Genomic DNA, 125,086 nt, shown 5'->3' on the forward strand with positions numbered 1-125,086 from the left:
TGAACACTGATCCACTCCTTCTGGGGGAGACACTATATTAGGTTCCTGCAAGACTCTGGTAAATTTGGGACAACTGATCAACAAGTAACTTTATTTTCTGCGTGTTTCTGTTTAAAGACACCCTATTTTACATTGGCAATTCATTAATATTGAACTCACAGCTAACAGCGACATAATTCATGCCTATATGAAGTTTATCCACAGATGTATTTTCTCCGTAAGACACATCACAGTCTTCCTGGACTTAGGAACACTAAGAGAGCTTTACTACTGTGCTTGGAGGGCTATTTTAAACAGTGAAGTCACCAATAAAACCACAAAAATACAAAAATCCTAACGCTACAGATTGAAAAAAAGACTCTTGTTTACAGCATGATAACTGAAACAAGAAAGCAGAGTGCTTCCTTGTTCAACTGCAGCTAAGAATGTGCATCAGTTGACTCAAAATTTTCACCACCTCGCACACGTCCAAGATCACAAAGTGCTGCAAATGATGATTTGAGGGCTACAAATTTTAGAATGTAGATGAATTTGGAAATACAGAGCCTGAGAATAGTAAGGATCAACTGTATACAGAAATAAAATTTTACCAAATACAAAAATTAGATTTTGTGATAGCATGTGATTCTTTATTTACACATTATATAACAAGATTTAGCAGCAAATCTAACAACTACCATAATTTCAAAGTTATGATGAACTTATACAATATCCTAAGATACGAAAATACATGTGATTTCTATTGGTGACAAAGTCACCCTGTTAATACTTGCTTTGCTGACTACATTTATAATTGAAGGAAATGTTAAAATTCAGTTAGAAGTCTGAGAGCATACGGATGCTATTTTTCTTCTCATGTAAGTTCATGGCCCCCTCAATTCTATCCATGGACAGAGGAGACTATACATCTAAGGCATCCATGTTCAGGTTACTTGCTTTAAATTTGCAAACTCAAAAAGACTACTGTGAAGGTTTTCCAAGGATAACAGAAAAAACAATTTCTAAATAACCTTGCCTGTGAATATCTCAGTCAAGGCGGTAGTGCTTAATTCATTTGTGACCCAAGAACAGTGTCTTTGCAAGGGTAGGAAAGACAGGCAGGAGGTCAAGCCAGTTTCGCTGGAGTAAACAGTATACAAACTCTCTTGGGCACCAACCCTCTGGCCTTCCAAATCCTGCCTCACATCCCTGCAATAGAAACAATTCCCCGCAACAAGGAGAAACAAGAGTAGGAAGGTTTGCAAGAAGTCAACTTCCAAGAAGCCAGGCTCCTCAAGATGGAGGTGTGCTTCTATCAATGAATGTATGTTTGATGATGTACCATGAGTCAGGGTACCATGATGTACCCTGTTTTACATATTACATGTAGGTTAGCTCACTGAACCCTCTCATCTAATTTAATAGATATTCTTATTATAATCTTTACGTTCCTCATAAGGAAAGTGAGACTTCAAGAGAGGTTAAGGAGCCTCCCCCAAGGTTAGTCTCACAGAAGAAGGTAGATACAAGCTTATAGTATAGGTTACACTACCTTGTGGCTCAGTTGGTAAAGAATCCGCCTGTAATTTGGGAGACCTGGGTTCGATCCCTGGGTTGGGAAGATCCCCTGGGGAAGGAAAAGGCTACCCACTCCAGTATTCTGGCCTGGAGAATTCCATGGACTGTATAGGCCATGGGGTCGCAGAGTCGGACACGACTGAGCGACTTTCACTTTCACACTGCCTTTTACATCAGTTTCTTATCTTACAATAATTTCAGCGTTAAGAGGACCCCAAAAGCCCCTTTTGTCACCTTCCTTCTTTAGAGAACTCTCCTCTCATTTCCCAAGCAGAATTCATTGCTTCCTCAATGTTTCCAAAGAACACTACACATGCCTCTATTAAAGTACTCAGGGAGGTCAGTTCAGTTCAGTTCAGTCGCTCAGTCGTGTCCGACTCTTTGCGACCCCATGAATTGCAGGACGCCAGGCCTCCCTGTCCATCACCATCTCCCGGAGTTCACTCAAAACTCACGTTCATTGAGTCGGTGATGCCATCCAGCCAGTAACCCGCAATACTACGTGGTACTTGAAGTAAAGATAACTCAGCCTGTGCCTGTACCTGTCCAGCTCGCTACCGAAAAAGACAGCGTGGCCTACCACTGGAAAACTTCCGTTAAGACAGTTCTGACTATCGACACTGAGACCAGCCCTAACCTCGAGGCTACACAGACCATCCTCAGGATCAAGATGAGGCCACCTACCCTCTCTCCTCAGGCCCAACACCGAGGCAGCCAGAGTAAATGGAGTCACAGAAGCCACCATCCTCAGGCCCTGCGGCGTGGGGCATTCCTGAGCAAACCCTCCTAGAGGTAGTCTCGGGCCCACTGTCGCTCACTCGCCCTCCACCTGGACCGTTATCGGCACCTACGAGTGCCACCCCCAACGGATTTGCGGACCAACTCACCGCCTCACTGTCCAGCTGCACTGCCCCGCGGCTCCTCTGACTCCAGGTTCCGCGCGACCGCGACGCGGGGTGATGAGCTCACGAAGAGGCGGGACATCTCGCCGGTCCCCAAGGCGCAGGCGCACACCGCAGCGCCCGCTGCCTCAAAGCGCGGCGCGGGGAGGAGGATGGGCGGGGGGAAGGGGAAGAGGCCACGCCCCGGTCACCTTGGTTTCCCCCGGGGCGGGGCCCCTGAGAACCGGCTTGCGGATGGATTCCAATTTCTTTATTTGTACTTTGAGATAGACTACACTTGATGACCACAAGAGTTCTATTGCTTCAAAACTTTTTCAGTGACATAGAGCTGTATATTTCAACTGTAAAGTCACAACCGATTGTTGTTTAGTCGCTCAGTCGTGTCTGATTCTTTGCGACCCCATGGACAGCAGCACGCCAGGTTTCACTGTCCTCCCACTATCTCCCAGAGTTTGCTCAGAGTCATGTCCATTGAGTTGGTGATGCCATCCAATCATCTCATCCTGTCGTCCCCTTCAATCTGCCTTCAATCTTTCCCAGCATCAGGGTCTTTTCCAATGAGTCAGCTCTTCCCATCAGGTAGCCAAAGTGTTGGAGCTTCAGCTTCAGCATCAGTCCTTCCAATGAATATTCAGGGTTGATTTCCTTTAGGATTGACTGGTTTGATCCCCTTGCTGTCCAAGGGACTCTCAAGAATCAACTGTCAACTGTCAGCACCACAGTTCAAAATTATCAGTTCTTTGGTGTTCAGCCTTCTTTATGGTCCAACTCTCACATCCATACATGACTACTGGAAAAACCATAGCTTTGACTAGACGGGCTTCCCTTGTGGCTCAGCTGGTAAAGAATCTGCCTGCAGTGCAGGAGACCTGATCCCTGGGTTGGGAAGATCCCCTGGAGAAGGGAAAGGCTACCGACTCCAGTATTCTGGCCTGGAGAATTCCATGGACTCTATAAAACATTGGGTCGCAAAGAGTTGGACAGGACCGAGCGACTTTCACTTTCACTCCACTTGACTAGACAGACCTTTGTCAGCAAAGTAATGTCTTTGCTTTTTAATAGGCTAAGTTTATCACAGCTTTTCTTCCAAGGAGCAAGAATCTTTTAATTTCATGGCTGCAGTCAGCGCCCATGGTGATTACGGACACAACAGGTTAGGTTACTGTGATGCATATCAGTTTAGAAGCTCATGACCAGCATTTTAAAAGGAGATGGAAGGGTGAAGGCACTGCACCCCATCCTTGAAAAGCTGCCCAGCCCCTCCTGGCTGCTGTTCACTGTCTCAATCTCTCTGGGCAGTAAGTAGTGGAAGTTCTGGGTGGCGGGGGGCGCGCCCTGAAGGGTTAAGCTTTCTTTCAGCTTATCATGAGAGAGAGATCACAGTCTTTCCTGATTAAAACTGGTTTAGAAGTCCAAAAAGAGTCTAGAAGAAGAGATGATGGTAAAGTATGGTCACAGTGAATGTAAACCCTTGAAATATCCATGTACCCTTACCTTACCCCGCCCACCCTCGAAAGTTAATTTCCCAGCATCTAGTTTATTAAAACATCTTGAGTTCTATGATGATTTCAGAAAACTGTTAGACCATACAACTCTTGTCCATACAACTGGATAAAATCTTTGAGGGCCTTATGAGGAGATTTTATGGCCCAGAAATTTGCTAAATACACTCACAAGGCTCCCAGTGCCTGTTCTCTGGTCCTCAGGAATTCCTTCAGTGATAGCTCTGTCAATGGGAACTTCATCCAGCCCCAGTGGATCCCCTACATGTCACACAAGTTTAGAAAATTTGGGTCAAAATGAGCAGGCTTCAGCTGTTAATCTTGAATTGTCAAAACTCTTACATGGCTCCTGTTAAAAGTCACATTATCCCTGTAACCATTCTGGATATACTTGACCAGAGTGCATTTGTCCCTGAAGCTAAAGAAGAGTGTACAAATTATACCCTCAGGCCAGGAAGCATGTCTTCAAACTGGAGGCAATTCCCATCATATTGACCTAAGCGCTGACTGGACCACAGCATTTAAAGAAATTCCACAGGACCCAACAAACAGAAATTGACACTGCAATGGCAGGATCCAGGTTACTTGAGTGTGGAAAGGGCCTAACATCAGTCCCCAATGCAGCAGCTTTTAACAGCAAAATGAGGAGTGATCTGCTGTCTTCCTGTACAACTGGTTGCCAGTTTTGGCCAATCTTGGTTTTTGTCCCTTTAATTTTATTGGCAGAGTTTCTGGGTTTCTCTGGGTTTTGAAAATAGACTGATTATTATATGACTTCTCCTTAACCAGGGCAACTGGGTCATCTTTATTTCCTTTTAGCTTATATAAAGAAATATTTTTGAACACTCTTACTTTAAGAATGGTGAAATTTTGTCCAGAAAAGTGCTTACAACTATGTAATTAAGTGAATTTTAATTTGTCTGATTTGGGGTTATGCGTTTTTTTTTTCTTTTTTCTGTGCATTAACTGTAAATAGTCCATCTCTAGATTATTCTGAGAGCACACTGATCACTTTCATGCCTTTTATCTGTTGTCAGAATGCTAAGGCTTTCACTTTTTTGTGCCTTCTTCCAAATCCACTACTATTAATTTCCAATGAAGCAAATAGTTTGGGGATTAGTTTAATTTTCGTCAGCCATTATAGTTGTTCTGAATAAAAATTTAATTACCATCTCTCAAAAAGAAATACAATAGGTTAAGAAAAATAGGAGATATAAGAGTGTATCATGCATGCTTTATAAAAAAACTTGTTTCACATAGACAGGTAATGGATCACAAAGGAAAATGCTTTTCCTGCTGTGAGCTATGACCGTGAAGTTTGAAATTCATTGCTCTCTAAAGACTTTCCAACTGCACCTCCTTTTACCCGTAGAACACTGCTACAGCCTGAGGCACATGACGTCATTGGCCTTAGTATCAGGACTGTGGGGCTTCCTGGGTGGCTCAGCAGTAAAGAATCCGCCCGCAAGGCAGGAGATGAGGGTTCAGTCCCTGGGTTGGGAAGATGCCGTGGAGAAGGAAATGGCAACCCACTCCAGTATTCTTGCCTGGGAAATCCCATGGAGAAAGGAGCTTGGCAGGCTACAGTTCACTGGGTTGCAAAGAAAGTCAGCCACAACTTAGTGACTAAACAACAACAAAAACATCTGGACTGTGAAGCAAGGATAGCTGGCCTTTTTAAACTATTTATTTTTAATTGGACCATAATTGTTTTATGATGTTGTGCTGGTTTCTGCCATACAACAACATGGATCAGCTATTTGTTGTTGTTCAGTTGCTAAGTCGTGTCTGACTTTTTACGACTCCATGGACTGCCATGCCAGGCTCTTCTGTTCTCCACTATCTCCAGAGTTTGCTCAAATTCATGTCCATTGAGTTGGTGATGCTATCTAACCATCTCATCTTCTGCTGCCCCTTTCTCCTTTTACCTTCAATTTTTCCCAGCATCAGGGTCTTTCCCAATGAGTCAATTCTCTACATTGGGTGGCCAAAGTATTCAAGGTTCAGCTTCAGCGTCAGAACTTCCAGTGAATATTCAGGGTTGATTTCCTCTAAGATCAACTTGTTTGATCTCTTTGCAGTCTAATGGACTCTCAAGAGTCTTCTCCAGCACAATTTGAAAGCATCAGTTCTTTGGTACTCAGCCTTCTTTATGGTCCAACTCTCACATCTGTACATGACTACTTGAAAAACCATAGCTTGGACTATACGGACCTTTGTGGCAAAGTGGCTCTGCTTTTTAATACTGTGTCTAGGTTTGTCATAGCTCTCCTTCCAAGGAGCAAGCATCTTTTAATTTCGGGGCTGCAGTCACCATCCACATTGATTTTGAAGCCCAAGAAAACCTGTCACTGCTTCCACTTTTTCCCCTTCTATTTGCCATGAACTGATGAGGCCAGATGCCATGATCTTAGTTTTTTGAATGTTGAGTTTCAAGCCAGCTTTTTCACTGTCCTCTTTCACCCTCATCAAGAGGTTCTTTAGTTCCTTTTTACTTTCTACCATTAGAGTGGTATCATCTGCATATCTGTTGAATATCATCTGCATATCATAAGCTGTTGATATTTCTCCCAGCAATCTTGATTCCAGCCTGTGATTCACTCAGCCCCGCATTTCACCGGGAAAGCCTGGCATGCTGCAGTCCATGGGGTCAGAAAGAGTCAGACACGACTGAGCGACGGAGCTGACTGATTCTGCATATAAGTTAAATAAGCAGAGTGACAATATACAACCTTATTGTATTCCTTTCCCAATTTGGAACCAATCAGTTATTCCATGTCTGGTTCTAACTATTGCTTTTGACTCCCATACAGGTTTCTCAGGAAACAGATAAGATAGTCTGTTACTCCTATCTTTTAAGAATTTTCCACAGTTTGTTGTGATCCACACAGTCAAAGGCTTTAGTGTAGTCAATGAAGCAGATGTCTTTCTGGAATTCTCTTGTTTTCTCTGTGATCCAACAAATGTTGGTAATTTGATCTCTGGTTTCTCTACTCTTTCTAAACCCAGCTTGTACATCTGGAAATTCTTGTTTGTAAAGCTTAGCTTGAAAGATTTTGAAGATAACCTTGCTAGTATGTGACATGAGCACAATTGTACAGTAGTTTGAACATTCTTTGGCATTGCTCTTCTTTGAGATTAGAATGAAAACATTTCCCAGTCCTGTGGCCACTGCTAAGTTTTCTAATTTTGCTGACACAATGAGTGCAGCACTTGAACAGCATAACATTTTAGGATTTTAAATAGTTCAGCTGGAATTTCATCACCTCCACTAGCTTTGTTTGTAGTGATACTTCCTAAGGCCTGCTTAACTTCACATTCCAGGATGTCTGGCTCCAGGTGAGTGACCACACCATCGTGGTTATTTAGGTTATTAAGACCTTTCTTGTGTAGTTGTTCTATGCTCATATCTTTTTGGCTTATATGCAGAGTCAGTCAGCTCAGTTGCTCAGTCGTGTCCAACTCTTTGTGACCCCATGGACTGCAGCATGCCAGGCTTTCCTGGTGAAATGCTGGGCTGAGTGAATCACAAGCTGGAATCAAGATTGCTGGGAGAAATATCAACAGCTTATGATATGTAGATGATATTCAACAGATATGCAGATGATACCACTCTAATGGTAGAAAGTGAAAAGGAACTAAAGAACCTCTTGATGAGGGTGAAAGAGGACAGTGAAAAAGCTGGCTTGAAGCTCAACATTCAAAAAACTAAGATCATGGCATCTGGCCTCGTCTTGCCATGGTCCGCTTGAACATGAAGACTTGCCAGGTCTGCTTAATCTCTTCAGTTTCTATTGTGGCAAAGGGTCTTGTATAACGCAGTGAAGCTATGAACCATGCCATGCAGGACCACCCAGGAAGGATGGGTCATAGCGAAGAGTTCTGACAAAATATGGTCCACTGGAGAAGGAAATGGCAACCCACTCCAATATTCTTTCCTGAAGAACCCCATGGACAGTATGAAAAGCCAAAAAGATATGAGCGCCCTGCCCTCATACCCAGTTGGGAGGTGCCCTATATGCTACTGGGAAAGAGCAGAGGACAATTACAAATAGCTCCAGAAAGAATGAAGTGGCTGGGCCAAAGCGGAAAAAATGCTCAGTTGTGGATGTTTCTGGTGGTGAAAGTAAAGTCCCATGCTGTAAAGAACAATGTTGCATAGAACCTGGAATGTTGGGTCCATGAATCTAGGCAAATTGGATGTGGTCATGCAGGAGCTGGCAAGAGTGAACATCAACATCTTAGCAATCAGTTAACTAAAATGGACGGGAACAGGCGAATTTAAACCAGGTGACCATTCTATCTACTATTGTGGACAAGAATCCCTTAGGAAAAATGGAGTAAACTTCATAGTCAACAAAAGAGTCCAAAATGCTGTACTTGGGTGCAGTCCCCAAAATGACAGAATGATCTCGGTGCGTTTCCAAGGCTAACCATTCAACATCACAGTAATCCAAGTCTATGCCCAACCACTGAAGCCAAAGAAGCTGAAGTTGACCAGTTCTATGAAGACCTACAACATCTTCTAGAACATCAGAAAAAGATGTCCTTTTCATCAAAGGGGATTAGAATGCAAAAGTAGGAAATCAAGAGATACCCAGAAAAGCAGGCAAGTTTGGCCTTGGAGTACAAAATGAAGCAGGACAAAGGCTAACAGAGTTCTGTCAAGAGAACATGCTGGTCGTAGCAAAAACCTTTTTCCAACAACCCAAGAGACAACTCTATACATGGACATCGCCAGATGGTCAATACTGAAATTAGATTGATTATTTCCTTTGCAGCCAAAGATGGAGAAACTCTGTACAGTGAATCAGCCATCAGTTCAGTTCAGTCCCTCAGTTGTGTCCAACTCTTTGTGACTCCATGGACTGCAGCACCCCAGGCCTCCCTGTCCATCACCAACTCCCAGAGTTTACTCAAACTCAGGTCCATTGAGTTGGTGATGCGATAAGTATACATATATCCATTCCTCCTGAACCTTCCTTCCATCCTCCCACCCCACCCCTCTAGGTCATCACAGAGCATTGGGTTGAGCTCCCTGTTATACAGCAACTTCCCACTATCTATTTTACATGGAACAACAGACTGGTTCTAAATAGGAAAAGGAGTACATCAAGGCTGTATCTTGTCACCCTGCTTATTTAACTTCTATGCAGAGTACATCATGAGAAACGCTGGACTGGAAGAAACACAAGCTGGAATCAAGATTGCCGGGAGAAATATCAATAACCTCAGATATGCAGATGACACCACCCTTATGGCAGAAAGTGAAGAGGAACTCAAAAGCCTCCTGATGAAAGTGAAAGAGGAGAGTGAAAAAGTTGGCTTAAAGCTCCACATTCAGAAAACGAAGATCATGGCATCTGGTCCCATCACTTCATGGCAAATAGATGGGCAAACAGTGGAAACAGTGTCAGACTTTATTTTGGGGGGCTCCAAAATCACTGCAGATGGTGACTGCAGCCATGGAATTAAAAGACGCTTACTCCTTGGAAGAAAAGTTATGACCAACCTAGATAGCATATTGAAAAGCAGAGACATTACTTTGCCAACAAAAGTCTGTCTAGTCAAGGCTATGGTTTTTCCAATGGTCATGTATGCATGTGAGAGTTGGACTGTGAAGAAAGCTGAGCACCGAAGAATTGATGCTTTTGAACTGTGGTGTTGGAGAAGACTCTTGAGAGTCCCTTGGACTGCAAGGAGATCCAACCAGTCCATTCTGAAGGAGATCAGCCCTGGGATTTCTTTGGAAGGATGATGCTAAAGCTGAAACTCCAGTACTTTGGCCACTTCATGTGAAGGGTTGACTCATTGGAAAAGACTCTGATGCTGGGAGGGATTGGGGGCAGGAGGAGAAGGGGATGACAGAGGATGAGATGGCTGGATGGCATCACGGACTCGACGAATGCGAGTCTGAGTGAACTCTGGGAGTTGGTGATGGACCGGGAGGCCTGGCGTGCTGCGATTCATGGGGTCGCAAAGAGTCGGACACGACTGAGCGACTGAACTGAACTGAACTGAACTGAATGTATATGTTTCAACTCTGCTCTTTCAATTCATTCCACCCTCTCCTTCCCCAACTGGGTCCACAAGTCTGTACTCTATGTCTGTATCTCTATTCCTGGCCTGCAAATAGGTTAGCTGGCCTTTTTTGTATCATAAACATCTTTGGCATCTTATGAAATCTTAGCATGATGTTTTTAAATGCATCAAAACAAAACACAGATTACAGAGGAAACCAACTATGTCAAAATAATTATCAAAACATTTGTGAAATAGTAGTATATGTGCTTCTTTATGAATGCAGCAAGTCTAATAACTTCTATAATTTTAAAGTGGTGATACACATAAACAATATTTCAAATGATCTGCAACAGCTGTAATGTGATAGGAGAATATCTGTGATTTGTGTTGGTAACAAAGCCACAGGTACTACTAATACTTCTGGCGCTAATTGCCTACATTTATAATGAATGGAAATATTAAGTCTAGTTAAAGGTTAAAAAATATATATAATTATTTTCTACCAAAAATCACAGATCCTTCAAAGGCCAGTAGCAGAGCAAATTGGGAGAGAACTGCTAATGCGATTGCCTGCCATTTAAACATCTATAAGTTGTGATCTTGTGGATCAGGAGGGATGGAAAGGATTTTAGAAAAAAATCAAGTGAAAATCCAAGCTAACTGTGAAATAACTCAGGTGTACAGCCTGCCCTGAAAAACTCTGCAGAGCGTAAGGGGGCCACCCTGAAAGGCAGCAACCCTGCAGAGAAAGAGCTGTTCCCAGAGAGTGGCTTGCTGCCTTTCCAGCCAGCCCCAGACCCAGCCAGAGGCTGAGGCTGAGGTAAGTAAAGTGATACAAGGTCACAGTTCTCACTGTGACTTCCCGCTGGACTCCTCTCCTCTTCCCTTCACTCAGAGTCACAGGTCTGAGCATTTTAAATGGGAAAGGAGCCTTGCAGGTCTACCCCACACCTATCTCCCCCTACACAACCCCATCATGGAATCAACAGGCCTCTGGTTGCACACCTCCAAACACAGGGAGCTCACCACTTCCTTGAGAGGAAGAGGTGCCCCTGCTCCAGTCCCAGGAAGACTTTGTCAGCTTCCTAGGAAACACCCGAGTCAGTGGGTGCGGAGTAGGGTGCGGGTGTAAGTCTTGCTTGCTGCTCAGCACAGGTAGAGGGAGGGGGGCATCTCTGGGCTGTGTCTGTCCTGTGAGGGCTCTCAAGGAACTCGAAGCAGGCTTCCTGTGGTCCTTCCCTGAACCCCATCTGGCAAAGCCTGATGTCAGGAGCCCCACATCAGGCTGTGTGGGGTTCATCCTAGCCTCCCCCCACTGGCCCCCACGGCTGACCCCTCACTCTCCTTCTCGCTGTCCTCCCTTCTCCTGCCTAACCTGCAGTCTGATCACATGGTGCCTTTCTCTTACGGCCAGACCCCTCACTCCACCCCCAAAGACTCTCCCACTCTCAGATCAGCTTGCCTTCCTTCTGTCCTCCTTGCCCCCACCAACAGGCCCCCAGGCCCCTCTCATTTTCAGATTGGGTATATAAGGGTTAAACAGCTCGGTCTCTAGGGCCAGAATGCCTGGGTTCAATCTTGGCTGCTCCACTCTGCAACTCTGGGTAAATTACATATGGTAAATAATATACATAAGAAGTTATGGTAAATAACATCTCTGGGTTAATAAGATAATTTCTCTATCTCTAAATTGGGGATAATCATGGTACCTTCCTTTTAGGTTGATGTGAGGATTAAAAGAGTTAATACATATAATGTGCTTAGAACAGTGCCTCTCACATAGTAAATAATAAATGTTCGCTATTATTACTCTTACAATTATTTTCTGGGAAGTTGTAAACATACAGCACAGCCACAAATCACCTTTAGGAAGGTCTCAAAAGTCTCAAGGTCTCCTTCCCTCACTGGCTCCCTGGACACCTAAACATATTTGCATCTTTGAAGCTAACAGACAGGGGAACCCTTAGACATCACTCAGAAATGATCTACTTTGTGCATTTCCTCACAAGGAAACTTCTAGAAAATTATGAAGACCCTTCATCTTCTAAAGCAGTGATCTCACATACCAATCATTAAAAAAATGTTTGTCGTGCACCCCCATATGGAGAAGGAAATGGCAACCCACTCCACTATTCTTCCCTGGAGAATCCCATGGACAGAAGGCCCTGGCAGTTCTTCTGAGCAACTCCATATGTGACTATCATTTATAAATGATGTGTACATACTACTCTGATAATACATTTGTGTATCTTATAGAACAAATACAGAAATAGAATTTTAAAAAGATGAAATATGGCCTTGCCTGGTGGTCCAGCAGTTAAGAATCTGTCTTGCAATCCAGGGGACGCCGGTTTGAGCCCTGGTCCGGGAAGATCCCATATGCCGTGGAGCAACTAAGCCTGTGAGCCACAACTGCTGAAGCCCGTGTGCCCTGGAGCCCATGCTCTGCAACAAAAGAAGCCACCTCAGTGAGAAGCCCATGCATCACAACTAGAGAATGGCCTCTGCTCGCCACAGCTAGAGAAAGCCCACACATGAGTGAAGACTCAGCACAGCCACAAATAAACACATGAATGAATATTTTTTTAAAAGATGAAATAAAAATAATCAGGAGGTCTAATATTTTCTTTCCATATCCCAGCGGATGGTCTTGCTCACTTTCTGGTATACACAAATCCCAGATCCTAGCATCTCCAAATTTTTGGTTGTAAACATTTGGAGAGACGCAATGGTGAACGTACGACTGGAGCCATGCACTGAGAAACACAACTGCGCAGAATGCTTGTGATCATGCTGCACAGGATTAATGCTGTTTTACGCAGAGAAGGAAACTGACCCTCCAGGGTCACTCAGTCAGCAAGCTGCAGACTGAAACCCAGGCTGAACTGGGAGATGGCTATATCTTTTTTGATTCCCAATTCCATAGTTTTAGGAGAGGGAAAGGTAGGGAAGAGAAAGTCACAGGAAGGACAGGGGTGGCTGAGAGGGGTGGGGACAGAACTCTTAGTGGGCCAGAGGCAGGAGTTTGGGCTCATATCCAAACCCACAGGGATCCCACCACTCCTTCTCCAGCTGGTCCGGGAAGGCTGAGTCAGGAAACTTCCTGGAAAATGGCTTCCTACCAAGCAACCTGGGTCCCTGGGTAGTCCCCACCCAGTCTGGGCACTCTCCACCCAAAACACAGTCCAGAACTGTGGAGCCACCAGCTTGGGCCTTTACTGCTGTTGGCCAGAGGGTGGCAGTCACTGCCTGCCCTTGGTCACTCGGCCCATGCAGGCAGAAAGGGATGGAGTAGCTGAAATCGGCTGTCCTGGGCTCCTCCAGACCCCAGAGGCAGAAACTGCCTACTGCTCAGTCCCTGCTATGGGACCCCAAGCAAGGGCGTCTCAGGCCTCAAATTCCTTACCTCAAAAGTGGAGGTCATAATACCATGTCCTAAACCGCTAATGGTTTTCAAAGCGTGGTTCCCAAATCAGTAGCATCAGCATCACCTGGAAAATTTTCAAAATGCAAAATTCTCAGGCCCCATCACAGACCTGAGGCTGGGCCCAGCAGTCTGTGTTAAGAAGCCCTCCAGGGTGACTACGATGCAGGTGAACATGTGCAAACCACTCTTCTCAACCAAACGAGAAGATGGAGGAGGAAGCAGGCTATCAAGGGTTATTGTTATGCTCCTTGGAACAGGGTAATTGTTCTCACAAAGCGTGGAGGGAGGAGGATAGAAACCCCATTTTCTTCAGGGACCTTGGAGACAGAGCTATGGGATTCCCCTTGGTAATCCCTATAGGCATAGTCTAGGAAGATCCCCCAAGGGAGTGCGAGCTGATGGTAGAAGCAGGGGAAAGAGAGCCTGGCAGGTGCAGCTGAGGCCCTCACCCTCCGCACACACCTGACCTAAGGGCTGCAGCCTGCGGAACGGCCTGGGGAACTGACTGGCCTTGCACCCAAGCACCGAGGAGCGTGATTCTATTCGATTCACCAGCTGCTGGCCAGGGGTTGACTGTCACCTCCTGCCCAGGGCTATTGTGCCAATGTCTACCAGCTTGGCTTGTATGGGGTTAGGCTGGGAACACACAAAGGCATCAGATGGAAATGCTACTGCTCCCAGTGATTCTCACCAGGCTTCTAGACCATCCTCAAAGGAGTCAGCCTTTGAATCAAAAAAGCCATAGCCTGTCTGCTTTTCCTGACCTCAGAAGTCTAGGAATCACAAGTCCCCATTTCATAGAAGGGGGCTTCCCAACTGGCGCTGGTGGTGAAAAACCTGCCCGGCAATACAGGAGGTGCAAGAGACACCGGTTTGACCCCTGGGTTGGGAAGATCTCCTGGAGAAGGAAATGGAAACCCACTCCAGTATTCTTGCCTGGACAGAGGAGCCTAGTGGGCCACAGTCTGTGGGGTCACCAAGAGTCAGGCACGACTGAGCACAGAGCACACGATTTTATAGAGAAGTTGGCACAGCGAACAAAGTTAATACAGAACACCTGGTAAAGCCATGGGAAAATGGGGCTGGGAACCCAGTCTCCCCGAGGCCCTGGGCACGTGGCATCTCTGACCCTGAGGGCCAGAGTCCCACCTCTTCCAGCTACCCGCAGTGCCCACACCACTCAAGAATGGGCAGGAGCCAGGGGCGAACTCGCCATAGACTAGGGGACTGGGCCACACTCCTGGGGGAGTGCAGCTGTGCTGAGGGAGAGACAGGGGCTAGGCAAGCCCAGTAGGATCTAGGATTCTGCCGTAGCTGGGGCCCACCCCACGACTTTCTGGGCACTTACTGAGTGACACAGGAAGCAGCAAAGCCAGGCTGCAAAAACAGGCTGCAGAAGAAACAGAGGGTGTCAGAGGATGAGCCAGGGAAGCCAGGATGGTGGGCTGTCAAGAGGAGGCTCTGTGTCCAAAAATGTGGTGGGAATTGGGTGGGAAGCTGTAAGCCAGTCCCACAGTCTGCAGAGAATGAGACGGGACAGGTTGGTAGGTGAGGGTGATGAGGAAGGTAGAGGGTGGGGGGTCTACCTGGATGATGAGAGTCTCAGAGGAGCGGGAGGAGGAGGAGCAGGGGTTCCAGCCGTGCGCTGGTGAATGCTTAACAACAGGCTCTTCAGAGAAAGCATCAAAACCTGGTTCATAACACAGGCCAATTACTGTGGTGTAAATATATCTCCCGTGGGTGATTTCAAGTTACTGACATGATGTCACTGACCAGTGCACAGAATCTGCTCTGGTAAGCTGATATGCGAGGCTCCAGCACACCACTGATGATGTTTGACCCAGGGTGTGCCCGGGGTGTGCATACCTTGCAGTGTCCACTCCAGAGGCTGCTCTGGGAAAAGCAGAATCAGAGTAAGGGACTGAAATTTAGGAATGTTTACTTGCAAAGTTAGGGGGAGTAAGGATTGACAGCAGAGTGCAGAAGGCAGGATTGGAAGGAAATGCTGAGCAGAGGGGCCTGGACTTGGGAGGCAAGGGGGCAAACCGAGCCTTGCGAAGAAGACAACTCATTGCCAGGGGAACTTGGGGATCTCTTCCCCTCCATATTTAAGCCCAGAATCTCTTGCCAGGACAAACAGGTGCCAGCACCAAGCTGGAAAGCTTGGGAAAGCACCAGGTATTCTGTATTGAATGCACTTCTGAAGGACAAAGGGAATAAAACAAAACAAAACAGAAAACAAAGGGAGCTCTAAAGCAGCCTTGCCACAAAGCTCCCACCTCCCACAGCCCTGACTCACGGAGGGAGCTGAGGTCCAAGCCGCACACCAGACAGGAATTTCAAGTGCATTCCTGGGATGCTCCGTTCAGCTGAAAGTATCAACATTTTCCCTTGTCTGCCACTGCACCTGAGTTAAGAGCAGAAGAATGAAAGCATGGAGAGAACCTGCTGGGCAGTTATATCAAAGATGCCCCAGGAAGCTGTGTGGTGCGGTAGCCAGGACAGGGGACTTCACGTTGGGAACTGTTATCAATCTTGCCCTTGTTATTGATAAAATTCCGATTTCCTAGCACTTATTGTATGCCATGCATGAAGCTGGCATTTCGCCCAAATTGTCTCCTTTAGCCACTAGAGGATCTGGAAGAGAAGGTCTCTGGCTGGCCTCTGCCAGAGCCCTCTCTGGGCCTTAGTTTCCTCGTCTGTCTGTCCAGGGAGCCCATCTGCTCTGAGGCACCTTCCAGTCTTGACCTTCAATCCACCTCGGCTGTTCTGAATCAAGGTGTTCTGCCAGCTGGTTGGCCATGTCGGCTGTGAGCTACCTGTGTTGCACATAAGGGGTACTTTCTGCACAGCCCTGAGTATCCCTCAGCCTCGCCTCTCAGTCCAGCCACTTCCCCAGGTCCTGCTCAGCCCAAGTGGAAGCCGATGGCATCTCCCCTCTCCATGACTCTCCACCTTCCTGCCTGGGGAGCTGCTCCATGTTCTCCAGGAAGGGTGGGGGGGAATCATGGCTGGTGGGGTGGCCCTGACTAATGTGGGGCGGAAGCCACTGGGTAAGTGTTCCCCCAGTTCTGAGACACCTGTCATATGACCCTTCAAAGGCCCCACGGGGTCAAATGCCAGCCGCTGGCTCTGGGGCCAGCCCAGTAATGCATCCTCGGTTTGGCCTTCCCTTCTCCCCTGTTTCACCCTTGTCTCTCCATCCTGCTCTTGGGATTGCTTTTCTAATAAGCTCCTAGTTTGGCAGTCTTGGCCTCAGGCTCTGCTCTGGAGGGAATCCAGGCTGAGTTTCCAAGGACCTATGGCTGAGGATAATCCACCATTTGACAAAGCAGGGGTGATTCCGTGTCCTAGTGAAGTTCTCATTCCCCTGCATTCAGATGACTTCTGGAGGAGTAAGAAGGCCCATGGAACCAGGGAATCTCTCAGGAGCCTTGCTCAGCCCTGGGGAAGGGGGTATAAGAGGAAGGTCTGGAGCCAGGCCAGATCAGCGAGGAGCCTGTGCTGGGTGGGGAGGAGTCTTGATGAAACCATGAAAACTCATCACATTGGTGGGGAGAGGGGTGGGTCATTGCTACTGAGGTGTCCTGTGCATGCAGAGCTGAGTTCTTCTCCGAACAAAGGCCTTGATGAAGAGGAACTGACTAGGTCCTCCGTAGACCTCAATTCCAAAACCAGGGAGAATGAGGCTGGGGTAGGGGGTGCCAGCCAGTAGATACCAGCCGTGGGCACTCAGTCATGAGACTGAAGGTTCTGCCCTGCCGAGGTTCCCTGGAGGAGAGGCAGTATTCAGGTGCGGGGAGGAGGTTATACTCCCTGGAACAGCTAGCTATAAGACAATAGCGTTGCAAGGAAGGAATGGAGACGCAGATGTGGAGAATGGACTTGTGGCCCTGGTTGGGGAGGGAGAGAGTGGGACAAGTGGAGAAAGTGGCCTCATTATATCTGCACTGTCAGATATAAGATGGATGGCTGGTGAGAGGTGGTGCTATGTAGCACAGGGAACCCAGTCTGGCATTCTGCGATGACCCGGAGGGCTGGGATGGGGGAGGGGGAGGCTAGGGAGGGAGGGGATATATGTCTGGTTGTAGCTGACTCACGTTGTTGTATGGCAGAAACCAACACAACATTGTAAAAATTAAAAAAACAAAAACAAGATAATAGCATCTTTGACCTGCAGAGACCTGGGGGTTTGGAGTGGGAGTGGAGGTGCCTAAGCCTCCTCCACAGACCTGCCAGGCAGTGCTGGTCAGAGGAGTGAATGCAGGCTCTGACCTCAAGGTGGGGCCACAGAGGGGTGTCTGAACTCCCAGCCGGAAGGTTCTTTGTCACAAGCCATTCCACGGGGCAGGGACTGCCTCCTAGGAGTGAGCCTCTTGTTCTGGGGAAGATGCACAAGGTGTAACCTAACAGCCTGATGTGGGACTGGCCGAGCAGAGCGCAAGACCACCACAGCGTAGCCTCGGGGCTCTCCCTGCCCCGTCTGTACTGTCTCCTCCTCCGCAGTCACTTTGGATTTGCTCCGTTTCTCAGCTGCTGACAGCAGGGCTGCAAAAGGCTGAAGGGAGCTTAGACTCAGGACAAACTCTCAGCCCAGCACTGCTCCATCCCCCCAAATCCACTGAATCCACACCAGGATATTCCCCTGGGCGACCTCACAGCCCCCAGATCTTGGGGACCTCTGCTATGCAGAGCTGTAAGGTCCACTTACAGTCCTCCCCGATGGCGTTTGGGACCCTCAGTCTGGGGTGTGGCCCTGCCTCTTTGGCCTCAGTGTTTGCTTTCCCTGCATGCAGATTCCTCCCCTCTCACTGTGGCTTCTCCTCTCGCAGTCTCCAAGTCCAGCTGGTCACCAATGCCCTGTTCAAGCCATGCAGGAATCCTTCTCTGAGGCCCCTTCAGGGGCTCTTTTTGTTCAGGTCCAGGAGTGAAGACAAACCCACTGTGACGGGAAAGTGGAGGGAGGGCAGTAATAGGATTAGATGTGCTCAGGTGATGGACCAAGGGGGTGTCTGGGTGCTGGAGGCTGTGGCCCACGAGGTGACCTCACTCCATGACGTAGCCTCAGGACATGGAACCAGAAAAATAGAGTGGGGGAAGCAAGGCTAAGGGTTTGAGGCTGTTGAAATCTCCATGACAACCAGGCTGAGGCTACCAGGATGTGGCTAACCCTGTTGTTGTTCAGTCGCTAAGTCATGTCTGACTCTTTACGACCCTGTGGACTGCAGCACACCAGGCTTCCCCGTCCTTCACCATCTCCAGAAGTCTGCTCAAACTCACATCCATTGAGTCGGTGATGCCATCCATCCATCTCATCCTCTGTCACCCCTTTTTCCTCCCGTCTTCAATCTTTCCCAGCACCAGGGTCTTTCCCGAGTTGACTTTTCGCATTAAGTAGCCCAAGTATTGGGGCTCCAGCTTTAGCATCAGTCCTTCTAATGAATATTCAGGGTTGATTTCCTTTAGAATTGACTTCTTTGATCTCCTTGTAGTTCAAGGGACTCTCAAGAGTCTTCTCCAGCACAATTTGAAAGTATCAGTTCTTTGGTGCTGAGCTTTCTTTATGGTTCAACTCTCACATCCGTACATAACTACTAGGAAAACCATAGCTTTGACTAGATGGACCTTTGTTGGCAAAGTGATGTCTCTGGTTTTCAATATGCTCTCTAGGTTTCCCTACTGTGGGAAGGGGGCTAAGGCAGAGGTTCAGGAGGAGAATGGAGGGCTTTCAGCAAGTCCTGCTGCGATGTGGGCTGGGCAGTTCAGAATGGTGAAGCCACACTGTCCTCTCTACCCTGCGCCTCTCCCCAGGGGCCCAGGGCCGGGCCTCCCCACTCTAGAACCATGCTTCTTGCCCTCCTGGTGGGAGCTGGGCCTCTGGAAGTCTGTCCCTCCCTGTTTCCTGGCCCCTTCTCTCTTTGTCCCCAAGCCAGAGGAGTGCCACAGGCAGACTGATGTCCTGAAACCAACTGCATTGTCAGGCTGGGTTCTAACCTGGATTTGGCCACTACTGAGAGAAGTGCCTTCAGCTATTTAGCTCTCAGTTTTCTCATCTGTAAGAGACGAGAACTTCTTGGGGTTGTTATGAAGATTCAGTTAATGAGATGACTATGCCACACTTCGCACAGGGCTGGGTTCCCAGAAAGTGCTCCATACATAGGAGCTATTAGGAGTTGAGTCACTAGTTTTTGTGTCATCTTTCATTTTGCTGAAAGGCAAACTGAGGTCTAAAGAGAGGGCAGGTCTGACAGAGACTCTGAGACGGGCCAGCGGCAGAGCTGAGCCCTTGAAGCCCACTCCATCCAAAGCCCTTTTTGGCTTCAGTGAGGGGCCAGCTATGACTTCAGGACTGCTGGCACCTCCTCCATCCCATCTCCCACCCTCCACATCTGCTCTGTATCTGCTTTTAAGAAGGGCCTGGCTTTCAGGGGTTTTGCCAAGGTGGGGGACCAGGCCCTGGGCTCCAGGGAAGGCCTAGGCTCTGTGCTGGCTCTGTGGGAGGATGGGCTGGAGTCACTGGCCTTGCCCTTCAGAGGATGGGAGGCCCCACTGTGCATCAGAGACCTTCAAGGCCTCCCCTGGGACTTGTCCATAAAGTGAGGGGAAAGGTTTGGGAGGGCAGTTAGGAGACCTGGGCTCTGGCCTCAGCTCTTCCCCCAACCAGCCATGTGCTTGGACCACATCATGGCTCTCCCTGAGACCCCATTTTCTTAATCACACAAACACAGGCACTCTGCTGTAGCCAAGGTCTTCATCAGCCCAGAAGGCCTGGCAGGGGATGGTTCTGTCCTCACAGAAAGTGATGGCTCCTGGGGCCAGGCCTCTGGGGGTGGGGGTTCCTGCTCTGTGGTGGCTGCCTCAGCAGACCCCCTGTCACTTAATTTGGCAGCTCAGTGTCCAGGGGCAAGTGGTCTTTGAGAGACATAATGCATCTGTGTCAGAAATGAGTTAGGTGATTCACCATGGGGCCACGATCATGCCTCCCAGCTCTATGCCCTCCCCCAAGAAGCTTGCTTTGTCATCCGGTCCCTGTATTTGCATGCGCCATTGCCTGGCCACCCCTTGGTCAGCTGGTGGCCACAGGGGACTCGTTGGAGGCCCATTATCGGCCATTGGTTGTAAGGGATGATGGAGGGCAGGCCCATCTGCACACACATTAGGCCTTTGTCTTGGAGGTGGTGGGGAAGATGAATGAGGCCTGTCGCTAGGCTTCTGCTGCCTGGGGGAACATCAGGGGTCTGAGACAGACCCTCGGCTGGATACTAGGGGGAAGTGGCCTGCACTCACCTCTTCAGACAGAACCAGATGAAAGAGGCTTGAACAGAGATAGCTGGAAGGAGGCGATAGTGAAGAGGCACGCCAGAAAAGCCACCCAAGTTGACTGGAGGCATTTCTGCTGGGCCTGTGCCAGTGCTTCTCCCATTACAGCTGACGCTTAATAGAACTGGGTTCCATTTGCATTGGGTTAAGTCCAGGCTGGCAAAATCCTCAGACCAGCTGATTCACACTCTTCAATATGTGGTGGGGAAACTGAGGCCTGAGAAAGCCAGGGACTTGCCCAAGGTGGCTTCAGGAATCAGCAGCAGAACCAGCTGTTGTGATGAACTTCCATGGATACCCCCTCCCCATCTGGTACAGAGCTAGTTCAACACACCCCCAGTGACCCTGAAGTTCAGGTTCCCAAGGGCTGCAGAGGGCAGAACGTGGCTTTTGCTCATTTCTGGGCCTTTAAGAGTTGAGCCTGAGGCTGGGGTGGCCTCTAGATGTGGGAGGCTGGCTTGTTTCAGAGGTTGAGGCAGCACCAGCAGCCCAGCAGAGATGGGAACAAAGGACCTGAAGCCAAGAGAGCTGCTTCCAGCCTGCCTCCGTCAGCTTGTTATAGCTCAACCATCTCCCATGGACCTGGGGCACAGTCCTAACTCCTTGACCTGGTGTCCAAGGCCTTCTGCCCACTTCACGTGCCCATCTCAGAAAGGCAGCTGGTCTCAGTGCCACTGGCCCTGGGGAATCTTCCTCTAGATTCACAGTGCACTGCTCCAAGGGCTGACATGCTGCCTGGTTTTAAGCAGTATGTCGATAAAGATCATCATTTCCATGCCTCTCCTTTGACTGAATTACATACACTCTATGCCGGACCTGGTTCCCCAGTCCCAACAACAGCAGAGGAGCTCAGTGAATGAAGGAAGGAATGACATGACTAAAGGCCCAACCCTTCAGGAAAGTGTTTCAGGCATATTTGCTGAGAGCCCTGGCATGGCCCTACCCTCTGTCTCAGCAATCCCACCCTGGAACAGTTTCTAAGGAAGTAATCCAAAGACAGAAGGGGAAAACCCTACAGACACACAGATGCTCATTGCAATGCTCTTCATGGCGTTAAAGAAAAAAAAAAAAAAGCACAAGTCCTAAATGTCTAATAGAAGGGGACCGCTTGTTAAGTAAATTAGTGTATATCCCTATGATGGTATTCTCCATGCTGGATATTCTGAAATTGGGAGGAAAAAGAAAGAGGAGGAGGGCATTTAATTCTGGAACATTTGAATATTATGTAAGTGCATTATGTTTGAAGTGCCACCTTTTTCTTTAAAAAACTTACTTATTTGGCTGCATCAGGTCTTAACTGTGGCTCACAGGATCTTTGTTGCATCATGTGGGGTCTTTCCTTGTGGTGGACCAACTCAGTAGTTGCAGCACATGGCATCTGGGATCTTAGTCCCCTGACCGGGGATCAAACCCACATCCTCTGCATTGCAAGGTGGATTCTTAACTACTGGACCGCCAGACGAGTCCTTAAAGTGCCACTTTTTGATCTACTGCTTTTCTACCCACACATGGATACTTTTCTGGATTCTCAGTTTTGTCTCACTGATCTGGTTGTTTATTCCTATGCCAATGCCCAAGGTTTTAAAATACTAAAGATTTCAGAAATATTTTATGTCTGGTGAGATGAGTTCCCCCTCTTTGCTTCTTTAAAAAATTGTTTTGGTGATAACATAAATTTTAGAGCCAGCCTTCCAAATATAAAAAAAATCCTATTACTATTTTTGATTAGACTTGAATTTATAGAGTATTTTGGGATAGAAAACTATATAATATTGAGTCATTCTATTGCATTATTTTTGAAAATTTTTAAAAAGTAAAGTGAACACCATACTGCAACATGGAAACTGCTTATGCTATAAAAGTAAAAAAATAAATATTGTTCCTATTTGAGGGGAAAATTGGAAGGAAATGTAAAAATACAAACAGGGTTTTTTTTCCCCATTTTCTAATTTTCCTTTAAAATACTTTAATCTTTAAAATATGTGCATATATTTTTAAAATGAAGGACTTTGACAAAGGAGAACGTATCTCCAAAATGAAGCCTAGGGTAAGGAAGAAACTCAAACGTGCTTCATCAGAAAAGACTAGGAGGGTGCTGGGGACAGCAATCTTGGGGAGGAGATGGCACGGTCCAGTCACACCGTCTGGCTGAACCATCTGCATTGCTGCTGTGGCTGAGGCCAGAGCCCCACAAAGGCAGAACCAGCTGAGCGAGGAAAGGTGGATGAGCCAGGCCATCTCACAGGCTGTGCTTCTGATGCTCAGTAGCTTGGACTGCCTGAGAGAGGGCGTCTGGAGGAACTGCAGACAGAATGCACAAAAGGTGGAGAGGGTCTCTTCTAGAGGCCTGAGGCCCAGGACAGCCTGGGAATCTGTACGTCTCCACACCTGGGGCTGAGAAGCCCCTCTGTGCCCACACCACTTGATACCTGGCAGTGGACTTGCCTCTTGGAGGATCTCTGGTGAGCAGTGCCAAGGGCTGGTCTGGGTTGGGGAGAAGAGGTCCAGCGCAAGTCAACTCAGAGAACAGCTCGACAGCCAAAAGCCACATCTACACAAGGGTCAGCAGAGCCCCATCTTGGTGATTGAACCACAGACAGCTGGGCAACGTGAAATAGCCCATCATTTACTCATCTCTTCCATCGCCCTCCAGAAAGTTGGCAATGCCTAGACGAGATTTATGGAGGCTCTTCATAAGTTATGCATACGGACTTGATGCCCAGGATGTGAAGCTGTCAGGTCAGGGTTTTCCAAGTGAGCGTGTAAACAGCGAAACGGTGTTGTCATTTTCAGGCTAGCAATCCTGGCATCTAAAAAGCGGGACGCGCCGGTATCCCCATCCACTGTCTTACTTAACTTTACAAACACCCCATTTGGGGAGGGGTTGGACTCCAAAGTTTATAGAGGAAGATGCTGAAGTTCCTTGAGAAGGGAACTGACTTGCCCCCTGAAAGGGAGCAGGCTTCTTGGTAACCCCACAGCATTCTGTGGTTTTCTAGTGGTTGAAACAAATTTTCAAGCAGACATTTTATTCTCCCACCCAACAATCCCACTCCCCATCCCCACACTGAGGGTGATGCCTCCAGGACAGTCATGTCAGCCGTCAGCGGCGATGGATGTGTCAAGGCAGAGAAAGAAGATGGATGGGCCATGGTTAATGAGTTAGTGAGTCTGATACCCCCTTTGTGGGCTGGGTGGATGGCTCTAATGACTGCGGGGCCTAGCCTCCCTGAAGGCCATCAGCCCGGTCTCTACTATTCTTCATTTATGCCCCCCCCCAAATGACTTTTCAGGGAACCCCCACCTCCCCTTGTAAGATCCACTCTCCTCATCTCTGAAGCACCCATGCCAAATAGGAAGAGAGGAATCTGAGCTTTGTTAGGGACAAGCCAAAGGCGGCATCAATGATGGCCGCATTTCAAGGAAGGGGAAAGGGCAGGAGGTGGGTGGATAAAGGCCTTCCCAGCCCAAGTGTGAGGTCACCTGGGCCCAGAAGAGCCTCCAACTCAGGTGAAGGCAGGAGCTCCATCCCAAGGGTCTCACTCGCCTCGTGAAACCAGGTGTTGCCCCACTTCTCGGATCATATTTTTGCTTCTCTCTACCGTCGGGAAAATAGGACACAGAGAATGATGAAAGGCCTCGGACAAAAGCCCCTAACCTCCATTACCACCTGCCCCACCCCCAGGGGAGGGGCACAGATTAGGAGCCTGATAAGCTCATCAGATCCTGGGGCCTCCCACTGGACTCCAGAGAAGGAGCATTGATTGGAACCGGGCCCCAGATGCAGGGGGCTCCAGCCTCCCCCTCTGCCTTCTCCTCCTCTGTCCTGTCCACCCCCATCTCCAGGGCCTTTTGGCTGTCAGCCCTGAGGAGCCCAGCAGACAAAGGCCTGGGAAGGCAGGAACGTGTGCAGCCCACAGAACAGCTGCTCTATGGACGTGCATACTTGTGGAACCAGCCGAGAACCCACCTAGAGAAGTCCTCTCATTCAGTCACCGACCTATCTACTCATTGGCCATCACCAAAGTCTGCTCAGTACTGTGCCCTGGGCTGGGCACTCAACCAGAGCTGCTCTTAGACTAGGCAGAACACAGAGGCATAAATATACAGGATGGGGATGCTCTGAGAGTGGTATGATGGGGGCTGCCAGGTGCCAGAGGCAAGGGTCTGGGAAGATTTTAGAACTGGGGACAGGTGAGCTGGGTTTTGGATTGTAAGAAAGGAGTCTTGTCAAGCAGATAGAAGGGGGAGCAGTGTAAAACAGAAGTGAAAAGGGGGGCGGATACAGGGAAATGAGGGGAGGTGGGGTGGAGGGACCCAGATCACAAAGGCGCTTGAAGCTGGGGCAAGGACTTGATGCTGAAGCTGGGGGACACATTAGAAGGGTTTCAGGCAGGGGAGGCCACAGTCAAATCTGTGACCTGCTGAGTGAAGACTGACTTGAGGACTGGGAGACCCTTAGGCTGCCCCTAAGAATCAGGACAAGGCCTGGCCGGGGCAGTGACTGAGGGAGCACAGGGAGGTGTGAGGACAGAGAAGGCCTATCCATGGTAGTGTCCCCAGGGCCTGTCCTCATTTACTGGGTGGATACCCCACAAGGTCAGCCCTACCTGGGCTCTAAGAGAGCTACAGGGGCAGCTTGAGATAGTCCTCCACTCCAGACCCCAAGACTGAGGATCTGCCCAGACAACCAGCTGCCTTTGGTCCCCTGCATGTGAGCACCAGCCCCCAGGCTGCAGCACCCCACCTCCACCCTGGGTGAACACACGGACATTCCCGGCCTGCACTGTGTCTCGGGGAGAAGTGCCCACCCTTGGTCTCCTGGGGTGAGAACCACTGAGCCAATCTGGGAACAGAGCTGAAAGAATGAAATGGTCCATTTCCAAACTTTGTTCCAGAAAAAACCTCTAGTTGAGAGTAAGCCGATCCACAGTCAGTCCCAGTTTTGACTGTGTTCTAGGCATGTCCCTTTCCCTCTCAGAGCCTCAATTTCCTCATCTGTATGGTGAGAGAGTTAGCCCTTCCAGCCTTGACTATGTGTTACATTCCCCAAAATGCACAGAATTTTTTATGGTTTCCCCAGCCCTTGCAGCATCCCATGAGACTGACAGAATAGGTATTAGTACATGCATGATGTAGATGCTGAAATTGAGGCCCGATGACCTACCCAAAGTCAGGAGCACACGGCACCAGAGCCCACAAAAGAACCCCAGGGTCCTGCTCCTCCATCTGACGCTCTTCCCTCAGAGCACCGCCATCTGCCCTGCTCACGCTGGTGGGAAGATGTTTGGTAATTATGGTCCACTATTCTTGTATGTGTTTGTTTCTGAGTGGGGCTAGGGAGGAGACAGGTTTCCCATGGAGCTGTCCCCTTCTCCCTAGAATAACTAGCCTGAGTCAGGCCTCTGCTCCCGGGGCAGGGTAGGGGGGCGCCTCCTCAAAGACCCGTTAATGAACTGTGGTCCAAACCCAACATGAAGCGTGGCCTCCGATTTCCACCCTGGGTTCCATGGAAGGGAAGGCAGGCTGTGTCCAGGCCCGGAGCCCCTACTGCTGCCAAATCCTGCAGGGGCACAAGGTGTGGACGGACCCGCGAGGACGGGGGTGTTAAGCTGCCAGGTGGCTGACTCTGCCCAAGAGATGCTGCAGGCAGAGCGGAGCTCCGTTGAGGTAACAATGTGGCCATGAATCATATTTACAAACACTCCAGTGAGCAGGAGAAAGACATTAATTAAATATTCACATCCTGCAGGGCCTCGGGGAGCCGTGAGGATGAGGACAGGATTGCAGCCCAGCAGGAAGCGCCGTGCTGCCGGAATGCGGGCAGCCATTCGTCTCCTTCAGCAGCCGGCAGGTCTTATTATGATGATTAATTTTCAAGTTATCAGCAGTAATGCAATCATCCTCCTAGGCCAGGAAAACCCTCTTCATCACTCAAAGCCCAGGCTGGGGCAGCCTCAGGAGGCAGAGGGGCACACTGAGCTTGTCACTGGGGTGACGAGAGAGAAGCAAACCAGCCCCCCAGCTCTCAGGATCGAAGCCCTGCCTGTGCAGGGCCATGTGGTCTGACCCTGAGGCCCAAGGCCCAAGGCCCCTCAGGTGGGGCTCCCAGGGCTCGCCCAGCTGCCTTTTGATGCTCCCAGGGCTGGCCCAGCTGCCTTGTTGATGGGGAGAAGAGAATGGATTCTCCCGGACATCTGGGAAGGCTGAGGCAGCTGTCCTGCCCATCAGCCCCGCAGAAGGAGCCCGGGGGCTTCTATAGACCCACTCGCCCCACATCCGTCAACCTCAATCAAGGAGGGCAGCAGGGAGCTGGGGGCTGCTGGGGCCGCTGCAGCATTGTCCTGGAGATGCCTGGTCTGGGGATGAGGGAGAAGGAGGCGGGCGTTTCTCTCATCTGAAAAACCATTAATCCTGCTACAGTGATCAAGCACCCGTGACGAGCAGGCTTTGTGCTGCGCCCGCACGTGCCGGGCAAGGGGCGGCAAGAGGTAATTGATCAGGGACGAACGGGTCTCTTCCTTTGTGGACTTTCAAAGGCACCATTTGGCATCCCGAGTAGGGCGATCGATGAGAGGCAGCTGACCCCCCTGTGGCCACCTCCAGGCAGCAGGTGGACAGGCCCAAGTGGGGGACAGTCGGGGGCCAGCTCTGTATCACGTGCCGTGCACTGTTAGCTGGGCTGGGGGCCTTCCTAGTGCAGGGCTGTGGGCCATCAATTTACCTTCTCTTTGCACTGAAAGGGAAGCTGGAACAGTTGCCGTGTTTTCTGATAAATTATAGCCAACCTTTCCCCAGCCTTGCAGTCCTGAGGATCCCAGCACTTTATAAATCAGACTAACGAAAGCTGAGGTTGTCATCTTCGAGAGCAGGCATTCCCTCAGTAAAACTCATGGCATGCCCGCTGGGTGTCCGCGCCTGTGCCGAGCCCTGGGGCCATGCAGAGTTGCTGGACTTAGTCTCAGCCTACAAAAGGCCCACAGGCCAGTGGGGCAGGCAGATTACCCAAGGCAGCAAACAGGGGGCCTGGTGGGAGGAGTCTGTACTTTGGAACAGCTTCACCGTCTCCTAGCTGTGTGGCCTTGGGCCAGTGCTTCAGCCTCTCTGAGCTTTGGTGGCTTCACCTGCAAAGCAGCTGTGATAACGCCTACCTCACAGGATGGTTATAAGAATGAAATGAATGAAATGACAATACAGCACCGGCCTAGTCTGGGCTCAATAAAGGGCGAGTTCCTTCCCTTTCTGCTTGACTCCCTCCACCTGTAGGAAACCGCCCCGGGGCTGTCGGAGGGCAGAGGAAGAAATGCTTAGCTCCGCCTGGGGTTGGACAGAGAAGGAGTCACAGAGCAGGGGACATCGAGGAAAGACTTCTAGAACAAGGGTTGGGGAAAATTGGGGATATAGGGGCATGGAATATGGAGGAGAGACAGAGATATGAGGAAATAGCTAATGCAGAATGGAGGGTGCTGAGAAGGGGGAGGTGGGACGTAGGCAGGAGACTGAGGGGTGCCTGAGAGCACAGCAGTGTCAGAGAGCCTCGGAGGTTGCACTGAACTGGCTGAAGTTCAAGTTCAACATTTACGCCCTGAACCTCGAAGGATGGATTGGGACAAAGAACTGTCTGTTGAGATGGTTCTGGGCTGGGCCCAGGCCTGAGGATGGAGAGAAGGTGACTGAGAAACAGCTTCACTGAGGAGTGGGGATGAGTAAAAAGGGCAACTGAGCCACAGGAGGGGCCAGCTTGGCAACAAGTCCACAGCAGAGACACGACGTCTACTCCAGAGAACACGTACCCCCCAGACACGGGCTCCCAGGCAGGGAGGTTCACAGACGCAAGGCAGAGACCAACTCACACAGAGAACGCCTCCCAGAGCACGCAGATACAAACTAGCAGAGACTGGGACAGGTGGGCATGCAGAGATGTGCACAGTTTGCACACACACAGAGGAAGCTTGCGCATGAAGCACAGTCCCGGAGCATGTATATCCAGATGGTCAGACTAGGGTGATCAACTCATCCCGGTCTGCCCAGGACTTCTCCATTTTACTGCTTCATCATGTTCCCCATGTCCTGGAAACCCCCTCAGTCCCAGGCAAACTAGGACGAGAGTTGGTCACCATAGCACGGAGATATGCACGACACACAGGTGTCTGCACACATGGAGACACAGACACACCTGGGCAGACACACTGAGTCACACACAGAGCAGAGAGACACAAGGCACCCAGACATGCCCCAGCCCATCCCAGAGACCAAGTACACACAAACACACACCCAGATACAGACACACAAGGGCTGACTCGCATGCATGTACACACACACAAACACACACCCAGATACAGACACACAAGGGCTGACTCGCATGCATGTACACACACACACACACACACACACATCTACTGAACAAGAGAAATACCAAAACCTAAACCACTAAATATGCATTGGAAGGACTGATGCTGAAGCTGAAGCTCCAATACTTTGGCCATGTGATGCAAAGAGCCAACTCATTAGAAGAGACCCTGATGCTGGGAAAGATTCTGGGCAAGAACGAAAGGGGGTGAAATAGGATGAGATGGTTGGATGGCATCACCAATTCAATGGAAATGAGTTTAGCAAACTCCAGGAGATAGTGAAGGACAGGGAAGCCTGGCATGCTCCAGTCCATGGGGTAGCAAAGAGTCAGACCCAACTGAACAATAATAAAACCAATAAAACAAAGGCCAAGCAAATTTCAGAAAGAACAAAATCAACCATTGAATCAGTAGACTAATGGGAGGTGGGCCTCGCTTGAATGTTAAAGAAATGCTCCTGGGAAGGGAAGAATAGGAGTGAGCAGACCACAGCCGGGGCCCACACCAGAATCCTCCTGGCAAGGGAAGCTTCTCCAACCCGACTCAGCTAGCCAAGTCCACAGGGGAGCGTCCTGCATGCAGTTCACTCCATGAACTGGACACCACCTTCCATCCTCACAGGATGTGGGTGGGATTAAGTGAGCAAATGTGTGTGAAGCACCAGGCACAGTGCCAGGCACATAGAAGGTTATGTTCAATACATCACAACTGTTATGGTACAGATCCCTGGTCCCTGTTTTTAATTTCTGAAACAGCAAACTTACTGAAAACAGAACATCTCTTCCTAACTGGTTAGGAGGTACAACCTTATCCAAACTGACATAAGGTTGTTTATCCAATTTCGTGTGACTATGCATGTGTCTCTGTGGGAATGTTAAGGTGCTTGCTTGTGGGAAATCATATTAGTTTTGAAATGTGCACAGTTCAGAATCTGAAACATATTGGTCTCAAAGGATTCAAATAAGGGACCATGGACCTGTACTTCTTTGAATTCAGATAGATGGTATATCATTACGTGTGTGTTTGCACGCACTGCCTAACACAGGCCTCACCCTTAACAGTATACAAAGCATAGGTGTCTGTCCAACAGGCATTGCCCTTAACAGTACATGTTCACATACATTATCTCATGCGACCCTCCCAGAACCAGGGAGGTCTATGAGTATCAACGTTACCTCTAGTTCACAGACCCACAACCAAGGCTCAGAGAAGCTGAGTGACTAGCCCAAGTTCACACAGCTAGTTAATGAGGAACTGGGTCCCACACCTTGGATCCCAGGACTCCAGAGCCCACGTTCTTTCCCTTACACTCCCTTACCCCCTACTGTCTCAGCTACTTAGTGAAAAACATTCATGGGCATCAGTGGAAGCAAATGGAAAGTCATTTTAACCTCAAGTTCAACATTTATGCCCTGAAGGCCCCAGCTGCCTATCACATAGACTAATGTCCAGATTGCAGGCTTTGGTCTGGGACGCCCTGAAAATTTGGGAGCAAGGTCCTGCCTTTTCTCCCTCTGCTGGTCCCTTGCTGGTTTCCAAGAAGAAATGTTTTTTTCCCTTCTACCTTCATTATAACCATCTGGTCCTCAGAGTCAGTAGCAGCCTGTTTGCCTTTCCTGAAGTTCATCAGTGTTGGACATAGCTTGGGTTTCACAACAGGAGCCTGGAGTTGGCTCAGTGCTTCAGGACACGAACCTTTTACGACAGTACACATGACAGTGGGTTCTGGGCCCCAGGGGACAGACTATAACATTGACTTCGAGCAGCAAAGTGCTCCTACAAGGACCCAGACCCACCCGCAGGTCCCAGCCCTGCCAAGAATAGTCATGAGCTCTTGGGTAAATTACTTAACATCTCTGGGCTCTAGGCAATATTTCCAAGTCCCTCCCAGGACTTAAATGCCACATAGTCCAAGAGCCTTCTCAACTCACTTGAACAACGCCCCGACCGTGCCTTTCACTGGTCAGGGACCATCTGCAGTGGCCCCTCCCCAGACAGCCAGGGTCATTTGGGGGTTCTCTACCTGGACTTCCCAGCTCTGGTTTTGTTATTTGCTATAAAAGTTTTCTGATGGGAAAGGGAGTTAGTGTAAAGACCTACAATAGAACAGCAGTTCCCATATTTGGCTGCACATTATGATAAACATGGGAGGCTTTTAAGAATCAAATGTTCAAGCCACACCCTGGAGTGATTACATCAGAGCCTCTGGGGGAGGCACTCAGGCATTTGTAGTCACTTAGTGTCCCCAGCAATTGCAGTGTATTGCCAAGTTTCATTCATTCAGTTAATAAATTTTCATTTAATTCTTACAAACTGTTTGTGATTCAACTGATTCTTTCCCCATTTCTCTTCCTTTACAGGTATAGAAATCATTCTCATCTTTACAGGTCCTTTTCAATTTGCTTTGTGAGTAAGAAGCCCTCTAATCGACTGTTTTTCTTTTGACTTTCTTTTCTTTTTTTAAATTTTTTAATAAAGAAGCATTTATTTAAGGTTTGTTAGTACTGAAGCCTGGGAGATACAGGTGAAAGAAACACTTAAATTGTGTTCCACCAAAATGGGGGAGACTCATAAAGGCAAATTTTCAATTGTTATTTAATCTTTTTCACCCTAGCTAAGCTAGTTTATTTACTGTGCTAGACCATTCAAGTATGACCTAAATCAAATCCCTTATGATTATACAGTGGAAGTGAGAAATAGATTTAAGGGCCTAGATCTGATAGATAGAGTGCCTGATGAACTATGGAATGAGGTTTGTGACACTGTACAGAAGACAGGGATCAAGACCATCCCCATGGAAAAGAAATGCAAAAAACAAAATGGCTGTCTGGGGAGGCCTAAAAATAGCTGTGAAAAGAAGAGAGGCGAAAACCAAAGGAGAAAAGGAAAGATATAAGCATCTGAATGCAGAGTTACAAAGAATAGCAAGAAGAGATAAGAAAGCCTTCTTCAGCGATCAATGCAAAGAAATAGAGGAAAACAACAGAATAGGAAAGACTAGAGATCTCTTCAAGAAAATTAGAGATACCAAGGGAACATTTCATGCAAAGATGGGCTCGATAAAGGACAGAAATTGTATGGACCTAACAGAAGCAGAAGAAATTAAGAAGAGGTGGCAAGAATACACAGAAGAACTGTACAAAAAAGATCATCATGACCCAGATAATCATGATGATGTGATCACTCATCTAGAGCCAGACATCTTGGAAAGTGAAGTCGAATGGGCCTTAGAAAGCATCACTACGAACAAAGCTAGTGGAGGTGATGGAATTCCAGTTGAGCTGTTTCAAATCCTAAAAGATGATGCTGTGAAAGTGCTGCACTCAATATGTCAGCACATTTGGAAAACTCATCAGTGGCCACAGGACTGGAAAAGGTCCGTTTTCATTCCAATTCCAAAGAAAGGCAATCCCAAAGAATGTCCAGAAGGGCACTAGAGGTAACATTTGCATAGAATCCCAGGACAGCTATGTCAGTGGAAGGGAGGGCATCCAGATCAGGAAGAGTATCCTCTGGATGTTAGACAATAATGAGGATGGAGGAAGTTTAATTCTTTTTTATTAAAAAAAAAATTTTTTTTTTGTTATTTATTTCTGGCACCACGGGCATGTGGGATCTTAGTTCTCCAACTATGGACCAAACCTGTGCCTCCTGCTTTGGAAGGGCTGAGTCTTAACTGCTGGACCTCCAGGGAAATCCATTTATTTTATTTTTTGGCCACATTGTGCAGCATGTGGGATCTTAACTCCCCAACCAGGGACTGAACCCACACAGTCTGCGGTAGAATCATGGATTCTTAACTACTGGATCATCGTGGAAGTTCCTGAAATTTATTTCTGATGCTACTGATTTTGGTGAATTAAGAGCTAACAGTGAGAATTCAATATTTATATTCGGTTCTCAGAACTTCAGTTATATGCACTAGTAATATTTTTACATGCCTTTATTTGTAGGCAATAAACAAAATAGTAAATTTGCTGTGGTTTTTCAGTCGCTAAGTCATGTCTGACCCTTTGCGACCACATGAACTGCAGCTCGTCAGGCTTCCCTGTTCTACACTACCTCCCAGAGTTTGCTCAAACTCTTGTCCATTGAGTCAGTGATGCCATCCAACCATCTCATCCTCTGTCCTCCCCTTTTCCTCTTTCAATCTTTCCCAGTATCAGGGTCTTTTCTAATGTGTCGGCTCTTCACACCAGGTGGCCAAAGTATTGGAGCTTCAGCTTCATCATCAGTCCCTCCAGTGAACATTCATGATTGATTTCCTTTAGGATTGACTGGTTTGATCTCCTTGCAGTCTAAGGGACTCTCAAGAGTCTTCTCCAGCATCACAATTCAAAAGCATCAATTCTTCAGCACTCAGCTTTCTTTATGGTTCAACTCTCACATCCATGCATGACTACTGGAAAAACCATAGCTTTGACTATACTGACCATCATTGCCAAAGTGCTGTCTTTGCTTTTAAATATGCTGTCTAGGTTTGCAATACTTTTCCTTCCAAGGAGCAAGCATCTTTTAATTTCATGGCTGCAGTCACCATCTGCAGTGATTTTGGAGCCCAAGAAAATAAAATCTGTCACTGCTTCCACTTTTTCCCCTTGTATTTGCTGTGAAGTGATGGGACCAGATGCCATGATCTTCATATTTTGAATGTTGAGTTTCAAGCTAGCTTTTTTACTCTCCCCTTTCACCCTTATCAAGAGGCTCTTTAGTTCCTCTTCACTTTCTGCCATTAGAATGTTATCATCTGCATATCTGAGGCTGTCAAAACTTCTCCCCCAGTCTTGATTCCAGCTTGTAATTCATCCAACCCAGCATTTTGCATGATGTACTCTGCATAGAAGTTAAATAAGCAGGGTGACAATATACAGCCTTGTTGTACTCCTTTCCCAATTTAGAACCAGTCAGTTGTTTCATGTCCAGTTCTAACTGTTGCTTCTTGATCCACATAGTTTTCTCAGGAGACAGGTAAGGTGGTCCGGTAGTCTCATCTCTTGAAGAATTTTCCACAGTTTACTGTGATCAATATAGTCAAAGTCTTTAGCATAGTCAATGAAGCAGAAGTAGATTTTTTCTGGAATTCTCTTGCTTTCTCCGTGATCCAACAAATGTTGGTAATTTGATCTCTGGTTCCTCTGCCCTTTCTAAATCCAGCTTGTACATCTGGAAGTTCTTGGTTCATGTACTGCTGAAGCCTAGCTTGAAGGAATTTGAGCATAACCCAGCTAGCAAGTGAAATGAACACAATTATATGGTAGTTTGAACATTCTTTGACATTGTCCTTCATTGGGATTGGAATGCAAACAGATCTTTTCTGGTCCTGTGACTACTGCTGAGTTTTCCAAATTTGCTGACATATTGAGTGCAGCGCTTTAACAGCATCATCTTTTTAGGATTTTAAATAGCTCAGCTGGAATTCCATCACCTCCACTAGCTTCATTCGGAGTAATGTTTCCTAAGGCCGCCTTGACGTCACACTCCAGGATGTCTGGCTCTAGGTGAGTGAGCACATCATCATGGTTATCTGGGTCATTAAGACATTTTTCGTATAGTTCTCCTGTGTATTCTTGCCACTTTTCCTTAATCTCTTCTGCTTCTATTAGGTCCTTATTGTTTCTGTCCTTTATCATGCCCAACCTTGCATGAAATATTCCCTTGATATCTCTTTATTGAACAGATATTTAGTCTTTCCCATTCTATTGTTTTCCTCTATTTCTTTACCTTCTTGAATGGGTAAAGAAGGTGTGGTATACATACACAATGGAATATTACTCAGCCGTAAAAAGGAACATATTTGAGTCAGTTCTAATGAGGTGGATGAAACTAGAACCTATTATACAGAGTGAAGTGAGTCAGAAAGAGAAAGATTCTAACACATATATACAGAATCTAGAAAAATGGTACTGAAGAATGTATTCAGGCAGCAGTGGAGAAACAGACATGGAGAATAGACTTATGGACATGGGAGGAGGGGAGGAGAGGGTGAGATATATGGAAAGAGTAACATGGAAACTTACATTACCATATGTAAAATAGATAGCCAACAGGAATTTGCTGTATGGCTCAGGAAACTCAAACAGGGGCTGTGTATCAACCTAGAGATATGGGATGGGGAGGGAGATGGGAGGGAGGTTCAAAAGGGAGGGGATATATGTATACCTATGGCTGATTCATGTTGAGATTTGACAGAAAACAGCAAAATTCTATAAAGCAATTATCCTTCAACAAAAAATATATTAATTTTTAAAAAAGAGAGAAGGCCTTCTTATCTCTCCTTGCTATTCCCTGTAACTTTGCATTCAGTTGGGTATATCTTTCTTTCCCTTCTCCTTTGCTTTTTGCTTCTCTTCTTTTCTATTATTTTTAAAGCCTCCTCAGACCACCATTTTGCCTTTTTGCATTTCTTTTTCTTTGGGATGGTTTTGGTCACTGCCTCTTGTACAATATTAGGAACCTCCATCCATAGTTCTTCAGGCACTTTGTCTAACAGACTGAATCCCTTGAATCTACTTGTCACCTCCACTGTATAAAGGATTTTATTTAGATCATAGCTAAATGGCCTAGTGGCTTTCCCTACTTTCTTCAATTTAAGACTGAATTTTGCAATAAGTAGCTCACGATCTGAGTCACAGTCATCTCCAGGTCTCGTTTTGCTGACTATATAGAGCTTCTAAAATCTTCAGCTGCAAAGAACATAGTTTGATTTCAGTATTTACCATTTGGTGATGTCCATGCATAAAGTCTTCTCTTGGATTGTTGGAGAAGGGTATTTGCTACAACCAGTTTGTTCCCTTGACAAAACTCTGTTAGCCTTTAAGACCAAACTTGCCTGTTACTCTGAGTATCCCTTGACTACCTACTTTTGTATTCAAATCCCCTATAATGAAAAGGATATATATATATGTGCGTGTGTGTGTGTGTGTGTGTGTGTGTGTGAATTCTACAAGGTGTTGTAGGTCTTCATAGAACCGGTCAGTTTTAGCTTCTTCGGCATCAGTGGTTGGGGCATTGACTTGGATTACTGTGATGTTAAATGGTTAACCTTGGAAACAAACTGAGTTCATTTTGTCATTTTTGAGTCTGCACCCAAATACTGTATTTTGGACTCTTTTGTTGACTGTGAGATCTACTCCATTTCTTCTAAGGGATTCTTGCCCACAGTAGTAGATATAATAGTCATCTGAATTAAATTCGCCCATTCCCATCCATTTTAGTTCACTGATTCCTAAGACATCGATGTTCATTCTTGCCATCTCCTGCTTGACCATGTCCAATTTACCTTGATTCATGGATCTAACATTCCAGATTCCTATGCAACATTGTTCTTTCCAGCATTGGACTTTAACAGCCAAACACATCCATAACTGAGTGTCATTTCTGACTTGGCCCAGCACTTCAGTCCTTCTGGAGCTATTCATAGTTGCCTTCTGCTTTCCCCCAGTAGCATATTGGACACCTTCTGACGTAGGGAGCTCATCTCCTGATGTCATATCTCTTTGCCTTTTCATACTGTTCATAGGGTTCTCGTGGCAAGAATACTTGGATGGTTTTCCATTCCCTCCACCAGGGAACCACGTTTTGTCAGAACTTTTCACTATGACCCGTCCATCTTGGGTGGCCCTGCACAGAATGGCTCATAGCTTCATTGAGTTATCCAAGCCCCTTTGCCACGACAAGACTATGATCCATAAAAAATAAATGGATACAAATAAATAAAAACATTAAAATCTGATGTCCAAACCACATCCTAGAACAGTTTTATCAGCACCTCTGATGGAGGCACCCAGGCATCAGCATTCACTTGGAGTCCTAGATCTCAATGCACAGCCAGATTAAGAACCAGGGCTTCTCAACCTTGAAAATGATGCCTGGGAATCTTGTTCAAATGCAGACTGTGATACAGCAGTTACACTGGGGCTTGGGATCTGCATTTTCCAAAAAAGCTCCCAGGTGCTTCTGATGCTGCCGGTTCTCAGACCACAGGGCTCAGTCATTTAGGAAGTCCCTTCAGGCTCAGATGATTTAATGAGCTCACTCCCTTCCTTCCAAGGACTGACTGTGAGACCTCACTCTCATGATGGGCCACCAGCCCACCAACTAGGCCCACCGGGTTTTTCCATCCCTCTGCACCTCCCCAGTGAAGTAGGTTATGCCAGAGTGTCCTCGGAGGCCCTGCATCACAGTGGGACAGACACGGGCTAAAAGGCCGAGTCTCCACCTCCCCCATGGCAGGGACCAGGCCAGGGCAGGGACCAGACAGGGCCAAGGGGAGACCTGACCAGCATTCATTCTCAGGCTGCTGTAACAATGTACTGCCACCGATGGGCTTCAACAATAGAAATTTGCTGTGCACAGTTCTGCAGAAGAGAAGTCCAAAATCAGGTATCATCAGGGCTGGTTCCTTCCGGGGACTGTGAAGGGAGAAATCTGCTCCAGTTCTCTCTCCGGGGCCGGCAAATGGCCGTCCTCCCTGTGTCTCATCACGTCATCTTCCCTCTGTGTGTGTCTGCATCCAAATTTTCCCCTTTTATAAGAACACCAGTCATCCTGGATAAGGGTACCCCCTAACGACCTCATTTTGACTTCAACATATGATTTTAGGGGAACATGATGTAACCCACAACAGCTTGTTATATAAGAAGTCAGCCCCAAGTTACAAGATCATTTGAGTTTTCAAGAGGAGCCAGAAGTCTGGATTTAGATGTGAAATCTTCTGATTTTTTAATGTTGGCAATGTCTTCGATTTTAGAGCAAACTGTGGGGACCTCATGCTCTACATCTGTGCCTGGGCTGCTCACCTTCCCTCCCGTAGAAACGGTGCCCCAGAACAGGCTGCAGCACCCTCCAGCACCTCCCTGCTGCCCTTGCAGTCTGCCTCCCAGCTCTCAGCTTGCCCTGCTCCCCCACCACAGCTACAGGATTCCCTCCTCTTACCCTCCTCTCCCTTCTTTTCCTTCCCTTTGTTTCCCTGCCTTTCAAGCTACCAGATTTGTGCTCTTGCAGTTCCCTCTGTCTGAAATGCTCTCCCGGCAAATGAAGTTTTAAGCTTCAGCTCAGGGGGTCATCATTTCTCCAAAGCCTTCCTGGATTGCCCCTGGCACCATCCTTGCTTCCTGCTCCTGAACCTCTTAGAACTGCCGCCATGCCCTGCTTCTATCATTGTGCCCCAGCTTCAGGGCACTTATTAGGCTTGCTTGCTGCTCTGTCTTCCTCTTTCCCCTCTATTCTGTGGCACTATGGGAGTTGGGAATGAGCCTCACTCATCAACTCCTAGGAGATTCAGGCAATCACAGATTCAATTTCTGGCTCTGCCTGGCTTCAGCGACCTGGAACAAGTCACCCAACCTCTCACCCTCAGTTTTAAAATCAATAAAATGGGTATAACAAAACCCACAGCGTTATTTTGAGAATTTCAGAACCTGGTACATAACAGGTACTTTAATAAATATTTGCTAAATGAGTGAAACAGTCACTGTAAGGAGAAGCCCTCAGAGCTTCCACTGGGGCTGATGAAATGCTAGGAGTGAGTTGAGTGTAGATTCTAGCGGCCAACAACTGTTTCATCTTTTGTGTTCACAAGCTTTCATCTTTTGAATTTCATATTAATTCATTTTCCATTTTACAGCAGGCATGGTTGGTATTCTCACTTTCATTTCGCGGAGGAGGAAACTGAGGTTCATAGCGTTGTATCACTCCATGTTGCACAGCCACCCAGTGGCTAAAGCCCTGGTCGACAGACACACAGATCTGCCACACCTGTTTCTCCTGGTCCTGGTTTTAGGCAGAGTTGTTCTCATCAGCAGTCATGCGGTCAGACATCCCAGGCTGCAGAGAGCACCACAAGCCCAAGACCCCTGGGGCTGGTGGGCCAGGACGAGGGCTCCAGCCTGCTCCACTGCTTGACCTGGGCCCAGGCACCCCTCTCTGGGCCTCTAGGTCCCCATCTGTGCAATAAACCAGCTAGCCCACCTGGGTTCACCTCTCACATCTGTCTTAGCTAGCTCAGTGACCTTGAACATGGTGCTTCATCTCCTGTGCTTCGGTTCTCTCATCTATAAATCAGTACCTCTCACAGGACAGGGGCAAAAACATGAATGGCCACAAAGCACTTACTACAGGGCCTGGCCCATGGTAAATGCTCGGTAAATGTTAGCTACTTGTCTTTATTCTATTGTGGGTCTCCACGATCCCCAGCACCCCTGCAGCCCTAGCGCTGCCTGCCCTCGGACTCCCAGTCCACTGCTCCTTCCACTCCATTAACCTAGAAGAAACCCACCCAGCAGGGCAAGGGCAGCCCCACCCCCAGACTTCCCCAAGAATCCAGCTCTTCTTTGTCCTGTTCTGCTGACTCCCAGATTGTCCTGGCTGAGCAGCCCCAGCCCCCACTAAGAACGCTGTCCTGAAGACCGCCACTGGGACCCTGTCAGAGTCCCCCAGCTTTGGGGGGGCTGAACTCTGACCTCCATTCTTCCAGCATGAATTCGGTCTGCCTAGGGGCATGGGGCTGGGCCAGCAGGGCCCCTGGGAGGCTAAGGCTCTGGCATGACTCCAGGCAAAAGTAGCAAAGCTCAGCAGAAATATCCCGACAGGGATGCAGGTCAGTGGCCTGGGAGGAGCTGGCAATAAGGGGTCTGCAAAGGCAAGGGCTGCCAGCCAGAGAACAAAAGGGTCTTGGAGAGAAGGCCCAGGCTCCAGCCCCAGCCCCTGAGAAATCTATACCAGAGAGGAAAGGCCAGGAATTGGCCATATAGCATAGGCAACTTCAGGGTGCTGATGATGCCTACTTTTAACCTGGACTCTGGGATCCCTCAGAGAAGGCAATGGCACCCCACTCCAGTACTCTTGCCTGGAAAATCCTATGGATGCAGGAGCCTGGTGGGCTGCAGTCCAAGGGGTCGCTAAGAGTCGGACACGACTGAGCAACTTCACTTTCACTTTTCACTTTCATGCATTGGAGAAGGAAACGGCAACCCACTCCAGTGTTCTTGCCTGGAGAATCCCAGGGAAGGGGGAGCCTGGTGGGCTGCCGTCTGTGGGGTCGCACAGAGTCAGACACGACTGAGGTGACTTAGCAGTAGCAGCTGGGAACTCTGGATTCTAAAGTGAGGCCATCTGCCTCTGAGGGAGAGAGACCCGTTTCCTGTTGGAGCTGTAAGGGGCTCAGAGCGCTGCTTGGCTCCAGCCCTTTGCCTCTGCTGTTTCTGCTATCCTTCCCCCTTGTCTGCCTGTCGAAATCCTCTTCACCCTTCAGAGCCCTGCTTCAGCTTAATGCCACCTTCTCTGGGAAGTTCAGGTGCCCTAGAAGTGAGATGTCTTCACCTGGGCTCCCAAAGTGCCTCCCCTCCCTGCTTCAGAGCACTTACCACATTGTCTCAAACTTTCTTGGGTGTTTTTATCTTCCCTACCAGACTGTGAGTTCTGGAACCATGTCTCTTCACCTCTCAACCCTGTGCCTGGTCCACAGTACTCTCTCCATAAAGCCTGAGTGAATGAATCTACCAATGGGTCTTAAGTTCCAAAAGGGTCTTTTTGCTCTAGAGATTTGAAGATCAAAACAAAAAGAGGCCCCTGACTGTGAACACGTATGTGTGAGCATGCAACATTTACACAGGGCACCCTGGGAATTTGCTAGAATCCCATAAATGAAGAATTGACCAGCAGGGTGTAGCCGTGCTCAGCCAAGAAGTCACCTTTGTCTACCTTCCAGTGTCAGTTGAATCTCCTTGGACTAAGGAGTAAGGAGCCAGAGTTTGACCCCTGTTCTCGGCCACCCAGGCAGGACACTGCCCCCTTCCCAGACCATTTGTCACCAGAATTACATTTAGAGTTCCAGGCCCCTGTCCCCTGGCCTCCCACTCCCCCCAGCAGAGATGCACTCTGAAGCCTGAAATTCAAATATTGTGATCCATCTTAACCAAGACCTTCATCTCTTGCCAGGCTGTCTCTCTACTCCAGAGCCCTCACACTATGGCAAACTGAATTCTTCATCCTCGAGGCCTTCCCAAATGCTCCCTCTTGTTGCTTTATGGAATTCCACTTCCTAACGGTTCCATCTGCGCATCCCCATGAACCTCAAAGCTTTTATATCATCCAAGGTGGAGGTCAACATCCTTCCCATGAAAATCATCTACCACAGTCTGGGTGGGGCTCTTACCTTCCACGCCACCTCTAAGCTAAAAACCCCATACAGATATATCCTTCTTCAGTCATCTGACCCCACTGATTTACCTTTCTAAATATTTCTCAACTTGCTCCCTTCTCAGCCTTGAGTGCTCTTTATCTCCTGCCTGGATGGTTATAGTAAACTCCTCATTGGCTTCCATGCATTAGCTCTCAATCTCCCTCGACTCATCCTCCATACAGGTCACCAGTGGGATCTGTTTAAAATGCAATCTGATCAAGTCACTTTTTCCTTAAAAATCTTCCATGGCTCCCATTGCTTTCAGTGGAACTGCTCACAGTGGGTTTAGCACCACATCAGTCCTGCAGGATATTTCATAGACGTATGCTATAGACAATTTAAGGTTCATAATGTACATTAGCATCATATGGATGACTTCAGGACTTCCCCGATGGTTAAAAATCCACCTGCCAGTGCAGGGAACAATGGTTCAATCCCTGTTCTGGGAAGATTTCACATGCCATGGAGCAACTAAGCCTGTGCACCACGGCTACTGAAGCCCTCGTGCCCTAGAGCCCATACTTTGCAATAAGAGAGTGGCCCCCACTCACCACAACTAGAGAAAGCCCACAAGCATTTACTACAGCCAAAAGTAAATAAATAAAAATTTAAAAGATGGCTTCATCATCCTAAACTCCAGCATCTTGCTCTCTGACCATGCCCACCTTCTTGCTATCCCCCAGTACACGTGTTCTTCAGCTTCACAGGACATCCAGAACTCAAGCCCTTCCATTTCTCTCTGCCCCAGTCCTGTCAGACCTCACTGGAACCCTGCCTCATGCCCAGCATCACTTCTGTGCAGCCTGAGTCACTTCTCCCATTTTCAGAAGGGGCTCTTCTAAGTTTGCAGAAGACCATCTCCTACGTATGGGGTGAGGAGAGAACTTAGGAACTCCCTTCATGTCTGGTTCCCTTTCCTCCTGCCTCCCCCTGAAGGCAGACATCTCCACCTACATTCTGCATCTAGTCCTCTCTCCCCTTTACCACCTGTATTCATCTTCTTTCTCCTATATCGTCTACCTTTGCTTTACTCTCTACCTTCAGCCTATAAATATCAAACTCCTCCATCCAACATGCAAACAACCCCCCCCCCCAGTAGTCCTTTGAATGCTGCCTCCTTTCATAACTGCTAAGCCCTCTCTCCTCTCCCCCATATAGCCTTGCTTTTCTAAAAAAGAGTCTACCTTCTCCACTTCCATTTCACTCTTTTCATTGCAGACTCAACCCACTGCAGCCTTGCAGACTCCACCACCTTCTGAAACTGCTCTGGTCACAGTCGCCCAGCTACCTGACTCATGCATTCACTGCCTTGCCTTCACGATCCTCCCTGGAGCAGCTGGCACTGATGGCCCATCCCTTCTTTTGTACATGGCTATGTCCTAGCTGGTAGGACATGAGCCCCTGCTTTTCCTCCCGCTTCCTTTGACTCCGCCCTGCTCATCTACCCTCTACACGCTGAGTCTCCAAGCTCCACCTTGGTCATCTGCTCTTTTCTATGTGTGCCCTGTCCCTGGGCATCTCATCCACACTCATGTCTTCAACTTCCCCCCAGCATGTGACCACCCACACCCCTGTCCTTATCTCAGACCTCTCTCTGGAACTCTGGGACCACACTGCCCACTGTCTGCTGGGTCCTGGATGCACCAGACAACTCACAGCCAACACGTCCTGAGAAGGACTCATCTCCTGCTTGTGTGCTCCCCCAGCAGCAAATAAGACCATCCGGTACACAACCCAGACACTAGGGTCACCCTTGTCCCTCCTTCCACTTCTCCTTCCCTCCCAGGCTTAGCTGGTTATACAGTATGGCAGAGCCAACCTGACCGTACAGAGGAGAAAACTTGCCAAACACAGTTCCAGGGGCCCTACCCTGACTTACTGAATCCAAAGCTCCCAGGCTGGGCCTGGGAATCTGAGTTCCTAGAAAGCACCTCCAGCCTGCTAGGATGCCTGGCTCAAGTCCCAGACTGGCATTTAGGAACCACTGTTCTCTGATTTGTCCCCTGCCAATCTCCACTGCCAACAGCACCTCTGCTTGCCCCCATCTGATCCATCTTCCACACTGAACCGAAAATGCCACAGGACTATGGCTCACCTCTCCTAAAACCCTTCTATATGCCTTCTCCAAGAACCCTACTTCATGGCCATGTGCACTTAGTGGGGTGACTTCTGCTCACCTCCTATGTCACCTCCAGCCTCACTCCCTGCTCCTCAGATGATCCACTCCAGCTGCCCCAAATGATAATTAGTCCCCAAACCCACAGCCCTGTTCTACAGCTCCTGGCTTCGCACACGTTGCTCTTTCTAATCAGACCTCCTCATTCCCTTAGCCCCTCTGGATTGACTCTAAAGGCTCAACACAAGCTGAGCTAAAAGCCTGCCCCTTACGCACTGTTAGCCCACACGGGGACCACAGATTTCCTAGGATTTTCCCCCCAGGTAAATGGTGGGCCCTTAAGACAAAGCCTGGACTTTGATTGGTCATCATCCCCAGAGCTGAACCCAGCAAGATTAGTGGATGGAAGGGTGAAATAGGAGAAGCAATGGGAGAGAGCAGAGAGGCCCAGAGAAGTCGGGGTGATTCTGCCTATCTGTCCTTCGGCCCAGGCCACCAACTGACCTCTCCTTAGCAGGGACTCTGCTCTGGATTCTCAGGCTGGGTTCTCAGAAATACCACCCTTGTGAGGTCTGTGCTGTCCCCTAGGCTCTGACATTCCCCTAGTAGCCAGGTCAGACAGGGAGCTGCATTCCCCCCTCTCCATGTGCCCTCTGATAAGGTCTGGGGCGTCTTAGCTCCTTCTATCTGCCCTGGTCACTTCTGAACTTCATTAACAAGGACAGTGGGTTCACAGGACCCCGGGACCAACTTGCACTCTGAACTAGCAGTCCCCTCCTCTTCCTGGACCCTCTCCCACCCTCACTCAGTGCCTGGGCAATGCACCACGACTCCCCCATCCTGTCTCTTCCTTTTCCCCTCTTTGCCGACTCAGTGCCTTTGCTGCAATACCTGCCAGCCACTTCAAGGCTTTCCCTGTGGCTTTGACTCCCAACTTTACTTCCCTCCACTGTCCTGCTTCAACCCCTCCCCAGCCTGGTCTGAAGATGGCAGAGGCCATGTTGGGGAGGAGAGCTGGATGGGGGCAGTGGTCTGTGTCAGTTGGATGGCAACCCCACTTGGCCCCTTCACTGTGCAGACCCCAGACCCTGCATAAAGTGGACTTGATTCTGTGGCAGCCCTAGCCTCTGCCTCCCACACTGAGGATCGGGTACATAATTTGTGGATCTGGTGCAACATGAAAATACAGGACTGCTTGCCCAAAAGTAGTTAATAATTTCAAGATGGCAGTAGGAGAGCACTGAACCAAATGCCAGGCCCTCCTAAATGCATGGCTCTGTGGACTACACAGGTCTCACGTCCGTGAAGCTGGCCCTGCCCACACCCTTTCCCAGCTGGGGACAGCCCCTCTCCCTCTCCTGTCCTCAGCTGCTTTCTAGGGCAGCTCCTTAGGGTCTGAGAGCAGGACTCCAGCCCCAGGCACCTGCAGAGGTCCAGAGCCCTGTTCAGCAGGCACTCAACTCCTGCAGTCCCTCTGGGGATCTTCACCCCCACACTACCTCTGGGCTGCAGGGTACATACACCCTCCTCAGATCAATGCTTATTGACTGAGCCCCACCTGGCTAAGCCTGTGGAAGAGAGGACAAGTTGACAAAGGCTCAATCACTGCCCTCCAGGTGTTCAGTTTAATAGCAGGATTAAAACTTAAACAAGACCGGGTTCAAACACAGAATTCAGCGGGTTCAGAAAAACATAATCATTTGATTAGGAAGCTGAATTTCAAAAGAGACGGCATAAAGGTGGACTTCCATTAGTGGGCAAGATTTTATTTACCCGAGGAGGAAAAGGGCTTTCCCCAACGGTTGCACAGCAGGCGCTTAGAGGTGGGAAGATGCCTGACAGGTCCCAGAATCCTGGGTTGTGCAGTTTGCCAAGGCATACTGACGGCAGAAGAGCGGGAAGAGACCGGAAGGGAATTTTAGGGTCTGTGTGCAAAGCTCTAAGCGCTGTGGTGAAATGTTTGTACTTTCGTAGCGGAGGCACTGAGGGGGCCTTAGGTTTGGGCCATATTTCGGATTAAAGGGAGAAAAGTGGCGATTTCCTCCACTTGGCCCTCCCAGCCTGCCGGCAAGTGCAAAGTCTCACTTTTCTGCAAAACAGGCCACGGATATACAGGGTTCTGGAGCTTATTCAGTCCACCCTTCTCTGAGCTACCCACAAGGGTGCAGCGGCCTGGGCTCCCTCCCGCCACACCAACGCGGAGGACCCCACAATCTCGCGCGATCCTGGGTTCCGAGCAGCAGCGCCGGGCGGTGTTGGAGTGGTTTGAGGCTTTTCCGCCGTTTCCTTCCGTGGTCCTGCTCGTGGTGGTGGTGGTGCGAAAGGTGGGTTGGTGGTGGTTGCGGAATAGGATCCAGGACTGGGAGTGGAGGCGACCTACTGGGCGCATCCAGAAGCCATGCCTGGGAGTGGGGACAGGGTGGCTGTCATCCCCTGGTGGACCTACTACCCACTTATTTTAACTTTATATTATGTATATTCTCAAACATATACGAAAGTAGAGAGAGTGGTATAATGATTTCGCCAACCCCCACCGCCGAGCTTCAACGATTTTCTCCTCTTGGCCAATTTTGTTACATCTAACCCTCTCCCACCACCGACTTTAAAGAAGGATGTGGGTGGCCTGGGGGTGGCAGAGACGCCCCCCCACCCAGAGTTGTAGGAGAGCTGGTACCAAGCTTGCACCCCTGGCGAATGGACCGCCTAGGGGCAGAGCGCGGGCACAGTAGGGCTGGGAGAGGGGCTCACGCTGGGTAGGGGCCGCGGGGGGTGGGGGCGGGGCTAGCGGGGCGGGGCTTGGAGCGGCGAGGGGGTTGGGGGCGCTCTCCCGGTGACTCAAGGCGCGTGGGGCTGGGCGCAGAGCTGCAGTCTCCGCCTTTGCAGCTTGGAGTGTGCCCGCTGCGCCGCAGCTGTCCGTGCCTGCCGCCGCCTTCCCGCCGCCGCCACCGCTGCCACCATGCCCAACTTCGCCGGCACCTGGAAGATGCGCAGCAGCGAGAATTTCGACGAGCTGCTCAAGGCGCTCGGTAAGCTGGCCCGGGCAGCGCGCCCCGACGGAGAGTAGCGGCCGGAGGCGCCCCGGGGCCCGCGGGGAGTCGGCTTTAGGGACCAACACCAGACAGGAGGGAGTCCTGGGTGCCTTAGATCGGGGCGAATTCCAAGGAGCATCCCATCTAGAAGTAGCGAGGAGAGCCTGGGATCCACTCATCCAGCGAACGTTTGCTGGATTCTTGGCGCTTTCCCCGACGGCTCGGTCTTTATCTCGCGCCAGATCATCGCGAGGAGAGATTATTACTGAAATCCTGGGAGGGTCAGGGACTTTAAATTTAGGGACTCATTTTGAGACCAGGCCCTACCACGTGCTACCGAAGGAAAGCCATTTACCCTCTCTGAGCCTCAGTTTCTCATGTTGAAAATCAGGGTGAGAGCCGGGGGAAGAATGGTTCATTTGTAAGTCCCCCTTCTATAGTCAGAGGGTTTGGGAAATGCCAGGCCAGTTCTGGAACAATGGGCGGGTGACGAGACCCCGTGACCCGAACCCGGGTCGCCCCCGTTCTTCCCGGGGCAGGTGTGAACGCCATGCTGAGGAAAGTGGCCGTGGCGGCTGCGTCCAAGCCGCACGTGGAGATCCGCCAGGACGGGGACCAGTTCTACATCAAGACGTCCACCACGGTGCGCACGACCGAGATCAACTTCAAGGTCGGAGAAGGCTTTGAGGAGGAGACCGTGGACGGACGCAAGTGCAGGGTGAGGTCTCGGAGTCTGGGCAGCCTTCCCGGATCCCTGCTCCCTACCCAGGACCCGTTGCAGCCAGATGAGACCCCCGTCTCCTTTTGCAGCCTGTGCCGCGCCTTCCTTGCAGGGCGTGTGCATCGGCTGTTTGCCCAGAGGATCTGTGCAACTCGTTGCCCTGGGCTCAGGAGAAAGTCCCACCCCAGCCCCTCCCAACCTCTTCCCTAAATTGCCTCCCGGGGTGCTAACCGCCGCGCTTAAAGCGCGGGCTTTGGGTTACACCGCGTTCTCTGCAGGCGTTTCTGCGGCATTTTGCAGCGATCCTCGCGCGAGCGCAGGCGGCTGGGGAGGAGGAGGAGGTGGCTGGGCCGCGTTGCCCGGCCGTTCGGCTGCCACGTTTCCTGTCGCAGGTGGAGCCGCAGCTCTTGCGTCCCGCCCTCCCAGGTCCTGGGCCCTTGGGAATGCTCTGGATCCAGTTTCAACAGTCTTGATGGCCCTGGTACCTCTCCTGCCCGCCCTCAGTTAGGTTCCTTAAAGGAAAAGACGAAACCTTTCCAAAAGCAAGGCAGATTCTGCCCGGAGAATGGACTGAGTGCCCTCTTTTAGTCCCCAGGGGCAAGAATTCTGTTTCTCTCCGTTTATCGGTCCCAGGGATGAATCGGTGGACTGAAGCGAGGGGTTATAAATTCCTTTTTCAGATGGGCAAAGTCGCATTTGGTTGGTCTGTGGAATAGAATGGAGGGTTGGCTACTCATGTATTTTGAGGGCAGATGGACAATCGCTGATGCTACCACTTATTTAAAAAGTGACAAAATGTCTCCCTCCTCTCCCCCAAGGTTTGAAAAAAGAAAAACTCATAGCATTCCAGAGAGTGAGAAATTGTTTTTCACCTTTCCGGAGCCGTGCCTGTCTGATCTAGAGTGAGACTCTCTGGGCACCGGGTTTGGGAGGACATAGAGACACAGCCCCCCAGACGCACCCTGGCCCATGAAGCAATATTTGACCCCTAGAGTTGACACAGCCTGAAAATGATATTTGGGCTTGGAGCTGGCAAGATCCAAGCCCTCAGCCACTGCTCTGTTTGCAAAAACAAAAGAGCAGGACCTCTCTTCAGCGTAGAGGGAAGGTCTGGGAGTCTAAGGTAAAAGGCCTGGCAATAGGCAGAATCAGTTTGGGTACATCTAACAATGAGTACTGCTGGAGACAGTAATTCTGATCAGAAATCAAAGGTTCACAGGACAGCCTGGGGAGTGGGGCTTTATCCATCCCCACCCTGCCTAGTGAACGTGTCCCACGTGTTAGTTAAAAAGACAGTATGTGCACATTCAGGACAGATGCCTAGCCCAACTGTATACCATTTTGCTTCATGCAGACGCTGGGGAAAACTACAGCGAATCCCTTCTTTGCCTTCTACCTCCGACAGCATGAAGACCCTTCAGATCTTAAAAAAAAAATTTTTGTTTCTAGAGAGATGTAACCTGGGAAGTGGCAGTGTTTTTATTCTCAGAGTCAGAGAAACTCAGGATTATCAGAGCAGGGTGTGTACTGTGTCTGCTGAGTACAAACAGAAAGAGAGGCATTATCCCCAAATCCATGCAAGGAAAAGCTCCTGATTTGCTGACTAGATGTGGTCACAAATATGGTGTCTTAACTGTTCTAAAATTTTGTATTTCTGTTGTGAAGCTTTTTGCCCTCAACAGCCAAATTGCTCGAAGGGGGAGTCCATTTTGACATAAATGAATCATTGTATGCTCTCAATTTTATTCCTGAAGATGTAAGGCATGCCTGAGGCTTTGCTCTTCTCTGTGTGTGTGTGTGTGTGTGTGTGTGTGTGTGTGTGTGTAATATAAGGTATATTTATACTCCCATAAAATCTGTGGTCAGCCCTCTGAATTTGGGCTTGATAAGGCACAGCAGAGAAGGGGCTGTGCGTTGCTGACAGGGACCATGTGTTGCTTCTCTGCACAGCAATTATTCTCCCGTGCTCATTGTTGTCTCTGCTCCCCGCTGCCAAGACTGTAATTAATGTCACTAATGGTTTTCCTGCCCGCAGAGCTTACCCACTTGGGAGAATGAGAACAAGATACACTGCACACAAACTCTCTTGGAGGGGGACGGCCCCAAAACCTACTGGACCCGCGAGCTGGCCAACGACGAACTCATCCTGGTGAGTGAGACCCCCTCACCCCCAACCCTGAAAGGAGCTCGCAGGTTTCCAGCCGCTGCTCGCAGCCCGGCCCCACCGACGTTGTCCTCACTCGCCCATTCAGGGAGAGACCCTATATGCTCTGGCTTAAAATGTAAGCAGAAAAGCTCGAGATGACAGTTTAGGCCAAAGGAAATCACTGTTAGATGGCTGGCAGGAGAGCGAGGTGGCTCAGGGGGCAGAGCAGGGGCTAGAGACATGCTGCGCTGCCGGCCACTATCCAAACCCACACATCCCGGCGGTGACTTGCTGACTTACTTAAACCAACCGCCCCTCCAGTTGAGCTCAGCGTGCGTGGGCTCTGCGAGGTCCCAGAGTTCACTCTGCAGAAGGGGTTTTCCTCACCTCATTCTCCACTTTGCTGCCTAGGAAAGATTTCAGAAATTTCAGTATGCCTGCACTGGAAGTCTTTTTACCGCACCCCCCACCGCCCCCCCCCCCCCCCCAGCACCACCCCTGCCCCTGGACTCACAGACTCCGATGGCTTTCCGGGAGACAGACAAGAAATGCTAATTTAAGACAGTCTGAGGGTTAACTGGAGAGGGTAATCAGGGAATCAGATTGAAGTATTTTAAACATCCCTGACCATGCAAAATATACCTGCTGAGGCCAAGTTAGAAACCTCTGTAGTTAAATCACACACCTCCTTTCCATTTAGGGGAGCAAAGGAAGTGGGGGGGCAGGAGTGAAGGACAACTCCCTGTTATGCGCCCTTTGTGTTTCAGAACAGACTAAGCTTTCCTGACAACAGCCTTTCCCGCCCGCCTCTTCACTCCCCCCAACCACCCCCACCCTACCCCATCCCACCCCCGCCCCACACTAGAAAAGGGGAAAGCTGTTGTGGGTAACCAGGAAATGATATCCTTTGTTCTCCATCAGGCCCGTTGTTAACATCTCCCCTCTAAGACTGCCTGCTTGCCCCGTCTTAATGAGCGTCACCCTGAAATGTCGGGAAAGGAGGTGGCAAGGAATGCTAGGTCAGGACTCACTGTGACCCGGGCCTGGCCCTTCCCTCCCTGAGCTGTAAAATTAGGGTTTGGACTAAAGCCTCGTTCCCCCCCACCCAGGTCCCTCTCAGCCCTGAAATTACATGTTTATTCTGTAGGAAGACCCTCCATTGAGCTGTTTCTGTTACTTCAGTGGAGGCTGCTTGATCTCACTCTTGCCTTCTTGTCCTTCCCTGAGATGATTTCCCAGACTTCCTCCTTTCACACAGAAAGGACTGGCTTCATTTGCAACCTGGTTAATGTTGTTTCCAGGGCAGGAATACATTGATGGGGTTGGGGGAGCAATTTGAGGCCGAGAGAGGGGAATCTAAGAGAAAAAGGGACATATTCATTGGGACCAGGGATAGCAAAGAGGGAGATGATTTTTAGAGTTCTTGAGGGTAGCTGAGGGTTAAGTAGGCTTGGTGTGCTTGGTGAGAAAGTGTGATTTTATTAATCTCTGATACTAATCTGAGCAGCCCGCACACTGGCTTGATTCTGTTAGGAGATTTCCCCCACTTCCAACTCCCCCACTGCATCTCCACCCGTGCTTCTCTCCCTCGCTCAGCAGACATATACATACATACATACGAGCCTCAAAGGGAACATTAATTCTTGGCATTTGGATCTAAAATATGGGCTTTTATTCCAAGGGTTATTATCATTAATAAATCCAAATGTAGGGAGATGCCGTCTCTATAAACAAGAGGCAATTTATTCTGGTTAACTTGAAATACGCTCTCCCAGCAACCCTGGGCTGTAACTTGCCTTCTTTTGAAAACTGAGTAAAGTCCCTTAAACCACTCTGGAACAGTGTAGAGAGAGTTTCTTTCAGGAACCTCTCATAATAGTTTGCGGGCTGAGAAGGACATTTTGAACGTAGTTGGAAATGTACCCATTTCTTCTTATTTTGTGAAGCCATTTGATGGCCTGGGTGAGGTGACGATCATTCTAGCACAGTCCAGTCCCCAAACTTTGGCCTGCCATGGGACACTCCATGGCCATAGAGCTGGAAGAGTTTTGGAAAACTGACATGGTTCTGACAGGTCTGGACACTTGAGAGGTGAATTTCTATAGGAAGCCCTGCCTCCCCCTCCCCCAGCACCCAGCATCGTCTGCTAATTCCTCACTAATGAGGAGAGGGAGGAAGACCGAGAAGGTGTCCAGAGCAGGCACAGCTGTGCCGCCGGTATGATCAGTAGTTCCCTATTTAGGCTGGTGATGAGTGAGCATTTGATTCCTTCATAATCACTAATGACTAGTATTTCCCTGAAACACACATTAGAATAATGTCCCAGCTCATGATCTCTGAGAGCATCTCATGACCAATTGAGTGACCCAGGGGAAGATACAAGTACGTTCAAGCTCTTGCGTGCATGTGTGCTAAGTTGCTTCCGTCATGTCCAACCCTTTGTGAACCCGTGGACTGTGTAGCCTGCCAGGCTCCTCTGTCGATGGGATTCTCCAGGCAAGAATACTGGAGTGGGTTGCCATGCCCTCTTCCAGGGGATCTTCCCAACCCAAGGATGGAACCCATGTCTCCAGTGGATCCTGCATTGCAGCAGGATTTTTTTTTTTTTTACCACTGAGCCACCAGGGAAGCCCATTCACGCTCTTAGTTCAGGGTTTTTAACCTAAGGCCCTTTTGACAATTTGAAAGATAGGGGCTCTCCCACAGAAAAATGTATGTCTACAAACAAACATATCTATGTCAGTCGACAGACTGGGGACATCCTGTTTGTTTGTCTTAAATTTTTTTTTTTTAATATATTGCTTTTTTCTGTCCCAGTTATCTGTGAGAGACCCAGGAGAGCAGGCCTTGTGAGTAATTGCCAGTTTTGGGAAGAGTGGAGACAGCTTACTTACAGGGGTATCTTTTCAGAGGCCAGAAGAAAATGGTCCTTCCTCCTCCATTTGTGGAATGATTTGTGCCCTCTCCAAAGCAAACAAACTAAAAGAGTCATAAAACTGTAGCTGAAAGAACTTGGGACCATCTTGTTCAATTGCACTCCTGCCCTCAGCTCCCTGCCGCTCCATCTCTGAACTGTCCAAGAGACCAGAGCGGTGCCCCAGCTCACCTGGCTGTGAATTGCAGGCCTAGGTTTGGTGGCCTATGCCATTCTCTTGCAGCCAAGACCACGTTTCTAGCTCAGGGGTTCCTTGAATATTACTGACACAACATCTCAGGTGTCTCTCAGGACGGACAGCCGCTTCCTAGAAGGCACTTCTACACCCTTTCCAAGGATATCCCGCTTGACTGTTGATTACTGGATCCCAGGGCTCAGTGGCCCCGGGCCCATTGCTCTCTTGAAATCACTTGAAAAGAGACAGAACCACTTCAGAAATGTCCAGTATGACATACCACCACCCCCACTTCAGTTTAATTTAGAAAACCAAAGCCAGGAAACTTGCATTTTTTATGTCAGCACTCCCAGGTTCCAGAAGCAAAGGAAAACTGCACACAATATAATTCTATACCCTAGTTGCCTCTCTGCCAGTGCAGAGCTCAAGGGAGGGAAAAAAAAATTTCTTAGCGCTGAGCATGAACGCACAGCACAGGAAATTGAATGTCTGTTACAAAGAGTTTTTAACAGGGCAGTAAGTGCCCTTATTAGCGATATGCTTTAAACATTTTTGCACAGACATCTGCACTGATTGGTTTTCCTTCCCTGCAGACGTTCGGCGCCGATGACGTGGTCTGCACGAGGATTTATGTTCGGGAATGAAGGCAGCCAGCTTGCTCCAGCTTTGGGGGTGGGATGCATGTTCCTCCAAGAATGTCATAGTTCTGAGCCGCCAGCAGACCTCCTCTTCCCCGGTATTAACGTTAGGTGATCCCGATGTCCCCCCAGTAATGCTGTAGTGTTTTCCCCAAGGCTTTGTGCCTCCGTGTCCCTGGCGCTCCATAGTCTGGCATCTGTATGGGTTCATCAGTCATTAAACTGGCTGTACACACCTCAAGGCTTTCTCCTTCTTTGGACTGCCTCTTCAGTTTCCACAAAGGTCTTGGTGATCCTGCTGACCCGAGCTCTGCACTGGTCTGCGTAGGGGCTTTCGGCTTCCACCTGCTGCCCTGGTGCAGAGCTTGGAGCATACAGCAAGGGTGGTGAGCTGGGCTCCCTCTGAAAGGATTCACACTGAAGATCCAGGTGTGCTTAGACCTCCCTATGCTGGTGTTTTAATTGAATTAGTTGATATATTGGTGGTTCCCAGCAGCAAAGTGAGGGAACATTTGAAAGGGTTAATTGAGGAGAGCTCAGAATGAAGGGGCTATTTACACAGGCCTTTACATGGACGGGGTGAAGAGAACCAACAAAGGATGGTGAGGTACTCAGAGACCAGCAGTAGGGAGCTGGTATACTCCCCTAGAGAGACGGACAGAGGAGTCATCAGACCACAGGAGCCTGGAAGAGAGACCACTACGTACAAGAGTTGTGCAGTACACAGAAGAATGTGGTCACTGCCAAAGCTCCAGTATGTGGGTAGAGGGGGGTTCAGAGGGTCGGGGAGAGTCTCTGGTTTGGAACAAGGGGGTTAAATATACTGACCACCCAACTTTCAATCTCTGATCTACTTATTCTGTCCACTGGCCAAACCCATCTGGAATCTAGAGGGCAAAAGAGTGGGCAGGTGCGGGGAGGAGGGTACTGCCCACAGGAGTTACCCTCCTAGGACATAGACAAGGGGAGAATGGATCCCAACATGCAAAAGGACAATAATCCACAGTTACCAACTTGAACATTCGAAAAATCAGAAGAATTCATATGAAAATCTGCATTTCTATTCCCTCAGAAAAATGGGGAAAATCTGGCATCTCTTACAGGGCAACAGTTGGCTTAGCAACTTTCCCCCTTAAGTGGAACTTACACTCTCTGCCTTCCCATGGGCCCCACCATTGCCCCTGCCCTCATTTGCATTGCTTGCCTAGCTTCTCAGGCATCTCTCCCTGCCATCCTAGGCACAGGGGTTCTTGGCAAAGCCAGGCCAGAGTCGGCTGGGGAGTTGGCTGTGTGGGCATGGGTGAGGCCCAGTTTAGATGACTGGTTTAAGGTGACCCTAAAGAGCTCACCCTGGGTGGCTCAGATGGGAAAGAATCTGCCTGCAATGCAGGAGACCCTGGGTTTGATGGGTGGGGAAGATCCCCTGGAGAAGGAAATGACAACCCACTCCAGTATTCTTGCCTGGAGAATTCCATGGAAAGAGGAGTCTGATGGGTTACAGTCCACGGGATTGCAAAGAGTCAGACACGACTGAGCGACTTAATACTTTCAGTTTCAAAGAGCTCATACCCTGATGGGCAGACACCTAAGGCCCAGGTGCCACCACCTGTATGTAAACGAGGACACCTTTACCTGACTTATCACACCGCCGCAGTCCAGAACCCTACTTTGCTGATGAAAACTTTGGCTCTTTCTCAAAGATTCTACTACTTACACGTAGGAGGAGTTGCCTAATGGTTTCTTGGAGGAAGGGGGCTGGAGTGGCACCTCTAAGGAAGGGGAGAACCAGGACTGTCTGAAGCACCACTTTACTTAGACTCAGAACAGAGGCTGTAGCCTGTTTCTCTTGAATCCTTTTCTTCTTCATTTTCCAGAGAAAAAGGCACAGAGTTTCTCACCCCTCTTGGAACACTGCTCACAGGACATTAGCATGGGACCCAATATGGGAATTGCTGCTATAATTTTCAACCTTTAAATATTTATGTGTACACACATTGGTGGCTCAGATGGTAAAGAATCTGCCTGCAACGTGGGAGACTCAGCTGCCATCCCTGGGTTGTGAAGATCCCCTGGAGGAGGGCATGGCAACCCACTCCAGTATTCTTCCCTGGAGAATTCCACGGACAGAGGAGCCTGGTGCGCTACAGTCCATGGGGTTGCAAAGAGTCGGACACGACTGAGCAACTCACAGACACGTTACATATGATATATAATTTACACATACATGTAGGATGAACACCTACACAAAATACCACTGTCATCAGATTAACCTCACTATGATGCTATTCTAAACATGTCACTCCTCGCTCAGCAAACCCACGGTCTGAGGCAGAAAGGTCAAACTCTCTGGCACCCTCCATGTCTTGGTCTCAACAGGTGAAACAAAGAATGAGGGTTTTGGTGTCTGTCACACCTGGCTTCAACTCCTGGCCACACCTTTGGTTTGCAAGTACGAGAAACCCAACCCCAACCAGCCCCAGCATAAAGGAACATACTCTGCGACAACACAGCTGAACCTTGGAAACGTTATGCTAAGTGCAAGAAGCCAGTAACAAAGGACCTCATAGTGTATGGTTCCACTTCTATGAAATGTCCAGAACAGATGAATCCATACAGACACAGGGCGGACTGGTGGTTGCCTAAGGCTGGACATAATGGGAGGAAATGGGAGTAAAAAGTTTCTTAGGGGTGTGGGGGCTGGTGATAATGAAAATGTTCTAAAATTGATGTGGTGGTAGTTGCACAACTCTACAAACACACAAAAAAACCACTGAATTGTGCACTTTAAATGGATGTATTATATATGAATTATCTTGATAAAGCTTTTGCTTTTCTTTTTTTTAAGGAAGTGCTGACCTGGTTGTGAAGAATGCTGGGGAAACTCTCAGGATTCAAGCAAAAGCTTCAGGAGCTGGGCCTTAAGCCCTCTACCCCTCCCTCTCTGACTCCATTTTGACTTCTTTATAGAACTGATTCAGGTCATATGACCAGCCCTGGACCAATCACAATTGAGGGAAAACACAGTACAGTGATTGGCCAGGCCTAAGACATGTGACCTCTCCTGGGCTAGTGGGCAGAACCTTTTAGAAAAGAAGGAATAGCGGGGAAAGAACTGGGTAGGAAGGAACTGATTAAGCTATCCTCCGTCAGTTCAGTTCAGTTCAGTTCAGTTCAGTCGCTCAGTCGTGTCCGACTCTTTGCGACCCCATGAATCGCAGCACGCCAGGCCTCCCTGTCCATCACCAACTCCCGGAGTTCACCCAGACTCACGCCCATCGAGTTGGTGATGCCATCCAGCCATCTCAGCTGGCTAGCAAACCTTGGACAAATTGTTTAGTCCCTTGCTATGTAAAATGAGGACAATAAAATCCATTTGGCCTGGCTGGTATGGAGATTAGTGGAATTAAGGTTTGTAAAGTACTAAAAGCTTTATATTTATCTTCCCTAGTGGCTTCTGGTAGAGAATCTGCCTGCTAATACAGGAGACATGGGAGACACAGGTTCCATGCCTGGGTGGGGACGATCCCCTGGAAAAGGAAATGGCAACCCTCTCCAGTATTCTTGCCTGAAAAACCCCATGGACAGAGAAGCCTGGCGGGCTACAGTCCATGGGGTCGCAATGTCAGACACGACCTAGTGACTGAACAACAAAAGAGCTTTTGAGATTTCTACACAATCCTGCCCTGAAGCCACATGGGTCCAGACCCTGATTCCCACTCCTCTGAGTCTCTCAGATCTTTTATGTTTTCAAGGCCCGCATTCACCTCCTCTAGGACATCTTCCCTCGATGTCTCTTGCGCCCACATCAGGCTCACAATTACAGCCTGCCTTGTGCTTGAAGGTCTTCTATTGTGGTCCCGTGTTGTCGTTCCACATCTCCTAGGTTTCCGACATTTTCTGCCAATCAGCCTGTGTGGTCCCTGAGGCCAGGAATGGCTGCTTAACCATCTCTGCCTCCTCCCCCACCACCCCCTACTGCCCCACCACAGGGCTTGGCAAATGGGGATAACTCTGTAAACATGTGCTGATTATCTGACTGATGAAGGGCCAACATTTTTTATAAGATCCAAACCTTCCTGAATGGATGTCTGCAAGGAAAAGCAGACATATGGGCACAAACAGCAGTACTCAACTCAAACACCATCCAACAGTAAGAGAAATCCCTCAGGTAGGTAGTATATATAATACACATAGCATATTATATCTCAGAGGCAGGGGGATAGAGATTGCAAGACTCATTTAAAATAAAAGTGTGAATAGTGCAGGAAGCCCTGCTCAGGAGCAGGAAAACTTGGAAGGAGCAAACTTACTGATTGCTTGTCCCAGCACCCCTTCCATCTACCTCCCACAGTAGAGGCTGGGAAAGTCAATGCTTTTTTTCCCAGCCTGCATTGTAACTAGCATTGAGCATGTGACCCAATTCTGGCTAATAAAACATAAAGGTAAGTCTTCCAGAAGTCTTCCGGGCAAGACTTTTCCTTCCTGATAAGAGAGGAGAGCCTGAGAAGGTAACATCTTACTGCCTCTCAATATGGTATGTGATTGTGATGCCTGGAGCTGGTGCAACCATCTTATAACCATGAGGAAAGGAGATGTCAGCTCAGACTCATTGAGATAGTACAACCCCTACCTCTCTTTGGATGTATTGCTATGTGATCTAAAAAAAGAAAAAAGCCCTTCTTTGTTTAAGCCTGTTAATTCAGTGGTTTCCATACGTGCAAGTAAAAGCATTTCAAACTGATACACTAAGGTGATGGGAAGGACAGGGGCCTGTCTGGATTGCAGATTTCTAGGAAGTCTTGTCTTGATGATGACTACCAGTGCTATGGAACTAGACAATGTGCCATCTTGCTTAAAGGAAAAAATAATGTCAAAATATTCTGTGGCAGTTAAGATTCTTTGCATATTGTAACATCTTTCTTAATTCCCTTTTTTATTAAAAATTTTTTTAAATTTAATTTATTTATTTGGCTGCACTGGTCTTAGTTGCAATAGGTGGGATCTTCGATCTTCCTTGGGGCATGTGAACTCTTAGCTGTGGTATATGGAATCTGGTTCCCTGACCAGGGATTGAGCCCAGGCCCTCTGCATTGGGAACACTGGAGTCAGCCACTGGACCACCAGGAAGTCCCTCAAATTCCCTTTCACTTCATCATCTTCTCCTCATCATGGCAGCCAACATTTCCAAATGAACAGCGGATGTTATCAAGAAAATGTAGGGCAACCAGCCTGCCAATGCAACCTGTCGCACCACCAGTCTAACCCCACCCACTGCTTTCAGAGCCATCTGTTCTCTGGGAATACACTCCAGGGCTCTTCCCTCCTTTACTTTAAAGCTCATTTGTGTCTGGAAAGTCCTTGGATCATCTCAAAAATGTCTCTTACATCTATATCTGCCCTCCCCAATGTCCAGCAAACTATCTCCTCCAAGATAAAAGAAAAGCAGTATGTCACTGGGTGAAAAATTAATCTTTGCAAAGTCCCCGATGGTCAGATAAATGTGGGTCAGAGTAGATTTGAAGTCTTCTCTGACTGAAAACCCTTAAATTGATTGGACAGTTGTGCTTATCCCAACTCATCAGGGGCGCTTTGCTTGTAAGTGCTCTCAACCGTGAAGAGATGAAACTCAGAGAAGAGAAATGATTTGCCCAGGGTTATCATTGTAGGTGCTTGTCAAGATCAGGAGGACTTCTTTCTCTGGATTGAGAGGTGTATTTTTTTTAACTCTTTATTATAGAAAATCTCTAGCATACACAAAAATAGAATTGTATAATGATTCCCTGTATACCCGCCACCCAGCTTCAACAGCCATTATGTCCCGTCTTGTTTCATCTATCCTCTCCTCTCCTAGATTATTTTGAAGCAGATTCGAGACATTTTAAGATTCTACTTACAAGTATTTCAGTATATTGTCTCTAGATGTTAATAATTACCTTAAAAGGAACTATAATATCATTCTCACATTTTGGAAATTAAAAATAATTCCTAATATCATCAAATATCTTACCAGTGTTCAGAGTTTCCAGTCTCATAATTTTTTTCTTCCTATTTGTTCAAATCAGGATTGAAATAGCCATACTTTGTGACTGACTGATACCTCTCTTAAGTCTCTTTGAATCTGTAAGTTCCCCTCTACCTCATCTTTTTTTTTTTTTTACAGTGTATTTGTGGGAGAAACAGGTTGTTTGTCTTGAAATTTTCCTATAGTCTAAATTCTGATGATTACATTTCCATGGTGTCTAACATGTTTTGTTTCTCCTGTATTTCTTGAGAAGTGGTAGTTAGAGCCACAAGCTCATTTAGATTCAGGTTTGATTTTCTTGGCCAGAATACTGCAGAGGTCGTGGGCCTGCTGTACGTCCTTCAGTGGACTCGTGATGTCTGTTTCCCTCTCTGTGAAATTAGCAGCCACTAGTGACCATTGCCTAGAGTCATGGTTTCACTAGAGGTTGAAACCTGGGGCTATTCTACTTCTATCATTGTTTCTCCACTTTTGAGCTAGAATATTTCCATTAGAAGATAATTCCTCTCATCTACTATGTGATTATCATGAGGCATAGTTTATATAGAAAGTGAAAGTGAAAGTCAGTCAGTCAAGTCTGACTCTTTGTGAACCCATGTACTGTAGCAAGCCAAACTCCTCTGTCAGTGGAATTCTCCAGGCCAGAATACTGGAGTGGGTAGCCATTCCCTCCTCCGGGGGAATCTTCCCAACTCAGGGATTGAAGGTCTACAACATCGCAGGCGGATTCTTTACCGTCTGAGCCACCAGGGAAGCCTTTATATAGGAAAGGCAGAATCAATGTTTGATTCTTTCCCTGTATTTACTAGTTTTCAAAGTAATGTATTGGTCCTCTTAACATCTTTTAAAAGAGAGCAATGTATTTTTGATGAGTTGTTTGTTTGTTTGTCTGTTGTTTGGTTGGTTTGGGTTTTGTTTTTGTTTTTGTTTTTTTTTGCCACACCATGCAACATGTGGAATCTCAGTTCCTAACCAGGGATCATACCGGTGCCCCCTGCATTCAAAGCATTCAAAGTGCCGCCTGGACCACCAGGGAAGCCCCTGTTTTTGCTTTCTTTTGGAAAGTCACTGTGAATTTGTAGAGCTAAACATAGTTGACGTGTTTTAACTCATCACAGTTGCTATCCTTATAGATGCTGAAAGTGGCCCAGCTTTGGCCAGTGAGAGCCTTTTCAAATTGACTCTTGAGTCCTTCAGGAGGGCCCGTCATCTTTGGTAAATTCCTTGCTGTTTGTTATGACATGGTGTTCCAGGCTCATTCTGTGTGTTTCCTGCTCCAGACCTGGAATCACCCATTTCTTCAAGAAGTCCAGTCCTTCTGGAAGGCAATGGGATTTATCAATAGAAGCCACAGTTTCGGAGCCAGGGGAGGAGTCTAATTTGGAAACCAGAGTTCTAGGACCCAAGAGGCAAGTACTAGACAGAAGAGTTGCTTTGTAGTCCTGTGTTCCTTTATCTTTTGCCCAAGACAGTGCTAAACAACATTCAGATGTTACCAACACTGTCTGTGGTCAGTTTTCTGAGAATGACATCTCTTCCTTTTTACTCAGAAATGTGAGTAGTTTCTGACCAACCCCTTTGTAGTAGAGGCAGTAGATTGGGAAACATCTGTATGCAATTCAGCACCAAGCTCTGAGGGCATCTGCTTTCACAAGCATGTGACTTGATGCACAGTGGTCACTTCCAATCAAACCTCTCTTTACTCCATGGGAGGCGGGATTAATGTTCCATCCTTTTGTAGGAAAATTAAGCACAATTTCTGGGCAAAGGGCAAATTCCCACAAGGGTTCTGCAAATATTATGCATCATATTTGTTACAACTGGGTAATTTATCTTTCTGGGAAAGTTACCTACAGGACTTAGAGAAATTTACTTAATAAGAAAATAGATGACAGTCACAATTGTATAATTCCATTTGTTTCCAGAAGAGGAAAACTCATCAATTATGGTGAGTGAAGGGGAGGGCCTCGGGGTCCCTAAAGTGGAATTTTATCAGGGTCTCCAAGAATAGGCATACTCAGGGGAAGTGAGATTTGGGGATTGTAGCATTAAAAAAAAACTGGCTTTGCAAACAATGTGCAAGAAAAAAATCATTGAATCATGGACTTTTACAAAGAACATAATGAAATGTGAAAACTCTGAGACTCAAAGTTTGGGGGTAAACTCAATTTTCAGAAATACACACAACAAAATTAACACTGAGTCTGTTTTTTCTTTTTTCTCTTCCTATCAGGAATAGGTTCAGAAAATATTAAGTTCCCTAGGTCATTAAAAAAAAATAATAACTGTAATGATATAGTTGAATGCAAAGAGCACATGAGAGGATCATAATTGTAAGACTGGCTTTGCCACTAATTTGATTTGTGAGTAAGTTGCTCTTGTTCTTGACATCTCTTCCCTGAGGCTCTCACTCCCCATCTGTGCAGAGCAGAGGTTGCCAAATGTGAACAGAGGCTGGACTGGCTGCATATGAATCACCAGAGGGAATCCAAAATGTCCACCAACAGAGAAATGGTTAAACCAACCACAATAAACCACAGCATGGAATTCTCTGCAGCTGTCAAGGAGAATGAGGCGTATGCATGTGTACTGATGTGAAAAGATGTCCAAGCTATATCGTTTTGAAAAATGAGTGACGATCTTGTTTAATGGGAAAAATAAAAGCTACATGGTCAGCTCTTTTCAGGACAAATACAAAACCCTCGAGGACACACACCGAACTGCTAAATAGCAGTTCCCTCTGAGAATTGGCTGTTTTTAACTCTCATTATTTCTGTATTGCTGGAATTCATTTAGAAAGAGTATGTATTACTTTTGTAATTTAAAACAAATTTTCATTTAAAAAGTAAGAGATCCTGATTCTTGTCGAGGTTTGGGATAGAGCCTAGGAATCTGAATTTCTTTGTGTTTCCCCAAGTGATTGCTAATAGAAAAACTGAACCCATGATCACAAAGTTCTCCTGGCTCCTAACACTATGACCCCATGAAGTTTTTTGACTCAAGACTTTGGGGAAAGGAAAAGAAGGACCAAAGAAGAGAAAAGAAGACAGCAACAAGCCACAATAGTGGAAGCAGAGATAACAATGAACAAGGTGTACGGCTGTGTATAGTGTCCAGTACTGTTCACACATGTATCCTTTGTGACATGCACAGCAATCTTGGGACGTAGGCAAGTCAGGTAATATCAGTGTCCCATTTTATAGGTAGGAGCACTGAGGTTTAGAAAGGTTAAGTCCTTGGAGTGAGTTACCCAGTTTGTAAATGGCAGAGCTGGGATTACAATCCTGGGCTGTCTGACCCCAGAATCAATGCTTTTTCTACCACTGGTGACATGAAATGTTTCCCTTACAGTAATCACCAGAGATTGTGTTCATTTTTTTAGGTCCCAGACTTCTTCATGGAAGAACATAGTGATGACTGATGTGGGGATTAAAATCAAGAGCATCAGTGAACTTCACCTTCCCTTCAACAAGTTCCCCCAAACTCCCTGCCCCCAAACCCTTTGTGTTCCCAGTTCCTCTCTTAGTGAATGAAGAACTTAATCCCCCACCCCCCGGTACAAACCCACAGGATTCTCTCCCTAGCTCTCCTGTTCCTTTGCCCCCCATTCCTAGGAAGGGCAGGTCCTGCGGTTTGAATGCACGGGAGAGCCCAGAGCAGTGACAGACTCCTGGGGGAAAAGCCTCACCTTCAGGGAATGGGACTAAGGAGTACAGACTAGTGAAGTGAGGGCCCCCATATCCTGGGGTACCAAAATGGGGCCCTGCACCACAGGAAAAGGTATTGGTCCCCCTGAGAAAAGAGACCTCAAGGATTTTGCAGCAACCTCAAAATCCTCTCCTTGGGAATGAACAGTCATTGCCTGATTATTAGCCCTTCTGGCGATGGTTGCAGAACCACATCCTTCTCAAGCCCAAAATGCTGGGCCACTAGGCTGCTGCAGGGTGGGCTTCAGGCACTGCAGGAAGCCTCTGTTCTTCCTGTTGCTGTCCAGGTTGCCTCTCACTCAACGCTCCATACCCGTCTGCTTTCTCTTACAGGCCTGCATGGGGCTTTCTGCCTTGTGTATCTCCTGCAGATTCTCATTCTTGTCAGTTTCCTTTACCCCCCTCTGCAGCAGGGGCCACAGCTTATACATGTCCTTGAAACTGAGCCTCAAAGCCTCAAAACGGTAGATTGTAATTTAGCTGAACACCTTCCCAAAGAGAACCCCTAGGGTGAGCCCCACAGCAGCCTGAGTAGATTCCAGGGTGATCCTCTTCTGCTTTACGAGCTTGGCAGATTGTTCGGGGGTTTTCTGAAGAGCTTTGATGTCCTGGGACTCCTTGGGGTTCAGCTCCAGCTTCCTGTGCAGCTTCACGGCACCAGCGGGGGCGGTGCAGGGCTCCGGAGAGGCTCCCTCGGAGCTGGGGTTGCTCTCCATCCCGGCTCCTGTCTCGCCCTCAGGCTGAGGGGTCTCTGGGCCACCTTGGGGCACCAGCTCCACTCCAACCTGAGGGGCACAGGCAGTTCCTCCACAGAAGTCATAGGCCGAGAGCACAGGGTAAGCCCCCACACCTGAGCACCAGGCCCAACCCCCAGCCCCATCTCCCACCCAAGGAAACCCCTGGAAGCTCATCCAGGTTCCTAGCCTGGCTTCAGCCGTCTCAGCCTGTCGCCTCCACCATGTGCTGGGGTAAGAAGGTAAAGTCAGAAGCCAGGTGTCCTGCTGTGGGGGAGGAATGTGCCCCAAGCCCAGGGCCTAGGAAAATGAGAGCTCTTCAAGGGACTACAAAATAGTGTTTATAATTTAATGATACCAAATGGCTTCTCATAGGGGGGAAAAATAAGACAGTATAACAATAACTGACATTTAATAAGGGTTTACTCTGTCCCAAGGCATCCCAGGTGGTCCTAGCGGTAAAGAACCCTCCTGCCAATGCAGGAGACTTGAGACTTGGGTTCGATCCTGAGTCTGGAAGATCCCATGAAGAAGGGAATGGCAACCTACTCCAGTATTCTTGCCTGGAGAATCCCATGGACAGAGGAGCCTGGTGGGCTATAGTCCATAGGGTCACAAAGAGTCAGACACAACTGAAGCGATTGACAGGACACACGCTATCCCAAGTTCTGTGCTAAGCACTTTTCAGGCAGTATCACTTTTAATCCGACAATAAACTAATCAAGTTGGTACAATTTTTATCCCCATTTTACAGATGATAAAACTGAGGCTCAGAGAGGTTAAATAACTTTACCCCAAATGGATAAAAGTTGGTAGTGGGTTTGAACCCAGGCCTTCTATCTAAAGAAAAAAAAGCAGACAAAGAGAAGTGGGAAGCCAGTGACAGAGCAGTGGGTGTGTTCCTCTAGTCTCCAGTTTCTTAGAGCTGTCATCACCTCACATAGCAAGGGCTCCTGGGGACCTTTCAGAAGGAAAGCTCAACCTGCTGCCCAGCCCAGGGCTGCCGGGCTGCTTGCCAGATTCCCTCCCTCCCACAGTATATTTCCTTTGCCTCCATCGATAGGTATCTAGTTTCACCAAAGGTTCCAAGCCCCTGGATCTGGTTTTAATCAGAAGCTAGAGCTGAGCCCTGGAGCAGTGGCCTGGCAGTCCTCAGTGAGGCCCGGATGGAGCCCAGCCACCTTCTCTTCCTCAGAGGCCTCCTGGAGAAAGGTGCTAGATTTCCGGAGCCCCTGCCTTGGGTGGTGGCCCTGTGGATGCACCATTCAAGGCCCCTTCCTTTGGGCAAGGTTTGCAGGGGCTAGGAGAGGGGAGATAGAAGATGCACGGATCAGGCCAACAGTCATTTTATAACCAAAGTGCCAGACTCGCATTCCCCTGTAATTGGCTGCTGCAGCCACAGGTAAGAGAGAGGCTAGGCAGCAAGGAGGATTGTTCTGGTCTCTTCCCATCCACTGAACAGATCGCACCTTTGCAGCCCTCCTGCCAGCCAGAGAGGGGAGCTCACACCCACTCCCTGTTTTCCTGGAGCCCGTCTTTGGCCAGGTGAGGAGATACGGATAAGGAAACACAACTGTTCAACTGTATGACCCTGAACTGTGGCAGAAGCTGTAATTCTGAGAGCCTGTGGGGAATTCAGGTTGGGAAGACCCTCTGGAGCAGGAAGTGGCAGCCCACTCCAGTATTCTTGCCTATAGAATCCCATGGACAAAGGAGCCTGATGGGTTACAGTCCATGGGGTGGCAGAGTCGGACATGACTGAAGCAGCTTAGCACACATGGGAAACTCATGATTCATCACAGTCAGTTCAGGGGGGAGAAGGCATTTGAACAAGGACATGAAGAAGGAGGAGGGATTTTCCAGGCAGTATTGAAATACTGGGAAATGGAGAGTGTGTGGTCGACTTTGCAAAGCCTGGCAGTAGCCCACATATCCACTTTTGTGTGAATTAGAAAAAGAAATGTTCTCTGGGCAAATACAGAAGGCACTCCATCCTCCCTTGCAGAGTGCACAAACTGGGCAACTGTTTAGTGGCCCTGGGACCATAGCAGCTAAATTTTGCCTGCCCTTCACATTTTCCTTTTCCATTCTAGTTAAACAAACCTTATTTTTTGAAATGAAGTGATTCTATGTGGTTACTGCAGGGGTAACCCTTAACCCCTACTTAGCTTGATTCAGTCATAGTCAGAACACTGCATGTTCTTAGCCCCGGTGATTGGTTCTGGGAAGGGGCATGTGATCGGAGCTGGGCCAATCAGAACCCTCTTTGGGAAGGACGGGGCCCCAGGGAAGAGGAACCCTGTTTTGGCTGGGTTTTCTGGCTCTCAGAATTGGTTAAGCGGACAGCTTTCAAGCCCGGAGAAGGCGATGGCACTCCGCTCCAGTACTCTTGCCTGGAAAATCCCCTGGACGGAGGAGCCTGGTAGGCTGCAGTCCATGGGGTCGCGAAGAGTCAGACACGACTAAGAAACTTCACTTTCACTTTCACGCATTGGAGAAGGAAATGGCAACCCACTCCCGTGTTCTTGCCAGGAGACTCCCAGTGATGGGGGAGCCTGGTGGGCTGCCGTCTGTGGGGCCGCACAGAGTCGGACACGACTGAAGCGACTTAGCAGCAGCAGCAGAGCTTTCAAGCCAATAGTCATTACTTTTGTGGAGATGCTGCCTGAAAATGGTCAATACAGAAAAATGTACAGCTAAGAAGCTTAGAGGAAGAGATAGAATTCTGATACTGTTTAAACTCCATAGTTCACTTCTAGAACATTTTAGTTACAAGAACCAGTAATTTCCCCTTTTTGTTTAATCTAGTCTGAGTTTTTATGCCTGCAATCAAAAGGAATAACCATTATGGAAAGAATTGCTGGGATTCAAGCCAACAGACACAGAGCCTTCAGTGCTGTAAGAAACCAAACCAAGAAATCTTTGGCTGAGCTGCAAGGGCTTCTAAATCAAGAGCTGAAGATGAGAACATGTGTGTGGGGAATGGCGAGACTGTATTCAAGCCTCGTCCAGGTGGCATCTCCCTGCGTGCTCACAACAGCCTGGGGAGCCAGGTGGGACCACTGGGATGTATATATGCCATTTAAATCCCTGACTGAGATGAGCTCTCAGTTGGGGAGCTTGTGTCTGAATTCTGGGGCACAGTGGACCCTGGCAGTCTGGGGAGGACCAGCAGAGAATAACCGCTTGGTGAGAGACAGGCAGGATACCTTGCTGAGCTCCTAGGAAATCTGATTTATTTCATGTAATACAACCCACTCTTGTGTCCCTGGGCCTTTGCGTATGCTCATATCTCAGTCTGGGACACCCTCCCCACTTTGTCCATCTGGCGAATTTCTACTCTGCCTTTAAAATTTAGCTCAGAGTGTCTCTTCCAGAAGACCTTCTGTAGCAGTTTGAAATACAGCTGCAAAAAAATTTTTTTTTGCTTCTCCTCCCATGAAGAAGTGGATTCTATGACCCATCTTATGACTGCTTGACCCATAGAACATGTTGGGAGTAATACTGCATTCCTTTTGAGGATAGGTCATAAAAGTCTATGAAGCTTCCAGCTTGTTCACTGAGAACACTCACTCTGAAATCCCTGAGACACCATGTAAAAAGCCCAACTATCCTGAGACCACCATGCTGGAGAAGCCACAAGTAGGTACTCTGGTCAACAGTGCCAGCTGAGCCCATTCTTCAGCCAGCCCAGCCCCGACACCCAATCTTCAGGTCCACGTCCAGCCTGTAGAGTCACCCCAGCTGAAGCCCAAGGTATCATAGAACAGGGAAGTGCTAGCCTCACAGCACCCTGTCCAAATTCCTGACCTCTATAATCTGTAAATGTGCGTGGATTTTTGTGCCACTAAGTTTTAGAGTGGTTTGTTTTGGAGCAAGAAATAACTGGAATACCACCCTTGACTCCTCTGAGAGAACTTCAATGCTTCTTCCCTTATTTGTTTTGTTTATTTTTTTCCAGAGTTCCTCGTACATTGCTCCAACAGAGCACTGGCCACCCTGGGCTGTAGCTGTCTCATTAATGCCTGTCTCTTCTGCTAGTCCTGGGGACTTAGGGGACCAGGGGCTGTATCTCCTTCATCTCCAATTTCCATGCCCAGGAGCTGCACAGAGCAGACATTAGCAGATGAGAGAGAGAATGAGGATGGCTCAGGGAAGCTGACAGCAGGTCCAACTGTTACAGGCAACAAGGGAAGTCTAGCCAAGTGAGCAGCTGCAGTATGCTATGGGAGCTGACACAGTAGAGGTAACACTCCAGGTGGGAGGTCACAGTGAGGCCCATAGCGAGGATGATCTGAAATTAAGCCACCAAGGTAAGTAGCAGCCTCGGGCTCCTTCCATTGGTACCAACCATTGACAACCTCAGTCTCAGAGGCTGGAGAGGGGCTGAGCCCACAATGAGAGCTGGGCTCCATCATAAAGAAAGGAGAGCTCTGGGGCCAGGAGCCAGGCCTGGGACATTCACCAGGGAGACTTGTCTTAGAAGCACAGGTATAAGCCATCCCATTCAGCAATAGATCCGGTTGCTTATTTAGATCATCATGATGGGGGCGGGGGTGGGGGAAGAGGGGCAGATATGGGGGAGCTGAGCAGAGTCCCAGATGTGCTAATGCAAGTCCATCTGCCAGAGAACCCACTTAGCCCTGCCTTTGAGGAGTCGGAGGCTCAAGATGACAGAGCATTTTCATCTCTCTTTTTTTTTTTTTTTTTTGGAAAATTGTTCAGAATTTACTTGGGAACACAGTCCTGGAAATGTTAATAACAGGGGAAGTTAACCCAACGTTTGCACTCGCTGTCTTGGGTTAGGATGGCAAGCCAAGCGAATCTGGATCTGGGTTTCAGGGCAGAAGTATCCAGGATGCAGAGCCTAGCTCCCAGGCCTGCCCAGGGATTTTGGCAAAACCCGAGGCTTCTGGAGGAAGGGCAGTGTTCTTGTCTGAGCCTCAAGCAATCTGTGAGGTTTCAGGACAAGCTAAAGAGAAGGAAGAAGGGCACTCGTATTTGTTGAGACATATGTGCCAGAAGCATTACTGTCTTTGGCAAACCTCATCAAAACCTTTTAGATGTGTGTTAGTGGTCCCATCTTATAGCCAAGAAAACAAAGATTCAGAGAGCTTTAGTGAGAAATTGCTATTGTGGTGCTGGAGAAGACTCTTGAGAGTCCCTTGGACTACAAGGAGATCAAACCAATCAATCCTAGAGGAAATCAATCCTGAATACTCATTAGAAGGACTGATGCTGAAGTTCCATCTGATGTGAAGAGCCAACTCATTAGAAAAGACCCTGATGCTGGGAAAGATTGAAGGAGAAAGGAGAAGAGGGTAGCAGAGGATGAGACGGTTGGATGGCATCACCAATTCAATGGACATGAACTTGGGCAAACTCCAGGAGACAGTGAAAGTCAGGGAAGCCTGGCATGTAGCAGTCTATGGGGTCTGCAGAGTCGGGCTGCAAAGTCGGACTGAACAACAACAAAATAGTCAAGGGAGGCAGCAGAGAAGGACACAGACCCTGGGCCGACGTCTCTGTGACCTCCCTGGTAGCCTTGGAGTTCCTGTCCTTCAGTGAGAGGGCTGGACTCATGATCCCGCCCAGAATCGGGTTGCATCCTGCCTCTGCCCCACTCAAGCAGTGTGACCTCGGGCAAGTCACTTACACTTTGCCTGCTTCTGCTTTCCCGTCACAGAGTTCAAGGGTAAATTTTCAAAGAAGGGGCCCCTCCCTTCTTCCATTGCCCTTCTTTACGGAGTATTGAATGTAGAATGTGACATCCATCAGGGGCAGAGCCCAAGAGCACAGGGTCCTGTGCCATCCTCCCATGGGCATCTGGGGCTTTGGCAGCGGCAGCCAGTGTGTGCTGTTCCCTGGGGGAGGGTGAGAGCCCCACTCTGGAGCAGCCGCCGCTGCCGGGAGGTGGTAAGCCCGGTGCTCTGGCAGGCAGGCGCAGCTCTAAGCCGTGAGCTGAGGTCTTCCGGCTGGCAGTTTTCTAAGTGGCTACAGCTGTGGTGTGAGATCATGCAGCCGGCCAGCTGCTGATGAGAGGGAAAGATAGTCCCCACATCTCTTTGCTCTCCCCACCGCTCTGCCTCCGCTCAGGGCCATGCTTCTTCCTCTCAGGGATGGGGCTGTGAAAGGAGAGATTGGAAGAGGACACTTGTAAGAAAGACCCACAGAAAAAGAGCTATGCTCTCTTGGTAGGGGGTGGTTGGTATAATCACAGGAGATTTAGGGGGAGATTTTGCTAGCACTATTTTTCCAGGACTTTTTTCAATGAAAAAATTTAACAGCCTTGCCCTTTCTGATGTACAAAATATTCCCTGTGCCTCCAGGGAATGTCAGGCAGGCATCTTGTTTCAAAAAGGCAATGCGAGCACATGGTACAAAATTGAAAAGTACCAGGGGAACTTAATAAGTTTCCCTCCCAATCCCCAGCAACTAGAGGCCATGCTGTTACTACTTCTTATGTGCATTTTATAAGCACATACTCCTGTGGCTCAGATGGTAAAGAATTCGCCTGCCATGCAGGAGACCTGGATTTGATCCCTGGAGAAGGGAACGGCTTCCCACTCCAGTATTCTTGCCTGGAGAATCCCATGGACAGAGGGGCTTGGCAGGCTACAGTCCATGGGGTCTCAAAGAGTTGGACACAATTGAGCGACTAACACTTTGATCTTCATCATGTTCATCCGTTGTTACGCTAGCCCACAAGTCCACATCTCGCCTCCCCTGCTCTTCTCTGTACCGGAAGACGCTGTTCCTCACAGGCTACTGTTTCTAAGATCCTGGGTCGGCTGTCTTCAGGTTGAGCACAAGTTGAGGGCAGGCACCCAGCAGGAAATAAAGGGCAGACGGGGGAGAAAAAAGGTCCTCTGTTCCCCTCCTTCTCTGCCATGTGTGGATTCTCAGCAGCAGCTGTGTCTCTTCCATGGATGAAGGGTGCATCTGCCAGGGTTCCAGACCCACTGGGACTCCAGCTCCTCCAGCCCAGGAACAGCCTCATCCCTTGGTCCTTCCAGGGGACAGGTCCAGCGGCTTCTTTGAGTTGATAGTTTCTGAGCTGCCTTGCCTTCCCCTATGTGGCTTCTCAGCTCTTACATCACTTGTCTAGTCAATTCCCTGACTTAAATTCTCTCTGTCTGAGAAACCTTTGGTGGTTTGTTTTTCTAACTGGACAGATTGAGTCCCTCATTAAAATGAAAAACTCTTGGGCAACTGAGAACTCAGGCGTATATGCTCAGCCGCTCAGTTGCGTCTGACTCTTTGCAACCCCAGGACTGTAGCCCACCAGGCTACTCTGTCCATGAAATTTTCCAGGCGAGAATACTGGAGTGGATTGCCATTTCCTGCTCTCCTCCAGGGGATATTCCCGACCCAGGGGTTGAACCCACCTCTCCTGCACTGGCAGGCAGATTCTTTACCACTGTGCCACTAGGGAAGCCTGAGAACTCATCAGTTCAGTTCAGTCACTCAGTCGTGTCCGACTCTTTGCGACCCCATGAATTGCAGCACGCCAGGCCTCCCTGTCCATCACCAACTCCCAGAGTTCACTCAGACTCATGTCCATTGAGTCAGTGATGCCATCCAGCCATCTCATCCTCTGTTGTCCCCTTCTCCTCCTGCCCCCAATCCCTCTCAGCATCAGAATCTTTTCCAATGAGTCAACTCTTCGCATGAGGTGGCCAAGGGACTGGAGTTTCAGCTTTAGCATCATCCATCCAAAGAAATCCCAGGGCTGATCTCCTTCAGAATGGACTGGTTGGATCTCCTTGCAGTCCAAGGGACTCAAGAGTCTTCTCCAACACCACAGTTCAAAAGCATCAATTCCTCGGCGCTCAGCCTTCTTTATAGTCCAACTCTCACATCCATACATGACTACTGGAAAAACCATAGCCTTGACTAGATGGACCTTTGTTGGAAAGTAATGTCTGCTTTTCAATATGCTATCTAGGTTGGTCATAACTTTTCTTCCAAGGAGTAAGCGTCTTTTAATTTCATGGCTGCAGTCACCATCTGCAGTGATTTTGGAGCCCCCAAAAATAAAGTCTGACACTGTTTCCACTGTTTCCCCATCTATTTCCCATGAAGAGATGGGACCAGATGCCATGATCTTCGTTTTCTGAATGTGGAGTTTTAAGCCAACTTTTTCACTCTCCTCTTTCACTTTCATCAAGAGGCTTTTGAGTTCCTCTTCACTTTCTGCCATAAGGGTGGTGTCATCTGCATATCTGAGGTTATTGATATTTCTCCCGGCAATCTTGATTCCAGCTTGTGTTTCTTCCAGTCCAGCATTTCTCATGATGTACTCTGCATATAAGTTAAATAAGCAGGGTGACAATATACAGCCTATGGATCCACATAAATATTTCCCCTTTTTTCCCACCCCAAATTTGACATTATATATGATTCTGCATCTTCCTTTTATTGTTATTTTTTGTTTACTAATATGTCTTGCAGTGTTGTTGGGTTTTTTCATATGTATACATATACAGAGCTACCTCTTTTTAAAATAGCAACATAGGATTCCTTTGTGTGCACTACATTTATTCAACCAGTCTCTATTGAACACTGAGGTTTTCCAGTTGTTTGTTACTATAAATAATTTCTTGGTGAATATCCTTTACATTTGTCACTACACCCATGTGGAGATCTATCTGCAGGATAAATACCTAGAAGTAGATATGCTGAGTAGGTTCCTTTATAATTTTTATAATATTGCCAACTTGCCCTGCAGTTGTGCCAACTCAGTTCCCCATACAGCCTCCTGTACTGAAAGGTTTGTGAGATCCTGGACTATAAGTGTCCTGAGGGCAAAAGCTATGTCTCTTTTGCTCACTGATGGACCCCCAGGGCCCAGCGTAGTACAATTAGTAAATGAAAATTTGCCAATAGACTCAGCCAGATCAGCAGCCTCCTGGCCTTGAATAAGTCCCTTGGATGCCAGGATCTCAGAGTCCAGCCCCCACCCCTGCCGCCACCCTTCCAGTTCTGGGATCAATGACTTCCAAACTGTGTAGAGCATCAGAATCATTGGAAGAGCTTTAAAAATGACAGGTCCTGGACTCCATGTGGGGATCCAGCTGCCGTGGGCCTTAGGTAGAGGCCCTGGCAGATTGTGAGCCGTCACCAGGTCCCCTCAAGGATGGGTGGCTTCTGCTGGCAGGGAGCCCTCAGCTGCAGACTCCCTTTGGAAAATATCATGGCTGCAAGAGCAGTCTTGCCCAAGGTCTTATCCCTTTCCAGGAATGATTGCTTCTAATAACTAGTCAACAGTCGGCTTGGGATCGACACCCCAACTCATGGCAAATCTGAAGAGTCATCCCAGGCCCAGAACTTCACAAGGGGCAGGCCGAGACATCTATGAAAACTACATTTTTTCCCTCTGCCCAGTCCCTCTTCCTCACTCTCCCTTCCTCAGGTATGGATCCCAAAGTCACTTCCTTTTGAACTCTGAACTCTAAACCCCTTCTCAGAGTAAGCTTCCCAGAGAACCCAACTTGTGAATCTGTATTCTAACCCCTCTCCCTTGGTGATGTGACCTGTAACTTCTGTCCACTGTGAAGGTTACTTTGGATGTATGAGGTCTTAATGCTTTTATTTTCTTGGTGCCATAGACCCCTTCTCAGCGTAATGTCTTTAAATACCTAAAATAAAATACATAGGATTGCAAATAAAATCAATTATATTGGAATATGGTAAATCAAAATATTTTTTGAATTCTGAGATAGTCATGCATGTTTCTTTATTAAGCCATCCACTAGGACCTAGCAATGCATCCAACAACTATCCTAATTTTGAAGCAGTGAAGAGCACAAACTGTATCTTAAGATACCTGTGACCACTGTAATATGATATGAAAATATGGGTGATTTCTGTGGGGACAGAACTCCAAGTGCTGCTAATATTATTGGGGTTTGTTGCTTGCATTCACCATAGGGCGAAATGCTGAATTACATTTAGAGGTTAGGAAAACAAAGGTGTCATTTTTGTGTGTTTAAGTCTACAGACCCCTCTGAATTCTATTGGCAAGTCTGTGGTCCAGTGAGTGACCTGCTCCAGTGGGTCCCTTGTCTAATCATTGCAGCAGTTCCCAACCTTTTTGGCACCAGGGACTGGTTTTGTGGAAAACAGTTTTTCCATGGACCAGGGGAAGAAGGGATGGTTTTGAGATAATTCAAGCACATTAAATTTATTGTGTACTTTATTACATCAACTCCTCCTCAGATCGTTGGGCTTCCCTGGTGGCTCAGTGGTAAAGAATCCACCTGCCAATGCAGGAGATGGGGGTTTGATTCCTGGGTCTAGAAGGTCCGCTGGAGGAGGGCATGGCAACCCACTCCAGTATTCTTGCCTGGAGAATCCCATGGACAGAGGAGCCTGGCAAGCTGCAGTCCATTGGTTCACAAAGAGTCAGACACAACTGAAATGACTGAGCACCTAGCACCTCAGATCCTGGAGGTTGGGGACCTCTGCACAGGGTTCCTTGGTCTGTTCTTACTACAAGTCTCCAGGTAGGATCTACTGCCAACCTGAGGGCAGACGGTTTTTAAGCAAAGGGTGGGCGGGATGCCTCTCTAATCTCTGCCCTTCATCAGGTGCAGGTAGAGAAAGCATCACTAAATCAGCATTGCTCAGCAAAGTAGGGGCACCCAGGCCTCCCAGTCTGAGCAGCTTCCAGTTATACCGAAACAAAGGACCAAGTTGTTTCCCAAGTCCTCCAACCTGGCTGCCTGTTCCTCCTGTCAGTGCAGTTGAGCTTCATCTGCTTTTGGCCCTGATGCCCCAGGAAAGGCCAGCCAGCTGCTCCCCTGATGGGACAGCCCTCAGTCTAGTTGTTGTTCATTGTTCAGCCACTCAGTTGTGTCCAACTCTTTGTGACCCCCTGGACTGCAGCACGCCAGGCTTACCTGTCCTTCACTATCTTCTGGAGTTTGCGTAAACTTATGTTCAAACTCATGTCGGTGATGGCATCCAACCTTCTCATCCTCTGTTTTCTGTCGCCCTCTTCTCCTCCTGCTCTCAATCTTTCTCAGCATTAGGGTCTCTTCCAATGAGTCATCTCTTTGCATCAGGTGGCCAAAGTATTGGAGCTTCAGCTTCAGCATCAGTCCTTTCAATGAATATTCAGGGTTGATTTCCTTTAGGATTGACTGGTTTGATCTCCTTGAAGTCCAAGGGACTTTCAGGAATCGTCTCCAGTGCCACAGTCGAAGCCATCAATTCTTTAGTGCTCAGCCTTCTTTATGGTCCAACTCTCACATTTGCATGTAAAAAACCATATACAGGAAAAACATAGCTGGAAAAAACATAGCTTTGATTATACAGACACTTTTTGGCAAAGTGATGTCTCTGCTCTTTAATACACTGTCTAGGTTTGTCATAGTTTTTCTTCCAAGGAGTAAATATCTTTTAATTTTGTGCCTGCCGTCGCCACCCACAGTCATTTTGGAGCCCAATAAAATAAAATTTGCCACTGTTTCCACTTTCTTCCCATCTGTTTGCAATGATGAGACCAGATGCCATGATCTTAGTTTTTTAAATGCTGAGTTTTAAGTCTGCTTTTTCACTCCTTTCACCCTCATCAAGAGGCTCTTTAGTTAGACCCACAGCAAATGTACTGGCTTGTTCAATTAAAGGCAAAATCCATTCAGAGCATGTTAATTTCCTTACTCCTTTGAGTAAGTAATTGTGATTTATCTGCCCTGAGGCCTGTAATGTGGAAACTGATGTAATGATGGTTGGGGGCAGCAGGGAGTGATTGCTGAGTGTCTTAGAGGTGTGTTCCATCAGAAGTGGAAAAAGTGAGAATGCTGAGGAGGGCAGGGAGGGGTGGAGAATGTGGGTAGCTTTCTAAAAATGAACCTCCTAAAGGCTGGGCCTCTGGTAGCAGGTGACAAGATGGAAACCTTGCCTGCTGAAATGCATGCTCCATTCCCTGCCCCAGGGCCACTTTACACTGAGTGATGTCACACAGGTGGCACTTCCACATCCAGCCCCAGCACGTACTAGCCCACTGGTGTTGGCAAGTCATTCGTGTCTTTTAGCTTCAGTGTTCCCATCTCTAGAATGGGAAGGTAGTACCAACATGGCCAATGTCTCAGTGTTGTTGTGAGGACTGAGTGAGAGGATGTGGAGGAAAGCTTTGAGAGTTTGTAAAGATTGAGCTTCTGTGAAATAAATTCACATATGGTGGGGATACGGGGAGATGGATGCAGCTGGGTGAACAGGGCTGCTGTGTCCAAATCTACATGTTGTTGACTCTTCAAGGGAGTCTCGCCAGACATCCAGCGTTTACTGCTTGCCAAGCCATTTGCCCTGGCACAGGACCGTGGAGGGCATGCCTTTTCATGGTGCAGAGTGTCCCTGCCTGCCCTTGCAAACCTAGGCCGTGTCCAGCTAGAGGGAAGGAAATGAACCTCCTCCACATTTTCTCTAATGCACTTTTGTGGAACTCTTAGATTATAACTGTTCAATGGACACATAACAGCAACAGTCTCAACTTGTTTCTGTTATTATCTATAGAGATAATTTTAAAAAACTGGGAGATAGGTTTTAACAGCTTAATACACAGTGAATGCAGCTCAGTGGAGACAACAGAGAGTCCAGTACTGAAGGGAGGTGGCCCTGACCTGGCGCTGTGGCAGGGAGATGTCACACTTGCTTTGTGGACAGCCCACGGGCAACGAGGGCATCAGAGCTGCCTTTAACTTCACCCTCCTGACTTCCCGAGTCCCAAATATGTTACAGTTTTCAGTATAAAAAACCTAGTTTGGGAGGTCTGCACAACTTCCACTTGCTTTCTCTGTCCCCAACACAGAACAGACTCAGTCCCCCATGGTTATAGGGTTGTGGTGGTTGGGGGAAACAGCAGCTGGTGCTCAGCAAGGAGTGACTCCTTAGGTCCTAGGGGCTCAGGGGATTGGGAGCTACAGTTGACTGAATGACGTTCCCCCCAGATACCCATATCCTAATCCCTGGAACCTGTGAATATTACCTTTTATGGCAAAAGGAATCTGAGATGTGATTACATGGAGGATTTTAAGATGGGAAAATTATCCAGTTTATTCAGATGGGCCTGATGCAATCCTATAGGAGGAAGAGGCAGGAGATCAGAATGAGTGGGTAAAAGGAAACGGTCATATGAACGTGAAAGCAGAGATGAGAGGGATGAGGCCTTGAGCAAAGTAGTGCTGGAAGCCACCGGAATGGGAAGAGACAAGGAATGTATTCTCCCCTGGTCTGCAGGAAGAAACAGCCCTGGTGACACCTTGATTTTAGCCGTGGAATTAAAAGATGCTTGCTTCTTGGAAGGAAAGCTATGACACACCTAGACAATGTATTTAAAAGCAAAGATATCACTTTGCCAACAAAGATCGGTATAGTCCAAGCTTTAGATTTTCCAGTAGTCGTGTACGGATGTGAGAGTTGGACCATAAAGAAGGCTGACCACCAAAGAATTGATGGTTTTGAATTGTGGTGCTGCAAAAAACTCTTGAGAGTCCCTTGGACTGCAAGGAGATCAAACCAGTCAATCCTAAAGGAAACCAACCCTGAATATTCATTGGAAGGTCTGATGCTGAAGCTCAAATACTTTGGCCACCTGATGCAGAAAGCTGACTCACTGGAAAAGACCCTGATGCTCAGAAGGATTAAGGGCAGGAGGAGAAGGGGGTGACAGAGGATGAGATGGTTGGATGGCATCTCCTACTCTTTGGACATGAGTTTGAACAAATTCTGGGAGACAGTGAAGGACAAGTAAGCCTGATGTGCTGCAGTCCATGGGGTCGCAAACACTTGGACCCAAGACTTAGCAACTGAACAAGGTTCATTCTAGACATCTGAACTTCAGAACTGTAAAAGAATACATTTGTGCTGTTTTAAACCACTAAGTTGGTGATAATTCGTTGCAGCTGCAATAAGAAACAAAAACACAGTGATAAACCTGGCTGCATGTCATAATCTAAGAGGTCGGAGGTAGCATGGCTTCAGGAACACTCATGGTGGCCCTATGCCAAACCTTCACTCTCAGTGTCTAAAGTTAGATTGTTAAGGCTACCAGGAATAGTAGCTAACTTTAATAAGCACTTATTATGTGCCAGGCTTGTTTTAAGTGCTTTAATTTAAAGCCTGTCTCCCTTTGGTAGTTCAGTCACTCAGTCGTATCCAGCTCTTTGCGACCCCATGAACCGCAGGACACCAGGGCTCCCTGTCCATCACCAACTCCTGGAGTCCACCCAAACCCATGTCCTTTGTGTCGGTGATGCCATCCAACCATCTCATCCTCTGTTGTTCCCTTCTCCTCCTGCTCTCAATCTTTCCCAGCATCAGGGTCTTTTCAAACGAGTCAGCTCTCCGCATCAGGTGGCCAAAGTATTGGAGTATCAGCTTCAACATCAGTCCTTCCAATGAACACCCAGGACTGATCTCCTTTAGGATGGACTAGTTGGATCTCCTTGCAGTCCAAGGGACTCTCAAGAGTCTTCTCCAACACCACAGTTCAAAAGCATCAATTCTTCAATGCTCAGCTTTCTATATAGTCGAACTCTCACATCCATACATGACCACAGGAAAAACCATAGCCTTGACTAGACGGACCATTGTTGGCAAAGTAATGTCTCTGCTTTTCAACATGCTGTCTAGGTTGGTCATAACTTTCCTTCCAAGGAGCAAGCGTCTTTTAATTTCATGGCTGCAGTCACCATCCGCAGTGATTTTGGAGCCCAGAAAAATAAAGTCTGACACTGTTTCCACTGTTTCCCCATCTATTTGCCATGAAGAAATGGGACCAGATGCCATGATCTTAGTTTTCTGATGTGGAGCTTTAAGCCAACTTTTTCACTCTCCTCTTTCACTTTCATCAGGAGGCTCTTTAGCTCTTCTTCACTTTCTGCCATAAGGGTGGTGTCATCTGCATATGTGAGGTTGTTGATATTTCTCCTGGCAATCTTGACTCCAGTTTGTGCTTCCTCCAGCCCAGCGTTTCTTATGATGTATTGTATATATAAGTTAAATAAACAGGGTGACAATATACAGCCTTGACGTACTCCTTTTCCTATTTGGAACCAGTCTGTTGTTCCATGTCCAGTTCTAACTGTTGCTTCCTGACCTGCATACAGATTTCTCAAGAGGTCTGGTATTCCCACCTCTTTCAGAATTTTCCACAGTTTATTGTGATCCACACAGTCAAAGGCTTTGGCATAGTCAATAAAACAGAAATAGATGTGTTTCTGGAACTTCCTTGCTTTTTCCATGATCCAGTGGATGTTGGCAATTTGAGCTCTGGTTCCTCTGCCCTTTCTAAAACCAGCTTGAACTTCTGGAAGTTCACGGTTCACGTACTGCTGAGGCCTGGCTTGGAGAATTTTGAGCATTACTTTACTAGTGTGTGAGATGAGTGCAATTGTGCAGTAGTTTGAGCATTCTTTGGCATTGCCTTTCTTTGGGATTGGAATGAAAACTGACCTTTTCCAGTCCTGTGGCCTCTGCTGAGGTTTCCAAATGTGCTGACATATTGAGTGCAGCACTTTCACAGCATCATCTTTTAGGATTTGAAATAGCTCAACTGGAATTCCATCACCTTCACTAGGTGGTGGTGATGCTCGTAGTGATGCTTCCTAAGGCCCACCTGACTTCACATTCCAGGATGTCCGGCTCTAGGTGAGTGTGAGTGATCACACCTTCATGATTATCTGGGTTGTGAAGATCTTTTTTGTACAGTTCTTCTGTGTATTCTTGCCACCTCTTCTTAATTTCTTCTGCTTCTGTTAGGTCCATACAATTTCTGTCCTTTATCAAGTCCATCTTTTCATGAAATGTTCCCTTGGTATCTCTAATTTTCTTGAAGAGATCTCTAGTCTTTCCCATTCTGTTGTTTTCCTCTATTTCTTTGCATTGATCACTGAGGAAGGCTTTCTTATCTCTCCTTGCTACCTTCTCAGACAGCCATTTTGCTTTTTTGCATTTCTTTTTCTTGGGGATGGTCTTGATCCCTGTCTCCTGTACAATGTCACGAACCTCCGTCCATAGTTCATCAGGCACTCTATCAGATCTAGTCCTTTAAATCTATTTCTCACTTCCACTGTATAGTCATAAGGGATTTGATTTAGGTCATACCTGAATGGTCTAGCGGTTTTCCCTAGTTTCATCAATTTGAATCTGAATTTGGTAATAAGGAGTTCGTGATCTGAGCCACAGTCCGTTCCCGGTCTCATTTTTGCTGACTGTATACAGCTTCTCCATCTTTGACTGCAAAGAATATAATCATTCTGATTTCGGTGTTGACCATCTGGTCAACACTCTTTGGCAGAGAGGTCCTCAACTCTGAATATTAATTAGAAGTACCTTAGAGTGTCAAAAGAATAGATAGACATGAGCACCTCACCCAAGACTTTCTGAATTGGAATAAAGAGGTGCAGCCTGGGTATCTAAAAGTTTTAATTGCCCCCCACAGATGATTCTAATATGCTCCAAAGGTTGACTCAATGTACACAAAACTTATAACAAAAATCTATAACACAGAGCTTTCATACAAACATGTAATGGACATATGTCAAAGATTTGTTGAATTCATGAATGAGGGCATTGGGGGAAGAATTGAACCCAGCAGAATGGCAAAGCTGGTTCAAAGGAGGGCATTAGACACTGGGGTCTGTATAGCTACTGAAAGAAAGAAAGCTGCAATGAGATGGCCAAATTAGATACAAAACTGCTTCATGTCCCACAGGACAGTCAAACCATAGCCTGTAGGGCTGCTTTTTTTCCTGAATGTCTGGAAATCTTTTGTAGCTTATCAATTTTCTACAGTTAACATCGATGTTTACAAAATCTGGGCCCTGACTAATGGTAAATAATAATTCAAATGATGTTACATCCCTAGAGTCAGTAACCCTTAGGCAATCCTTAGAAAATGCTTTTTTCCCTTATTTTTTTTAATTGAAGGATAATTACAATATTGTGTTGGTTTCTGCCCTATATCAACATGCATCGACCATAGGTCTATATATGTCCCCTCCCTCTTGAGCTTCCCTCCGACCTCCCACCTCCCACCCCATCCTACCCCTGTAGGTTGTCACAGAGCCCAGTTTGAGTCTCCTCAGTCATACAACAAATTCCCACTGGCTGTCTGTTTTACATGTGGACCAGGAGCTGACTGTGGCTCAGATCATGAAATCCTTATTACCAAATTCAGACTTAAATTGAAGAAACTAGGGAAAACCGCTAGACCATTCAGGTATGACCTAAATCAAATCCCTTATGATTATATAGTGGAAGTGAGAAATAGATTTAAGGGCCTAGATCTGATAGAGTGCCTGATGAACTATGGAATGCGGTTCGTGACACTGTACAGGAGACAGGGATCAAGACAATCCCCATGGAAAAGAAATGCAAAAAAGCAAAATGGCTGTCTGGGGAGGCCTTACAAATAGCTGTGAAAAGAAGAGAAGTGAAAAGCAAAGGAGAAAAGGAAAGATAAGCATCTGAATGCAGAGTTCCAAAGAATAGCAAGAAGAGATAAGAATGCCTTCCTCAGCGATCAATGCAAAGAAATAGAGGAAAAGAATAGAAAGGGAAAGACTAGAGATCTCTTCAAGAAAATTAGAGATACCAAGGGAACATTTCATGAAAAGATGGACTCGATAAAGGACAGAAATTGTATGGACCTAACAGAAGCAGAAGATATTAAGAAGAGGTGGCAAGAATACACAGAAGAACTATACAAAAAAGATCTTCACAACCTGGATAATCACAATGCTGTGATCACTCATCTAGAGCCAGACATCTTGGAAAGTGAAGTCAAGTGGGCCTTAGAAAGCATCACTACGAACAAAGCTAGTGGAGGTGATGGAATTCCAGTTGAGCTATTTCAAATCCTAAAAGATGATGCTGTGAAAGTGCTGCACTCAATATGTCAGCACATTTGGAAACCTCAGCAGAGGCCACAGGACTGGAAAAGGTCAGTTTTCATTCCAATCCCAAAGAAAGGCAATGCCAAAGAATGCTCAAACTACTGCACAATTGCACTCATCTCACATGCTAGTAAAGTAATGCTCAAAATTCTCCAAGCCAGGCCTCAGCAATACGTGAACCGTGAACTTCCTGATGTTCAAGCTGGTTTTAGAAAGGGCAGAGGAACCAGAGCTCAAATTGCCAACATCCACTGGATCATGGAAAAAGCAAGGAAGTTCCAGAAACACATCTATTTCTGTTTTATTGACTATGCCAAAGCCTTTGACTGTGTGGATCACAATAAACTGTGGAAAATTCTGAGAGAGATGGGAATACGAGATCACCTGACCTGCCTCCTGAGAAATCTGTATGCAGGTCAGGAAGCAACAGTTAGAACTGGACATGGAACAACAGACTGGTTCCAAATAGGAAAAGGAGTACATCAAGGCTGTATATTGTCACCCTGCTTATTGAACTTACATGCAGAGTACATCATGAGAAACGCTGGACTGGAAGAAACACAAGCTGGAATCAAGATTGCTGGGAGAAATATCAATAACCTCAGATATGCAGATGACACCACCCTTATGGCAGAAAGTGAAGAGGAACTCAAAAGCCTCTTGATGAAAGTGAAAGAGGAGAGTGAAAAAGTTGGCTTAAAGCTCCACATTCAGAAAACTAAGATCATGGCATCTGGTCCCATCACTTCATGGGAAATAGATGGGGAAACAGTGGAAACAGTGTCAGACTTTATTTTGGGGGGCTCCAAAATCACTACAGATGGTGACTGCAGCCATGAAATTAAAAGACGCTTATGCCTTGGAAGAAAAGTTGTGACCAACCTAGACAGCATATTCAAAAGCAGAGACTTTTCTGTCTAGTCAAGGCTATGGTTTTTCCAGTAGTCATATATGAATGTGACAGTTGGATTGTGAAGAAGGCTGAGCACTGAAGAACTGATGCTTTTGAACTGTGGTGTTGGAGAAGACTCTTGAGAGTTGGAGAAGACTCTTGAGAGTCCCTTGGACTACAAGGAGATCCAACCAGTCCATTCTGAAGGAGATCAGCCCTGGGATTTCTTTGGAAGGAATGATGCTAAAGCTGAAACTCCAGTACTTTAGCCAGCTCATGCAAAGAGTTGACTCATTGGAAAAGACTCTGATGCTGGGAGGGATTCAGGGCAGGAGGAGAAGGGGATGACAGAGGATGAGATGGCTGGATGGCATCACTGACTCAATGGACATGAATCTGAGTGAACTCCGGGAGTTGGTGATGGACAGGGAGGCCTGGCGTGCTGCGATTCATGGGGTCACAAAGAGTCGGACACGACTGAGCGACTGAACTGACTGACTGACTGACTGACTGACTGAGTGTATATGTTTCCATGCTAATCTCTCCATTCATCCCACCCTCTCCTTCCTACCCCCTCCCCATCTCCGTAAGTCTGTTCTCTATGTCTGTGTCTCCATTGCTGCTTTGCAAATAGGTTCATCAGTACCATCTTTCTAGATCTTCTGCTGCTGCTGCTAAGTCGCTTCAGTCGTGTCTGACTCTGTGCGACCCCATAGACTGCAGCCCACCAGGCTCCTCCATCCATGCGATTTTCCAGGCAAGAGTACTGGAGTGGGGTGCCATTGCCTTCTCGTTTCTAGATCTAGGTGGACTTTTAAAGGGCACATTTTTGTCTTAATTCCAGGTTTTGGATAATTACTCTAATTTAGGTTAAGTGGAGAGGCAACAGCACCCACTCCAGTCCTCTTGCCTGGCAAATCCCATGGACGGAGGAGCCTGGTGGGCTGCAGACCATGCGGTCGCTAGGAGTTGGACACGACTGAGCGACTTCACTTTCACTTTTCACTTTCATGCACTGGAGAAGGAAATGGCAACCCACTCCTGTGTTCTTGTCTGGAGAATCCCAGGGATGGGGGAGCCTGGTGGGCTGCCGTATCTGGGGTCACACAGCGTCAGACACGACTGAAGAGACTTAGCAGTAGCAGCAGGGTTAATGGTGATCTCCATTAAAATGCAAATTCCCCTGGACCAGAAATACTTCTGACTGATTTTAGAAGTCCACTTATGCCTTTATTTGGCCAGTATGCATTCATTGAGCGCTTGCTGTGTGCATGGCCCTTGAGGGTAGGAGATGGATAAGACCCTTAAACATACACTGTCCAGAAAGAGAAGGCCACACACACAGATAATCTACACTTGAGGCAGTGAGCTAAGTGTCCTAAGAAAGTCAGAGAAAAATAGCCCTTCAAGATCCCCTGGAGAAGGAAATGGCAACCCACTCCAGCATTCTTGCCTGGAAAATCCCATGGACAGAGGAGCCTGGCAGGCTCCATGGGGTCACAAAGAGTCGGACACAACTGAGCAACTAAACAATAACAGGTTTGAGAGCTGGCGGAAAAATCCATGAAAGGAGGTGGTGCCAATAGAACTGGACTTTGAAAAGAGGGTAAGATTTCCATAGGAGAAGATGGGAATGGAGGGCATTCCAGGCAGAGGGAATAGTGTGGACAAAGGCTCAGAGGTAGCAAAGCAGCAGGAACGTTTAGAGGAATAGTAAGCGTGTAATTTTGCAAAGAGCTTGTTTAAGAGACCGGGGAGAGAGACGAGGTAGGACAGACAGCCACGGATGAGGCCAAAGAGCACCGTGAATGCCAGCTTAAGATAGCTGGGCTAGTTGACAACCAGCAACCATTGGTAGTTTGGGGACAGAAGTGGGCCTGTTTAGCTTGTTAAGAAGGAACTGGATGGGAGGAAAGTGCATGGAAGAAGAGCCCCCATGGCCCCTGACAAAGGTCTCACATGTCATGGTTTCGGGGTGTCAGCTCAGGCCATGACCTGACTTCTCCTTTAGAACCTATCTTTTCTGCACCCAGATGAAGTCCTTTAGGATAACCCCCTAAAATTCCACTCCAGTTTTAAGACCATCAGAGGCCCAAGTGAAGAAGGGCCTGCACCTGTGCAGTTAATATTTCAGAAAGGGAGGCCTCGTCTCCTGGGTTCTGAGTGTTACCTCCTCCCAACTCTGCCCCCAAGGGCCAGGGGTCAGGGGCCAGGGGCCATGTTCTCAAGAGGCCCCTGCTGGGCCTTTTCGCCTCACGTAGGACACACTGCTCAGCCAACTCCACCCCTCAGGCACCCCTTTCCAAACCATCCTGGTGCAGGACGTGGTTTCTGAGAATATCAATCTTGGGGGCAGATATATCGGGATTCAAATTCTCTCTTTAGCTCTCTCTAACCAGCTTCAGTTGTCTGAGTCTCCAATTCCTCAGCTGTAAAATGGTAACAAAAGTGCCTCCCTCCGGGCTCACGTGGGATTATGCGATTAGATGTATGAAGACACCCAGCACCAAGCTGGCACACAGCATGTGCTCAGACATGGCGGACATGTTAGTAGTAGACCCCACCTGCTCCTGGAAGCCTTCTCTTTTATAGAGTTTGGAGAGGGAACCATCTTGCGTTTGAAGGAAAGGATATCTGGGTTTTAGTCTTTTGGTGGGGGAGAGACCACTACTTCTCCTTGAGCAAGCCCCTGCTCCATGGGGGACTTCAGCTTCTTTGTTTGGGACACATGTGGGTAGTACAGGTTGGGACAAATGACCCCTGGGTCTTTCCAGGCATGGGGGTTTGTTTCATTCATGCCTGTAAACCTCTGTCCCATTGACAAGTGGTTATTGAGCTAGAGTTCAGCAGTACATGAACTGAGAATTTCCAGATGCACAAGCTGGGTTTCAAAGAGGCAGAGGAACCAGAGATCAAGTTGCCAACGTTCATCAGATCATGGAAAAAGCAAGAGAATTCCAGAAAAAAATCTACCTCTACCTCATTGACTATGCTAAAGACTTTGAATGTTTTGGATCACAAACAACTGGAAAATTTTAAAGAGATGGGAGTATCAGACCACTTTACCTTGGGAAACCTATATGCAGGTCAAGAAGCAACAATTAGAACTGGACACGAAACAATGGACTAGTTCAAAATTAGGAAAGGAATACAACAAGGCTGTATATTGTCACCCTGCTTATTTAACTTCTATGCAGAATACATCATGCAAAATGCCAGGCTGGATGAATCACAAGCTGGAATCAAGATTGCCAAGAGAAATATCAATAACCTCAGATACACAGATGATACATACCACTCTAATGGCAGAAAATGAAGAGGGAGTAAAGAGCCTCTTGAAGAAGGTAAAAGAGGAGAGTGAAAAACCTGGCTTGAAATTCAACATAAAAAAAACTAAGATCATGGCATCTGATCATATCACTTCATGGCAAATAGAAGAGGAAAAAGTGGAAGCAGTGGCAGATTTTATTTTCTTGGGCTCTAAAATCACTGCAGATGATGACTGCAGCCATGAAATTAAAAGACACTTGCTCCTTGGAAAGAAAGCTATGACAAACCTAGGTGTGTGTGCATGCTTAGTCATGTCCAACTCTTTACAATCCTATAGACTGTAGACTGCCAGGCTCTTCTGTCCATGGGATTCTCCAGGCAAGAATACTAAAGTGGGTTGCCATTGCTTCCTCCCGAGGATCTTCCTGACCTAGGGATCAAACTCACATGTCCTGTCGCTCCTGCACTGGCAGACGGATTCTTTACCACTAAGCCACGTGGAAGCCCATGACAAACCTAGACAGTGTATCAAAAAACAAAGACATCACTTTGCTGACAATCGTCTATACAGTCAGAGTTTTGGTTTTTCAATAGTCATGTATGGATGTAAGAGTTGGTCCATAAAGAAGACTGAGCGCCGAAGAATTGATGCTTTCAAATTATGGTGCTGGAGAAGACTCTTGAGAGTCCCTTGGACAGCAAGGAGATCAAACCAGTCAATCCTAAAGAAGATCAACCCTAAATATTCACTGGGAGGATTGTTGCTGAAGCTGAAGTTTAATACTTTGGCTACCAGATGTGAAGAGCTGACTCATTGGAAAAGATCCTGATGCTGGGAAAGACTGAAGGCAAAAGGAGAAGGGGGTGGCAGAGGCTGAGATAATTAGATAGTATCAGTGACTCAATGGACGTGAATTTGAGCAAACTCTGGGAGGCAGTGAAGGACAGAGGAGCCTGGCGTGCTACAGTCCATGGGGTTGCAAAGAGTAGGACATGACTTAATGACTGAACAACTACAACCATGGTCAGGCCCTGTACTGGGCAATGGGATGTGGCAGACAACAAGGAGGATATGATCTACCCATAGGGTGCAGAACCGAGGCCCCCTCCAAGGTGCTAATATTCTCTTCTTCCCAGAGTCACTGGGCAGCCTGGCTGTGGGCAGCTAACGCAGGTTCCCAGGAAATCGGGATTCCAGTCTCGGCCAGGCCCAGTACCAGGTGTTTAGGTTGCTCAGATAGGAGGCAGGGCCCCTGTCCTTGAGATGGCTCACAGTTGAGGGAAGGGTAGGGACACATATACAAGGCTGCACGGTGATAGGGAACCTAGAGGAGAGCATCGAGCTTCCATGCGAATGGGCTGTGGAAGGTTCACAGAGCTGAGCCCCTGAAGGCTGGGAGGTTTCCCAGTTGGAGAGGGAAAGGGAGTTCCAGGCAGACAGGACACAAAGGCCTGGAGGCATTCCACGCAGGGGAGGATCTGGAGAGTGGTAAATAAAATCTCTGCAGATGGTGACTGCAGCCATGAAATTAAAATTGCTCCTTGGAAGAAAAGTTATGACCAACCTAGACAGCCTATTAAAAAGCAGAGACATTACTTTGCCAACAAAGGTCCATCTAGTCAAAGCTATGGTTTCTCCAGTAGTCATGTATGGATGCGAGAGTTGGACTATAAAGAAAGCTGAGTGCCAAAGAATTGATGTTTTTGAACTTTGGTGTTGGTGAAGACTCTTGAGAGTCCCTTGGACTACAAGGAGATATAATCAGTCCATCCAAAGGGAAGTCAGTCCTGAATATTCATTGGAAGGACTGATGCTGAAGCTGAGACTTCCAATACTTTGGCCATCTGATGCAAAGAACTGACTCACTGGAAAAGACCCTGATGCTGGGAGATATTGAAGGTGGGAAGAGAAGGGGACGACAGAGGATGAGATGGTTGGATGGCATCACCAACTTAATGGACGTGAGTTTGAGTAAGCTCCAGGAGTTGGTGATGGACAGGGAAGACTGGTGTGCTGTAGTCCATGGGGTCGCAAAGAGTCGGACATGACTGAGCGACTGAACTGAACTGAACTGGACTGAAATAGAGAGGAGATGGAGGTGGAGAACCCTGACTAGCCCTGGGGTGGAATTTGGACTTTATCTTGCGGGCTGTGAGGATCAGAGAAACTGAAGAAGGGGTGTCAGGTGACCATATTTACATGTTGGGCTTATCACTCTGGCTGAAGTGTGGAGGAGGGGTTGGCTAAGGCAGGAGTATATGCAGAGGCAGCTGAGGCAGACACCAGGAGAAGGAATGAGATGGTGGGGAGGAGAGAGTGCCGCAGACCCAGGGTGGCAGTGGGGAGGGGAGGGCGGGTGTGAGGTGGATGTCAGGGCATGGTGGTGTGTTGGATGTGCTGGGAGGAGTCCAGGAGTATTCCAGGTTTGACCACAAGGTGGAGGGTGAGAATAGTCACTGAGGCAAAGAAGAGGAAAAGGAGCAGGTGGGGGTGGGGTGGAAGGGATGGAGATGATGGGTATGTTTGAAACATGGAGCCTTGGAACAAGAGATTTCAAGAGGAGAGACCCGGCTGGGTTACATGGGTGCTGATAGCAGGCAGGTGAAGTGGAAACCCAGGTCTGAAGGGCTCGGCACAGGAAGGGACTCTTGTAATGAGAATAGAGGACTGAGAATGCCAAGGGCCCCCACCACTTTAAAAAACCCTCCCTTATCTTCTGATTGTAAGAGTAATACATGCTCCTTTTGACAAAGGTGGCCAGTGTTTTGGTTTCTTTCCTTGTTGGTTAGGGGCTTCCCTGGTGTCTCAGATGGTAAAGCATCTGTCTGCAATGCGGGAGACCTGCGTTCGATCCTTGGGCCGGGAAGATTCCCTGGAGGAGGAAATGACAACCCATTCTGATATTCTTGCTTGGAAAATCCCATGGACAGAGGAGCCCGGGGTCACAAAGCGTCAGACGCGACTGAGCGACTGAACTTTGACTTTCTTTCACTTGTTGGTGAAGAGATGGTCCATTTATTCAACAGTTATTTATTGCAGACCTGCTATGTGCCAAGCATTATCCCATCATTCTTTTTGTTTTCAGTTTTATTGAAGTATAATTTTCATACCATGACATTCATCCATTTCAAGTATACAATTCAATGATATTTAGTAGATTTAGTGAGTTGTGTAACTATCAACATCATCCGGTTTTAGAACATTTTCATCACCCCCAATAAGATCCCTTGTGCCCACTTACAGTTAGTCTCTGGCCCCACCTCTAGCCCCAGGCCACCACTAAGCTATTCTGTCTCTGTAGTTTAAGCTTCATTCTGATCTCTTTCTTCAGTGTCACAGTTTGGGTTGTACCTCATAATGGCAGCCCTTCTTGTTGTCCCTCAGGGCATCCATAGCTATTCTTGCCCCTTTAACACCCCAGTGCCAATACCTCTTTGCCCACATGCCATCACCACCAAGCTAGCACCAGTATCCAAAGCCAGCCCTCCCAAATCCACACATCCTTCCCATTACCAATATGTCCCACTGCCCCATCACCAACAGTTCTTCCAGGAACTAGCTGGTCCTTTGCTGCCAGCTGCTCTTCTAAATGCCTGGTAACCCCAGCTCTATGTCATTCGTATGTTTCGATGGCACCCCTCTTTCCGACAATGCCTTCCCACCAAAAAGTATCCAATGTGCCAAAACAGCACAGATGAAAGACTTCTCTGCCAAAGAAGAATCAGGCAGGCCTCCAAATGCAGAGAGACGCAAATGAAGTCATTCCACCTCCTTGCTCCAGACACACCCTCCCCTCAACTATTTCACTCGAGTTTTACGACCCCAGACTTCAAGTGGGTGCTCAATACCGCCGAGCAAACCTGTCACTGTTTTCCTCAATAATTTACTTTCCCACTCCCTAGAATAACCATTCCGTACATTCTTCTTGACCCTCCAGTATCTTCTGTCACAGCCACGTCACCCTTAACTGATGGTCTCACCATCCTCCCATCTATTCATCATCCCGCTGTGCTTAAACCTACACCCCCACCTTCCTTCCTGTTCCGTGAGATGAACTATCAGTCTCAGGCCAGCTCCCACTACCTACTCACCCCTGTTTCAAAGCTCATCTCATCGCTGTGGCCTCTTTAAGGATCCTGCCCTTGCAGCCATCCCCTCCCCTTCCTGTCTTACCCATTTCCCACTCTCTGCTTGACCACGCTCACCAATGTATAAACATCAGAAACCTTTCCTTGACCCCACAACGACCCATTTTTCTCTTCCTTTTTGCAGCTAAATATCTCCCAAGAGTCATTTATATTTGATATCCCCACTCTTGTTTTACTGCCCATTCTTTCCTCAATCTGCTGGGACATTTTGAATAGGTGCTTGTAACAAGGGTATAAAACACACAAAGTGATATCTAGTGAAAGGAAGGCAGTCCCCTTCCCCTTCTCCCAACAACCCAGTTTCCCTCCCTAGAGGCAACTGATAGTCCTCTCTTCTTATTCCTTGTAAAAGAAGTAAATATTAATACCTCAATTCATTCTAAATCTGCTTTTATGTCCACCCATAACAGTGACCTCTCTCAGGCCAGAGTCAAAGACCAGCTCTGTCTCCATCTTACTCAAGTTCTCAGCAGCATTTGACTGGTCTACTAGTTCCACTATCTTTTTTCCCTTTTTCCCTCTGGCCTTTTTTCCCTTTTTCCCTCTGGCCTTTTTTCCCCCCTGGCCATTTTTTCCCCAGTCTCCTCTGTGGGCTCCTCCATCTCCTTTAGATTTCAAGGTGGTAGTGTGCCCCTAGGCTCGGTCTTCAGTCTTCTCCCTCCCTAGGCATTGTTTTCTGGTAGTCCTGTAGCTCCCAATCTTCTCTGTATTCTGACTACGACCACATTTTAAAAAATCTCAAGAACTTGCGCGCCAGACTCCTTAATGTTAATCCACCTGGATATCCTAATGGCATCTCAGAGAAACACTGATTTCCTCTTCCAAACATTTTCCTTTCCAGAGGTGGTGGTATCATTCACCCATTTACTCAGGCACCTGAGCTTAACCTTCCCACAAGCATCCAGGTCACAGGAAGACCTGTCTGCCCCTCTTTCAGGATTTATCTTGAGTCCAGCCTCTTATTCCTCCACTATGAACTCTCCACCCAAGTCTCCATCCTCTGTCACCTGGAACACAACAGCCTCTTCCCTGTTCTCCCTGCTGCTGCTCTTCCCCCCAAAGTTATAGTCCTTTCTCCATATGGCAACCACAGTAAGCTTAGGAAATATCACTCCTCTTCTCAAGACACAAGCCTTCTAATGGTTTCCTACTTTGCTTAGAATAAAATCCCACCACTCTGGCCTGGCATGATTCACTCCATCCCTGCAACCCCTACCCCTATCCTCCTTGAAGTGCCTTTCCCTCACACCTTCAGGGACTGCCTTCTTCTCACTACTCTAAGGACACAATGGAAATGTCACTTCCTCCATGAAGCCCACTTGGACCACTATCATGCCTCTCTACTAATTTTATCCTCCTGACAACTGTTCTCAGTTCCTGAAATTACATGCGTACATGTCTCTGTCCCACTCAGATGCAGACTCATTGAGGACAGGGGTCTCTGATTTGTTTCATACTGTTTAAGCCCCCACCACCTAGAATAGTGCCTGGCACATGGAAGGAGCTCAGTTCTTGTTTGCTGATAGACTCCTGGAATGAAAGAGCAATCTTATCAGTGATGGATAGGGTCTGTGAGGGCTAGGAGCCCTTCCTAGCATTGTCTGATCATCTGTGGTCTCTTTAGAGTTAAAAAAATTTCTCCAGTGCGACCCTCCCCACGAGTCCTCCTGAAGACTTAGCTGAGGTCAGAGAGGTAAGTCCTATTTAACTCCTTCCCCCGGTGTCCTCACACCCACAAACCCAGTAGAATCTGCATCTGGCTGCATCATACACAGGCTTGTAAATATAGAGCCTCCTCTCCCCCCACTTTCCACCTCCCTCCTACTCATATTTCCCCTGTGATGTCAAGGGGGGAACAAGCTGGCTTCACATCAGACCCAGGGAAAGTAGGAAAGACTTGTACACTAGCTTATCTCCCCTCAGGGAAACGTAAAACTTGCCCATAAATAAAAGATTTTATTATTTAGCTTGAACATTAAATTTCATCAGTCTACAGCATGTGTTTCATTACAGCAGACACTAACGTGTACTTAAAAATGAGATTCTGAAACGCTGCCCGGGCTTGCAGAATTCTAGCTGAGAGACTCCAGTGTGGTCTTAGGGAGATGGTCCAGACCTCACCTTCCCAAATGGCACTGGTCATCATGATCCTTATAGTCACAGGCACTTTGTGCTGATTAAACAAGTGGCATTAGAGGCGGCAAAGAGGCTCCCATGGTGCCCCTACTGCTGCTTCCAATCTACTGCAGACTGGGAAAAAAAACATCCCCCAGCCAGCGCTGTGAGAATGGACTCCAAAGTAAGCATCAACACCCCCCCAGATGAATGCTGTGCAAAAGATACAAAGATTTGATGATAGTTGTTCTTTCTGTCCGCTAGCTTTATTCCTTGCTTTCTGTTTTCTCACCTCCTTTGTTCTTGACTGTGCTCCAGAGAAACCCTTCTCAATTGCTAATGTGCTTCACCTGGGATCCTGTTACAATGCTCAGTCTGATTCAACAGATCTGGGGTGGGGCTTAGTTCTAATAAGCTCTCAGGTGATGCTAATGTTGCTAGTCATTAGAACCACCCTCTCCAATATGATAGCCCTTAGCCATGTGTGGCTATTTAAATTCAAACTAATTAAAATTAATTGAAATTCAAGACATAGTGTGAACTAGTCACATTTCAAGTGCTCAGGGGCCACATGTGACCAGGGCCTTCCATCCTAAGATGACACAGATATTGAACATTTTCTTCCTCGCAGGAAGTCCCATTGGACAGCCCTGCTCTTCAGACAGGAAGGTATTGGAAATACAGTTACCCCCCCCCCCCCGCCCCAACCCTGCAATGTGTGATACGTGACATTCCCTGACACCCCTGGAGTGGCCACAGGCAAATAAAAATCTACTTGAGATCAAATGCATAAGCATTAAGTATCATTCTTGTCCAGATGAAGTCCTTGGTCTGACACTGCAGGTTTCTCTTCCTCGTGGCCAGGCCCACTACATGGATGCACTTTGGTCATGACCACGGCCGTCACTTCTGGGAGACATGGAGCAGGGATTCAGCACAAAGACTGGCAACCTGCCCCCTGCCCCACCCCCAGCCCCAGTCTCTTCCTTCACCCTCTTTATTTGCTAGAAGGTCTGCAATGTGCAGGGAGCTTTACCACAGTGGTCCCAACCTTTTGGGCACCAGGGACCAGTTTTGTGGAAGACAATTTTTCCACAGACCAGGGTAGTGGGGGATGGTTTGAGGATGATTCAAGCGTATTACATTTATTGTGCACTTTGCTTTTATTATGATTACATCAGCCTCACCTCAGATCATCGGGTGTTAGATCCTGGAGATTGGGGACCCCTGCTTTATAGGACAAACTGCAAAGAAACTGAGGCTCTTTGTCTTACTGCTTCCACTTCTCTGAGCATCTTCATTCCACGAAGAGGTGGAGAGAAAAGATTGCCAGAGGACTGAGTTGATTCCGCACACATTGGAGCAATAAAGCAACGAGAAAGCCCAGCCCCCTCTGCTCAAACCCATCCGGGCCGCCAATTGCTGCAATAACTCACAGCACAAAATTCTCCAGCAGGGGAAGGAGGGAGGGTGGAGAGATTTTTCAAGAATGCCTTTCATGTGGACCCAGAGCTGTCATTTTCCCGGCAATTCTGTGAACCAGGACCTGGGGCAATTGACCAGAGTGCAGTTGGTGAACATGTGGCCAGCTGTAGCCACCACCCCCGAGAGGCGCATAACCCGGGGCCCCGGAAATGCCTGCCTCACCGCCCACAGAGTTCATGGCCCAGTAGGGCAGGAAAGGACCAGAGAACAGGGCTGTCTGGCTGGGGAACTGCTGTCTCCAGCTAAGTAGGGAAAGGCTGGCCTGGAGCTGAACCCAAGCAGCCTCCTTCCTTGGGCAAAACCTCTGCTAATTTGCATTGGAACCGCAGCCTTTCCTCTATAGCTTCACATGCAAGATTGATGCCGGCCACCCCAAGTAGTCAGGTCAGTCCTTCAGCCAACCCATAGAGAGGCAGTGGAAAGAATGCTGGTACCTGGGTCAGAAGAACTGGATTCAAAGCCTGCCTCTGGCCCTTACAAAGCATGAACTTTGAGCAATTCTTTCCTCTCTGGGCCGCAGTTTGCTTCTCTGCAAAGGGAGGATAATACCCATTTTGGGGGGTTATTCAGCATTTGGTACACAGGACAAGGTGCTCAGTGAAGGTTGACCGATCCATTTCATACTTACCAAGTGCCAGGAGCTAGGCAGGACAGTGGGGGAGATGGTGGTAAGTCCTCCTAGACTTGGCAAAGTGGAGAGGGAGACAGACAGTCATCAAAGAGGCACGTGAAAAAGCATAAAATGACAACCGTGGCAGATTCAACAAGGAAGGTTACAGCCTGGAATGAGAATCTGTCTTGCAGAAACTGGCCTAATTAGGGAGGCTGACTTCTCTGAAGATGTGATGTCTGAGCTGAGAGCTCAGAAGTTATAGAGGTTAACTAGGTAAGTGAGGGAGGGAGGACACGCCAGGCTTAAGGAAGGTATGCGCAAAGGTCCTGTGGCAGAAGAGTGGCAGTCCAAGGATGGTTGAGGCAGAGGATACATGGAGGGATGAGAGGCTGGAAGGGGTGTTGAGATAAAACCCTGCATCTGCCTCCTGGGGGCCTGTGCCAGGTCTGGGAGGTCAAACTAATCATAAACATGTCTGCCCTCAAGGAGCTTACACTCTACTAAAATATGATAACTGTTAAATGTTTCCTTTGTGTTCTTTGGTGTATGAAATACACTATGGCATCTTGGCCCATGGCTTGTAAGAAATTAAGATGATGTCAAACTCACACACTTGGAATTTCTAAAACTCCTGACCTTTTATACACACACATAGCTCATCTGCAGGGAACCAAGAATGGATCAGACCCTGCTTCCCAAAGAAGTCCAGAGATGGTTGCGGGAGAATGAATCCAGCCTGACCAGAAACGTCCCTTTTCTGTAAAATGCCCTGCCTTCACTTTATTGACAGCAGGCCTCTTAAAAAAGAAGCTGGAAAGTCCATGTGAATCACATCCCGTTTTCCTTCTGACTACACAAATGGTTTGCATTAGACGACCATAGCGTTTTGCTGCCTTCATTCTTTCCAGATGAGGGTAGAACTGCAGGCATAATTGGATGAGTGAGTGGGGTGATTGATGGCTCCAGCCAATGAGAGAGCGCTTTCTGCTGGAGTCAAGAGAAATGCCCCAACCCGACACACTTGGAATGGCTCAACCTAAAAATCAGAAACCCTTGACCAAGGAAGAGGAAGCCACATCCCCAGGAGTAGGTATATCTCTGTTCTTGCCCTAGGTGAGGTGGCACCCTTTCCTGCCCCTCGGCAGGTGGCGACAGTGGCAGGAGAAGCAGCAATGGCAGGGAGTGGCTCTCCGGTCCCAGGAGGTGATTGAGATGAGGGTGAACTTAGTCCACTAACTGACAGTAGTCCGTAACTGAGCCAGGTTTCACTGGTGAGTCCTCTTCTATCAGGTGGGAGAAATTTAATCTCAGTCTTATTTTCCCTCCCTGTTTTATCTGAACGGTGCCTAAGCTCTGGGGAGGTTTATGGAGAACCAGTGGTGGTGGGGGGAGGGGGTTGGTATGGAATCTGATCCTCAGTGTGGTCAAGCATCCGCGTGGGCCTCATCCAACAAGGCGGCCTGATCTTAGCAATGTAGTGGAGTGGTTATGAAGGGAACAGATTCCAGAGCCAAACTGCTTGGGTTCAAAACCTAGCCATGTCTCTGACTGGCCCTGGGACCTTAGCTAAGTTCTTTAACCTCTCAGTTTCCTCATCTATAAGATGGGGATGATAAAGTGCCTACCTTCCTGAATTGTTCTGAGGACTAAATGAGTTAATGCTTTAGAATAAATGCTATATATAATAAATACTTACTCCTCTTTATATGGAAGCTTGACATTGATGTGCTCCCACCATTCCTGGTGGGTCTTTCTGGGTTTCCAGGACCCCACCCAGGCCATTTTTAATCACACGAGGCTAAGTGTGGTACCAGCATCAAGCTGGACCCAGAGAGCTTGGGGAAGACTCTCCTGAGCCCCACTTGGGCTGGACATACCCCACAGTCACCCCTTCTGCCCCCATTCCACACTGGGCACTTGATCAGGAGGAAGGCAGGACACAGACCCCTTTCAATGGCCCCTCCCCCTCCCCAGTATCCAAGCTTCATTTTCCTCTCCCTCCCCTCCCCCCTCCCAACCATGAATTTACTTCTCCCCCTTCATCCTCATGCCTTAGTCCCATAAATATCTCCAGGACCTTAGTATTTGTGACTCAGTAGTTGAAAGGACCGTTTTGGGGGTTCTACTCTATCATCTCTTCCATCAGGGAGCAAGGGAGGAATCCTTCAACTGGTGGAAAGGGAAAAGATCAAGAGATGGAAGGAAGTGCTGGGGGTTGGGGAAAACGGGGCCCAGCTATGGTGTCAGATGTTTTTCTCCCAACCTGTGTTGTTGCCTTACTGGAGATTCCACTCAGGGCTACAGTCTGGTTGTGGAGATAGCACTGTTTGTGCTGGAGGCCTGCTGCTGTGGGACCACGCTGTACCCCTGATACACTCCAGATAAAGCTACAGAGCCCTTTAGACCAAAGATAGGAGCACTTGAGAATCCCTGCAGTTCGTGTGTCAGGAAGCGTGCTCTCAGCACAGCCAATTGGTCCAGCTGATTGCCGCCAGGTGCCCTGGGCACTCTGCCCGCTGCCGGTGCTAGCATTGCGAGTGCTTCCTGCTAACAAGCCCTATCAAGCTGATTCTGACTACACAATGGTACTTACCCCTGGCAGAGAGAACACCAGCCGTATACATCCTCCTAGAACCAGTTTCTATGGAAACCTACCGCTCTTCCTTTCTAGGAAAAAAAGACTGTCCTCCTTACTTGGCCTTGAACACACCAAGCTGGCAACCACCCCAGGGCCTTTGCACTAGCTGTTTCTTCTGTTCTATAGCTCTTTCCCCAGGTATCCACATGGCTGGGTCCTTCAGATCTTCAACCAATTATCATCTTGTCACTAAGTCTTTCCTTAATTATCCTATTTCAGTTTGTTATCCAACCCCCTATTCTCCATTCCCTTCCCTAATGTATTATTCTCCAAGGCATGTAGTGCCACCTGTCCTATTTGTTTACTCTTTCTCCCCACCCCATGAGGGCAGGGATTTTGTCCGTCTTATTCACTGCTTTAGGAAAGAAGGATGAGATGAAAGGGCCTCACAGGAGCTCTCTGCCTTCTCTGTGTTGTGTACACAAAGCTACCAAGCCCAGAGAGGTTAGGGGACTTGTCCAGGACCACACAGCCATTAAGAAAAGAAAGGCAATCTCTCCTAGTTAATTTCTAGTGAACTTGTTCCCTGAGTATCTCCTGCTTTTTCCAGCCTTCCCATGGGTTTCTCACACACTGCCAATACCGTTAATTCTGCCCTTTCCATCTCTAGCTGTGGAAACCCTTCATCTTTCCAGGCCCAGCTCATGGCCTTCTCCTGGGAGTCTTCCTGGGTGCACTAGTTGGGAGTGACCCTTTCCTCCTGGGAACTCCTGGTTCTCTTTCTGTGCCTCATGAAGGCACTTATCAGAGTCAGCCTTGCATTGTAGCTCTTCCTGTACTTACTAGGCCTTGTGCAACCCCAGGCAGGGGCTGTGCTTCCCATCTCAGTATCTCCTGTCTGCACCAGCCCCCGGGAAAGGAAGGGAAGTAGGAAAACGGCCTCTCTTCAGCTTCAGAATTTCCACATTGAGGCTTGAGGGGAGTAGAGGGCCTTGGTGGCTGATTACTCACCCAGAACATAAAAGAAAGAACGGAGGGATGACTCTCTCTGACCTCTCTCTAGATTGTTCTTTCCTTACAGGCAGGATCTGTGCATGGTAATTCTTCCCCCATCCCAGTACTTGCCTCTGGGTTTGTGAGAGTCATTTCACCCTCTTTGTGAAAGGAAAAATGGAAGAAATGGTAGAAAGGATTGCAGACCCATTTCAAGTTCAATTCTAGTATTGTGAACACACTGTCAAACAGCTCTTTGCTGATGAATCCCCTGCTCTGCCCCGCAGCCCCCACCTCCCAGTGGGAAGGTCAAGCCCAAGTCAAATGTTCCACCCTCACCCACACACACACCCCCGAGCCCAGCGGGGCTGGCAGGCCCCCACAGCAGGTGCACCCAGGGGGCAGGACCACCACTCTGGGGGAGGCTCCAGTGGGGCCAACATCAACAGGGAGAGCATGAGGGAGGGGGTTGGAAACAGACCTTCCTGAGCCTCAGTCCTCCTTTCTCGCCCCTGGAATAATTGTAAACAATTCAAGCACCCGCTGACAGCTAAGATGGGAGAGGCAAACCCCGGCTGGGGCGTCCAGCTTAGATTTCACATAATGAGCCTCTGGAATCCGGGAAGTGATTACCAGCCCACTGGGAAGGGACCACCTACAGGTCCTGAAACCTTTCACCGCTGTCCCACATGTGGCTCGAAGGATGTTGGGCTCACCAGGAAGCTGCACTTGGAGGAGAAAGATGCAAAACACAGATTCCATCACAGCACAGTTCAGCAGGGCGGGGCTTGAGAATTCTGTGATGGAGATGGGGACCCTGAAGGGTGAGCCTGGGAGAAGAGAGAGAAGGTCTTAGTTTTCAGCATTCTCCAAGAGGTGAGGCTTGAGAAGGGCCCAGAATCCTCCCTAGGAATCCCGCATCTCGTGCAAGTCCCATCTCCCCACCTGAATGTGTTAATTGAGTTTACCTATTTTAAAATCATGGAGCTGGAGAGAATTTGGGTTTCACAATTGAGCTGCCTCATTTACAGGTGAGACCACGAAAGAGAGGGAGGAGGTGGGTTACCTGACATCATACAGGCTGGGAGGGGCTCATCCAGGCCTGGGTCTCAGGCCCTCTGTCCTGGTGGTGGTAGCCCACCCAGGCATCCTCAGTCTGTTTAGTGCCCAGAGGGAACCAAGCCGGCCTGGAATTGCACCCACTCATTCCTTGTCTGAAGAGCTGAGCCATTGGAAGCCTAGACCTCGATGGGGGCTAGGGTTGGGTTGTGGGGACCAGTGACAACCCTGTCTGCTGGTCACTGTGCCCAGTCCTCCACCACATCCTCTCGCTCCCTAGACTGCCCCCGGAAGGTGGTGGGAACTGTGTTCTTTATTTTACAGGCGAGGCAGCTGCGGCTCAAAGAAGTCACTTGCCTAAGGTCACACAGCTGAAAAGCAGTAAAGAAGTGATTTGAACCCAGGCCAATCTGACACCGAGCCTTTGCCCTTCCAGTGTGCTGAGCTCAGGAAAGATAGCCCTGTACAGTTGAGGCAGAAGCTGTCACACAAGGTTAGAAAGAACTTTGGGAACTATAGCAAGGAAGAGAGAGAAGATCACATCCTTGAGGCCAAAGATTCTTAGTCACAGAGATATGGCTACCAGACCCCCAGATGGCCATGCAACCTCTCTGGGCAGTTTTTTTCTGCTCTGACTACAAACACAGAAACAGATTCTCCAGACAAGAAAGGCCAGCTCGTAAAACAGAAAGCTCCACAGAGTCGGGGCTTCAGGGAACCGTCAGAGGCGTTGTCCTTGGATTCCTCCGGGGAGGCAGAGGAGTTCAGGGATGCTGGCAACAAGATAATGTCAGCCTGGTATATAGGGGGCACTGGCCAGGGCCTGGAAGTTCAAGGGAGCAGGCAGGGCTGGGGACATGGATGCCTGCCAGAGTCCAGCTTAGCCTAGGGCCAGGCCCAGAAACCAGTCCTGTTAAACAAAGGATTGCACAACCACCTCATAAATGACATCAATTGAGAAGGTCAAACTAACTCGTTCCAGCTCTGTGAGGCTCTGGTCAGAGAGGGCAGGAGAGGGCAGGCTCCTGAGTTCCGGGGCAGTATGTCCATGCTGGTTTAATTAACAACATGATTTCTGCTTTCCTTGGGCACAGCCTCGCGTGCCAGGCCCCTGGCAGCTGCCTGGTGTCCTTAAAGGAACCAGGGAAAGAGAGGGGGTACCCTAAGGCAGTGAGTGGGGTACAGACAGGAGAGCATTGCTTGCCCAGGGCAGCCAAGGCAGGAGGTCTAGGGGTGGCAGAGCAGTGATACAAAGACCAAGGCTGGAGGTGGTGTTGTAGGGCTCAGGTCAAAAGGATCAGGAGAGGCTGTCGTGGGAAAATGAGGCCAGTAAACTTGCAGAGTGTAAGGCAAGTCAAAGCAACCAGTTCAAGACAGAGTCATAAGGAACACAAAGGCATCACTGGCCAAGTCTGGGGCGTTGCCAGCTATGCATATGACAGACTAGTACCATTAAATTGTCACAAGCAGGTAGGACTACAGACTAACTGAAAGTGAAGTCGCTCAGTCATGTCCGACTCTTTGTGACCCCATGGACTGTAGCCTACCAGGCTCCTCCCTCCATGGGATTCTCCAGGCAAGAGTACTGGAGTGGGTTGCCATTTCCTTCTCCAGGGGATCTTCCCGACCCAGGGATCAAACCTGGGTCTCCCACATTCCAGGCAGACGCCTTAACCTCTACAGAACTCAAAAGACACCAATAAAAGTAATGAAAAGATTGGGAGACTTTGGTTCTAAGTGCAGTGCCTAATTCTGCAGCATTAGGTTCTCTTGAGAAATTCTTAGACATGGCAAGTATTAGGTCCCACCCTAGGTCTACAGAAACAAAATCTGGGAGTGGGGCCCAGTAGTCTGTGTTTTATACCAGCTTACAGGTGATTTGGATGCATGCTAAAATTTGAGATCCATTGGCTACTCCAAGTGTGGTCCATGGACCAGCATCATTGGATCACCTGTAAGCTTGTTAGAAATGCAAAAATCTCAGGCTTGACCCCAGACCTGCTGAATCAGACTGCAGTTTAACAAGATCCCCAGGAGGTTCACATGTATCTTACAGTTTGGCAGCTGAGTTCCAACCCTTTGATTCTGCGGTCTGAGTGTGCACAGGTCTGTAGGACAAATAGATGCAGATGACAAGTGGGCCACACAGTTCCCATCATAAACAAGGACTGTACTTATCTCTTCATGAATCCATGCTTCTCCCAGAAAATGTCACTGAGAAAAACAATGGCTTCACCAAGCCTCCAAACATGCCCCATCTAGACATTGTGCAGAAAGCAGATTGCAAAGGTGACAAGATGAATAGCCCAACAGGCACTATTCATAGTCCACAGGAGACAGCTGGAGCCCCTGAGATGCAGGCAGGCTCCCAACCTGCTGCGATGCAGAGATGATTTAAGGAGAAGCAGCTGAGGGTGGCTGCAAGTAAGTGAAAGACCCGCAGAGACACTCCTGAGAAGACAAAGCTGCTGAGACAGGAGGCTGGATCCGTGACCTGTCATCCCATCTGCCCAGGGTGACCTGGGCTCTCATTCTTTGCAGAGAAACCAGCAGGGCAGCAGTGGTGATGAAGTACAGGAGAGGAACTTGCCTCCGATGATTCTAAGCCAGAATACAAATAGCTTTATCCTCATGACACCAGAAAGAATGGCTTTCTCCCCCATCTTCCTGCTGGCTTCCCAGTGCCTGATTCTACCAGACTAGCCTTTCCGTGTTTTTGTTGTTTAGTCTTGACATACCCATTAATAACATCTGCTAGTTATTATTTGGTGAGGGTTTACTACGTGCCAGGCTCTGGATTAAGTACTATGTACCTACTTTTTTCATTTCTTTTATAACAATTCCATTAAGTAGATAGCACTATTTGGGGTTTTCAATAATAACTAGGCATTTATTAAATCCTATTAGGTATTCACTACTCATTGTTGTTCAGTTGCTAAATCTCTGTGACCCCATGGACTGTAACACATCAGGCTCCTCTGTCCTTCACTACCTCCCAGAGTTTGCTCAAATTCATGTCCATTGAGTTGGTGATGCCATCCAACCATCTCATCCTCTGCTGCCCTCTTCTTTTGCCTTCAATCCTTTCCAGCATCAGGGGTCATTTGCAGTGAGTCAGCTCTTTGCATTTACTACAACTACTTAGATGGGGAAACTAACACGAGGAACAAGTAAGTAGCTTTCCAAAAGTCAGCTGGATAGAAAAGTGGGCAGACATCCTGACCCCAGAGTCTCCACCAAACCACTGTCTTTCACTCAGAGTGTGGTCCTTGGGCCAGCAGCTTCAGCATCCATTTGGAAGCTCATTATGTATGACCAAGACTTACAAACTCAGACTCGGCATTTTAACAAGATCCCCCAGGATTGGTCTGCACATTATAGTTTGAGAAACATGTCTGGTTATAAGTGCTGCCTTCCCTTGTAATGATGCAAATCCCCTTCGAAGGAGGAACACAGCTGACATCAGTCAGAGACACTCCAACAGGAGTGAGTTTTAGATTGTTTTGGGGAATAGGATGTTAGGAACCCGGAGGGGGCACCAGGTTCTAAAGGGACCACGGAGTGGGGGAAGAGAGGGAGCAGTGTGTGCCTTCCTTAGAAACACACTGGCCAGAAATCCGCCTTCCCAGGGTGGAGTTCTGCCTGCTTTGTCTCCTGCATGTTGCAGAGTCTAGAGAACTGATGGCTCCCACAGACTCCAGTGGGAAAAAGCCGCAAGAAAACATGTCTGAATTTCATTTTCCTTGGGCCTCAGCAGCCTTCTCTGATGAGGGTCATAATGCTGCCACCTCCCCTGCAGCTATGATTTAAGGCCTGCCAGGATTTGCAGGATTCTGAGCAGACCACAAGTCTAGGCACAGTCCTTATTATGAGGTCGACCAGGTGTCTGATCCCTCTACCCGCAAGACTGCAATATGAAATCTGCTGAAAGGTCAGATCTGGACCTCTCTCAGAGCTCCTCCCAACCTCGCTCCCCTCTTCTCTTCACACTCACTTAAAGACATTCTTGAAGCAGCTTCCTCTCTTCTGATACTTGCCCTAAAATAGCCTCTGCCCATTTATGATTCTGCTCTTTCTCATGGAATGCAGTCCCTCCAAGGCCTTTGATGACCTTGCCTATGTCCTTCATAGTCACTGCATCATAAATCTGATTCCAAAGATCAGGGTTATGTGGTTAAGCATTCAGGATCATCAGGGCTTAAGTTCCAGCTTCCCTATTTATTAGGTGTATGATACTGAGTGAGTTTCTTTAAATTAATTTATTTTTAATTGAAGGATAATTGCTTTACAATATTGTGTTGGTTTCTGCCATGTATCAACATGAATCAGCCATAGGTATACATGTCTCCTCCCTCCCACCTCCCACCCCATCCCAACCCTCTAGGCTGTCACAGAGCCCTAGTTTGAGTTCCCTGAGTCATACAGCAAATTCCCACAGGCTATCTATTTTATATACGGTAGTGTATATGATTCCTCTACTCTCTCCATTCATCTCACCCTCTCCTCCCCACTAACCCCATGTCCATAAGTCTGTTCTCCGTTTCTGCATCTCCACTGCTGCCCTGCAAATAGGTTCAGCAGGGCCATCTTTCTAGATTCCGTATATACATGTTAATATACTATGTTTGTTTTTCTCTTTCTGACTTTGAGTTTCTTAATTGCTCTGTGATTCAGTTTTCTCATTTGCAAAGTGGAAATAATAATAGTCCCTAATTTACAGGATTACTGGGAACAGTAAATCAATACTACATGTTAAATACTTAATGAGTGCCAACATTTAGTTGATACCCAATAGCTATTATCTATTAAACCATATTTCAAAGTCTCTCAAGATGCATCTATTGTGAGACACATCTGTAATTTCAGAGATGTTAAAAAAGCTTTATTCGTTCAACAGGAAAAGTGTTCCAAAACCAAAGATGTTTGGGAAGTGTCATGTTTCTTTCCTGCCGCGTATCTCCAAACCTTCAAACGCTACCTTCTAATGTGATTACCAGGGTAGTTATGGCATTCAGTGTTCCCCAGACTTAGTAGACAATGGAATCCCTTTTCCATGGAGCATGTGGAACATTGTGTGGAATACAGTTTCAGAAGTGCTGATCTGACCCAATGCAGTCATGTCACAGATGGGGAAACTGAGGCCCAGAGAACAGAGGAGGCTTCCTGAAGCTACTCAGCTGGTTAAGTGATGGAGCCTAGGCCACTGAACAGCCCAACTGGAGCCTCCTCTGCTAAACCAACCATTCCCCACTTCGCCTGTCACCTGTGGCACTCCTCACACTAACCTTGAGAGGTCCCCAGGAAAGGGATCCTCCGCATTGAACAGATGCAATTTCCTGGTCACTGGGTGATGGGCAGAGTAGAGCCCAGATTGGATTCCTTGGCTTCCTGCTGAATTTTATCTACACTCTAAAGACTGTGACTCTAGAGGGGTGGAGGCGCGTGACTAGGAGGCAACAGGTGAGCAACGAAGGTCTGAAAGGCCTAGGGGAAGAGGGGTGTCAGTATAGACAAGCTCCCACCCTGGCAAACCTCACTTTCTGAAGCAGTCTTGCTGGGCCAGTCCTGGCCTCTCCCCCGGTGGGCTGAGAGGCAGGCCATCAACCGTCTGCCCACCAATCTTGGTCAAGCAGTGGGGGATGCGGGAGGAGGTATCCCAGAGGAACTGCCAAGGCCCCTCATCTCACACCTGCCCACATGCAGAGCCGCATGGAATGCAGGGCGGACTTCCAGGCTCAGTGTGACTCCATTGCCAAGGCACAGCCTCAGGGACCCACTGCGCAGACTTCAGACCGCATTTATGAAGTCCACCGGGAAGTTCTTTCAGCACAGCAGTTAATTTGATGACTGCTTTGTTTTAAGAGCAGTTTGTGTTTCACTGGCTAAGGTGAATTACTCTGAGGAGCTGTTAAGCAATTCATCAACTTTTGAACCTCGGTATGATGTTTGTGGTCAAACACGACTATTCTCACAGACCGAGTGACTCCCAACCTTTTCCCCTTTGAGACACACATGATGGATGTTGTTTATCCACATGCTGGACCCACCCGCGATGGGAATAGACTCCCTCGGATCAGCAAAAATGGTAAAAAAAAAAAGTGGCTGCACCAAGTGTTGGTGGGAAAGGTTAACTTTTATACATTGCGAGCGAGAGTATCCCTGCCTAGAGAATCCCATGGACAGAGGAGCCTGGCCAGCTACAGTCCATGGGGTTGCAAAGAGTTGGACACGACTGAGTGACTAAGTACAGCACGGCACAGTGAGAGTATTCATTTTAAAAAATATTTATTTTTATTTCTGTACTTATTTAGCTATAATGGGTCTTAGTTGCAGCATGCAGGATCTTTAGTTGTGGCCTGTGGGATCTAGAGTTCCCTGAGCAGGGATCACACCTGGGCCTCCTGCATTGGGAATGTGGAATCTTAGCCACTGGACCACCAGGGAAATCCCCAAGAGTATAAATTGATATAAACTCAATAGAGAACAATTTGGCTGCACCTGATGAAATGGAACATGTATTTCCTATAAGCCTGCAATTCCATCTTGAAGGATGTGCCAGAGAGGAGTTCAGCATGTACACAGGAAATACCTCCAAGGATATTCACTACAGGATGTTGGTATTCATGTCAAACTGGAAACAGCTCAATTGTCCATCAACAGGAGAGAGACTAAGCAAAATATAGTATATTCACATAACAATATTCCACAGCAGTTAAAAGGAACGGATTAAATCTATATGTGTCATTTTGAATAGATCTCCAAAATATATTGTTGAATTAAAACAAAAATTGATATTTGGTATGACATTTAAATTGTATTTATATAAATTCTCAAATAGAAAAATCAGTATTATGTATTTATCACAGATGTATATAAATGTCAAAAGCAAAAAAAAAAAAAAACTGAAAGGAGCATCCCATATTCTCAACAGAGGTTGTCCTTAAGAAGGGGGAAAAGGAGTGAGGAGGGGTTTCAAGGATAAAGGGAACTTCATTTTCTCTGGAAGTGAGGCTATCATGTCAGTTGCATCTGATGCATCGCTGAGACTCTCTTGACTTCCCTGGTCTCCCAAACTCTTAACCACTTGCTCTGCCATTGGCACTACATAGCAGTTGACCCTCCACAGGTCCACGGTTCTACCTGAGGCTGACCAGTCACTCGCCCAGAATCTTGGGTCCTCCGATCATTTCAGGGCTTGAATGAAACAGGACCTGAGATCTGGCTTCCTCAGTGGTGACCTAAAGGGACCAGGTATAATGCACTAGTTCTCAACTGGGGCCACATTGCCCCAGGGGTCACATTGCCCCAGGGGTCACATTGCCCCAGGGGTCACAGCTGGTAATGTCTAGAGACATTGTCAGTCATTATACCTAGGTGTGTAGGGGTACTACTGGTCTCCAGAGGGAAGATGCCAGGGATGCTGCTAAATAGCCTACAAGGCACAGGACAACCCTCCTACAATAAATATTCATCTAGTCCAATGTCCATAGTGCCAAAGTCGAGAAACCCCAGTCTAGTAGTTAAGAATAAAGACTCTAGAAAGACAAGCTCCGTGACCTCAGCTGAGTTACTTCACCTCTCTGTGTGTCAGTTTACAGTGTCCTTTTTCCAGTGGTCACGTATGGACGTGAGAGCTGGACTGTGAAGAAGCCTGAGCGCTGAAGAATTAATGCTTTTGAACTGTGGTGTTGGAGAAGACTCTTGAGAGTCCCTTGGACTGCAAGGAGATCCCACCAGTCCATTCTGAAGGAGATCAGCCCTGGGTGTTCTTTGGAAGGAATGATGCTAAAGCTGAAACTCTAGTACTTTGGCCACCTCAGGAGAAGAGTTGACTCATTGGAAAAGACTCTGATGCTGAGAGGGATTGGAGGCAGGAGGAGAAGAGGACGACAGAGGATGAGATGGCTGGATGGCATCATGGACTCGATGGACGTGAGTTTGAGTGAACTCCGGGAGCTGGTGATGGACAGGGAGGCCTGGCGTGCTGCGATTCATGGGGTTGCAGAGTCAGACATGACTGAGTGACTGAACTGAACTGAATTATCTGTCAAAAGAGCATAACAATTGTATCTACCTCACATGGTTGTGGTGAGAATTAAATGTATTAATAATTAAATACATTAATAATGTCAGTGAATGGCACTCAGATAATGTTATGTTGGTGTAATAATAACTAGTAGTAACTCTGCCATGAAGAATAGTGATAGTGAACATAGTGATATATTTTAAGGAAGCCATTCACAAGCTTCAAGCTTTGATAGTTACAAATATTTCACGATATGCTTCATAACTGACTGCAACACACTGGGGATACCAGATGTTATGAATTCTCAGATGCACACTTTCCCCACACTTTGATGTCTCTGCACTCTGGATACATCATACAATCACGGTTGGCAGGCCATTACACACAGCTCTCTCTGTCCACACACGTGCATAAACCCTGGGCATGGGGATCTTTGGCTTGGAAGGAAATTCTGGAGACAGTAGAGAAGATTACCCCCCTCTTTTTAATAAATGGTGTGTCACTCACTCTTGATGGCTCAGAAGACTATATTATGTGAAAATATGGTCATTAGTGATGCTGAATTAACAAGTGAGTGTCTTCTGAAGGGAATTCATTTTGCTTACTTTTTTTCCCTTATGTAGGTACAAAAGTAATATATTATCAAACATCCATGTCTAAATAAATGAGAGATTTTTTTATTACAGATATGTTTAAAAATTCTACATGAGAAAGCCTTGTGTTAAAGGTAAAATTTCTTTTTTTAGTGGTACAGAAAATGGTGCATCTTATGACATCAATGCTTTGATGAAACATGTGTAATCAGTATACTGTCAATTTCTGAGTCCTCATAATGTGCTAATCAGATTACTTATATTATCTCATTTAATCCTCTTAATAGCCCTATAATGTATGTACTATTGTTGTTCATATTTTGCTATTGAATAAACAGATTCAGAAGTGAAGTAACTTGCCCAGGGTCAACAGCTGATAAGTAGAACTGGGACTCCAAAGCCTTGGGGCTCTACGTTTGTATCTTGGTTCAGAACTACAGTAAAAATCTGTATCTTTTTCCCCAGGTATCAGCAACCTAAGGAGTGGATAGTAACAACAGAAGGTGGCTGAGCCAATGTTCAGCAGCCTGTGGGCTGGCTTTCCTGCTGCCATTTCTCCTTCCTACCCCCATTTCTCACAATATACTTTACAACTGACTGTAGAGCACCACCAGACTTTGCCCAGCATAGCTCCTTCACCCAGTCCAGTGGCAAAATATAACCAGAACTGTGACCAACGTGGAGACCAGCACATTTCAGAGACTGCTGGTCTCCAAGCTTCCCTAAGGAAGCAAAGTTCATGTGCTGCACAGCTGCGAGGGGTTTAAAAGGACAGAGATGTTTTACAAGCACTGGGTAAAAATCACATGGTCCTAGGCTGAACCACATCTTTGGAATGTTTCATTTATCTTCTTTATAGTAAAGTTCTGTCTCTGCAAATTCCAGCAAATTGTGGAGCAAAAAACACAGAGTCGTTGTAACCAAATATCCAAAGGTAATTATACAATGGCAGATGTATCCTATTAGCATCACCACGACTTAACTCCATTCTGTGTCTCCTCTCCAGCCTGATAGGCCTTCCCAAGTCTCCCTGTGGGTTGGTGGGAAAGCTGATTGGCTGGTCGCAGTCGGGTGTAGGGAGATGGCAAGAACTGCATTGGGAATCTGTGTTCAAGTCGTAACGCTTGTGCGAACTTGAGCGAAACACTTGACTGTCTATGCTTCATTCTCCCTTTCAAATGCGTGCCCCCCCTCCCTACCCCAGGTTCTAAAACTAAATGGCAGCTCTAGTTTACTCTCTCCCATAACCCCGTGGAATCTGGTTTTCATTCTCATCATCTTTCACGGCCTCTGAGCAAGTTCCTGCGCCCTGTTTCTCTCAACAAGCATAACTACTTCCACCTGCCTTCATAATTGGTTCCTGGGACAAGAAAAGCCTCTTGACAAGCTGGACTGCCTCCCATGTGTTGCATGAATACTTGAAATGTGGGCCTTCTCCCCCCTCAGCCACCCGTCCGCAGGGTTCAGGGCTGAATGCATCAACAAGTGCTGCTGCTGTGTGTTGCAGGGGCAGAGGTTTTGCTTTTTCCTCTGCTTTGCAACTCACTCACTCTGATGAGTAATGAAAAAGACTGGGGTCTAGACAGTCTTAGATTATTGCCTGCCCCATTCTCCCACTCAGGTCATGGAAGTTGGCAACTCCAACCACTCTTTGCATAGAGGCCTGGAGAGGGGACAAGGTTTTCTGCGTTTTGCAGCAACTGATGGCTGAACTGGGATGCAAGTCCTGGTGGTCTGACTCCAAGTCCAACGATCACAGTGAGAGAGAATCAGAAGAGTCTGGGCTATGGATTCCAGTCTGGGCTATGGATTCTGACCAATTTAAAGCCAGCACTGCCACTGGCTTACTGTGTCTCCTCCACCTCCTTATTCCTAGAACGGAAATAATAAACACCTCATAGAACTGTGAGCATCAGACAGGATAATGTACACGATGCTCATGCAGTCTTTGGTTTAAAACCAGAAAAGACCCAAGCGACAACTGCTGGTACTTTAATGGGTATAGAGAGGAAGTGTGATTGTCCCGCACAAATGAGGGATTTGTGCTAAAGTAAGATACCAAGCAGGGCAGAACTCTTTTCACTGAAGGGACCTTAAATGCCCGCCCTCATCATTTAACCATATGAAGATATGGAAGCCACACTTGTAAAGAGGGAGAGTGCATATGTGTTCAGTCATGTCTGACTCTTTCCAACCCCATGGGCTGCAGCCCTCCAGGCTTCTCTGTCTATGAGATTTCTCAGGCAAGAATACTGAAGTGGGTTGCCATGTCTTCCTCCAGGGGATCTTTCCGACCCAGGGATGGAAACTGAGTGTGACTCCTGCATTGCAGGCAGACTCTTTACAACTGTTCCACCTGGGAAGCCCATTAAAAGGGGGAAGTGTGACTTAAAACTACCCTAAGTCTCATATGTAAATTATACCTCAATAATGCTGATTTTAAAAAAAGGTATCCCAAGATCGGAAAAGATCAAAAACCCTGATGACAGTGGGTATCAAAGGGTCTGGGAGCATCTGATGTAAACTCTGAAGAGTGCAGCTTGGCAAAATTAACCAAAATCAGTAATGTACATGCCCTTGGGTCCAGCAATTGCTCTAGCTGTAGCCAGTTGTAGATGGCCTATCTTCCAGTACAGTAACCACCCCGGGGGTTCTTCATATAAAACACGGCAAGCCCACTTGAGGGCAGAGTGGACAAGAGGCCGCTTCACCGAGTACCGGCTGTGCTGTGGGTGAGGTGACAGACATCGTTAGTGCCTTGAGGGGAAATAGCACTATGCCACTAGAGCTGCAGAGGGGTTGGGCTGGGGAGCAGCTCCTGGCTTCGAGGGCATCACTCCAGAGGGCTTAGGGTCTGGCAGATCTGCTCTGCTACCTACTAGCTGTACAGTCTAACGCAAGTCATTTTGAGCTGCTTTTCTCCATCTATTCGCTGAAGATGGAACCACCTTCCAGGAAGAGGTGACCTGAGGATTAAATGAAATCCACAGGATGATGTGGCGCAGTGTCTCGTGTCTGGTCAGCAATCAGAGCAAGCTTTCTCTTTTCCAGTTTATCCTTGCATCCCTCTTCCTATTTTTGCGTCTTCACCTCTCTGCCTTTTTTTTTCTTTAAAGTTGTGGCTAACAAACCCCTGCATCACACCCCAGCAGCCTGGAAGAGCAAATTTCAGACAGTAGTGGACCCAGGAGGCAATTGCTCGCATCTCAGCCTGAAGCTCCAAACTATTCTGCCCTCCCCTTCTCCCCCTGGTCCTGAATGCCTGGCACACTGAGTTGACTTGATCCTGACCTTAGGCTCCTGGATTTCCTCCACTTCCTGACACGGCCCCCAGCCAGCTTCCCAGTGTGGTTTTGGTTAAGCTTACACCTCTGGTGTTGGCTTCTTCCTTTCCCTGACTGTGAACCTCCCCCAACCACACACCTTAGGAGAGGAGGTGGGAATTCAGTCTCCGTTAGTCATATCAAAAACAATGCGTTTTAAAAACAAACAAGCAAACAGACAAACAAAAAGCCTTTTATTTTAAAATAATTGTAATCTCACAGAAAGTTGCAAAAATAATACAGAGGTCCTGTGTACCTCTACTCAGCTTCCTCCCATGGTAATATTTTACATGTGGGCAGCACACTTCTAAAATATGTGTTTGGTACTTGTACCATCTGGCAAGGATCTAGTATAAAAAGATTTAGTGGTTCAAACCTTGTCATTCAAATCTTAGGTTCCATCCCTCCCTGAAAGCCCTTGTCTTTCCTTTCTCCAGGACATGATTCACTCACTGCTTTTGCCCAGAAAGTATTCCTTATCAGCCAGAGACTCAGCGAGCTTAAGCCAAAATGGAATTTACTGGAAAGATATTGAACTGCCCCTGAATCTATGGGAACGCTGGGAGCGGAGCAAGGGCCAGGAGAAGGACCAGGGCATCCGAAATTCCCCGGTCACTTCCTCGGAAGGCTCCCCCAGCAAGGAGAGCAGGTCCACCACTTTGTATCGTGTTGTTTTTCCTGTGCTTTGCCATCTCTTAATGAAGCTTTTCCGCATCAGCCCAGCCAGAAATGGCTCACGCATACAGCCCTTCCCAGCTGGATTGTGTGTCTTGAGGCGTCAAGTTTTCAATCTCTATATAGTCCATAATATCTATTCAACATAGGAAATCAAGAAGTATGAATAAATAATTTCTAGCTCTAAAGGTGGTTAGTTTACTTTACCGAATTATTTAACCTTTAAGCATAACCAAAATGAGGGGAAGTTGCCTCCTTTCTCTTCATTTTTGACTCCTCTCCTTAATGAGCGTGTCAAAGCAGTCTGTGAGTGAATTTGGCTTTTTAAATCACTGACAAAGCTTTTAAGGAGCCCATGAACTTGCAAATAACAGCTACAGAAGGTTTTAATTAGCATGATGTGGAAAAAAGTCACTTGACCTCTAGGTGCCCTTCCTTAAAAAGTGGGATAATGAGACTGGCCACCTGCCTAGCTCACGGAGGCACTTGTTTGTTAATGAGACCAGGGGTGGCAAGGTGCTTGGAGCTCTTCGGTTTAAAGAAGGAGGGAAAAGCTCTCCAGATACTAACCGTTATAATGACGGTTTTAGCCAAAGACCCTGTTATATCTAGACTCCCTCTGGTGACCAATTTAGCATACTGTATATAATACATTTTGAATTAATTGGTTTCCTCAGCCTCTCAAAAGACTGGGAGTTGCCAAATGGCTGTGGTTTTGCCTTCACTGAGCTGCCATGAATACTTCTCTTGGTGGTTAGCCTTGCCATCTCTTTCATCCTGGGCCACCTCTGCCTTTGCTTTGGTGCTTGGCTCTCCTCAACAGTTTTTCATTTGAAAGTCAGGCTTTTCGGTGCTGCTGTGCAGTGTGGGGAATGTCATCATCACCATCCTTAGATCTCCGGATGTGAACATAGAGGGCTGACTCACCCTGTTTGGTGCCAGAAAGCAAACCCGGGACAGGTGAGGCAGAGGAATGCAGGTTTCAGCACAACAGAAAAGAAAATGTTTTACTGTCGCAGCATTGTTCATCGACTATACTCCCAATTCAAAGTAAGATGTTTAATTTAAAAAAATTAAAACATAAAGGAAAACGTTTCCACGATCACACTCACATGGTCAACAGGCATCTCGTGATCAGCGCCCTGGCACCAGAGACAGAGCCTGCTTGGTGAGGGGTCTTGGTGTGTAGACATCTGAATGTCCTCCAGTGAGTTTTAACAGAAAAGGGTTTATAATGGTAGACTGTGCTTAGCATCAGTTCTGCCGTCTTCTTTGTCTTCCTCTAATGATGAGACTGGAAAGCTAGTCTGTGTTTGCCAGGCTTGCAGGTGGGCTGGCACAGAAGATAGAGATGAGGAGGAAGCCACAATTTTGCTGGGTCTACCGATATTTTCAGCAGCCCTTGCAGAAATTTTGGTGTCCAATCACCAACTTTGTAAGTATTGGGAAGCAGAGTATGCCAAATTCACTGGCAGAGGCTAGTGGGCACAGTGTGCCTCTGAAGCTGCAACTGTGGTTCTGGTTTCTGATCACGGTGGCCTCGTGGTTGTGACAGTTTGATAACTATAGAGGCTTCTGGACGGTGGCAGCATCCGAGTGGTGCTGGAGCCATTGGCGTCCTGATCATTGATGAGGTAGCAGCTCCCTTGGACCCTCTCAGGGTAATTCACATGATTTCAACCTACGAGGTGTCTTCAGCTCTAAGCCCTTTCCTACCCTGTAGTGAATCATTTTCTGCTTAAATGAACTAGAAGGGATTCTGTCCTCTGCTAGAGAGTCCTTGCTAATACAAAGAGATACATAGAGCCTAATGAACCACTGGGATGCTGTCTAGTCTGAGTTTACAAGTGCAATTCACAAAACTACTCTGCAGAGCTGAGCAACTGCGGGCGTTGCTATTATGTGACAATCAGGATGCTGTCCTCCCCTGCTTGCCCCAGAATCAGGCCAACTCTACCCCTTTCTGTGCCAGCAAAGCAGATGTCCTTGCCCCACCCCTTTCTCCACATAATTCAGTTCTGAATGAGTCTCAGATGAATGCATTTGACCAGCAGACTGTAAATTATAACCAGATCCTGCCCTACAGAAGAGCTTGGAAATGTAATCATTAGTGGCTCAGCCCCTACAGTCCAGAAAGGAATCACGTGAGTCATCCACAGTGTTTGCTACAGAATCACCTACTTTTAGGGCTGGGAGACTTAGGAGACTAGTTCAGCCTTCAGAGACAGATGAACTTGGGTTGTCCAGGACGGAGTCAAGAATCATAATCCATGAATACAGACATCCAGCTCAGTGCCCTGTCTGCCTGCTCCACTTTCTCCGTCTGAAGTTTTGGAAGGAATTCCTGCATTTGTTGGGAGTCTAGACCACATATAACCAGTGTCCTGGTAACTATAATGTTTTTCCAAAAAGAAGAAACTCTGGGATTAGGAAAACTTCTTTCATCTGAATTAGGCTAACCTGGTTTCAAATCCTGACTGCTACCTGTTGCCTGTGTGGCCTTAGACAAGTCACTTACCCTCTCTGAGCTTCAGTTTCCTCCTCCTAATGCCTGTTTTAATTGGTTTTTGCAATGACTAGCATGTCAAAAGCACCTGGCACGTGGTAAATACTCAATAAATGTTAGTCCTGTGATTCCCAGCTCTTTGGTATTCAGTCAAGTAATTACATTTTTGTGCAATATGAAAGTATTTCTAAAAGAGCAAGAGAATTAAGAATTCTCAGATTTTGGACTTCCTAAGGTGGTACAGTGGATAAGAATCTGCCTGCCAAGGCAGAGGACATAGGTTCAATCCCTGGTCTGGGTAGAGTCCACATGTTGTGAGCCACAGCTCACAGCTGAAACCCGTGAGCCACAACTACTGAAATCTGTGTGCTCTAGGGCCCGCAACAGAGAAGTAGCCTCCACTCTCTAGAACTGGAGAAAGCCCTTTGAATGTCAATGAAGACCCGGCACAGCCATAAATAAAGAAAATTATATTTTTTAAAAAAATGCTCAGATTTTGCCATGGAAACTTAACCCTTGAGCTTCTGTATAAGCCTGCAAGCATCTCCAGGCCCATTCTGATGTTGGCAATTTTTCAGGCAAATGCCCCAGTGTAAGCTCTGTCTAGGGTGAGAATCCTGGGCAAGTTTAGTGCCTTCCATAACTTTGGTGTTGATTCATTATGAAGCAGAAGAGAGGCCCATGAGGACCTGTTGCAAGAGCATGCACTGGCTGAGACTGCTCCTGAGATGTATGACTTGGAGCTAAACCAAAGGAAGCCTGTAACTTAGGGCAGTTTGATGCTTCCCTTGGGGAACATGTGCTCTCCCAATCCTGTCTTCTTTCTTATTTTTTCCAGGGACAACTGGTGAGGCTCAGAGAAAAGAGATGTGCCCCAAAAATCACTGGAAAACTGGGTCTCCCCCGCCCCTTTTCTCACTCTCTGGGCCTCAGCTGCTTCATCTAACAAAAAGAGCTGGAGGAACTTCCCTGGAGGTCCAGGGGTTAAGACTCTGCACTTTCACTGCAGGGAGGACAGGTCCCCTGTGCCAACACCAAAAAAAAAAAAAAAAAAAAATAGAAGGCTAGAAGACTCTGTATCCTGGTGCAAGCCCCCATCTCCCTCCCAGTGCTCAGATCTATGATTCTGAGACTTAATGGTGGGCTCACCCTCTAGAGGGAAAGACATCCTGGGACTCAGGAGATAATATACAAAGGCACCTACCTGTGGAGAGCAGCTGTTTGTCCAGAGTCTTATCCCTAATGATCCAATGAACTATACACACTGGACTGACAGCTTGTATAGGTCTAGTTTCTAAAGTCAGCACAAAGTAAAATCCTCTGTAGTCAGAATTACCCTTGAAGATCCCTAAAGTTCTGTACACATTGCATGACAAGATCATCGTTCAATAATATCAGTACAGTCAAGTTTTCTTCTCGTTTGGGATATTTGAACACCAGATACAGCAGCAGTCTTGTGTCTGGGAGCTGCGTTGTATGAAAATAGAAAATGTTCAGTGCTATAAACATACCTGGTGCTAGGAGATTGATACTCACAGTACTGAGTTCCACTGAGGGGATAGACCCAGGGATGCGCAGGCAAAGCAAAGACCAGAGGAAGGACAGGGAATGGTCCTTGATGCCAGGAGCAGGGGGAATGTGTACGGTGGGGCTCCAAAAGGTCAAAGACCAGCATGTTGGAAGAGGGATTCCAGATATCAGGCCAAAGTGAAGCAGCCATGCTGAAGGGGTCTTCGGCCACCCTGCCAAGCCCTCTCAATCCAACCACCCTTCCGCACAGCACTGTCTGGGCTTAAAGGGCCCTTCCCCCAAGTCTGCAAAGAGATCTTTTAGAAAAGGCTCAGAAAAGGATGTCATCCATGTTGAGAGAGACGTGATCCTACTGAGATGTGGAAGATTGGGAAGACTTCAGAAAAACAAGGACACTGGGCGCTGGGTGAGTCTGTGTAGCTGGGGAGGATGGGGTGGTGTTCTGGCATGGGAGACAAGTGGGAGGCGGGGCAACAGAGCCAATGCTGAGGTCGGGAAGCTTGGGGACCTGTTAGATGGCCATGTGAGATGATGCAGCCGGAAAGGTGAGACATTAACAGGAATGGAAACAGGTGTTCCGAACTGTACCAGAGGGCTCAAATATCAGACTAGAGACTTTGGCCTTTGTGTAGAGACTAGGGATTTTAAGCAGGAAAATTACTGTAATCAAAGTTGATTCTGGAACCCTGGGCAGTGGGGTGCAGGTGGATGCCAGGTAAGACAGTCAAGTTGGAACTCAGGTTAGAGATCAGTCAGGTCCCAGGGACCTGGAAGTCACACTTGAATTCCTACCATGCAACACTATATTGATTCCCTAGAGCTCTTTCTGAATGTCAGGACCAAGTCACCCCATTTCCAAGACACACAAAGGTATTCTGGGTGCTAAAACTAGGGGGGCAGTGTGAGTTTTTGTGTGGCCCAGAACTGAGATGCCTTCCCTAGAGCTCTGGGGCTCTCTGCTGCGTGGACTTGAGGAGCTTGTCTGGCTTCTGCTTGTATTTATTTTTTTATTTTGGCTGTGCTGGGTCTTCCTTGCTGCATGCGGGCTTTTCTTATTGTCGATATAGGCTTTAGAGCGCAGGCTCAGTAGTTGTGGCTTAGTTGCCCCAAGACACCTGGGATCTTAGTTCCCAGACCAAGGATCAAACCCGAGTCCCCTGCACTGCAAGGCAGATTCTTAACCACTAGGCCACTAGGGCAATCCCTAGCTTCTGTTTTTAAACAATTTCCTAGAATTGCTGTTGCTGACACCACAAGGCATACCTTCAATTGGTAAAAACCTTTCCAATTTGAACCTTTAAGTGCTCAGTTAACTGAAGTCACAGAGATGGATTTGACCATAGATCAGTAGAGGTCCCTGCCTCTGATGTTCTCCACTCTGCATTCAGAAAAACAAGTTAAGTATGCTCTTTGAGTTTGCCTATGCAGTGAATTGATTCATGCATCCACTCATCAAATATTAACTGAACACCTCCCATGTGCCAAGTCTACGCACCAGGGATCAAGTCCCTGCCCTCATGGAGCCCACATTCTAGTAGGAGATAGACAGAAACAGTGAGTTAAACATATAGCATGTGAGATCATTATAAGTGCTGCTGCTGCTGCTAAGTCGCTCCAGTCGTGTCCGACTCTGTGCGACCCCACAGATGGCATCCCACCAGGCTCCCCCTTCCCTGGGATTCTCCAGGCAAGAACACTGGAGTGGGTTGCCATTTCCTTCTCCAATGCATGAAAGTGAAAAGTGAAAGTGAAGTCGCTCAGTCATGTCCGACTCAGCCTACCAGGCTCCTCCGTCCATGGGATATTTCCAGGCAAGAGTACTGGAGTGGGGTGCCATCGCCTTCTCCGTTATAAGTGCTATAGAGAGGAATAAAGCAGAGTAATGAGCATAAGGAGAGCTGGGATATGCCAAATGTGTTGGTTGGTCAGGAAGAACCTCGCTTAGCAGGTCAAATGGAGCAGGGAGCCGGAGAAAGTGAAGGGCAAGTCATACAGATATCTGGGAGGAGTGATCCAGACAGAGAGACCTGCAAGTGTAAAGGCCTGGAGAATGGACTGTGCTTGGTGTTTGAAGAACAGCAAAGAGACCAGTGAGGCTGATGTGGAGTGATGGGGGAGGAGAGAAGGTAGGGAGGTCAAGAAAGGGAGCAGGGGCTTCCCTGGTGGTCCAGTGACTAAGACTCCCTGTGTCCAATGCATGGGGCCTGGGATTCGATCCCTGGTCAGGGAACTAGATCCCACATGCTGCAACCAAGAGTTTACACTACTGCAACTTAAAAAAAAAAAAGGATCCTGCACGTGGCAACGAAGATTGAAGATTCTTTGTGTGGCAACTAAGATTGGCACAGTCAAATAAACAAATAAATAATTTTTGGAAAGGAGGGGGGCAGATCACACAGGACCTTGGAGGCTACAGTGAGCACTTTGGCTTTTACTCCGAGATGGGAGCCAGTGCAGACTGCTGAGCAGAGGGTGACAAGAGCTAGCTCCCTCTGGACAGACTCCCTCTGGCTGTTGTTTTGAGACCAGTCAGGAGCCCACTACAATAATCTGGTGGTAGTTCTTATCAGTGGGGCAAGAACAGACATTTGCAGGAGTAAGGCCCAGGGGGCCTGGGACTTAGGGAGGAAAGGTTAGCTTTTAACAACATGAGCTTTAGATGAACAGCTCCCAAATGAATGCTCTCCCTTAAATCTGACCCATCTAGTCCAGCCCTGGGCTCTGAAAGCCATTCTGCAAGAAGGGTTGATGCAGTGTTTTGAATGGGGACAAACTCTATCAAGCCTAGTAGGATGGCTGCTTTGAATGGGCCATTTGGATGTCCTAAGTGTTAAAAAAAAAAAAAAAAAAAGCAGTTTTCATTGCCACGTTAAAGGATACAACTGGGAACTTCATTCCTTGATTGTTCCCTCAGTGTTTCATTCACCACAGATGCCAAGATCTTACTGTTGCTGTAGCATCCCCAGACAAATGCCTCATGCTGCTGCCTCCCAGAGGCTACTCGCCTAACTGCAGCCTACGACGTGCCTCCAGAACGACACCGTGTGTTCTCTGGGTGCAAACCATCGGATCCATGTGCAGAGCAGCACAGCAGAGCCCTGGGTGACTCTAAGATGCCCAGCCCCAGGGCACCTGGCCTGCTTTTCCAGAAGGGATGTGGAATGGGTACCCTGTTTTCCCATTTTGCTAGGCTCTCATCTCACTGGATAACTCACTGGCGGAACTCCAGTAAGACCCATGCTCAAACAGCAAGCCCTTAAACTGGACAGTTTTCCATTTTTGCTTCTTCCTCTGACCTTGTAAAAGGGCTTATGAAATGTCTATATTAAATGGAATATGGTCTCCATATCATTCCTGATTCCTTTTACATCCCTACACCCTTCCTCACTCCTTCCCCAAACATCCCTTCTGGCATCCAAGGAAACCTGCAAAACCACACTGCAAGGCTCCTTCTGGGCTTGCCTTTCCTGACTGTGCCCCCAAGAGTTTTGGAGCATTTTTTTCTTCTTTCGCTTGCATCAATACTGACCACTCCTAGTTCCATCAATTAATGAGTGACAACAAGGAATCTTATTTTTCCACTTTTCTGGAACCTCGGTTTTTAAATCTGCACAACAGGGCTAATGATAAGATTTATCTTCAAGATTATTATGAGGATTCCAAATTCTTTATGCAAACCATCTGGCAGAACATCTGAAGTATTTGATAAATGGCAGACATTAGTTTTGAATGGACTTAGCTTATATGTCATCTTCTCTAAGAAATCTTTGATTCCCACTAACTGGGGTTAAATGTTTGTCATCTGTGCTTCAGAGTCTATGGAAGTCATTCACTGAGTACTGGATATACATCCACAACAGGGTAGACTCCTGCGGTCAGCAGAATAATCCCCTCCACCCCACCTCCCAAGATGCCCACATGCTAATCCCTGGAACCCGTTATATCACATGGCAAGAGGGAATGAAGGCTGCAGACGGAATTAAATTATTAATCAGCTGACCTTAAAATGGGGAGATTATCCTGGATTATCCAGTTGGTCCAATATAATTACAAATCTCCTTAAAAAGTGAAAGAGGGGGACGGGAGAGTCTGAGGAAGAGATGTGATGATAGAAGCCAGAGGTCCGAGTGAGACCATTGCTGGCCTTAAAGATGCAAGGGAACCTCTAGCCAAGGAATGAGAGCAGCCTCTAGAAACCGCAAAAGGTAAGAAAATTGATTCTTCCCTAGCGTCTCCAACAGGAACTCAGCCCTACCAATTCCTTGATTTGAACCCAGTGAAATCCATTTCAGATTTCTGGACTCCAGAACTTTAAGACAATAAAATTGTGTTGTTTAAGCCACAACATCTGCAGTAATTTGTTACAGCCTCTGTTAGGAACTAATACAATCCCTCACATCCATCTAATTGGCACAATTATCCAAGTCGTTGTTGTTATTGTTCCCAGTTTACAACTGGAAAGGCTGCCGCTCAGGGAAGTAATTTGTCCAAAGTTACACAGCTAATAAATAGCTGTCACATCTTTCAATGCATGTTACCATAAACAAACAAAACACAAATTGCTTCAACCTATGAAGAGGGGGTTACTGGCTCACATAACCGAAAAAAATTTCCAGAGGAGGTACTTGTGGAGAACAAGCCGGGCTTGATCCACAACCCAAAAGGATGACACCAAGATTCAGTATTTCTGTCTCTTGTGTGTGTTTTCCACAGTCTTGGCTTTATACTCAGGTTTCACACAGTGAGCCCCACGGCTCCAGGACCACCACTGTGGCGGCAAAAAATGGCTGCAGCAGTTCCAGATGTCACAACCTCATTCCCTATAACTTCTAGAGGAAAAAGAAAGCTTCCTTTTTTCAGATAGCCCAGCAAAACTCTTGTAGTGATTTGTTGCTTCTCATTACGTTAATCCTCAATTTCTGGACTAAACACTGAGCCTCACGGTGGACCTATGAACGGGGGTGATGGGGAAGGGTTGAATTGCCCAGAAGGAGATCAGAGTCATTTGGGCAGGAGAGACGGGAAACGGATATCAAATATCAGCAATGCTGCCTGGGAAAGGTCCATCACAAAGTTTCTGAGCTCAAACACTGCTGTCTTCCAGTAAAGTCATTTTCTGACTCTTTGGGAACTTGGTCATTGCCTGTTTACCTTTCAGTGAGACTAAGGGACAAGCCTGGAGTCATCCTAATCTCCTCTCTGTCCCCAGCTCCTGGCCCAGGGCCTGGCTGAGAGCAACCACCCGAGAAATGTTTGTTGGTCACTGTGGCTGCTCGCTCCGGAGATGTGAACCATTCAGGAAGTGCTACCTTTTTCTGATTCTGTATGGAGTCATGATGACGCCCAAGCAGGCTAAATGTTTCTGAGAAAATGCAAGTACTTCAATGGGTATAAGCAGTGGCTTGAATTTAACCCAGTTTGAGTTGGAGGTTTCTTTTGTTTGCACGTAGAAACATTCTGGGGCTCCCCAGGTGGCGCTATTGGTAAAGAACCCGCCTGCCATTGCAGGAGACATGAGATGTGGGTTCAATCCCTGGGTTGGGAAGACCCCCTGGAGGTGAGCATTGCGACCCACTCCAGTATTCTTGCCTGGAGAATCCCATGGACAGAGGAGCCTGGCGGGCTACAGTCCATGGAGTCGCAAAGAGTTGAACACTACTGAATCGACTTAGCACACGTGCATGCAAAAACATCCTAACCGATACAAATGCCTTACAGGGATGTTCTGAGAATATAAGTGAGATAATGTATGTAACCTGCTTAACAAGTTTTAATGGGTATTGGCTATTATTACTTTTATTATCATTTACAGTGACATCTATTAACGAGCTTCTCAAGGGCAGGTTGAATCCATCCCACTCTTTTTCCTTTTTTATTATTTATTTATTTGGCTGCACCATGTCCTTGTTGCAGCACAACTAAGAACTCTTAGTTGTGGCATGTGGTATCTAGTTCCCTGACCAGGGATGGAACTTGTGTCCCTGCATTGGGAGCACAGAGTATTAGCCACTGGACCACCAGGGAAGTCCTCCTCCCCATTCTTGAATGCAGTAAGTAATACTTAAATAATGGTTGAACCAAATGAGAGTATCCAGGGCATCACTTTACAAGGCTCATTTCCATCAGTTGAATTTTTAAATGAGAGTTATAGTTTTGAATTTATAGGATAGCTTGCTATTTACAAAATTCCTGGAGAAAATTACTTTTGAAAGCTGAGTCATTTCATAATTCAAATAGTTGCTGTTCAGTCACTAAGTCGTGTCTGACTCTTTGCAACCCTATGGACTATATAGCTTGCCAGGTTCCTCTGTCCTCCACTATCTCCTGGAGTTTGCTCAAATTCATGTCCATTGAGTCAGTGATGCTATGTAACCATCTCATCCTCTGTCGTCCCCTTCTCTTCCTGCCTTCAATCTTTCCCAGCATCAGAGTCTCCTCCAATGAGTCAGCTCTTTGCATCAGGTGGTCAAAGTATTGGAGCTTCAGCTTCAGCATCAGTCCTTCCAATGAATATTCAGGACTGATTTCCTTTAGGATGGACTGGTTTGATCTCCTTGCTGTCCAAGGGACTCTGAGTCTTCTCTTGCACCACAGTTTGAAAGCAGAGACCTTTAGGAAGTTTAATGTGACAGGTCACCCTGATTCCTTTTGTGAGAGGAACAAAGGAAAGTGTATATGTCCTAAGAGGAAATATACAATCACTGACTATGTAAAATAATTCTTTAACCTGGAAGAGCACTTGCTTCAACCAATTAGTTTTACAGCTGAGGCCTGATAGATTCAGTCATTTGGATATGACAACACAATGGGTTTGGGGCTGAGCTGGGATTGAAATCCTAGGCTCCTGAGTATTCTACTATGCTGGTTCCACTGCACCTTGGATATTCCAAGAAGGTATTTATGTCAGTGTCCAGCAGCTACCATAAAAAAATACAACAAACTGGATGGCTTCCGCAACAGAAAAGTGTTGTCTCACAGTTCTGGAGGCTGGAAACCTGAAAAGAGGGTGTTGAGAGGGTGGGTTCCTTCAGAGGGCTATGAAGCAGAAATCTGTTCCCAGCCTTTCTCCTTAGCTTGTAGGGACGTCATCCTGATCTCTGCCTTCCTGTTCACATGGCGTTCTCCCTGTGTGTGTCCCTCTCTTCACATGGCTTCCTCCCCTTTGTTTATCCACGTCCCTGTTTTCTCATAAGGACACCAGTCATTGGGGTCCCCACAGGAGACACAGTCATAAGGACACAATCATAAGATCCACTCCAGAATGTGTCTGTGCATGCGTGCGTGCTTGTAAGCCACTGAGTTGTGTCTGACTCTTTGTGACCCCATGGACTGTAGCCAGCCAGGCTCCTCTGTCTATGGGGATTCTCCAGGCAAGAATATTGGAGTGGGTTACCGTGCCCGACATCATCTTAACTAATTTCTTCTTCAGTGACCCTATTTCCAAATCAGGTCACACTCTGAGGTACTGGGGGTTAGGACTTAATATATGAATTTGGGGGGCAGGGCACAATTCAACTCATAACACTACTTCTGAAAGTCCTATGTCCTTCTACTGATGGCAATTCTGCTTTTTCCCTTGGAAAAGGAAATATGGATCTGAGGAATAAGGGTCTTTTCTATTTATTTTATGTCTTATCTCAGTTCCAAGGATAGGGTTCTGCCCTTGCAAGCCTGCATTGACATTCTTAATCAGCTGCTGGCAAGAGGGAAGAGTATGGGTGAGTTTTCTAAAAACTTCTACAGTGTGGCCTACTGTTGTCAGCTGAAGGAAAGAAACTCACAACTGTGTTCCATTTGACTAGATGGGTAGGACACGTGCTTACCTGCTTTGGGTGTACAATGGCTCCCTTTGATTTCTTATGCCAAGGGCGGGCAGCCAACTGCTCTTACTTTACCTGTCTTCAGGCTCAGCCGTGGCTTCCAAGGGGAGCTGCCGAATGGCAAGTGTTCATCTTCATCATGATGCTGGTTTTCTAAGATGCGGTCTTTATTTCAGAGCCATTAATAATGAAATAGGTGTTCCTGTTTAGAATTAAAGTGTGGATTAGAAGGACACTCAGGACTTAGCTATTGGGAGGCCTTACTGAGAAGATTTAGAAAGATGTGGGGGCCTGCATGCCGCCACACCCCGCCCGCGCCAGTTCCCCCCCACCCCCCCACCCCCCCGCCGCAATTCACAGTAACTGAGAACATGTTTAACCACAAAACTGTGGAAGGGTAAAAACATAATCGCTAGAGTCCCGCAGACTTGGGCTTGAAACCCTGACCTGATTTTACAGTTGCCTCAGTTACCAAAAAAAGAACTAAATAAAATCAGGTGTCTCCTGATATGATGTACTGAAAAGGACACAACAGGGGCCTATACAGTGCCCCTGTCCAAAGCACGGGGTGTTCAGCTGCTAAACTGTGTCTGACTCTTTGCGACCCCATGGACTGCAGTATGCCAGGATCCTCTGTCTTTTACTGCCTCCCAGAGTTTGCTCGAATTCATGTCCAGCCAAAAGCGCATACTCTAAATTTAATCATAAAGAAACAAGCAGGCAAGCCCGAATTAAAGGGCATGCTGCGTAACAACAGGCCAGTATTCTTCAAAACTGTCAATGTCATACAAGAAAACGAAAGGCAGAGGAAGTGTTTCAGATCATAGGAGATTAAAGAGATGTCGCATCTAACGCAGCACTCAATCCTGAATCAGATTCTGGATTGTGGGGAAAGTTTCTTAAAAAAGCAGTATTGGGATAATAGGTAAAAGTTGAATATGGGTTATAAATTAGATGATAGCACTGTAGCAATTTTAAGTTTCCTGAATTTGATCACTGTATTCTGGCTGTATAAGAGATTTTCCTTGTTCTTGAGAAATACATATTGTATTTAGTGTTGAAGGGGTTTAATCTCTGTAATTTACTCTTAAATTGTTCAGAAAGAAAACTAGAATTAAAAATAATGAGGATTGGTAATTATACTTAACAGTACTATATTGATATTTGAGAGTCACTGTGTGAATCACAGTAAACTGTGGAAAATTCTTCAAGAGATGGGAATACCAGAGCACCTGACCTGCCTCTTGAGAAATCTGTATGCAGGTCAGGAAGCAACAGTTAGAACTGGACATGGAACAACAGACTGGTTCCAAATAGGGAAAGGAGTACGTCAAGGCTGTATATTGTCACCCTGCGTATTGAACTTATATGCAGAGTACATCATGAGAAACGCTGGGCTGGAAGAAGCACAAGCTGGAATCAAGATTGCCGGGAGAAATATCAATAACCTCAGATATGCAGATGACACCACCCTTATGGCAGAAAGTGAAGAGGAACTAAAAAGCCTCTTGATGAAAGTGAAAGAGGAGAGTGAAAAAGTTGGCTTAAAGCTCCACATCAGAAAACTAAGATCATGGCATCCGGTCCCATCTCTTCATGGAAAATAGATGGGGAAACAGTGGAAACAGTGTCAGACTTTATTTTTGGGGGGCTCCAAAATCACTGCAGATGGTGACTGCAGCCATGAAATTAAAAGATGCTTACTCCTTGGAAGAAAAGTTATGACCAACCTAGATAGCATATTCAAAAGCAGAGACATTACTTTGCCAACTAAGATCTGTCTAGTCAAGGCTATGGTTTTTCCAGTGGTCATGTATGGATGTGAGAGTTGGACTGTGAAGAAGGCTGAGCACTGAAGAATTGATGCTTTTGAACTGTGGCATTGGAGAAGGCTCTTGAGAGTCCCTTGGACTGCAAGGAGATCCAACCAGTCCATTCTGAAGAATATCAGCCTCGGGATTTCTTTGGAAGGAATGATGCTAAAGTTGAAACTCCAGTACTTTGGCCACCTCATGCAAAGAGTTGACTCATTGGAAAAGACTCTGATGCTGAGAGGGATTGGGGGCAGG

The 125,086-nt window shown here is 47.5% G+C and overlaps 1 protein-coding gene and 1 pseudogene across 1 annotated transcript; one reads left to right on the forward strand and one right to left on the reverse strand.

Annotated features, from left to right (window-relative positions):
- The first annotated feature begins 46,336 nt into the window (after window positions 1–46,336).
- CRABP1 (cellular retinoic acid binding protein 1) lies at window positions 46,337–53,030 on the forward strand. The gene is made up of 4 exons (XM_052659997.1): window positions 46,337–46,406; window positions 46,949–47,127; window positions 49,166–49,279; window positions 52,980–53,030. Exons 1-4 carry the CDS (start codon window positions 46,337–46,339, stop codon window positions 53,028–53,030), a joined length of 414 nt encoding a protein of 137 aa, XP_052515957.1.
- A 9,626-nt stretch (window positions 53,031–62,656) lies between these two features.
- Window positions 62,657–67,769, reverse strand: LOC128066466 (POU domain, class 5, transcription factor 1-like; annotated as a pseudogene).
- Between the last annotated feature and the right edge of the window lie 57,317 nt (window positions 67,770–125,086).

This window comes from Budorcas taxicolor, chromosome 21 (assembly GCF_023091745.1).
Source record: "Budorcas taxicolor isolate Tak-1 chromosome 21, Takin1.1, whole genome shotgun sequence".
Lineage (NCBI taxonomy): Eukaryota > Metazoa > Chordata > Mammalia > Artiodactyla > Bovidae > Budorcas > Budorcas taxicolor.

Coding starts and splice junctions, on each gene's coding strand:
- CRABP1 (XM_052659997.1), top strand. CDS start 46,337: ATGCCCAACTTCGCCGGCACCTGGAAGATGCGCAGCAGCGAGAATTTC. Junction 46,407..46,948: donor CGAGCTGCTCAAGGCGCTCG/GTAAGCTGGCCC, acceptor TTCCCGGGGCAG/GTGTGAACGCCATGCTGAGG. Junction 49,280..52,979: donor CCAACGACGAACTCATCCTG/GTGAGTGAGACC, acceptor CCTTCCCTGCAG/ACGTTCGGCGCCGATGACGT.